Below are 117,960 nucleotides of genomic sequence, written 5' to 3' on the forward strand. Positions count from 1 at the left end.
TCAGTTTTGTGTAAGCGTGACACATTTTCTTGCCTTTCTGTGTCCTGCTCAGGCACTGTGTCTTCTGCTTTGTCAGACTGATACACTGTGATCAAACATTATTCATTTCACTCTGATTCTGAAAAGAGTCTTTCACCTCTGACTCTCACCGGCTCCCCCGCGGTCCTCTGAGCCCTGGTGCCTGAGTCTGGGGGCTCTGATGGGAGAAGCAGGGAGGGACCGGGGTCAGTGATGCATCTCCAGGTTCCAGCTGAGGTCTGAGACAGGGTTGCTGGCCCTGCCGCTGTTTTGCTCTCTGGCTTCAGGGACGTGGTCCACACCTCCCTGCCCTTGGAGGCAGGGACCAAGATGCCATAGAACACCAGGGTCCCAGGACTATTTCTCGGGGAGGACCCAGCCCCTGCCTGCTGGGCCCATATCTCCCTTACTGGCTCAAGTTTAGAGCTTTCGTGCAGAACACAGGGAGGGTCAATGGGGTGAGAGGTGAGGGAACCGCTGGCTTTCATCTCCTCTTTCATTTTTAAGAGACATGAGTGAAATATGGAACTTCGTTCATAAATCAGTGCTACCTCTGTGGGGCCTCAGCCACTTGGGTCTCCTGGTTGGAGGACTCAAGCAAACGTGTGTGCTCAGTCATGTCTGACTCTTTGTGACCCCATGGACTGCAGCCCGCCAGGCTCCTCTGTCTACGAAATTCTCCAGGCAGGAATACTGGAGTGGGTTGCCGTTTCCTCCTTCAGGGGATCTTCCTGACCCAGGGATTGAACCCAAGTCTCTTGCATCTCCTGCATTAGCAGCTGGATTCTTTACCACTGTGCCACCTGGGAAGCCCCACTCAAACAAATACATGTACATGAATATTCACAACAGCATTTTCACAGTAGCCAGAAAGTGGAAACAAACCAAATACCCATTGATGGGTGAAAGGTAAACAAAATGTGGTCCATCATACGAGGAAATATTACTCAGCCATAAAAATGAATGAAGCCTGATACACAATACAGTGTGGATGAACCTCAAATTCATCACCCAGAGTGAAAGAAGCCAGATATAGAAGGTCACATAGTGCATAATTCCATTTATATGAAATGTCCAGAAGAAGCAAATTCATTAAGACAGGAAGCAGCCTAGTGGCTCCAGGGGCTGAGGGAGGGGTTACAAGAAGGGACTGCTCATGAGAACAGGGTTCCCTTTTGGGGTGATGAAAACGATCTACAATTAGATACTGCTGGTGGTTGCACAATTTTGTAAATGCACAAAGTGCCCCTGAATTGTTTGTTCACTTTAAGATGGTTTGTTTCATGTCATGTGAATTTCAGCTTACTTACAAAAAAGAAAAAAAAAAGATATTTTAGCTGTGTGGCAGTGTCCTGGGGCTGGTTTCTGGGGGGGGGGGGGGGTTTGCATAAAATTTCAAATGCTGAAGCCTTGTGCTATGATCTGATTTTCTTGGCTGAGGATGGATGTGCCCCTGCCCATTAGGCAGTCAGAAGGAGGAAGACCTACTTCTACAGCTGGGGTGAGGTGGTCCCACCCCACTGTAATGAAATGCCTGCTTGCTTTAGCTCTGCCTGCCTGCTGGAACTTGTGCTACACACGCGCCACCCCCTCAGCTCCCAGTCCCCTCACAGAATCCTCCTAAGGGCCATTGTGAGCCCATTTCCCAGATGATGAATTGAGGCTCAGATTCCCTTGGTCATCCAGACAGATGGCACGCAGCCGAGCCCCGGGTGCATCAGGTCCGGCTGGCTCCGGCGCCATGTGCTTGGTATACCCCCAAGCCCTTGTTTTCAGACCTAGGATCCCTCCCTCCCGCAAGGGCGGTGTGGCAAGGGCTTTGGTGCGGCCACACGCCTCCACACACACCCACTCACGTGGCTGGGCTCCTGCTGCCCTGGGTCTTCTGGGAAGCCGTGCCAGGTGCAACCTGTTTCCCTTGGAAGGGAGCCGAGCCAGAAGTGGGATGGGAAATGCTCTCAGCGTCTGACTGCAGGCGGGGTGGGCAATGGGCTCTGCGGGAACTGCTGGGGGAGCAGCGGGGAACATTCTGAGCTTCACGGGGAGGGGGGCCAGGGCAATCCCTGCTGGGTGATTGCTAGGCATATCGCTCCTGCTCTCAACCTCAGTTTTCTGCCGTGAAATGGGCTTTATGAGAGCTACTGCCTCTTGGAGCAAATCTGAGGGATTACTGTTGTTGTTTAGTCACTAGGTCATGTCCGACTCTTTGCAACCCCATGGACTGTAGCCCGCCAGGCTCCTCTGTCCATAGCATTTCCCAGGCAAGAATTTTGGATCCCCTTTTCCAGGGGATCTTCCTGATCCTGAGATCAAACATCTCCTGCATTGGCAGGTGGATTCTTTACCACTGAGCCACCTGGGAAGCCCAGTGTGAGGGATGGATGAGAGAACTAGGGCTTCAGGCAAGGGGGAGCCCTGCTTGGCAGGTGCAAGTTGGGACAGGAAGGACTGTTTGGATCCTAGATGGGATAAGCAAGAAACACTCTGGGCTTCAGATGGTAAAGAATCTGCCTGAGATGCAGGAGACCTGGGTTCAATCCCTGGGTTGGGAAGATCCCCTGGAGAAGGGCATGGCAACCCACTCCAGTATTCTTGCCTGGAGAATCCCATGGACAGAGGAGCCTGGTGGGCTACAGCCCATGGGGTCGCGAATAGCCGCACACCACTGAGCAATTAACACTTTCCCTGGTGGTCTAGTGGTTAGAACTGCACTTCCACTGCAGGGGCCAGGCGTTCGATCTTTGGTCAGAGGAAGTTCTGCATGCCTCACGGTGCAGCCAAAAAGAAAAAAAAAAAGCAAACAGTATGTTTTGGCAGTTCCTCAAAAAATTGAAAATAGAGTTGCAACAGATGAATTGATAAACCCAATGTGGCATATATGTTTGATGAACTATTATTCAGCCTTTAAAAGGAAGGAAATCCTGACACCTGCTGCAGGTGGAGAGAACTGAGAGGATGTCACACTGAGTGGAAGAAGCTGGTCGTGAAAGGACAGATACTGTGTGATCTCACTTCTGTGGGAGCCCGAAGGTAGTCACGTTCGTAAAGACAGGAAGTAGAATGGGAGTTGCCAGGGAAGGAGGGAAATGAGGGGGGTTAGCATTTAATGGGGACAGAGTTTCAGTTTTGCAAGATTAAAAATTCTGGAGATGGACAGTGGTGATGGTTGCACAACAGTGTGAATGTACTTAATGTCATGACCTGTGCTCTTTAAAATGGCTAAGACGGTAGGACGGCCCTGAGGGTCCAGTGACTGTGCTCCCCATGCAGAGGCCCGGGCTTGCGCCCTGGTCAGGGAACTTGATCTCACGTGCCGCAACTAAGAGTTCCCATGCTCCTAAACCAAACGATTCTGCATGCCACAATGAAGATGCCACATGCTGCAACTAAAAGCTGGCAAGCCGAACAAATAAATAAGTGCGTGTGTGCATGCGTGTGTATGCGTGTGTGTGCGTGCGCGCGCGCTAGTAGCTCAGTCGTGTCCGACTCTCTGTAGCCTCACAGAATGTCACTCCTCTGTCCATGGAATTTTCTAGGCAAGAATACTAGAGTGGGTTGCCATGCCCTCCTTCAGGGGAATCTTCCCAACCCAGGAATCGAAACCTCATCTCTTGCATCTCCTGCATTGGCAGGCGGATTCTTTACCACTAGTACCACCTGGGAAATTTTTACAAATTGGCTAAGCTGGTAAATTTTATGTGTCTTATCACGATTTTAAGAAAGAAGAAAAGAGCCCAATGATCCCTCCTGTTGGAGCTGCTCTGGGCTCAGACTGCACTAGAGGAAGTTACCAGGTTTGTCTCTCTGATTAGAAGACCACCAAACCAGCTGCCTGCCAAGCTCCAGCTCATCCTACAAAACCCAGCCTGAACGCCCCCTCCTCCAGGCAGCCCTCTCGGATCCCCCAAGTAGATCCTGCTTTGCCACTGGCCCCCCAGCCCTCCCCTCTTCTGGCTCATCCCTGACCTCTCTGAGATGGGGTGTCTGTCTGGCTCAGTCAAGGGATGAGGTTGAACTGATGAGAAGCCGGGGAGTGGGGATCCTGCTTTGGGGATAGGAGAGTACAGGGCAATGGCACGGGAGAGAGGCTTGGGAACCAAGACCATTTGTTCAGTAGGCATTGACCGCCCCTCCCACACCTGCCAGGTGCCCTGGGGAGCTCCCGCTGTGGGGGACACAGCAGGACACAGAGCGTGTGGTCAGGACTGGGCTGGGGCTGAGCGGCAGGGAGGGACCTTTGGCTCTGGCTCAGTGATGCCAGCACATGGCCTGGCCCTGCCAGGGGGAGCTGGAGGCCCTGGCCGGGAGAGAGAGAGGCAGAAAGGACTGTCCCTTCAAGGCTGGGCTGGAGAGGGTGAATGCGTGTCTGTGTCCTGTAGGTGTGAGCTGTGTGTGTGTATCCTTCTGTGCATCTGTGTTGTAGGCGTATCTCTCCATGTCTGTCATGTGTATATCTGGGTGTGTATGCATGTGTGTGTGATGCACCCATGTGTGTGTGTGTGGGTGTGTGCACATGCACACGTGCGTATGTGGCAATTTTGAGGAACTGAATCCCCCGCTCAGATGCGTTTGCTGCCCAGAGACTGTGGGAAGTCTCTTCACGCCGTCATCACCCCCACACCCTCCCCATCCCACAGTCCCGTGTCCCCAAGCCTTCTTGGCTCTTGGGCCACACTCCAAATCCGACCTCTTCTCTCCATCACCCAGCACCTCTGGCCTCCCCACCTCCCTCCTGCCTGGCTTCACCCCTCTCCCATCAGCCACCAGGGGAAGCTGTGAAAACCTCAACCTCTCTGGGGCTCCCCATCCCCTTCCCCTGGGGCTCCTGCCACGCTCAGCCTCAGCCTCTACCCTGAGTTCCCCGGGATGTCTCCCCAGCCCGTGCCAGGCTGAGGCGTCCCTGCCCTCACATGACCCCCCACATGCTGTGAGCATGGAGATAACTGTTGTCCCCGCCCCTTACCTTATGCTCTCCAGAGTAGAGGTTTTTTGGTCTGGTACCGATGCCTCTCTGCATTGAGAACGATATCTGGTACACAGCAGGTGCTCAATAAATACCCAAATGAATGAATGAATGAATGAGTGTGGGAGGAGGGCCTGGAGAGGTCAGAGGAACCAGATCCAGCAGGTACTCACCTAAGGGCCTAGGCAAGTGACCGATGCTGAGAAGCTATCTGAACACCTAAGGGGGGCCACGCGTGGTCTTAGAAGCATCGTTTTGGTGTGGGCTGGGCAAGAGGCAAGTGCCAGTATGGAGGGTTGTGTCAGGAGCTGGGCTTGTCCGGTGGAGATGGTGGAGATGCAGGGGCTTGGGCTAGGTGGGGATGGGAGGCAGGGGAGAAGCGGGAGAGATGAGATTCGGGAGGGGAAAAAGGGCAGGACAGTCAGTGATACACGCTCCTTGAGTTCCCGTTTCTGCCTTGAGTTGGCTGGGCAATCGCTCACTCAGGCTGAGGAGGCAAAGTAGAATATTGAGTCCTTCTGGGGATCCCTTGACTCTGTGGCCATTTCTTGTGAGGAGGGAGGACCTGGAGACTTTGTTTCCAGATCAAGCTGAGATAGAGGATCCCCAGAGGGAATGGAGAAGAAACAGTGGTAGACAAAACACAGGAGATGGTGACCTGGAAGCCAGAGGCCCCCCACCTTCAAACAGGTGGGTGTGGTCTGCACTCCTGTACTTCCCAACGGGGATCTTGGCATAGAATCCAATGGGCAGGGACTTCCCTGGTGGTCCAGTGGCTAAGACTCTGAGCTCCCAATGCAGGGAGCCTGGGTTTGATCCCTGGTCAGGGAACTTGATCCCACATGCTACTACTAAAGATCATGCATGCCACAGTGAAGATCAAAGATCCCATGTGTCTCAACTAAGACCCGGCACAGCCAAAAAGTAAATATATTAAAAAAAAAAGAAAGAAAGAAAGAAAGAAAATCTGGTGGGCACAGAGTCCCAATGCAGTGGAGTTGGAACATGCAGGAACCACAGCCCCACCTGCAGGCATGAAGTGGAAAAGACTGGCCCCTAAGTGCTGCTGAAGGCGTGGAGCAGCTGGAACGCTCTCTCACTGCTGGGGAGGTAAAAGGGTCCAGCCACCATGCAAGACGGTTTGGCAGTGTCCACGGAGCATAGGTCTCCCCCTCCTCTATAACCGAGACTTCACACCCTTCGGTATTTACCCGCAAGAGATGAAAACACGCAGCAGCCACGAGACCTGGGCACACGTGCTTGGAGCAGCCCTGAACACAAGCCAGACGCCCAGTGACAGGACTGAGCCCACAAACTGCCGAGTCGCTACACCCCACAGTTGTGCGGTGGGACAGCATACAGCAAAGCAAAAGGATCGGGGGGTGTGGGTGAGTCTTGAAGTTATGATGATGAGCAAAAGTGGACAGATCTCAAACAGGACACATGGTGTGAGTCTGTGTATCTGAAGTTCAAGAATAGGCAAAATGAACCAATGGTGTTGGCCAACAGGATAGTTCCTTCTGGGAGTTAGCATGAGAGATACGGCCCAGGGGATGGAGGGGTGCTATGTGTCGATTTGAACATCCACAGAGTTAAAAATGCATCAGGCTACGCACCTCAGATCTGAGTATTTGGCACAAATTTCTGTGTATCTCTCAATCCAAAGGTAAATATATACAGTCACTAAAAACTCAGATGGTAAAGAATCTGCCTGCAATGCAGGAGACCTGGTTCCGATCCCTGGGTCAGGGAGATCCCCTGGAGGAGGAAACGGCAACGCACTCCAGTATTCTTGCCTGGAGAATTTCATGGACACGGGAGCCTGGCAGGCTATAGTCCATGGGGTCGCAAAGAGTCAGACATGACTAAGCACAAACAAGCAAAAACAATTTGGTCAGCACCTGAAATACATGAGATTTGCTGGGGTAGGGAGGCTGGGCAGTGATTACTGAAAAGAACTTGCTGGAAATTTCCAAGCATGGTATTCCCAGTTTGGCCAAGAGCCATGACCTTTTAGTCTTATAAAAAAAACCCCAGTTAAATGCCTCAAAAAAACATGGAATTACCTTATGATCCAGAAGTTCCAGTCCTAGGTACATAACCAAAAGAACTGAAGGCAAGGATGCAAATAGATATTTGTACACCCATGTTATTAAGAGCACAATTCCCCTTAGCCAAAAGGTGGAAACAACTCAAGTATCCGTCGACAGATGAGTGGATGAACATTAGGTAAGTCCACCCAATGGAATATTATTCTGCCTTAGAAAGGAAAGCAGTGACACATCCTACAGTGTGGATATATCTTGAAAACATCATGCCGAGTAAAAGCAGCCAGACAAAAAAGACCACATAGTGTGTGATTCCATTTACATGAAATGAAGAGAACAGGCAAAACTACAGAGATGGGAGGCAGATGGGTGGTTGCCAGGGACTGGGGGAGGAGGATGGGGAGTGACTGCTCATGGGGACAGACTTCCACTTGAGGTGGTGAAAGTTCTGGAATTCGATAGAGGTTGTGGTTGCACAAAGTTGCTTGTCTCTCATTCTTTCTTTCTTCTAGGTCCTTGTTAGCTGTGTTAGTGTCCTTCCTTATCACTTATAATATTCTTTATTTTAAGGTCTATTTTGTCTGATACGAGAATTGCTATCCAGGCTCTTTTGAGTTCCATTTGCAAGGAATATCTTTTTCCATCCTCTCAATTTCAGTCTGTATGGATCTCTAGGCCTGAAGCGGGTCTCTTGTAGACAACATATATATGGGTCTTGTTTTTGTATCCAGCCAGCCAGTCTGTGTCTTTTGGTTTACGTGTTTAACCCATTTACATTTATTTATTTATTTTTTATAGTTATATATTTTTATTGAGATAATGAACATAACATACAATTCACCTATTTAAAGTATCTAATTCAGTAGTTTTCAGTGCAAAGAGTTGCATAACCATTTTTGCAATTTTAGAACACTTTTGTCTGCAATTTTAGAACATTTTTGTCTTAATCCATTTACATTTAAAGTAATTATTGATATATGTGTTCCTATTGGCATTTTCTTAATTGTTTTGGGTTTATTTCTGTAGGTCTTTTCCTTCTCTTATGTTTTCTGCTTACAGGAGTCCCTTTAGCATTTGTTGTAAAGCTGGCTTGGTGGTGCTGAATTCTCTTAACTTTTGCTTGTCTGTAAAGCTTTTGATTTCTCCATCAATTCTGAATGAAATCCTTGCCAGGTAGAGTAATCTTGGTTGTAGATTTTTCCCTTTCAGTACTCTGAATATATCCTGCCAGTCCCTTCTGGCCTGTAGAGATTCTGCTGAAAGATCAGCTGTTAGTCATACAGGGTTTCCCTTTTCTGTTGCTTGTTTCTGCACAGTATTGTGGATGCACTAGATGCCCTGGGATTGCCCACTTCAAAAGGGTTATGTGAATGGTGAGATTATGTGAATTTCACCTCAGCTGAAAAAACAGCACCGCCTGCCAATGCCGGAGACTCAGGTTCAGTCCCTGGGTCGGGAAGGTCCCCTGCAGGAGGAAACAGCAACCCACTCCAGTGTGCTTGCTTGGAAAACGCCATGGACAGAGGAGCCTGGTGGGCTACAGTCCACGGGGTCGCAAAGAGTCAGACGTGACTGAGCACACAGCACACACACAACAACACAGTGAATTGGTAACACCGAGGTCTTACACCTTCTAAAAGGATCCTGGCCCCTTGGAAAGGGCAACGAGTCATTCCTACTTGGTGGACAACAACCTAGAACTGATTTCTTCTAACAGAATGGCATGCAGAAGTTCCCTGTGGTCATGGACACAGGCCCAGACAGGGTCGGGAGTCTGCTTGAGGCCACACAGCAAGGCTTGGCTTTGGACCGGGGCTCCGGGTGAGCTTGAATGAGGCACAGACCCAGCTCCCCACCTGTTGAGTGGCTGGAAGGAAGTGGGTGAGGGGTACCCTGCCTGCTCTCCCCCAGGAGCCCCCCACACCCCCAGGAGGCAGCACTGGGTATAGAGCACATGTGCAGTCCTGGTGCCTTGGGGACTGCTCTAGCCTGTCTTTGGGCCTCAGTTTCCCCATGCAGGGCTGCGAGGTTCAGGCAGGTACGGGGCCACCTTCATGAGCTAAGTTCCCCTGAGTTTGGGAGAGTCGGCCTGAGCCCTTGGTGGCCCTGACTTGATCCTTCCAGCCAGGACAGGCTGCTCAGTGGGTATCACAGGCCCTGCCTGAGATCAGAGTCCCCATGCCTCTGCCCACCCTCCATCCATCCAGGGCTGAGAGGGCACAACCAGGCCATCTGGGAGCAGTCAGCACCCGAGACCTTTCCAGGACGTACCCAAGCCTCAGTTTCTACGTCTGTCCTGCTCAGGCGGAATGAGAATGCCTCACACAGGATACAGGTGCTTGGGGGCAGCTCTGTGCTCAGAGGCGGCCTGATCCTTCCCATCCCCAGGTCTGTCCCGCCCACCTTTCTCTGGGGCCTTGGACCTGCCCTATTCGAAGGTATCCAAGCATTTACTTATGACCTGTGGGTGCCTCCTGGTGGTCATGGCTGGCAGAGTCTTGTGAGAGTGTCCACAGGCTTGAAGCTCAGCTCAGCACTGCCCGGGACCCTGGGGACACAGCAAGGATAAACCAGACAGGGGATCCTTCCCTTCAGGGGGCTTCTAGGCAGATCAGGGACACAGGAAATGTGGAACGAAGAACTACTGTTTGTAGGAACAAGCTGGCGTGGCTGGGGGAAGTTGAGATTTGAGTTAAGCTGTGTCAGGAAAGAGGCGGCCAAAAGATGGGTACACAAGACAAGGCGGGGGGGAACAGCGGGTGCACGGGTTCCAAGGCGGAAACAAACCTGGGGCAGAAATGTGGGGATGGAAAAAACAGGGGAGCAGGGGAAATCTAGAGGGAATGGGGGAGGAGAGGGACGGTCTTACTCTGAGGGCACTGGGGAGCCATGGCAGGATTTTGAGCAAGGGTGGGACATGATCCCAATTACAGTCTTTATTCAGAGTGATCTTAGGGGACTTCCCTGGTGGTGCAGTGGGAAGAATCCGGCTGCCAGTGCAGAGGATGTGGGTCCAATCCCTGGTCTGGGAAGACTCCACATGCCGAGGAGGAAGGTAGCCCCTGTGCCAGAACTACCGAGCCTGCTCTCTGCCTTTCTCGGAACTAGAGAAAACCTGTGAGCGGCAACGGAGACCCAGCACACCAAAAATAAATCTTTTTTTTTTTTAAAGAGTGAGCCTAGGCTTGTCACAAAAACACTGGTGATAGTTTAACATGTGTGCACCACTGACCGGAAGAAATAAAACTTGACAATTGCAATCAAGGTTCATGGTCCCCAGCTCAGCCCTGGACGCTCCTGTCACTACCCCAGAAGGTGATATTGTCTAGAATTTGGAGTTAGTCTTTCTCTTGTGTGTGTGTGTGTGTATTAGTCTCTCAGTCATGTCCGACTCTTTGTGACCCCATGGACTGTAGTCTGCCAGGCTCCTCTGTCCATGGGATTTCCCAGGCAAGAAGACTGGAGTAGGTTGCCATTACCATTCCATTCCCTTCTCCAGGGGCTCTTCCTGACCCAGGGATCCAACCCGGGTCTCCCGAATTGCAGGCAGATTCTTTACCATCTGAGCCACCAAGGAAGCCCGTCTTTCCCTTATATGATTTTGCATTTTAGTATACACTATGTGGCCCTAAGGGCTTCCCAGGTGGTACTAGTGCTAAAGAATCTGCCTACCAATGCAGGAGACGTGGGCTCGTTCCTTGTGTTGGGAGGATCCCCTGGAAGAGGAAATGGCAACCCACTCCAGTATTCTGGCCTGAAGAATCCCATGGACAGAAGAGCCTGGCGGGCTACAGTCCACGGGGACGCAGAGAGTCGAACGTGACAGCATCTGAATCAGTGAACGACGTGGCTATAAACGTTGTAGTGCTGTTTTATGTGATTTTAAACTTTGTATGAATGGGGGGGGGACACATCCTCCTGCGGTTTGCTCATTTCATCAACAATGTTGATGGATTTCTAGTTGTATGTTTCACTGGTTTCTAGGCTTTGAGAGACTGAGGTACAGCAGGTATACACCAAGGGTTAAAGCACATGCTTCAGTGCATGTGAGCTGCGTGCCCATAAGCAGCACCCAGGTGACTGCAGAAATCTATCTCCCATCATGCCAGAAGGTTCCATCTGGTCAGCAGCCTCCTGGCCCCAGCAGCTGCTGTTTCCGAGCGTGGGGTGATTCTGCGATGTTACGGGCGAGCTCCTGTGGCTTTGTCATTGCTGTAACTCTTCCATTGTGTGGCTCATCCACTCCTCGTGTTTCCAGTCTGAAGCTCTCGTGTGTCAGGCTGCTGTGAACTTTGGAGCCCCTGTCTTTTCATGATAGTGTGCTCAGTTGTCTGGGATGAATGCCCAGGGGTGAAATGGCAGAATCGCAGCCTGGGCAAACAGTCCACTGTGGTAAGACTACTGGGCGGAGCTGAGACACGTGTTAGCATTCCCAGCCCTGGGTCGGGAGTGAGCAGAATATTCACGTGGATGAATTGACAACAGTTCTGCCATCATCCCACCAGTTCCCATTTGGTTGTTTTCCATTGTTAGCTCTTACAGGGCCGTGGTGAGTGTTCTTGGACAGTTTGTGCTTGTGTGAGGGGCATGGGGGGGCTGCGATGGAGTTTGGGCCTGGGCCAGGGGAAAACAATGGCATCCTTACTTTAAGTTAATTAAAATTAATGAAAATTCAGGCTTCCCAGATAGCTCAGTGGTAAAGAATCAGCCTGCCAAGCAGGAGATGCAGGTTATATCCCTGGGTCAGGACAATACCCTGGAGGAGGAAATGGCAACCTGCTCCAGTATTCTTGCCTGAAAAATCCCATGGACAGAGGAGCTTCTAGGACTATAGCACATGTGATCGTAAAGAGTCAGACACCACTGCACTCAGCGACTGAGCATGCAGTTAAAATTCAGCATTTCTGAGCAAGGGCTATGAAATCTCAAGGGGCTTGTGGGACTATTGATTCCTGGCCCTTCTTCCCTGCTCTGAGCTCCTGCCAGAGAAGGCCATTAACGCACATTTACTTCTGTGCTTCTTGAAGCACAGAACCTCCAAGGACTTCCAAGACGAGCACTTTCTGATGTGCGTATTTAGATGCTTAGTCGTGTCTGACTCTTTGTGACCCCATGGACTGCAGCTCACCAGGCTCCTCTGTTCTTGGGGATTCCCCAGGCAAGAATACTGGAATGGGTTGCCATGCCCTCCTCCAGGGGAGCTGCCTGACCCAGGGATTGCACTCACATCTCTTATGTCGCCTGAGGTGGCACGTTGATTCTTTACCACTAGCGCCACCTGGGAAGCACTTTCTGATGCTTGATGGTAAGTAGCTTCTGTCTATTCCTACACCTGTTCCTGTTAGAAATGTCTGCTATATCTAAGCATTCCTTTCCCAAATTTACTGATGTGGTTCAGTTTGGTGGTGGGATGAGTTACGTGGCTCAATTAGACTCTGTGGAAAGATATTTTCCTAAGAGTAAACCCTGCTTAGTCATGTTGTAATATTGATCGCCGCTCAATTCTGATTGCTAATATTCTGTTTGGAAGCTCTAAACTAAGGCTCATCTACAGTTGCCATTTTTTTTCTATCTTTAACTTGTTTTGAGTATTCAAGTGCTGGCTCCTTCAAAGAATGACTGGGGAACTTTCCACCATTTTGATTGCCTGGAATTAGAGTCATCTGATTTTAATATGGACCTTTGTTGACAAAGTAATGTCTCTGCTTTTTAATACACTGTCTAGGTTGGTCATAACTTTCCTTCCAAGGAGTAAGCTCTTTTAATTTCATGGCTGCAATCACCATCGGCAGTGATTTTGGAGCACAAGAAAATTAAGTCAGCCACTGTTTCCCCATCTATTTGCCATGAAGTGATGGGCCCGGATGCCATCAACAAAGGTCTGTCTAGTCAAGGCTATGGTTTTTCCAGTAGTCATGTATGGATGTGAGAGTTGGACTATAAAGAAAGCTGAGTGCTGAAGAATTGATGCTTTTGAACTGTGGTGTTGGAGAAGACTCTTGAGAGTCCCTTGGACTGCAAGGAGATCCAACCAGTCCATCCTAAAGATCAGTCCTGGGTGTTCAATGGAAGGACTGATGTTGAAGGTGAAACTCCAATATTTTGTTCACCTGATGCGAAGAGCTGACTCATTTGAAAAGACCCTGATGTTGGGAATGATTGAAGGCAGGAGGAGAAGGGGACGACAGAGGATGAGATGGTTGGATGGCATCACCGACTCAATGGACATGAGTTTGGGTAAACTCTGGGAGTTGGTGATGGACAGGGAGGCCTGGTGTGCTGCGGTTCATGGGGTCGCAAAGAGTCGGACACGACTGAATGACTGAACTGAATTGATTTTAATACATTAAATTGGGGGGATTGTAATATTATACTTGTAATGTTCCTTTAAAAAATGTACAATTTAACAGAATTATGAGGCAGCCATCTGCGTCACTACCACCCACTTGAGAAATAGAATATGGTGTTGTATGAAAGGAGAGATGGTTAGCACTCCCTTTAACAAGGATGGAAGAGGCCCGTGGGCCTGACAACATCCATACCGTTAAGGTACTGCCTCCTACTTCATGGCATCCAACCACTGTTTTTATTGGACCTAATTAAACTTACGAGTTTTTGCACAGCAAAGGAAACCATAAACAAGATGAAAAGACAACCACCAGAATGGGAGAAAATAATTGCAAATGAAGCAACTGACAAAGGATTAATCTCCCAAACATATAAGCAGCTCATGCAGCTCAATATCAGAAGAATAAACAACCCAATCAAAAAAGTGGGTTAGAAGATCTAAACAGATTTTTCTCCAAAGAAGACATACAGATGGCTAATAAACACATGAAAAAACGCTCAGCACCACTTATTATAAGAAAAATGCAAATTAAAACTATAATAAGGTGTCACCTCACACCAGTCAGAATAGCCATCATCAAGAAATCTATAAACAATAAATGCTGGAGAGGATGTGGAGAAAAGGGAAACCTCTTGCACTGTTGGTGGGAATGCAAACTGATACGGCCACTATGGAGAACAGTATGGAAATTTCTTTAAAAACTAAAAATAAAACGACCATATGATCCAACAATCCCACTACTAAGGAAACTCCAAGAAGACCATCATTGAAAAACACGCATGTACCCCAGTGTTCATTGCAGTACTATTTACTGCAGCCAGTACAGGAAGCAATCTAGCTGTCTGTCTACAGATGAATGGATAAAGAAGTTGTGGTGCATATACACAATGGAATATTACTCAGCCATAAAAAGGAATGAATTTTAGTTAGTTTGAGTGAGGTGGATGAACCCAGAGCCTGTTATTAAAGTGAAGTCAGAAAGAGAAAAAACAAATATTGTATATTAATGTACATGTATGGAATCTAGAAAAAAATGGTACTGATGAACCTATTTGCAGGGCAGGAACAGAGACTCAGATATAGAGAAGAGATTATGGACACAGTGGGGGCAGGAGAGGGTGGGACAAATTGAGAGAGTAGCATTGAAATATATATATTACCATATGTAAAATGGATAGCTAATGGAAAGTTGTTGTATAACACATCAACCCAATGCTCTGTAACGACCTGGAGGTGTGGAAGGTGGGCGGGAGGTCCAAGAGGGATGGGACATATGTATACCTATGGCTGATTCATGTTGATGGAAGGCAGAAACCAACACAATGTTGTAAAGCAATTATCCTCCAATTAAAAGAAAAAGAAATAGAATACAACCAGCATCCCCACCCACATCCTCTGGTCCTTCTCCTCTCCTCCCCACTCCCCCAGGAGCTGTGCTCTGACTTATCTTCATCTCACTCTTTAGAGGTTTTCTCTTACCCTAGAAGCATCCCTGAAGAATGCTGTTTAGGTTAAGCTTGTTTTTAAACTTCATCCCAAAGGAATCACACTACGTTATTTTGTGTCTGAATCACTGCTCACTGAGTAGGTCTTGGTGCCCGGCTAAGAAAGCCATCCCATCTTACTAAGATCCCTCTTCTTGGCCCTCTGATCTTCCATGTACATTTAATTGGTTAATTTTGGATGCACTGGGCTTTCCCCAGTTGCCGAGAATGGGGGCTCCGCGCTAGCTGCAGCAAGCGGGAGCGACTTCTCTTGCTGTGGAGCACGGGCTCTAGAGTGTGTGGGCTTCAGCACTTGTGGCGCATGGGCTTAGTTGGTTCAAGGCACGTGGAATCTTCCTGGACCAGGGATTGAACCCACGTCCCCTGCACTGGCAGGCGGATACTGAACCACTGGACCACTGGAGAAGTCCTTCTATGTCCATTTCCGGATTCGTTTGTCAAGTCTCACAGAAACCTGATGGAGATTTTATTGGGAAATGCATTTACTCTGTAATTGAATTTGAGGAGTGTTAGTTTCTCATTGCTGCGGTAACAAATCACCAGGTTAAAACAACACAGATGGATGAACGTAACAGTTCTGGAGGTCAGAAGTCTAAAATGGGCCTCACCAGGCTAACAAGCGAGGTTATCAGCAGGAAAGTATCCTTTCTGGGGTCTCTACAGGAGAATATATCTCCTCGGTGTTTCCAGCTTCTAGAGGCTGCCTGTGTCCTGGCCCATGACCCCTTCCTCCATCTTCAAAGCCCAGCAGCACTAGGCAGAGTCCCTCACACACGGCCACCTTCCGGTTCCTCCTCTTCTGCCACTTTCCTCCACATTTAAGAACTACTGTAATTCTGCTGGGCTCACCTAGGTTATTCAGGGCAATCTCCCTACTGAGCTCAGCTGATCAGCAATCAATCCCATTGGCAAACTTAACTCCCCTCTGCCATATAACGTAACATATTCATAGATCTGATGGATTAGAATGTGGGCATCTTGAGTCGGGGCAGGGGGTAGCACTCTTCTGCCTTCCACAAGAAGTGTTGCTGTTTAGTCAGTAAGTTGAGTTCGACCCTTTGAGAACCCATGAGTGCTGGTGTCTTGGATATTGTGACTCTATACTCAGGGTATATCTAACCGTGTGTGTGTGTCACTCAGTCGTGTCAGACTCTGGGTGACCCCATGGACTGCGGCACACCAGGCTCCTCTGTCCATGGGATTCTCCTTGCAAGAATATTGGAGTGGGCTGCCATACCCTCCTCCAGGCCAGGACTCCTGAGCCTTCCTGGCTGAGAGTTCAGTCTCTCAGTCGTGTCTGACCCTTTATGACCTCATGGACTGTAGCCCACCAGGCTTCTCTGTCCCTGACATTTCCTAGGCAAGAATACTGGAGTGGGTTGCCATTTCCTTCTCCAGGGGATCTTTCCAACCCAGGGATCGAACATGTGTCTCCTGTGTCTCTGGGTGGGTTCTTTACCACTGAACCACCAGGGAAGCCCTGTACTTTGCTTAAGGGTTGTTTATTCATTTAAGTCATGACTGAATGTTTAATTTTATCAAATACTTTATACATTGCCAGTGGACTGATATTCCAGTATGAAGCCAACTTTGCCTTCCCAGGATTTAACCTGAATTTAGTCACAACGGAATGTCCTTTCTATACATGACACCACCTGCCCTGAACCCCTGGAGTTTTATTTAGGATTTCTACATCTATGGTCACATCTAATCTCACTGAGAGAGATTATAATTTTCTTGTCTCATATTGCTTCAGGGACATGCTAGTCTCATAAAACGAGTGTTTCATATTTATTTATTCTTTGGGAGAGTTTGTGAAATTCTTTTTTTTTTTTTTCCTTGAATGCTTGGTAGAACTTTCCCAATAAAGTCATTTGGATTTGGAGTTCTGACTAGCTTAATTTCTTAGTAGTTATAGGACTATTTAGATTTTAACTTCTTTTTGAGTTTATATTTTTCCCCTCCAGGAATTTATTCAAGGTACCTAAAATTTTCAAGTTTGCTTGCACAAAGTTGTTCATAATCTCTCTTTATTCAGTGCTCTTCTTGCCCATATAGTTTAATTCAGGAGGATCAGAAAAACATACCTCTCCCCAGTGTGGATGAAGTCCGAGCCGGGCACACAACTTGGTGGCCAGAAAGTGGACTCAGTGTCTTTGTGAAGTGGCAGGCACATGCCCTGTGCTCATCTTTTTAATACTTTTAAGCTGTAATAATGTTTCTCCCCCATTTCCAATAACAGCCTTAGTGCCTTTATCTTGTTCAAAATTTCCAGAAGATCTTCAATTTTAAATAGCCGACATGTTTTATTGATTCTCTTTATTGAAAGCTTTATATTTCCCTCATATCTGTTCTTTGTTATTTCCTTTCTATGCTCGTAGGTTTATTTTTTCTAACTTTTTGAGATGGATGCTAAGCTCATTCTTTTCATTCTTTTATATTTTATATACAGTGGGCTTTCCAGGCGGCTCAGTGGTAAAGAATCTGCCACCCAATGCAGGAGACGTGGGTTTAATCCCTGGGTCAGGAAGATCCCTGGAGAAGGAAGAGGCAACCCACTCCAGTATTCCTGCCTGGGAAGTCCCATGGACAGAGGAGCCTGGCAGGTTACAGCCCATGAGGCTGCAAAAGTCTTCCTATTTTATACATAATGTCGTAGTATATGGGAATCCCAGGTGGCAGAAGTAGTGAAGAACCTGCCTGCCAGTGCAGGAGACATAAGAGACGCCGTTCCATCCCTGGGTTGGGAAGATCCCCTGGAGGAAGGCATAGCAACCCACTCTAGTATTCTTGCCTGGAGAATCCCATGCACAGGGGAGCCTGGCGGGCTACAGTCCATAGGGTCACAAAGAGTTGGACATAACTGAGGTGATTTAGCATGCAGCATGTATTATATATTACATATATGCAACATACATAAGCATATATTGTAATATCTAGTATTTATAAACCTAAGGCCTCACAAATTTTCTTCAAAGTGCTAGTTGAGCTGCATTACACAAGTTTTGAAATGCAGTATTTTCATTACTTTTCAGTTAAAAATCTGTAATTTTCCTAGAATTCCTTCCTTCATCAATGGATTATTAAAACTTGTTCCCAAAGAATAGAGATTTTTCTTGTTTTTAAAATTGATTCCTAACTAAGCAGCATTTGGCCAAGGGACTATTTCCTTCAGTCTTGCTTTATAACACAGTGTGTGCTTCAAAGGAAAATGTATTCTGTAGTTGCTGAATACAGTGTTCCACAAATACAGGTCCATTATGTAAAATTCATTGTACCGTTCAAATATTCTCTTTACTTCTTTGGGTTTACTTGTTCTATCAATTGCTGAGAGGAATTTAAACTGCTCATTCTTACTGTGGACTTAACTATCCTTGTAGTTGTGTCAATTTTTGCTTTATGTATTTTGAGACCATGTTATTAGGGTCACACAAATTAAAATTTTATCTTCCTAATGAAGTAAATCTTTTATTATTTTTATTATGATGTCCCTCTCTATCTCCAGCTAAGATTTTGCCTTAAAGCATATATTGTCTAATATTAACTTAACCATTCCAGCTTTCTCTTGGTATTTCTATGGTTGTTTTCCCCATCCTATTATTTTTAAATTGTCTGCATCTTAATAGTTTTGATGCATCTCTTATAAATAACAGAGTTGGAATTTTAAGAAATCCAGCGTGACAAACTGACCTTTAGCTGGAATATTTAGCCCATCTACATTTAATGTCAGAACTGATATGACACTTAAATCTAGGTTTAAATCTACTGTATTGTTTTGTTTGCTGTTTCTACCCCTTATGTTCCTTTTTACCTTCTCTGGCCATCTTTTAGGTTGTTTTGTGTGTGTGTGGCTTTAAAAAAATCATTGCTTTCCCTTGGAACATTTGGAAATTGCAATTGTTTTATTATTTTAGTGATTCCCTTAGAAAACATAATGTGCTGCGCTTAGTCTCTCAGTCGATGTCCGACTGTGCGACCCCGTGGACTGTGGCCTGCCAGGCTCCTCTGTCCATGGGATTCGCCAGGCAAGAACACTGGAGTGGGTAGCCATGCCCTTCTCCAGGGGATCGTCCCACCCCAGGGATTGAACCCAGGTCCCCCACATTGCAGGTGGATTCTTTACCAATTGAGCCACCAGGGAAGCCCTTAGAACAATAATGCATGCTTATAAAAATGCAGATTTCATCAGTGTTTTTACTGGCCTCCCTCACAATCATGCACTTGGAAAACTTTAACTCCATTTACTACCTCAGGACGTGTTTTTTTTCTTGTGTATATTTTAATTCTATCATTTTTCTTAACTTAAGGAAACATTGTTTTACGCAACCTAGGTTTACGTTTTCACATGTATTGACTTTATTCCTTGCTCCTTCTTGCATCTTGACCTTCCATTACTTTCCTCTTGGCTGAAGTAATAGAACTTAATATTTTCTTTAGTGTGAGTCGGCTGCTGGCAAACTAACGGTTTTGTCTGAAAAAGTTTTTATTTCAACCTCAGTCTTGAATGTTTTTGTTGAGTGGGCAGTTTTCTTTCAGCATGCTGAAAATGTCGCTTTGCTTTCATCTGGCTTCCTTTGTTGCTGATGTTAAGTAAGCTGTTTACCGCACTGTCACACTTTTGAACTTAGTATTTCCCCCCTCTGGCTGCTTTAAAGGTTTTAGTTTTTTCTGTAAACATTTTACTGAAATGTTATATACAGAAGAGTGAGTAATCATAAGTGGTTGATGCATTTTCAAAAGTAAGACCACTTTTGTAACCTGCATCCAGATTTAAAAAATTCCCGAATATTTTCTAATTTCCATTACATTTTCTTCTTTGACATATGGTAATTCAGAAGTGTTCTTTAAAAACTAATTATATTTGGAAATTAAAAAAAAAACTAATTTGTTGTTAATTCTAACTCAATTCTCTTGAGAATTTCTTAGAGAATGTAGACTCTAATACTAAGAATTCTTACAAATTTGTGAAAACTTTTTCAGGGTCTATCACTTTTTTTTTTTGCCTGAGGTCTGTTTGGTCTGATATTAATATAACTATGTGAGATTTATCTTGGTATGTTAGCATCTTTTTACTTTTAACTGTGCTGTTTTAGGTAGTGTATTTCATAAATGGGCTTCCCAGAAGGCGCTAGTGATAAAGAACCCGCCTGCCAAAGCAGGAGACATAAGACACATGGGTTTGATCCCTGGGTCAGGAAGCTCCCCTGGAGGAGAAAATGACAACTGACTCCAGTATTCTTGCCTGGAGAATCCCATGCACAGAGGAGCCCAGCGGGCTACAGTTCATGGGGTCACAGAATCAGACATGACTGAAGTGACTCAGCCCATATTTCATAAACAGGGCATATAGCTGGATTTGGAATTTTAGTTCAGTCTCTGTAACAGTATCTTAAACTAGCAGGTTTGCATCATTTACATTTATGTGTAGGATTCCTAATGTTTGGATTTATTTTTACAACCTTATTTTGCAGTTTCTATGGCACAAAATAAAAAGTTGTAGTGCAGTTTTTTCTTTTTGGCCACGCTGCGTGGCATGTGGGATCTTAGTTCCCTGACCAGGGATCAAACCTGTGCCCCCTGCATTCCTGCACTGGAAGTGTGGACCACTGGACCACCAGGGAAATCTCATGTGGTGCAGTTCTAAGTGCTCTTTATCATTAAAAGAGTCTTAGGACATGTGCATTTATTCTGATTTTCCTATGCTTCTCTCTCCTGTTGGTTTGTTAAAATTTTCTTTAAATCCTTTCCAAACCGCTGGTTTTTTTAGACTTTAGTCCATCTTCCTCCCAAACAGTATAAAGACCTTGGGAGCCACTGATGTCAACTACCTAAGCTGTGCAGAATGTTAGCTGTACCTTAGGTTACTACTCAGACATTACTTCAATATTATGACTGCTTTATATACAGTCAATGAGAGTTTAGATATTCCCAATGGCTTCCAAGTTTTTCAGCATTCCTCGTCTCTTTCCTTCCTCGTGCATTCAATCTTTCTAAAAATAATTTTACATGCTCTTGGCTGTGCTGGGTCTTCGCTGCTGTGAGAGGGCTGTTCTCTGCTGAGAGAGTGGAGGCTACTCTTCGTTGCAGTAAGCAGGCTTCTCATTGCGGTGGCTTTTCTCGTTGCGAAGTATGGGATCTACAGCACAGTGGCTTCAGTAGTTGCGGTCCTGGAGCGCCAGAGCACAGGCTCAACAGCTGCGGTGCGTGGGCTTAGCTGATCCGCAGCACGTGGGATCTTCCCGGATCAGAGATTGAACCTGCGTTTCCTGCAATGGCAAGTGGATTCTTTACTACTGAGCCACCAGGGAAGCCTCTGAATCTCCCTGAAGTACACACGCTGCTTCATTGAGGGTCTGTAACTGCTGAACGTTTCAACTTGTTCTCTTGCAGCTTAGCCGGGCACAGAATTGGTCATCAAGATTGGTCATCTTCTCTGAGCAATCTGAGCATTGTTGCCATCACGAAGCCAGCTCTCAGCCTGTTTTCTTCTTTTTGTGTGTGTGTTCTGTGTTTTTAATCTTCTTCGCATTGCTTTTATACTCTTCACTGAGTGTCTGATGTTCTGTGTTTTGACTGTGATGTGTTTTACTTACAGACTTAGGTTTATTGATCCTGATTTGGGCTCACTGGTTTCCTGAATCTGAGAATTTAAAGATTTTCATTAGTCTGGGGAAATTCTGGCCACTGTCTCTTTGTACGCTGTGGTTCCCCAGGGTCTTCTGGAGGGGGTCACTAGGGCTTGCTGCAGATGCGCGCATGGCAGTGAGGGGTGGGGTATCAGGGGTGCCTATAAGGGCTTTAGCCTGAGCCCTGGGCCAGGGCAGCGTCCTTTCCTCCATGTGGTGGACAACCAAGACTCCACTCGGGCTGACGCCCACTAGACGTCCAAGGGGGAGCTGGGAGATATGGGAGAGGGAAAGGAAAACACGGCCCTTGGAGGCAGGAGGGGGCAGGCGTGTGACTGCAGTGGGAAGACAAGCTGTCTTCTGCCCACGCCCCTGCTGAGACCCCCCTCTACGGACCAGGCAGCGGCCCTCAGACTCCAGTGCACGTATGACTCACATGCAGAGCCTGTCAGCTGGTCTCCTGGGTCCATCTCCAGACACTGCCTCGGCAGATAAAGGAGGGCGCCTGTGAACCTGCATGTGCTGTGGGATGTTGATGCTGCTGGTAGCAGGACCACAGTCTTGAGGAAGACCAGTGGGCTGGGGAGGGGAGCAGGCTGCTGGTGATCTGAGGGGTGAGGGTTGTAATGGTCACCTCAGATGAGAGGGCAACGCTGTGCCCGTGTGCCCTCCCCTCTGCAGCCCCTCTGGGAGGCCCCTGGGCAATGGCTCTGCTTGCTCACTGCCTGGTCCCGTCTTCCCCAGGGGACGTGGGGGCCTCAGAAACTGGTGCCACACCCAGGTTGCTGTGAGCCCGCCCCTCTCCCGGGCACCCAGGAGTCAGCACAGCGCTGCACCAGAAGGAAGGCGTGTTGAACCGATGGCGTTTAATGTACTCATGACACAAACACGGACAGGGCGGGGGGGCGGTGTCCAAGCACACATGGGGATGGCCTGTGGCCCCACCCTCTGAGGCTGGGGGCCCGCACCGGAGCCCGCTTCCCCTGGTGGGACAAACACTGCTGTGGCTGAGGGACAGCGTCACGCGGCACGGGCTGGCCCTGAGAAGGCGTCCCTATTCAAAGCTCCAGACCAGGAGCCTCTAGGCGGAGGGCCAGGCGCTGGGAAGGTGGCCCGGCGACAGCCTCACAGGGGAGAAGGGCGAGGACGGGGAAGCCTGTCCTCGCTAAGTGCTGCCTGAGAGCTTCAGGCCAGGGGAGGAAGGTGCAGACGGTGAGGGCCACGTAACCAGCGACAGGCCGAGACAAAACCTAGGAATGCTCGATAAACCCACAACGTGCAACAGAATGGCGACACAACGGCGGCCCCCCAGCCTGGCTGAAGAGCGGCCTGGGCAGCGCTTCCCAGTCTTGTGTGGCTGGGAGCTGGACAGCACAGAAGGCTGTATTTGACCTCTGGAGGGAACGATGTCTTTCCTGCCCCCCAGACTGACTCAGGGGCTGAGAGACAAGACCTCTTCAAGACGAGCCTCTTCTGGGAAAAGGGGACCCGGGAGGTGAGTGGAGATGGCAGAGCAGGTGAGCCTGGAGAAGGGGGGCCCCTGGGTGGGGCCTGGAGGGGCGCCGGGGTCCAGGGGGGCCCCTCCCCCCGGCAGGCTGGGCAGGCGCTTCCACCAGGGGCCCCGTGCTGGGAGCGTGGGCCACCGCGGCCCCTCACTGCGTCCGGAGCTGGTAATCTAGAAAGAGGGAGGGGGCGTCCATTGTCTGCTCTGACCCTGGAGGAGGGGCCACCCCCACCTGCCCTGACCCTGGGGCTGCTCCCCACGCCCACCAGGGACCTTTTCAGCACCCCCACCTGCCCCACGGGCAGGTCCCACGTACCTCCGTTCTGAGTGATATAACGGACCCACGGTAAGGCCTGGTAGCCACTCTTCTCGATGATCTTCAGGTAACGCACCTGGGGCACAGCATCAGGGCCCTAAGCATGCACATACCACCCCTGCTCCTGGCTGCCCACCCAGTCATTCCTCCCGGGGCTGGGCCGTGACCAAGAGGGCCAGGGAGAGGGTAAAGCACCCTAGCCTGTATCACACTCAGGCCAAGGGACAGTGGAGATGCTTCTAGAAGGTATGGCAAAGAGCCAGATGTGTACTCGCAGGCATGACCCTCTAGCAGATTCCTAGAGAAGGGGCCAATCCCAGGGTTTTTCGCCCCATACAGGTCTTCTGTGGAGGTGCCCAGGAAAATGGGCCCCATGGTGGCAAGTGTGTGAACATTAGTTTTGGGGGCTGAATGCATCTCTGAGCTTGAAGCACAGGTCAGGTCTGAGTAGAACACTGCGGGCCTCTTCCCATCAGGGCCAGGCTGCCCATGGAGATGGGCAGGGCTGGGAAGCAGCTCAGAGCACCAGGACAAGTCAGCTAGTACCCTTTGCTAACTGGCTCACTGGTGTCTGTCACCTTCAACCCTCTGAGCCTGGACTGATGCCTGGTCCCTGAGAGGCCCCACAGGGCCTGTCCATGTCTGCTCCGGGGCTCCGGCAGCCCTGGTCGCACATACCTGGATGCCAGAGGTAGTGAAGTAGGGGATCTCGAACTTGACACTGATCGGGGGCTTGCCCTCCTTGTCTTCTGCCTCCACGCTGGGCAGGCCAAAGTGGGCCCGCATCAGGTACTCCTTGCCGCCCTGGGGGAGCAGACCACAGAGGAGATGGTCAGGCGGAGGCCCTGGCAGGTTCATCTAACAGCTGCCCCTAGAGAATTTCAGGCTGCAGGCCTGGCCAACGAGTCCCTTCCTTCATGGTCTGTGGTCACTCAGTGCCTCGGCTCCTGCAACACACTCATACTTATCCTCCAGGCCTCCTGGGCTGCCCACACCAGCCCCGCTGGGGAAAATTAATCCTCTAATCCTGAGGATGAAGAGAAGCTTCTACAAGTTCCCAGGCACAGAAGCCTAGTTGCTTCAGGGAAAATAAGAACACTAGGCCTTGGGGAGGAAGAAGAGAGAGGAAGAGTGAGCGCTGACAGGGGTGACAGGGCTGCCTCGGACTGATGAGCTGGCCCTAGGTCTTGCCCTGGAAGGGAGAGGCTCTGGTCCTGGAAGCTGAACAATGACTGCAGAGATGTGACTTGTGGTGGCAGAAGGAATGGTTTCCCTCCTGGTGCAGTGGTAAAGATCCATCTGCCAATGCAGGAGGTGCTGGTTCGATCCCTAAGTCAGGAAGATCCCCTGGAGAAGGAAGTGGCAACCCACTCCAGCATGGCTGCCTGGGAAATCTCACGGACAGGGGAACCCGGAGGGCTACAGTCCATCGGCTGCAAGGAATCGGACTCGACTGAGAGACTGAACTCTCAGCCGTGAGGGATCAGGAGTCCTGGCCTGGTGAGTAACAGAACTGCAGGGGGCAGTAGGAAATGCAGCTCTCATCACAGCAGGACACGGAGGGTTTTGATCCTCAGGCCTTTGGCAACAGGAGTCACTGCTGACCAGGGCTGCCTCTGCATGGCCTCGGCAGAGCAGCGCAGAGCTCCGCCTCCCCAGTGCTGCGCTCGCCCTCCCCTTCCCGGGGTGCAGTGAGTGGTCAGGATCCGCTCATCAGTGCAGGCGTGTGGACTCTGCCTGACTTGCTGCTGTGTGCTCAGTGGAGATTCTGGGACAACAAGGGGAGAATAATGCAGTCTCAGCAACAGACAAAGCAGGGCTTCCCTGGTGGCTCAGTGGTAAAGAGTCTGCTTGCCAATGCAGCAGACACAGAATCGATCCCTGATCTGGGAAGATCCCGTAGGCTGTGGAGCAACTAAGCCCATGCTGCACAACCATGGAACCCATGCTCTGCAGCCTAGGAATCGCGACTGCTGAGCCCACACAGCCTAGAGCCTGTGCTCCACAACAAGAGAAGCCACCGCAACGAGCAGCCCGTGCGCCACAGCTGGGGAGGGGCCCCCACTCCTGCTTACAAAACCAGAGAGAAGTCCATGCAGCGAAGACCCAGCACAGCCAAAAACAAATAAAATTACATAAAGCAACAGACAAAGCAGGCAGCAAAGGAATAAAACCAGCTCCATCAGTCTGCATGAAACAATAACCAGGCCAAAAACCTAAGCTTCATAAAATCCAAATGGAAAATGAAAGCAAAAGAATATGTAGAGAGGTAGGCCCTCCCCAGTAGGTGGCAGAAGTCTGCAAGGCTACCTTGTGTCGATCATGTCCATGTAAATGGGTTTAATTTCCTCTATTAATGAGGCTTAGAGACTGACTCACAGACCAAAACCCAACTCTACACTGTGAAAGCAGAGTCAGAAAGACTAAGCCAGTAGAAAGAATGGGTGAAGGCACGCCGGCCACCACCAGACAAAGCAGAGCAGGGCTGGGCCTCCCTGCGGTCCAGTGGTGAGGAACCTGCTGGCCAACTCAGGGGACACAGATTTGATCCGTGTCGGGGAAGGTCTCACGTGCTGCAAGGCAGCTGAGCCCAAGCGCCACAACTACTGAGCCCACATTCTACAGCCTGCAAGCTGCATTAAACTACTGAAGCCTGCGCGCCCCACAGCCTGTACTCTGCAACAAGAGAGAAGCCCCTGCAGTGAGAAGCCTGCGCACGGCAACTAGAGGGTAGCCCTGGCCCACCATAATTAGAGAAAGCACATGCATAGCAATGAAGACCCAGTGCAACCAAACAAATTTTTTTAAAAGATTAAAACAAAAAAAAGCAGAGCAGGACTGCTGCTACTGGGGAGAACTAAGGGCAGAGAATCCCAGGTGCAGAGGGCAACAGTTCACAGCCGGAAAGGCTGCTGTCCCACAAATCCACAGGGAAGATACAACAGTTGTGAGTATCTACGCACCAAGTAACAGGGCAGACCTTCTGTTAAGCAGATGCTGCAAGAGAGCAGACAGGAGCCAGAGGAACCAGAGGAAGGCAGAGCTGACCCAGCCCCCCGTGTGGCTGATGCCGTCACAGCACAGCAGCCCTCATGTGCTGCATCAGGTTCTCTACCCCAGGTACAGAGGCCTTATCTTCTCAAGTACATACGGGATATTCACAAACTCTGACCTTACCTCAACACACAACGAATACTTCAATAAATCTTATAAGCAGAATAGCATGAATAACCTCTGACCTCAATGCACCAAACTCAAAGTCAAGGTGAAATGGAAGAGAAAAGGACCTTTGACCAGAAAAACAGAAAACAAAACGAAAAAATACTCATTTGATTACAGAATTTCTAGATAACAGTATCAAATATTACATGCCTGTTCTATGGGTTATACAGCTAAGGCAGGGTTCAGAAGAATATCTGTGGCTTAAATATTTATATCAATACAAATTTTGAAAGAAAATAATAAAATTTAAAAAACTGGAAAATCAGGTCAAAGGATGAACAAATTAAAATTAAAGACTTGTAAAACTGAAAAATATGGCAAATAAAATAAAAAGTGAGTCTGGAAAAAAATCGACAAACCACTAGGTAACCTTATCAAGGAAAAGAAGTAACAAAAATGCAAAATAAGATATAACAAGGGAGAAGTTACTGTCATAAGAGAAGGGGAGAAAGAGACCCCTTTCTACAACTCTGTGTAGGCAAATTTGAAATCCTGGTTAGGATGGATAATTTTGTAGGAAAATACAAATTTACCCAAACTGACTCCAATAGAAATAGAAGCTCAAAATGGCCTAATTTCCACAGATGAGTTAGAAAAAGTAACAGAGATACAGATGGTCACACACAGCCAACCAAATTTTATCAATCCTCTCAAGGCCAGATGATCTCAAGGCTACTTTAAAGCTGTTCTGCACCATGGAAGAGGAAGACCAAAAAAATTATGAAACAGGTACAATATTGATACCTGAGATAGAGGTACCAAAAAAAAAAGTCAATCTCAGTCATGAATCTCAATGTAAAAATACTACATACAATGTTAACCAACAGAATTAATGGCACATCAAAGAGAAGACACATCATGATCAACTGGAGTTTGTCAGAATGCAAGGATGGTTCAAGATCCATCCTGAGTTAATATCTGAACTGACAGACACTGAAGAGGCATTTGTCTAAATTTGTTGCCCTTTTGTGCTAAAAACACAGCAAAGTAGAACTGGAATGAATTTAAGCCCAAAGCAGCAAGACACTGAAAAGGGAAACCCTAGCAGTTCCAGTTGGAGGCAAAGCCAGGAGGCTGCTCTCCACCACCACGTACAGGCATGGAGACAGCAACGGAAGCAGGGAGATGCCCGGAGCCGTAAGGCGCCCAAGAATAGGAGAGGAAAAGGGGTAACTGCAACTGCCTGCAAACATATGAAAGAGTATCTGAAAACCCATGAGAATCGAAAGAAAACTACCACAATCAAAAGAGATTTCAAAGCAAAAATACTCCAGAGCCAAGACTGAAAGACAAACACCAAACTAAAGAAAACCACTTGCAACTGCTATCAAAGGAAAAGTACTAACCTTGTCCATGTACAAACAGCTTTTGGAAACCAACAAGAAAGTGACCAAACTTGACAGAAAAGTGAGCAAAAGGACAGCTACTACAGTTTCCAGAGCAAGAAACACAAACAGCCCCCTGAGACAAAAAGAAAAGGCACCGCATCTTTTTATCATGAGGAATGTGCAGCCCGTGCAGCCTCCTTCCTGCCTTCCAGTCCCCGGGCACTCTGCCCACAAACCCAGACTCAAGTGCTCGAAATCCTGCACACCAGCCAGGTGGCCACGCCAGCTGTGGGTCGGGCAGCAGGCGCTGTGTTCCTGGAGCTGGTGCTGCTCTGGCCCAGGGCAGTCAGTCTGCTCCCCTGGAGGCAAGCTGAGGTCCAAACAGGAGCAGCAGGGAGAGCTGGAGGGCCAGCGGGAGGGAGGGGCGGGCGGCGCTAACCTGACTTTGAAGACAGGCGGGTGCACACACACACGAGGAAGGTGGAGCACCCCCACCCCACCCCGCCCCTGTTCTCCACCCACCCCCCCTGCTGAGCCTCCCGGAAGCCCCAGGCGGGGACCCCGGCCCTGGGCTCGAGGGGCCTACAGTGGTCAGGTCACCACACTGCGCGGGACCCAGCGAGCAGGCGGGTGTGGATGGGGATCTGGGGGCGCCTGGCCAAGAAGGTGCTCACCGGGAAGGACTTGATGGACCACACGATCTCACTGTTCTCGGGCACCCACTTGACGCTCCCCACTGTCGTCTTGAACTTGGGTGAGTCAGCATCATTGGGGACAGGGATGTGGATTTCCACGTTGTTGGCTGTTGATCGCCGCTTGAACTGGCTCTTGGCCTGGAGATGAGTGGGGCCAAGGGTGCAGAGGGTGAAGGTAAGACAGCCCAGCTCCCACCCAGCCTGCTCCCACAAGGGCCACAAACCCCTTAGCCTGGCCTGTGGGATTCTCCACCCTCTCCTGCCCTCTGAGATTTCCTTTAAGCTCAACTCTGGAAGGTCATCTCTGTGCCACTGTCTCCTCAGCCTTTGGGGCTTCCCATCCTCTGCGGTCCCGGCCTCCGGGGACAATGTCTGCGTCAGCAGGACTGGCCTGGGGCGGATGAGGTCACTGGGTGGCAGAAGCGTGCCACCTGGACACTTGGTCACAGCCCGCTTCCGCGGCGGGAAGCAGTGTGTCCTGTGTCCCAGATCCACTCTCGACGCACTCACAGGGAGACAACACAGATGACAGCCACAGGTTCAGCCCCGGGGCAGGGGTCACAAGAGCCCCAGCGTGCCCCCAGTCCTGGGTAAAGATCGGTGTCAGAGGCCCAGGACAGGCCGGAGAGTGCGGAAGGCCCGTACCAGGCGGGGCTGCCCATGTCCCCCTCTCGTATGCCCTGCACCCCCGGCGGACGCTGCGTGCAGGACGCACACGCACCTTGATCATGTACTCGATGCGGCTGTGGGAATGCTTTTCAATCACGGACTCGATCCAGATCAAGGGCTTGACCTGTAGGGGAAAGGGAAGACAGCGCGCTCGCCTAGTCATTTTACAAAGCTCCTTTCACAGAGGGGAAACGGAGCAAGTGACCACTGGGCCTGGTGTGAGCCCAATGCCTGGCACCAGGGGCTCTTGGGAGAATCCCAGCCGGTGCCAGGATGGGTCAGAACAAAGACAGAATGCAGAAAGCATCCCAGAGGACACTCTGGGGATGCTGCCTGGGAAAAGGGGCAGTGGTGCCAAAGGGCCTGCCCCCTTCAGAGTTTGGAGCCTCGTGTTGACAAGCAGGCCCCTTGGAGCCTGGGCTGCCCCTGGGGCCCAGGCGCTGGCGACTGTGCACTCACGTGGGTGTTGAGGCGGTAGGACATGAGCTCGAACTCGCCGTCGGGTGGGATGAAGGAGATAGTGCGGTCATTCTCAAAGCGTGACAGCCGCACGCACTGGTGGAACTTCACGTCCTCCAGCTCCACGGACTTGCTTTTGCCACCTGCAGGGAGCGGGAGTGTGAGGGCGTGACAGACAGACCCTAGGTCCCCGGGCCACTCGCTCAGTGATGGCCCCCGCAGTCTGGGGCCCAGCTCTGCAGAGCAGCGCAGCTTCCAAATCTGCGAGAGCGTCTTGGGCCCTGAATCCCCCCCTCCTCACCCCAGGAAGCCCCATCACACCCCGACGCTGGGCTGAGGGCAGCGCTGGTGGGCCTGCTCGCTCTAAGCCCCAGCCTGGGGTGCTGCCTGGGACGTGTGTGCTGAATAACCAACAGACCCCACTGGGGGTGCTCGGGGATGACTCGGGGTCCCCTGAGGGCCCCAGGCCTGTCATCCCTGGGATCCTATCTCAGTTTCCCAGCCCAGAGAGGCTGAGGGTTGGGCCCAGTCCTGGGAGGGGAGCTGCTCTGCCGGGCAGACGTCTGAGAGGCCCTCAGAGCGCTACTGCTGATGTAACCATGACAACCTTCCTGTGGGTGGGAGGGGAGGCTGGAGGTCCAGCTTGTGAACACCAGAGCCGCAGCAGCCCTGGGCTTCTGAGGCCGCCCTACCACAAAGTGTCACATCCAGGACAGGCAGGGAGAGCTCGAGCCGCTGTGTGTGGTTTCTGCACAGCCCAGACCCAACGTCAGAGGTGAAGACAGAAACTGGGCCCAGGGGGAGACGAGGCCTGCAGTCCCTGCAGGAGGGCGGAGCTGAAGACCTACTGTGTGACCATCTGGGTGCTCATCTGTACCTCTGGACTGAGAGGTGACTGGACTTGAGGATTTTTCACTCTCCCGTGTCCTCCAGGCCCAGGCATTAGCTGATTAGTTTTCACCGTTGCAAACAACACGACAATGTTCCTAAGCCTATATGCTTAAGCTGAACTTGTTCACCACTCAGGCGGACGCTCCCGGGCCTGGGTTGGGTACTCACGGCCCGTGTTGTCGAAGAGGACCTTGTCGTTGAGGCCCAGGCGCAGCTCGGGCATGCCGGACAGGAAAACGCGCATCTTGATGGAGCCTACGATCTCACTGCGCAGGACGTTCCCGTTGGCGCTGACCTGCGGGGTGGGGGCGCCAGGGGTGAGGGGAGGCCCCGCGCCAGCGGCCACTGTCCCCCCCACGCTGTGTGACCCTCCCGGCCTCTTCCACTCGCAAAGCCCTTCTCTCTGCCCCCTGAGCTGAGGAGGCAGTGTCAGGGCAGACCCGGAAGGCAGACACGCGTGGGCCCCGCCCTCTAGGTCTCAGGCCACCCCAGGCTCCTCCCTCTTGGATGGGCCCAGCTGATGCTGTGCCTGCAATCCTTTTGAGGGCTCTTTCACGCACTGACCCCTCTGAGGTGCCCCTAGGATGGCCAGGGCAGACCTGGTGGCTGGCCTGGGCAGGGATGCTATCAGTGTCTGCTCATCTACTGGGCTCTGTGAGGTTTTCTCGGAGCAGGGCGGACTCATTTTCCAGAAATCTATTTCTTCACGTGGGGCCAGGTGAGGCTACTTCATGCTCTAGGTGAGCCTAGGGCTTGTTGAAGATGGAGCTGCCTGGGTCCTGCTCCCAGGGCTGCTCTGAGGTCTGATGCAAAGTAACAATTACACTTAAGCAAATACAATCCCATCTCTAACACTGCCTGGGCAGTTCCTCCTTGACCGGGCGGGGCTGTGACTCCTGTGCAGACTGGAAAGCATCTGAGAGTGAAACTGAAAATCACAGCACATAGAGAACAGACTTGTGGACACAGTCGGGGAGAGAAAGTGTGGGATGAATGGAGACAGTATACAGAAGGGAAACATATACACTGCCACATGTAAAACAGACAGCCAGTGGGAACTTGCTGTGTGATGCAGGGAGCACAAACCAGGGCTCTGTGACGACCTAGAGGGGTGGGACGGGGTGGGAGGTAGGAGGGAGGTCCAAGAGGGAGCGGACATAGGGATACCTGTGGCTGATCCATAGGTATGCATATGTATGGCAGAAACCATCACAATACTGTAAATCAATTATCCTTCAATTAAAAACACACACATTTTTATAAATAAATAAAAATCACAGCAGGATGATGGTTAACCCGGGGGCTGTCCTGAGGAGCCGAGCTGCTGCAGCACGTCTCCATGGCCCCATTTCAGAGTCGAGGACACTGAGGCACGGAGCAGCCGGCAGCAGTTCCGGAGCTGCAGCCCGGCCCGCCACCCCCACAGCGCCATTCTGTGAGGATGCCACATCCACACCAGCAAGCAAAATAAACTCACAGACTCAGGGCTATACGGGCCACTCCCTGCAGGCCCTAACTTCCTGATTTCTGCTGAGAAGTAGGGAAATCTGTCCAGTCTTTAACTCAAATATCTGGAAGTGCCGTGGGCAGGCATGGAAGACCTTCACCTCTGAGGGAAGTGGAGAACTGAGGCACCGAGTGAATGACGACTCAAAAAGGCACAGAGCAGCACGGAAGGCCCTGCCACCTCCTGTCACTCACTACACTCTGACCTCACTGTCCTTGCCTCAGCAGGCAGGGCGTGGCCTGACCCCCATCTGCCTCCATCCACCTCCATCCACACTCTGGTGAGGGGTCGGGTCGGGCTGCTCACTGCGGGGTCCAGCCTGAGGACAGTGCCTGGGGCAGCGTGCACTCATGAGTCCGTGCAGACACGGCCCCGGGCCCTGAGCTCTGGGTACCTGGCACGCCCACCGCCTCACTCTGCGGGTTCTCAGTGCTCTGCCCGACTGCCCTTAGTTCTCCTTCTCTGGGGGGCTATCCCCGCTGGGGGAGGGGGGGGCTGCACAGCCCTTTAGAGCTGAACGATGGCAAAGGAGGCTTGGGAAGTGGAGACAAAAGCCACGCAGCCTTTAAGGCCAATGCTGGCCGTGATAGGCACTGTCCCAGGGCAGGCATGGAGGAGATGAGTCTCTCAGCAAAACAGCTGCTAATTGTACCTGTAGAACCAGATTTTCAGAATCCGGAGGCCAGTGTTGATTTTGGAGGCCGCCAGTTCTGCAGTCAGACTCAGGAAGGTATGCTCCAACATGCCTGGGATGTCCACACCTGCCTTGCGCTGCCCCTTGTGTGAGAGGACAGGGGTGCCTGGACAGTGCCGTGTGCGGACACAGGGGCTGGGGCAGCCCTGAACTCCTAGTGCTCCACTGGGCAGGTGCTTATAAGCTACTCCCTGGGATTTGCTTCTCCACCTCAGGACACCCGAGAACACATTCCGGGCTCAGATCCAGATGAAGGTCCTCAGGTAGGAGGGGAGCGCAGAGAGCCACAGTCGCCTCACAGCTTAGAAAATAAGATGGCAGATACATTTACATTCAGTCCACTGGAAGAGTTTTTTGGAAAGTGCTCTCACTCAGGAACTCCATGCCTAGGCACTCAGCCCTCCAGAGATCCTGCCTAGGTAAGGGAGATGCCCAAACACACATGAGGATGAGCAATCATGCTCATTTCTGCACTGGCTGGAACAGCCAAAAATGGGCAAACCTAAGCAGCCCATGTGATGGGCAGCCCAGTCTGCCCTGGTTTGCCCAAGTACTGGGAGTGAGGTCTTCTGTGTGGAGACAGGCAGGCTACAGGTGAGATGGAACTGGCTCGCATCACCCGTTCTCTGCCACCAACCACAGCTATAAAATCTGGGCAGGGGGTTTCCCTGATGGCTCAGTGGTAAAGAATCTACCTGCCAATGCAGGAGACGCAGGTTTGACCCTTGATCTAGAAGGTCCCACATCATCCCTTAGTTGTGGAGCAGCTAAGCCCATACGCCACAACTGCTGAGCCAGTGCTCTAGAGCTTGGGAACTGCGACTACTGAAGCCCACGCACCCTAGAGCCAGCCTGCGCCCCATGACAAGAGGAGCCGCTGCAGCGAGACGCCTGTGTGCTGCAACCAGAGAAAAGCCCAAGCACTAACAAAGACACAGCACATTAATTAATTAAAATTAAAGATCAACAGCAACAAAAATCCTGGGCAGAATATACGGGCAACTATTGGGAGACCAAAAAGGTGGATCCAGAAGAGCTGGCTGAATGAGCAGCATCTCCCACCTGCCGTGATGTGAGTGCGCAGCAGAAACCTGGCAGTGGAAGTGAGCGGTGGGGCGTAGCCAGAGCTTGCAGAAGGCTCTAGTTCTGACTCCAGGGCCAGAAGGGGAACTCCTGCCGCTCAGAGGGAGTATGGAAATCCCCCGTTTCTCTCCCTCTTCAGGTTTTTCATGGCTGTCTGGGGCCCAGGCAGCTGAGCTGTTTTTCCAGGGGTGGGCGGTGGCAAACCTAGGGTTCCAGCCCAAGTGCAGACCAGCACAAGAGTGGGGCTCTAGAGCCCCAAGTTTTTGGCCACAGAACCAAAAAAGGAAGCCCTAGGCAGCCAGAGAGCACAGGTATACAGCAGACAGTGAAAGGCTCGGGAAAGCAACCTCAGGAAGTTGTTTATGTCTCCAGACCTCTCTAGAATCAGGTGTGCACAGACAAGATCCTACGGCCAAAGGCCTTGAGAACCAAACTGTTCCCAGTCTCGGACGGACTGCTGGGCACTGCATATTTGGAACAGATGCAAATAGCAAAGGGCACAAAGGCTTTGAAAACTGAACTGATACTCATGGCTCATAGACTGGGGGTTGAAACTTGTGGCCTGAACCTAATCAGGTCAATTGTCAGCTAAAACAAACAAACAAAAAAAATCAACATTTTCTATATAATTTAAATAAGACCTAGAATCCTACCCCAAGATATAACCTAAAATTACTTAGCATACAAAGAACCTTGAAAATTTCAGCTCACATGTCACCAATACTGACATGGATGTTGGGATTCCATGAAGACTTTAAACTGCTATGGGAAAAATCGCAAATACTCTTACAATAATGTCAAACTAGAAAGTCTCAGGAAAGAAATAAGATTATAAGGAGAAGGATCAAATGGAAATCTTAGATCTGAAAAGTACAGTAACAAACTAAAAACTCACTGGATGGGCTCAAGAGCAGAACGGAGATAACACAGTAGGAAAAGGGTCAGTGAACTTGAAAGCTGATCGACAGAAATTATCCCATTTAAACAATAGAAAGAAAGATGAAGCAGGATGACCAGAGGCTCAGAGGCCCTGGGGACAATCATAAAAGGTCTAACATTTATGTTACTGGGTCCAGAAGGAAACGAGAGTGAAACAGTAAAAACATATTTGAAGAAATGATGAATAAAAACATCCCAAGTGTGGTGAAACGTAAGTCTATAGATCCAAGGAGCTGAACAAAACCCAAAGAGTAGGAACTCAAAAATATCCATACCTAGACACACCATAAACTATCTGCTGAAAACTATGAAGAAATGATGAATGAAAACATCCCAAGTTTGGTGAAATATGTAAGTCTGCAGATCCAAGAAGCTGAACAAAACCCAAACAGCAGGAACTCAAAAATATCCATACCGAGACACATCATAATCTATCTGCTGAAAGCTAAAGACAAAGAAAAAATCTGAAAAGCGGCCAGAGAAAAACTACATATTATTATTACCTACAGGGGAATACTGATGTGAGTGACTGCGGATTTTCATCAGAAATCATGGAGCCCAGAAGGAAGTGGTACAACATTTTTAAGGTACTAAAGGAGAACTGTCAACCTAGAATTTGATATCCAGTGACAGTATCCTTCTGGAAAGAAGGTGAAATAGACATTCTCAGATGAAGGAAAACCAAGGGAATTTGTAGCCTGTTGCCCTGTTCTGAAATAACTGCAAAAAGAAGCATTTTAGACAGAAGTAAAACTGTACCAGAAGGAAACCTAGAAAATTGGAAGTGAGGGAAGAGCAACACAAACAGTAAATACCTGGGAAAATATGGTAGAGAGTCTTCTTTTCCTCCTCAGTTCTTTAAAGTGTGCTTGGTAATTGAAAGCAAAAATGTTTAACACTGACTAATATGGTTTTCAGTATAGAGAGATAATTATATAGGACAACAATGGGGTAGTAAAGTTTCTAAATTTCAAATGAAGTTGTAAAATATTAAGTCTAAGTAAATGATAAGAAAGTATGTATTTTATAGCAACCACTAAAAAAAAACTATACAAAGAAAAAATGATAAGAGTGAAGAAACAAAACAGAACACGACAAGTATTCAAGTTTAATTGGTATTTACAGAATACTCTATCCAAAAAGGGCAGAAAGTACATTTTTTTCAAATGTACATGGACATTCACCAAGGCAGATCATATTCTGGATCATTAATCTTAACAAACTTTAAAGAACTGACAGTAATATAAACTATATTCTCAGACAATAACAGAATTAAAAGTCAATGACAAGATAACAGAAAAATCTGTAAACATTTAGAAATTAAACAACACACTTTCGTTAAATAATCCATGGGTCAACGGAAGGCTCAAGGAAAATGTGAAAATATTTTCAACAAAAATGAAAACCCAACGTTATCAGTGTAGAATACAGCTAAAGCAGTGCTTAGAGAGAAATTTATAGCATTAAATGTCTGTATTAGAAAGAAGAAAGGCTTCAAATTAGTATCTTCAGTTACCACTTTAAAAACTAGCAAAAGAAGAGCAAAGTGAGCCAAAATCACAAGGAAGACAAAGCAGAAATCAGTGTAATTGAAAACAGAAAAACAATAGAGGAAATCAATGAGATCAAAGCCGATTCTTTGTGTAGATCAATGAAACAGATAAACCACTCATAAGACTGACAGAAAAAAAAGACAACATAAATTACCAGTATCAGAGATGAAAGAGCGGGTATCAGTACAGACCTTGCACATGTTAAAAAGCTAATAAGGGAATACTATAAACAACACTATGCATATAAACTCAGTGACTTAGATGAAATAGGCCAATTTCTTAAAAACTGCAAACTACCAAAACTCACTCAAGATGAAATAGAAAACCTAATGAATCCTATAGTTGTTATATAATTGAAATCTGTAGTGAAAAATATTCTGAAAAAGAAATCTCCAGACTCAGATAGTTTTACAGGTGAATTCTACCAAATAAAATTAAAAATAAGCAATTTGTGATAGCTTCCAAAAAATGAAATACTTAGGTATAAATCTAACATGAAAATTTGTACATGGTAAAAACTATAAAATGTTGATGAAAGAAATAAAATATTAGCTAAATATATATAGAGAGACATATATTTCTCATGGATTGTGAGACTTAATATACTAAAGATATCAAATCTCTCCAAATTGATTTAACAGAGTTATTTAACTCATTACCAACCAAAATCCCAAGACAAGCGGATTCTAAGTCTATAAAAGGAACTAAAGAACTAAACAATTTTGAAAAAGAAGACTGTTAGGAAGATCACATTATCTGGTTTTCAAACTTACTGTAAAGGTACAGTTATCAAGACTGTGTGGTACTGGTGAAGAAACAGATATACAGATCAATGGAAAAGAACAGAAACTACAAATAGACCTGCACAATATAGCAAACTGATTTTTTACAGAAATGCAAAAGCAATTCAATGGAGAAAGGATAATCTTTTTAAAAAAATGATGTTAGAACAAGGAAAAAAATTGTTCAATGTGCAAAAAATGGACATAAGCCTCATACCTTACAAAAAATTTAATTAAAAATTGATCATAGATCTAAATATAAAACTATAATCTTTTAGAAGAAAATTTAGGAGAAAAATCTATGTGACCTTGGGTTTGGCAATGAGTTCTCAGACATGGCACCAAAAGCATAATCAGTTAAAAATTTTGATATTTGAGTTTTTTTCCCAAATATTTTTTTTCTATGGACCATTTTAAAATCCTTTATTGAATTTGTTATAATACTGTTTCTACTTTGTTTTGGTTTTTTGGTTGAAAAGTATGTGAGATCTTAGATCCCCAACTTGGGATCAAATCTGTACCCCCTTCATTGGAAGGTGAAGTGTAAACCAACTGGACTGCCAGGGAAGTCCCTAAATACTTGATATGTAGACTTTCTCAAAAACTTCTGCTCTGTGAAAGACAATGCCACAGAATGAAAAGTGACAGACTAGGAGAAAATATTTGCAAATCACACATCACACTGGATAAAGACAAAAGACTTTATCCAATACAAATAATTTTCAAAACTCAACAATCAGAAGACAAACTCAACTTAAAAATGATCAGAGACATGAAAAGACACTCCTCCAAAGATATATGGATGACAAAGAGGCATACAGAAAGATGCTCAACATCATTAGCCATTAGGGAAATGTACATTAAAGCCTAGGAGGATGACAAAAATAAAAACGTTGATCAAGGATGTGGAGCAACTGGAACTCTCATCCACTGCTGGTGAAAATGCACAAATGTTACTGGAAAACAGTTTGACAGTTTCTTAGAAAGTCAAACATACACTTACCATATGACCCAGCAATCCCACTCCTGGGTATTTGCCCTAGAGAGATGGAAACTTCTGTCCACACATAAATCTATACATAAAATGCTCATAGCAACTCTTTTCACAATTGCCAAACACTGGAAACCACCCAGATGTCCTTTGATGGGTGAATGGATAAATCAACTGTGATTCAGAATATAAAATAAATGAACCTAAGAAGACATAAACTTTTGATAAACAGAGCAACTTGGATGAATCTCAAAGCCATACATTGAAAGAAGTCAGATTCAAACACACACTGTATGATTCCACTCATAAAACAATCTCAAAAAGACAAAACTACTGTGATGGAGACCACAGTAGCAGTTGCCAGGGGTTGGGAACAGGCGGGAGGGTGTGACTACTGAGAGGCAGCATAAGTGAGGATTTTGAGGTGATGGAGCTATTCTGCTTCCTGTGATCACTCCTATGATCACGAGTACACAAATCTGTACATGTGCTAATTCACAGAAAATATGGTCAATTACCAAATAACAATAACTTAATAAATAAAACTAAAGAAATAAACATGCACAAAACAATAAAAACCAAAACCCAAGCAACTCCAAAAGCCAGCTGTAGGAGAACTACAGCTTACGCCGTCAGTTTTACACAGAACAACGTCTGTCTGTGAACCTACAGCGTGAGGGGCCAAAAGATGACGATGAATCCTTCTGTGATGTGGCCTTTCTGATTATGGAGCTCTGTGCTTGCTTGCTTGCTTTCTAATTAGTGTTTTACTTTTGCCTGGAGGCATGCAGGATCCTAGTTCCCCAGCCAAGGTGGAACCCAGGCCCCCTGAAGTGGCAGCACAGGGTCAGTGGCTGGCCCACCAGGAAGTCCTAGAGCCCTTGGCTTTCTAACCCTATACATATATATATATATATATATATATATATATATATTAATGATATGCATGCATTTGTTCTAAATAAGAACAAAAACTAATGAAGGTAAAACAGGCTCGTGTTGCAATGAGTAGCCCAAACATAATCCCACTGATCTGCTATCAACAGAAACTGTTTCTCAGGGCCTTGCTAATTTTAAAAGTCAAGTTGCTTTTACTTCCAATCACAAAGACGACAACATTTTTTAAAAAAGAAAAGGAAGCCTACCAAGAGATTGACAGACTCGATGACATCCAAGAACACCTCATTCTTCCGGTACTTGATGCCCTCGGAGCGCCAGGACACTGCGTTGGTGACAGTGGCTGGGGGCCGCGGGGCCCCCGTTTCCAGCTTGTGGCCTTCCTGAGTGATGTACCTGTGGGGTACAGGTACAGGCTCAGAGTTAGGTGGCTCAGGCACTGACATTTTTGAAAACAGCCCCTCCCTGTAGCAGGTGCCAGGAGAGGCAGGCTCTGGTTTCACCTGGGGCCATTTAACACAACAACATCATCGTTTCCAAAACTCCAACAAACTTTCAGTTACAATGAGTAGAGTGTTCTCAGTCTCAGGGCAGCAAGACAGCGTTGGTGAGTAAAACAAGCAGTGGGCATGAAATGCTTCCCTGCTGGGCATGCAGACGAGACCAACCTCCCTGGGAGAGGAAACTGGTGACCCCGATTCCACTTGCTGTTATGTCAGGAAGTCATGTGCCACCTGACCCCATGGACTGCAGCCCACCAGGCTCCTCTGTCCATTCCCATGCAAGAACACTGAAGTGGGTTGCCATTGCCCTCCTCCAAAGGATCTTCCCAACCCAGGGATCAAACCCTCGTCTCCTGCATTGGCAGGTGGATTCTTTACCACTGAGACACCTGGGAAGCCCATTTGCTTCCACTTGGGGAACAACAGATGTGGGGTGTGCTGAAGTTACACGGCTTCTCTGAGTGTCCCTCTGCTCCCCTGTAAAATGGGAAGACAGCACCTCTGACTAACTGAAATGGAAAAATGTGTTCACAAGAGGCCTGCTTCCTAAGAAGTGCTTAATCAATGGTAATCATTATTTGGTGCACAGGATTCCAAAGGAGGGAGATTTTTCATCACAGTCTCATTTATGACAGTAAAAACAAAGGCAGTAGGATTTCCCTGGTGGTCTAGTGGTTGAGAATCTGCCTTCCAACGTAGGGGACGCAGGTTCGATCCCTGGTCAGGGAACTGAGATTCCACAAGTCACGGGGCAACTAAGCCCATGTGTTTACTAGAGAGCCCTCGGGCCACAAACTACAGAGCCCACTCGCTCTGGAGCCCATGTGCCACAACTACAATGAAGCCTGCAGGCTGCAAGGAAGACCTCGCATGTCCTAACTGAAACCCAAAGCAGTCAAAACTAAACAAACATGTATAAAAAAAAAACAAAAAACAGAGCAGTGGCAGGTGACTCCCTAAAAACAAGGCATTGAGCGCACGTCTGTGGATGGAAATGAAGACCTAGCAACAGGAAAAGTGCTCATGCCACGCAGTGATGCTGAGTGGAAAAGGACCCATAGCTGCCCCAGGAACTTAGAAAACTTCTGGTGGGCTGGAGATAGGCAGGGGACCAGCAACGTGAGTACACATTTGCCTTCTGCACCTCCAAACCTGCCCATGACGTCAACACAGGGACGGTGCCCTGGCCTGACCCCCACTCACCCCTGTCCCCGGGCCCCATCCCACCCACTCACTCCTGTAGGATCTTGCTGTCTGTGGTCTGGGGGTAGCCGAAGTCCATGAGCTCGTCCAGCAGCTCGTAGATGATGACGAAGTTGTCTCGAATGCTCTCCTCCTCCAGCTCCTTGAAGTATTCTGAAAATACCTGCAGTGTTGCCATGGGAGGCAGATCGGTGAGAGGAGTGACGAGGAGGGGATGAACACAAGTTAATCTGCACTTCGTGCCCCGAGGCCCCTGCCCACAGCCCTTCTGTCCACCGGTGTGTTTGCCCGGTTCCCAGGAGTGCTCGGATGAGGGCCTGGGCTCAGGGGACGCGGGCAGGAGGACAGCAGCGGCTGCCTGGGACGCGGGAGCCACACTGGGGTGTGCAGGGGTCCTCTGAGACCTGCTCAGAAGCATGAGCTCCCGCCCCTGCAGGCCCGCGCTCCTCTCCCTGACAGACACATCCAGGCCTGGGGCCCCTTCCCAGCTTCTCTTTCGCCCTGGCCCTTTGCCTCTGAGTCAGGAGTGATTCAGATGAGGGACAAGGGCCCCTGCGGACAGGACAAGCAGCTCTTTAGCCTCTCATGACCTCCCTGAACCCCGGTCTGTACAGTTGTGCCTGCAGATAAGCCTGCCCCATTTCAACAGAAAATGCAGAGATGAAAGCCGGGGCACCAGGGGAGCCAAGGGGAAGAGGAACTCAACAAAAGGCTTTTCAGGAGCACAAACACGGAAGCAGGAAGGCAATGCCAGTCACTGCAGGGAGGAGAACCTTCCTCCTTCCTGCTTCCCCATCTCTACACCCCAGGACTGCAACTGCTGGGCTGCTCCTCGGAAATCACAAACAGCGCCGATTGGCCCGCGACAGCCTGGGGATGCCGGCGACCCCTCAGCTGCACTTGGGGCCTCTCCTGCCCCATGTTCTCACCACCCTGCCGCCCTGTGTAGTGGAGGTGACTGCTGAGTGAGCTGCACACGGCACCATCTGGAGTATGAAAGCTTTCCTGGGCACACCCCAAGCCTCCTGGGTTAGACTGTCCACTCTCTTCAATCCCATGAAGCCCCTACTTCACCAGGCCCCTCCCTCCACCTCCTCCCTGGCCTCCCTGCTGCCTTTAGGTTCTTTTCCCACTCAGCTGCAGAGGATCTTAAACCAGGTCTTGCCAGTCTCCTGCTTAAAGCCTTCCACCTTCTCTCATCAGACTTACAATGAAATCTAAACGCCTCACTAGGCCCTGTGCCGCAGCCCCCACTCTGAGGTCCAGCCCAGCCACCCTGCTGACAGCACCACACTCTGTCCCGGGAATGCCGGGCACCACAGGCACTTCTGCCCCAGGGCCTTTGCACATGCCGCTGTCTCCCCGTCTCGTGGCAGCTGGGCCTGGCATGTGTCACCCCTCTCTAAGGTGGGGCCTCAGGCACTGTGCCTTTACAGCCCCCCCCCCCCGCCAGGAGATTCTGAGCAGAACGTGGCTCCACCCTCCTCCTGGTTAACCCACCTGCCTAATCCCTGACTCAGCGGGTCACTCTCCAGCCTTCTACAGCCAGCTGGGGGCACACCTATCCCTCTTGGAAGCAGGGCACACCCCTAGCCTGAGCCTCTCCTCCCATTCCTTCCCCTCTCCTCACCAGGCAGAGGGGCAGATAAAGCCGTGGCATCCCCCTCGGGTCTTCTTCCTGGGGTTCCAGCTCCACTAGGGACGCTGCGGCCCTTGGGTGGCCCAGATGGGGAGGCATACTGCAGAGCCGGTGAGGAGACCCTCTGTGGCCCCGGGGGCCCGACTCACCTGCACCACCTTATAGAGGAAGGAGAACACCAGTGACACGCATGCGTTCTTCTTGGAGGTGGCGACCACTGCACGGCGGCCAGTTAAGGAGCGTTCAGAGGGGGGTGCCGCCTCCTGGACCCCAGTGCCCTGCATGCTTTGGAGCTGTCCCAGTCACCGACTCGGCCCTCAGGGTTCCCGAGCTCCTGGTCTGAGCCGGGCCTGGGCACCGTGGTCACAGACAGGGGCAGTCCCGGCTCCCAGGGAGCGCTCAGTTGACAGACGGGCAGCAGGGGCACAGGAAACCCACCCCAGCTGCCGGGTAAGGGGCGCTGCCCGGGGAGGTGACGCCTGAGCGGAGGGCTGAAGCCCGAGGTGTGGTAGCGGGCACTTCAGTAAGGTGAGCAGCCCTGGGAGAGCAGTGCGCCTCATCCTGGAGCGGAAACCAGAAGCACCATCTGCCCTTCTCCAAAGCCCATCACCTACAGGACCTTCCTGACGCTCAGGGCCAATTCTGGCTTGAGCCTGTCTTTGAGTCTTTCCCCCTGAAGCAAACCTTTTGAATGAAGCCTCCTTTTTCTTACCCATGGGCTTCCAGATGGCTCAGTGGTAAAGAACCTGCTTGCCAAGAGGAGTTGTGGGTTCGATCCCTGGGTCAGGAAGATGCTTGGAGTAGGAAATGGCAATCCACTCCAGTATTCTTGCCTGGGAAATCCCATGGACAGAGGAGCCTGGCTGGCAACAGTCCATGGGGTCACAAAGAACCAGACATGGCTTAGCAACTGAACAACAATAACCACATAATAGGGGCTTGGGAGTGGATTCACTGAGGTGATGTGTGTAAACTGGCACACACTCCGGACACGGGGACGTGTCCCCAGCTCCTGGGGTCAGTGTGTACTGGGAACTTCCTGTTCCTCTTTCCCTAAGGGATTGATCACCTGGGGAGAATAGTTCCTCTGCACTGCACCCTGGCCACTCCAGTGCCAAGCTGTGGGCTCCAGGAAGGAGAAAGGGGCCATCTCCACCCCACTTCCAGCCTCATCCCGGCCCAGCACAGGGCCCCAGGAAATGGACGCGGGGCCAATTGGGGAGTGCTGGCTTCCCTAGTCCAAGCAACATAGGTCCCAGTGCTTTCTAAGGAGGGGCAACGGGCACCTCCAACCCTTTGGCTGGGCTTGGAAACTGCCACCTGACAATGGAACTGGGCTGGAGGTGAGCAGATGTCCACTTGGCAGGACGCACAGAGCACTGGCGTCCGGGGGACGAGCCCTCGTCTCCTCGCCGGCTGCCTACGCATGAAACACCAGGGCCCCACCGGGAACTGGTCTGACGGCTCCTGCTGAGCCGGCACCGCTACTCCCCCACCCCCCAAAGCGGGGCAACCATGCCCAGACCCAGGGCAGCTTCTCAGACAATCTCTTCCTGGCTCACAGGCTGCCTGCCGCACTCTGCAGAGAGCCAGGCCTCAGGGCCGTGGATAAGCGTCCCGGGCCAACACCTTCCACCCTGCAACGTGCACATACCTCACGAGGGATGGCCCTGCTCTAATGTAGCTTCTGACCTGGCAAGGCTGTATGGACCCAGGATTCTGCATTCCCAGAAAGCTCCCAGCATCCCAGGGGTGCTCTGGCCCGTGGACCACACCTTCACTAGCAAGGTCCCGTGTGTCTCCATGAACGTGGAAAAGGGGACAGAGCCCATGTTGGCTGGGCGCAATGCACATGCACAGCTCAGCTGAACCCAACAGTGCTGCGAGGAGAGGATCACTGCTCTCACTGGACCAGGGGGGTGAGGAGCTGCCTCCAGTCACATGGCGACCGGAGCACGGGCTGTGGGCTGCAAAGCCAGGCTCTTCCCGCAGTAGTGTAGATGCCAGAACGCACCTAGAGGGGTTGACCAAAGCCACGGGATGGCTGGTCAGACCTCCTGGATGGGAACTGGCTGAGCCAGGCCTCCCCATGGGCCTGAGCGCAGAGGGCTCTGAGATGTGGGCAGAATGGGGAGGATTCCCTCCCCTTCTCTGTATCCCACCCCCCCCTCACAGCCCAGGCTTCTGTCCCCCGCACCCCACCTGCCTGCCAACCCCCACCACCTGTGGCAGACATCTGGCCTTCCTGCAGGTCTCCTCTGGGATGTTCCCTCCCCAAGGAACCTGTCCTGGCTCCTTGGACCTCTGTGACACTGGTCATCCTTAGGCAGCAGGGGGTCCAGAAGACAGGGCTGTGCCTGGTGGCCCCCCACTGGCCTGAGCCACCCAGCCCTGGGGACAGCAGCTCTCAGTTGCACGTTTATGTGTGTGTGTACTCACGCACACACAAGCCCACACAGGAGCCATCTCCCCCACCCCCCGACAAAGGGATACGATACAGGTTGTTGTGCTTGATCCACATGAAGCGTACTCCCCCGTGGGCCAGGATGGGTGACAGCATGCCCTCCTCCTCCTTCTCCATCAGGATGGGCATGAAGTGCTCCACCTCTGACATGTCCACATCGCCACGGTAGTTCCGGCAGATGAGCACCTACGGGAGGTGGGAGAGAGGGAAGGCGCTTTCACCTTGAGTTCCACCCGCCTCCTGCCCTCCAGGGAACCCCAATCATGCCTGTCCATCAAAGGGCCATTCGATCTCCATGCCCCAGGGAATTCCTCAAGGAAAGCACTTCCCCATGTGAACATCTTCTGGGGCCAGTGAGAGTCTTCATAGAGGGGCTGTGGGGCAAGAGTCCAGGACTGAATCACGTGGGCGACGCCAGGGTAAGCAACGTCCTGCAGGCTCTCAGTGCAGACCCTCTCCACGCCTTTCGGTGTTCATGCACCCTGCTCTTCTGTCTCTGCCAGGAGAGGACACTGCTAGTGTGCACACCTACCAGATCCCGCCTGTGGCCTGAAAAGAAACCCATCTCCTTATCTCTTTCTCATGGGTCCAGATGTGCAGCACTGCTGATGGGAATGTTAAATGGGACAACCACTTTGGTAAAGTTTGACAGGTTCTCAGAAAGCTAAAATCAGCTTATAGCCTAGCCATTCCTCTCTTAGGTATTTACCCAAGAGAAAGGAAACCAGACATCCACCTGAAGACACATGTGTGGATGCTCACAGCACATTATTTTAAGTAGACTCAGGTTGGCAAGAATGCCAATATCCTCCAACAGGTGAGTGGAGACAAAAATTGTGTCCATCCACACTACAGAAAACTGCTCAGCTATGAAAAGGAATGACTACTGACACTGGTGACAGCAGGAGGGAATTTCAGGATCACTGAGCCAAGGGGAAGAAACCAGACAATGGAGACCATAACTGTGATTCCACTTAAACACACCCTGGGAAACGGTAACAGAAAATACATTAGTGGCTGCCTGGGGACAGGCTGGACATGTATGGGTGTGGGGAACCTTTAGGAAGTAACAGAGCGTGTGCCTATGGTTTTCTGAGTGTATACAATGACTGAATTCATCAAACAATATGCTTTATGTAAGCACAGTCTGTTACACGTAACTCACTGAAGGAAAGGAAAGGAGGTGTGAAGCTACGCCATGGTGAGCACGGCTCTATTTGGAGACGCTGCCCAGAGCAGCTGCTGCTCCCACGTGTCGCTGAGCACAGCCAGCTGCAGGACGCAGTAATGCGCAAATACGACACCACTGCGCCGACCAGCCTGAGGACTGCCTGCCTCAGGACCTTCGTTGTCGTATGCTTGCTAAGTCCTGTCCGACTCTTTTGTGACCCTCACGGACTGTAGTCTGCCAGGTTCCTCTGTCCATGGGAAAATATTGGAGTGGGTTGCCATTTCCTTCCCAGAGTCTTAGCTTCATAAAATACATCGTCTTACTGCTGCAAGCCAGAGAGAGAGTGGTCAAGTGAGTGACCGAGAAAGAACCTTCCTATCCTAGTCTCTCCTTTGTGGCCTATGGGCAAGGGACCCTGTGCACTCACTGCTGTTCAGAAGGCCCCTTAGAGACCCAGCACCCAGTGGGTGAGCTTGTGGGTACCCGGCCCAGGGACTACGACGTACCCTCTCGTATATTCTTTGCTAGGAGTATATGCTGCCTCATAGAAATCCCCTCTACTATGAAGCAGGACTGATATTTTTAAAGCGATGAACAGTGATGTGCAGAGAGGTGGCACCACCTGCCTGAGGTCACACAGTGAACAAAGGTGAGCCCGAGTTCTAATCCCACTTCTCACTCCCTGCAGGGCCACTTCCACTCGATAAACATTGCTCCCCTGGGCTTTCCAAGCCCACCTTCTACTCCAGGTTATCCAACTTTGGGGGATGCAACTGGCATGGAGCCCCTGCGGCCCCAGTATATTCTGAGAAAACAGCAGGGAGCAACATAGTTTGCTCACGTTCATCACACGGGCTGCAGAGGCCGACGTGCTCATGCCCTCTGCCACCCACTACGCTGGGCCTGGGGCACCAGGGTGACCAGGACAAACGGGTCCCTGCACCGAGCTATTTGCTTCAAGGGAGGTGAGACTCTGCAAGGGTGTGACCTTCAAACTGAGGCCTCAGACCACAGGGGGACAGAGGCAGAGGGACCAGGGGAACTAGAGCCATGGGATGGGAGGTACCCATGGTGGGTACCTAGGAGCACCGCTTAAGGAGAGTGAGGGCGGCCTCGGATCCTGGCCCATAGCAGCTGCTCAGTAAACATCTCTGCAGTGAGTGTGGCGGTGAGGCAAACAAGGGCAGGATAATGCCCAGGCCTCTAAACGGGCAGTGTGGTTGGCGGTGTCACTCCCTGAGATGGAGGGAGGGGGGTAGTAGCAGCAGGGCTGGGGGGTAGTGCGGAGCTCATCTGGGGAAATGCCGACTTTGTGATGGCTGTGAGACTTCCAGGGTGTCCTGAAGGCCCGCAGATCTCCAGATGAGTGCTCCGGACTTTGATTCAAATTCAGAGGTCATTGGCACAGTGACAGAAATCAAAGCATGCCCCTTGGGACTTCCCTGGCAGTCCAATGGTTAAGACACTGTGCTTCCACTGCAGGGGACACAGGTTCAATCCCTGCTCGTGAAACTAAGATCCTGCAGGTGGTGAGGCATGGCCAAAAAATAGGAATGAATGAATGAATGAGTCAAAGCCTATCCCAAGTAGAGCAACAGTATGTGAGGCATGCCAGGCCCAAGCAGGAGGAGCCAACATCCGAGGGGAGGGCAGGAGAGAAGCGGGAGCAGTGAGAGAAACAGGGGAAACAGAGGCACAGCAACCTAGAGGCCAATGGAAGCCTGCTGAGGAGGAGCACAGTAGTGGCGTTAGAAGCTGCAGAGAAGAAAGGTAAGGGCAAACTGTCCTGGAGGGCTCTCCACCAGCTGAATGTGGCCGCACTGGATTTCTTGGAGATCAGAGGTGCTGGTTGGCAGGTAGACGTGTGGTTGTGAATTTCCTTGATGTGCCATTACCTTCCTTTTTTATTGAATGCAGTTTCTGCAGAAGGCAGACTTTCAAAACATGAGGTCCATGGGGAGTGGAATAATAAACGTGGGATGGTCAGGGAGGATGGGAGGCAAACCCACCCACGCAGCCTCTTCTGAAAGACACATATAATCAGGCTTCTCCCAGGCTACAGTCTCCTCATGGCAGCTGTTCCTTCTTGGGATCGAGGTGGTCTCCTCTTGCCCTCCCACCTGAACGCCCTTCACCCACGGCCCTCTGGGTCCCTCCTCCGGCTCCAGCATCACCCACGGCCACCCAGCCTCAGCGGCTGCCCCTCACCCTGTGGCCTCTTGTGACACCTCCTCGTTGACCTGACTGCCGCCTGGTCACCTGCCCAGCACTGGCATCTCTCTCCTCCAGGAAGCCTTTTGTAACCACTTCTCCTGCCAACCCACACTGAGGTTGGGCAACTGCATCACCTGAGGGCCTTGACCTTGCTATGGTGGCTAACTGATCATCGGGATCCATGCATCTGCTTGGATCTGTCAGCTTCCACGTGCCTCCGCTACAAGACCTCAAGGGCACTGTGGACCATGGGTGGTGCTGCGCTTGTCTCATGTGCTCAGCGAGTTCACACGCTTGCCCGAGGTCACGCAACTGAGCAGCAGGGGCAGGTTTTGAGCTCAGCCTCTGAGCTCATGCCGCATGCTAGGTGCTCATGAAATGTTTGTCGGAGAAATGAGTGATCTGAGGAGGCAGCCTGCGGGACCTCTGGTGACACGGTGGCCAGGGAGGAATCAAGAACACATGCTACATGGGGGGTTGGAGGTGGGTGGGAAGTTCAAGAGGGAACATGTGTATACCAACAGCTGATTCATAGTGATACATGCAGAAACCAACACAACACTGTAAAGCAATTATCCTCCAATTAAAAATGAATAAATACAAAATAAGAAAAAAAAAACATGCTACAAAAACTCAGGGAATACTGCACCCTCCCACCCCTGGGGTGTCCTGCGTCTTTCCTTGCCTCCAAGGACTCAACCTTCTCAACCTCCCGTCCTCAGAAGGGAGCCCAGCACAGGGCCTCACTAGTTGTTGACTTTGGGTGGCATCCAAGGAAGGCAACCCACTTAAGGGAGGTTTGGGAAAGTACTGGGGGTGGGGAGTGAGGCAGCAAGGGGCAGGCATTTCAACCCTTCACTCCTTACTGCTTCTGGGAGCACTCCTGCCCACTCCACCTAGGACTGGCACCCATGTTTCCCTCACTCACTGCTGTGGGGCTGGTTAAATGTTGTCGGTCCCGTCCTATTATATGAAGCCCTGGTGGCTCAGTGGTGAAGAATCTGCCTGTTCAGGCCTGCCAATGCAGAAGACATGGGTTCAATCCCTGCATTGGGAAGACCCCCTGGAGGAGGGCAAGGAAACCCACTCTAGTATTCTTCCCTGGAGAATCCCATGGACAGAGGAGCCTAGTGGGCTACAGTCCATGGGGTCACAGAAAGAGTTGGACACGACTTATCGACTAAATGACAACAAACTGTCCTATTCTTATTACTCCTCAATGCAAGAGACCAGATACTCACTTGTCCTCTAGCCAGGACAGACTTGGGGTAAGGCAGCAGGCCACTTCTGAAAGACTCTGAGCTCCCTCATATAAAAAGCTTTCCTAGAAATCCCCTGGGGAAAGGCCCCCTGGGAATGGGTCCTAGGGTTCTATTGCTCCTTCCTATTCCAGCCAGCGTGTCACTCCCCTTGGGCAGTGCTTCCTTATCCCCAGCGGAGGCTGACTCTGTTAGATCCTCACTGCTCCACCACTGCAATTTACATTTGTTTGTGCTTTTTGAGATCAGTGTCCCTCCCACTCACCAGATCGTGGGCTCCAGAAGGACCAGGTTCAGGAACTGACTCTGGTTTCTCTCACCAAAGGCAGTCTGAAGCTTAGCACCCTGCTTGGCATTTAGTAAGTGCGCCTCAAATATCAGCTAAATGAACAAACGACTCTGGGTTCAGCTCCTAGACCTGCCACTCTTCTGTGACCGATGTGACTATGGGCGCTTTGTATCACCTCTCTGTGCCTCAGTCTCTCCCTCTGCGAAAATAGCACTCCCGCCAACCACCTCACCTAGCCCTGGTAACTCAAGTGTCACATTAAGAAATTGCTTCAAGGGACTAAAACACAAAAATCGCTGGATAAACAGAACGGGCCGAGCTCCCAGAGCGCGGTACTGGCCCAAAGGTACACTGTCCCCGACACGCTTCACCACCTCTGGTCAAGGGTCGCGCAGCCCCTTGGCGCCAGGATTGGCTTCTCAGCCAGCTGCGGCCCGCGCTCTCCACCGCCTCGGTTGCCCCGGGCCTCACAGAGGCCTAAAACCCCCAACTCACAGGGGTGGGGATGAGGGTCGTGCAGTCGGTTATCCGGCAACTGCGGCAGCCCACCGCGTTACCTAGCAGCAAGGCAGGGCTCGCGGACCTAAGACCCCTTCCTGGATACCCAGCAAAAGGGTGGAGTCCTCAGGTGAGGCCAGACGGCTTCCGTGCCTAAGACCAAGGTGGCTCCCATTGGACGGTTACCTAGCAACAAGGTGGGTCCCCACGGGGCGAGGCCCCCGCCGGTTGCCTGGCAACGCGGAGGGTTGGGAGCCCTTGGTACCTTGCCCTTCAGGTCCAGCACGTAGACGGCACTGGCGGACATGGCGGCTGCGGAAAGCCTCGGCAGTGGCCGAGGGCGGCGGCGACAGCGGGGACTGCCAGGCGGTGAGCCGGGCCGGGCGCACCCCGCGACAGCTCGTCTCCACTTCCGGTCGGGGGAGCCGCGCGCGGACCGTTATGTCCGGCCGAGGCGAAGCGGTCAAGAATGCGCCGGCGCAGGGTGCACTGTGCACAGGCGCAGTTTGTCTGATGTGCCCTATTTCCCGCTCCTCCCTCAAGCATCCCGGAAGTAAGTCTAGAGGGGCGGGGCGGGGGGAGGCCTGGAGGCGGCGGGCGGGGCCCTCTGAAGCAGGGCATTGTATGGTGCCCGGCTGGGCGAAGCCATAGCAGCTGGAAATTCCCACTCTGCGGGCCAAGTTAGATGAGAGATCCTGGTGGTGGAACCCACCTAGAGCCATACGGAACTCACAGTCTGGTGGGGAAGTCTAGGAAACAAATATACAGTCACCAATTGTGACACCCTTTATCAGTTATTCGCTCAGTCGTGTCTGACTCTCTGCGACCCCATGGACTGCAGCAATGCCAGGCTTCCTTGTCCATCACCAACTCCCGGAGCCTGCTCAAATTCAGGTCCATTGAGTTGGTGATGCCATCCAACCATCTCATCCTTTGTTGTCCCCTTCTCCTCCTGCCCTCAATCTGTCCCAGCATCAGGGTCTTTCCCAATGAGTCAGTTCTTCACATCAGGTGGCCCAAGTATTGGACCTTCAGTTTCAGCATAAGTCCTTCCAATGAATATTCAGGACTGATTTCCTTTAGGATGGACGGATGGATCTCCTTGCAGGTCAAGGGACTCTCAAGAGTCTTCTCGAACACCACAGTTCAAAAGCATCAGTTCTTCGGTGCTCAGCCTTCTTTATGGTCCACCTCTCACATCCATACATGACTACTGGAAAAACCAAAGCTTTGACTATTCGGACCTTTGTTGGCAAAGGAATGTCTCTGCTTTTTAAAATGCTGTGTAGGTTTATAGGGAGCAGTAAGATGGCTGGATGGTATCACCAACTCAATGGACGTGAATTTGAGCAGACAATGAAGGACGAGGAAGCCTGGTTTGCTGCAGTTCATGGGGTTGCAAAGAGTTGGATATAACTTAGCAACTGAACAACGGCAACAAAGCAGGTGGTTACTTGGAAAGAGGTCAGACAAACTCTCTTAATGGCCCTAAGTTGAGTCTTATAACAGTGCCTGTCACCTGTCAGTGTTAACACTTGTCAATGAACAAGTGTGCCAGTTTACTGCCTGAAATGATCTCTTGAACACCACACCCCACCGAACCTAGGCAAAAAAAACGTGATTACTATAGTTGGCGGTTAGTGTGGGTAATGCAGATTGTGATTCCTGATTAATCTAATTCAATTATATCTCTTTTGCTTTATGAACACTGGAAAATCCCTGCATTTCATCCCAATGAACCATCACAGTACCCTGGGCCCAGTCCAGCCAGCAGTGTCAGAACCATTTACCCAGGCTGCCTGCCTCTCATTTATCTTTTTATCTTCCCTATTACCTCCATTTTGGGTTTTGAAAGAGAGTTTTTGCAACTCTGTGATTATAACTATACTTGGGGTAGAGATGTAATTATAAGAAAACACAGAGAAGAAAAGTAGAATTGATGCTGAGCAGAGCCCTGTGGGACTCCAGGGCATGGAGGTCCTTTTGTCCCCCATTCCTTGTAGGCAGAGCTCTTGGCCTCCCTGACCTTCTCTCAGTTCCAAAGGGCAGAAGAGTTGCTAATCAAAGAAGCAGCAACAAAACCACCTGAGACAGAGACTCAACAAGATTAGAAGATGAACCACCTAGGACCCTGCAGAAGCAAAAATACAAGACTGTTACCGCCTTGATCCTTATCACATATGCAGCCTGACTATATAACCTTTCCCTGCTCACTGGGGGCTGGTGGCGGTGGGGTGGGACATAGTTCTTGAGATGCTAGCATACTGTGTTCCCCCTTTGCCTGGCAAAGTAATAAAGCCACTCTTTCTTTCTCCTCCATAACTGTCTCAGTATTTCTGTTTGGCACTGGTATGCAAACAGCCAAGATTTTGCAGACAAATCTTTAAAGATTATCAAGTGAATCCTGGGCTGGAAGAATTCTTGCACAATGCAGACAAGAGAGCATTTTTGACACCAACTATCTTAAGAAATCATATTTTACCTGGCCTCATTCTTGCCTAATTTATTGCAGTGTTTTAGAAAAACATGTCTCTTTTCTAATTACAAATATCTCACTGAAAAAAAACTGAGGAAATGACAAAAACATAAGGCAAAAAGAAAAACCACCCAGGAGAGGTAACAACTCCCATTATGGAGCATTTCCTTTTCAGGCTTGCTCTGGGCTGACAAAGATCCATACAGTCAAAGCTATGGCTTTTCCAGTAGTCATATATGGCTGTGAGAGTTGGACCATAAAGAAGGCTGAGTGCCGAAGAATTGAAGCTTTCGAACTGCGGTGCTGGAAGACTCTTGAAAGTCCCTTGGACAGTAAGGAGATCAAAGCAGTCAATCCTAAAGGAAATCAACCCTGAATTTTCATCAGGACTGATGCTGAAGCTCTGATACTTTGACCACCTGATGTGAAGACCCAATTCACTGGAAGAGACCCTGATGTTGGGAAAGGTTGAAGGCAGGAGGAGACAGGGGAGGCAGATGAGATGGTTGGATGGCATTATCGACTCCTTGGATAGGAGTTTGAGCAAACTCCAGGAAATAGTGAAGGATAGGGAAGTCTGGTGTCCTGCAGTCCATGGGGTTGTAAAGAGTCAGACAGGACTGGCGACTGAACAGTGGCAACTGGGCATTTTAGATGTTTAATACAGTGTCAGCAGGGCTAGGAGGACAAAATCTTTTGAGGAAACAGCCTTCTGGTGCCAAAAGTACTGTCACAGCATGTGTGCTGGGCTGAGTTGCTCAGTGTGCCTGACTCTGCAATCTCATGGACTGTAGCCCCCAGGACCCTCTGTTCCTGGGATTCTCCAGGCAAGAATACTGGATTGGGTTGCCATGCCCTTCCCCATATCTTCCCAACTGAGGGACTGAACCCAGATCTCCAAAATTGCAGGTGTTTACAGTCTGAGCCACCAGTGAAGCCCCCAACACTACACATAAATTACTTGTAACCTACTTTTCTCCATATGTGGAGGAATTTGAATCACACCTGAATTTTATCCTTGGCAGTGAATGTATAGGACCATAGTTGCTTAGTTGTGTCTGACTCTTTGCGACCGCATGGACTGTAGCCTGCCAGGCTCCTCTGGCCATGGAATTTTCGAGGCAAGAATACTGGAGTTGGTTGCTATTACCTTCTCCAGGGGATCTTCCTGACTCAGGGATTGAACCTGGGTCTCCTGCACTGTGGGCAGATTCTTTACTGTTTGAGCCCCAGGGAAGCCGCAGTCAATGAACTGTGTGAACTCTGTGACATCTCAAAAAAAGACCATGCTGATTGTGCTAGACTGGAATCTCTCAAACTTTGCTGCACACTGGGGTCACTTGGGGAGCTTGAAAAACCTCAATGATGGAAGCCCACCCACAAAGCACCGGAGTGTTTTTTGATTCTGGCTGCCCTGGGTCTTTCTTGCAGGGTTTAGGCTCTTTGTTGGGTGTGTACACTTCTCTAGTTGTGGCGCTTGGGCTTAGCTGCCCCAAAGCATGTGGGATCTTAGTTCCCCAACCAGGGATGGAACCCACGTCTCCTGCGCCTGAGGGCAGATTCTTAACCACTGAACCACCAGGGAAGTCCCAGCATCAGTGGTTCTTAATGCTCCCCAGGGGAGCCTACCATAGATTTTGAGCCACTGTAGTAGACTGTGGGGCCTCAATAAACCACATCTCCTGGTTGTCCATGCTCTGTGTAGTTCCCTCCCAGAGAAGGTCTCGCAGTAACTTGTGTTGGCCCCACGGAATAGGTTACGAGAAGAGATTCTGGAAGACCTCTGGCACCATGCAAGTCACTGTAACCTAGATGAAGTAAACTACACCGCATGAAGCAGAACCTCCCAGCTGAGCTTGGTCAACCCACAGAATCATGAGAGAGAAATCCCGTTGTTTTCAGTCTCTCTGTTTTGGAGTGGTCTGATGGGCAGGGAGAATTGGAATAGCTGTCTTCCCCACTGTCAGTGCATGCTTTTCACAGCACCACCACATCATGCTTGAAGACCCCAACTGCTGACCCATGGGTGGTAAAAGCCTGAAAGCGCCTTCCAGTCAATGGGGGAATCTGCCCCAAAGAGCCACTGCTAATGAGACAGTACGTCACCTCCCTTAGGTGGGTTGCAAAGCATAGGTGAAAACATGTGTCATCTAATTTTTCCAAATTGAAGGGGGGATAGTGGTTTTGCAGTATGTACATTCTTTGTGAGTGATAATACAAGAGGCAACATTTCTAGTGATACTCAGACAGCCTATAATTAAGCTACTCAGACTTATATTTAATAACTTTTTTGTTTTATTCTGCATTCCACATGTGGCAGTCAATACTTGATTTTTCTTCCCTTTCTTATTCCTTCAGCATCTCTGTCAGCACACTCTCTCCCAATAGCAAATTCAATTTGATCCCCATGTGGTGGGCACACAGAGGCCCTCGAAGATCCTGACTCTGCAGCATGGGGACCCGAGTCCTTCCTTTCAGCTGTGTGCACGTCTGTCTGTGCTGGGGCTCTGCCTTGGTGAATGCCAAATGTGTAAAGTACCAACTCTGAATAAATACGGGGGGCTGCTTGGAGCCCACAGTTGAGGGTAAAATGGCAGGCTGTGTCTGGCTGGGTTCCCTTACAAAGAAAGTTGTGTTGACTGGCAATGTCTGCCACGGTGACACCCACTAGACCCATGTCTGGAATGGGGATGCTGGGAGAAGAGGCTACACGCCAGCCACAGGATCAGAAAGGGACAAGGTGTGTGTCCCATCGGTGCCTTAGGTGGTGGTTCTGCTTCCCAGGCTGTCTGGCCTCACTGGCCGGGAGGAAGCAGTCTGAAGGCTACGGAGCTCCAAGTGGCTTCTCCAGGCCCCAGGAGAGAACAAGCTCCAAGCCAGAAGGAACTTAGAAGGGCAGGCCATGCAGGGCCCTACAGGGATGTGCACACTCAGGGCTGTGACGACATCAGCTCTTTGTTCTCTGGAGTCAGTTTTATCCACGCAAAGCCAGCTGGCTGGCTGTCAAAGAGTCAGAGGCAATTTGGGGTTAAGAACACTTTTCCATGGCACTTACCCAGAAATAACCTTCATCTCTGGATAAACCTTCCAAACTAAAGAGGTCTCTCTTCTATGCACTACTGAGAAATCAAAACTGAGGAAAAGGACAGTCTTACTTTAATCAAGTTCCAGAATGAGGACACACAGCTTTGAAAAGCACTGTCTCAGCGGAAGAGGCAAGGATGTGTGCACAACAATGTTTCTAGAAAATACCAAGGCCCCAAACATAACCGCGACGTTGCCTTCTGCTCCTCCTTGATGCCACCCGGTATCTGGGGTGGGCCTGCTACTTGGTCCAGCTGACTTTGGGAATGTCATAGTGCTCTGTGAGCGTGTCCAGGTGTCTGTTGAAGTCCTGGGAAAGCCGAGGGGAAATACCATGTCAGCAGTGCCCAGTCCCCTTTCTCCACGTTCTGTCTCTCTGCAGTGAACCCCCACCCCCGCTCAAATCCACCCTGCCAGGCCTTCTGGATGCCCTGCCCTTAAATGACCCTGGGGAGGCTGGGTAAATCTGCCAGCACTCCAGTGGCTCCTCTGCCAGGCTCCAGCCTCTCGGCCCAGCCTGGCCCCTATGTGGCCCAGTCTCCCCCAGCAGCACGTGACTCACCTCTACTCTCTGCTTGTGGGTTTTGGATGCTTTCTTCAGGATCCTTTCCATTTGCTGAAGAGAGAAGAGAAGTGGAGGTGAGTCACACGCCTGGTGCAGGCCAGGCCAGCACCGGGTGGAAGACAGGAGCCCGGTCCAGCCTGGCTCTGACACTCAGCATGACTGGAGGTCTCAGGATGTACACCCCACCCCTCCCTCGACTCTACTCAGGAGGGTCCAACAGGGATGCCTGGCCATCACATGCCCCACTAAGAACTCGCATCCGCTGCCCTTTGGTCTGAGTGGCGGGAGACATACTAGCACTGACTTAAGGAGACCCTGCTGGGAGCTGTATATGCGCTTCCTGTGTCCTTGGGCAATTGACTGCTTTCCCAGTTTGCAGAAAAAGGAAAGTCTCAGAAGGAGTCTGAGGAAGGATGATAAATGAGGAAGGTAATGTATGTGTGCTCAGTCACGTCCAACTCTTTGCGACCCCATGGACTATAGCCCACCAGGCTCCTCTGTCCATGGGATTTTTCCAGGCAAGAATACTGGAGTGGGTTGCCATTTCCTCATCCAGGGGATCTTCCCAACCTAGGGACTGAACCCGTGTCTCCTGTATCTTCTGTACTGGAGGTGGATTCTTTAGCACTGAGCATCCTGAGTGATGGTACACAGTGTCAAGAGGGCTACAAGATCCAGATCACCTTGACAAGTGTAATTCTGGAACACCCATCCTGTACCACCATGACCTACCCCATTCCTTGTGCTTAACACCAGTGGTAGCTGGTATGAGTTAAAAGCATGGGATGCAGGGTCAGACAGGCCTGGGGCCACATCCGGCTCTCTCACTTACTAGCTGGGTGACTGCGGCCAACTCACTGTGGTGCTCCCCCACCTCCCCTGCAAATGAACCCAGCTGCCTGGTACTGGTGTCCTGGTGCAGTCCCCTACCATGCTGACTCTGGGCTGGTCCCGTGACACAGTTTACTTAACAGAATTCAGTGCCAGTGCTGAAGCCATAAGAAGACTTAGCAGCTTTTGCTTTGTGTTCTTAGAAGCTAGTCATCATGCGGGACGTCTGATGACCTTGCTGTAAAGAAAGGACCTGGAGAATGAGATGACATGTGGGGAGGCATGTCCTGGAAGGAGCACTGAGGTACCAGACATGCCACGGTGAAGCATGTTCCAGCCTGGCTGGGGCTCCAGCTCCAGCTGCCATCTGACTATACCAGGTTCCCAGGGAGGCCAGCAGAAGAACCACCCCACTAAACCCAGTCAACCCAGGGAAGCTTGAGATAGACTGTAGACTGCCACCTGGCTGTCTCCTTTGCTGCCTCCTCATCCCCCTCTACATCCAGTTGGCTCCCACCTAGCTGACACTCCCACTCTCTCTCAAGTATCTGCTTTGTCCATCCCTGCCTCTTCCTGCTGTGAGCCTACGTGGGGTCCGTGTCTCCTCACAAGAGGCCATGCTGACTCGACCAGCTGTCACCAATGCCAGGCACTTGGCGGGGCTCTGCCCTCCCTCCTCCCACTCCATGCACCAAATTCACAGGCTATCACGGGTGCTGTCACATACCCTGCTTCATAGACAAGAAAAAGCCAGGACCAGAGTGAAGAGTGGGTGATGGAGCTGGAGATGCCAAGCCTTGACCCTTCCCACCAGGCTGGAGCCTTCGTTCTAGGAGCTGTCCAGCCTATAACTCCCACTGTGCTCAATCCAACACTCTTCCACGAGGGAATCTGCATTTCCCAACTGTCCTTGCTTTGCCTGCACCAGCTCCCCCACACCCCTCTCCTCCACCAAACAAAACCCTCAGGAGTACTTCATTTCCAACAAGAAAAATTTCACCTTGATCTTCCACCCTCCAGCTGGAGGACTGTTTCTCCATTCCCTTTGACAGCAAATCTCCGGAGAGTTGTTTCAAATCCTTGTCTCCACCTCTGCCTTTCCCCACCCCCATTTGGATCCACTCAAATCAGTCTTCCTTTCCTCCCATCACAAATGCCAACTAATGGCTCAGAGTGCAGCTGATCACTTCTAATTAAAAAAAAATTTTTTTAAGGAATTCAGGGTAAATCAGATTTATTTATGGCTGTGTGAGGGTGGGCTCTTAATGGTGGTGTATGGTCTTTCTCTCTAGTTGTGGCACTTGGGTGTAGATACCACATCCTGTGGGATCTGAGTTTCGTGGATCCTTAACCACTGGACCACCAGGGAAGTCCCGCTTCTTCCTCTTGGAACACTTTCTCCACTCAGCTCCTAAGGAGATGCTCTCTCCTGGTATCCTTCCGTCCTGTGCTCCTTTGCAATTTCCTCTCTCCCACCTTCTGATCATCAGAGGTCTGATCCTAGACCTCTTCTGTCATTATGCCTCCTCGAAGGATCTCATGCAGTCCCAGAACAACTACCCAGAACTTTCCTCCAAACTACAGATTCGGGTATCAAAGAATGTCCATGAGAATTCTCTACTTGAACTTTTAACGGGCACTCAAATTTAACTTCTAAAACCAAGATCTTTTCTTTTTTCGACTGCACTGGGTCTTTGTTGCGGCATTCGGGGTCTTCACTGCCATGCACGTTGCCTTGCTGCACACAGGCTTAGCTGCTCCAAGATATGTGGATCTTAGTTCCCTGACCATGGATGAAACCCACGTCCCTTGCACTGGAAGGCAGATTCATAACCGCTGGAGAGTGTGTGTGTGTGTGTGTGTGTGTGTGTGTGTGTGTGTGCAGGCGCACACTTGGTTGCTTAGTTGCCCCATGGACTGTAGCCCAACAGGCCCCTCTGCCCATGGAATGTTCCAGGCAAGAATACTGGAGTGGGGCAATAAGAGAAGCCACTTTAATAAGAAGCCCTCACAATACCAGGAAGAGTAGCCACTGCTGGTCACAACTAGACAAAAGGCCCTCACAGCAATGAAGACCCATTACAGTCAAAAATAAGAAAATTATATATATATAAAGAGTACTGAAGTGGGGTGCCACTTCCTACTCCAGGGGATCTTCCTGACCCAGGGACTGGGTCTATGTCTCCTGTATTGGTACCACGCCTCTTGCAATAGCAAGTGAATTCTTTACCACTAGTGCCACCTGGAAAGCCCAACAAGTCCCTAAAACTAAGATCCTGCTCCCCCACTTTATAGAAACCTGCTTTACTTACAGTCCTTCCAATTTCAGTAAACCAGCACCTCCATTCACCCAGCTTCTCCCACCAAAAATCTTGATCACCCTCGATTCCTCTTTCCCAACCTACAACCCACCCAACAGCTTATCTGGCTGTTCTTCCTTCAAAACCTATCCCAAACCTGATACCTTCCATTACTTCCATTATGACTGCCCTACTCTGAGGGGCCATTATTGGTCACTTTGACAGTTGTATGAGCCTCTCTCTCCCATCCCATCCCAACTCCAGCAGTAAAATCCCAGCCCTGCCTCTGACTAGAACGTTAAGGAAGCGGCTTAAGTGCATTCACTTGTTAAATCCTCATCACAAACCTATATGTTTGAGGTTGGGACTTGAGTCCACCATAGAGATGAAGAAATTAAGGTGTGGGAGGTGACCCAGCTCGCCCAGAGTTACATCATCAAGAGCAGCAGAGACAGAATGGGACGCAATCTTATCAAAGCCAGTGAGTTCTCCCTCTCTCTTTTCTCTCCTATGACTCAATTAGGCCTGGAAGTAATGAGTTAACTTTTCCTGATATTACTGGGCCAAATCACCAAGACCAGGGTTAGGCCTGGGCACTAATGACATTTTGGGCCAGATCAATCTTTGGGGGGTGTACACTGTCTCAAGCACTAGCAGCACCCTTCCCCACACCCCAACTCACCCAAGTTGTAAAAAATAAAATAAAAAGTCTCTAAACACTGCTGAAAGTCTTCTTGGGGGGGAGGTGGGGGAGAAAACAGCATCCCGGTGGTTCAGGACCTAGACTGATTACTCCCTCCCCCAAGCATAATGGGCAGAACTTACCTATTGCACGCTGACCTATCCTTCTGTCACCCGAATTTGTTAAATATTTAATATTACGAGAAATCATTCATCAGATCTTGAAAATACAACATATTTGAAGCTGCCAAAGTTGTCATGGAAACACTATGTGGTGACTTATAGCAGCGAGTATGCTCATTTAACGTCAACTGAGCACTGACTTTATGCCAGACGAACTGCCATTTATCTACGTTACCTCATGCAAAGTTTCCATCCCTCTTAGGAGACAGCATTATCCTGACCCTTATATTTGTGGAAACTGAGGCACCAAGAGGTGAGTCACTGACCCAGTGTCAAGGGGCAAGTGAGCGACAGCGTTGGAATGCAAACCTGGGTCTCTGTCTCTCCCCTTTGTGGTCCACTCTGGACTCTTCCTCTCTTACTCAAGCACTGTCTTCTCCCCGGAATTAAGGTCCTCTCTGACCGCTCTCCCTCCCCCGTGCGTCCCAGGTCTTGCCTCTGAATCCATCCAGGGAGACGCCGATCCGCGATGCGGGGCATCCCTAGGCTTCCCACCCGCCTTACCCGCTTCTCCTGCATCTTCTCGAATGCCGCTTGGGCCGGTGTCCGCTTGTCCAGTCCGCGCCGCTTCTCCTCCTCGTTCTTTTTGCTAGTTCCCATCGCTTCCAGGAGTTTCGCCTTGTCTTTGTCTTTCTTTTTCTTCTTCCTAGAAGATGAGACGGGTACGAAGGGTGGATAACGGCGCGTCAGAGGGCAACGCCCGGAGGTCTCAGGGAGAGGCTTAAAGAAGAGAATACAGGGTCTCCTGGGATCTCAGGACTTACCGCTTAGTCACTCCGAGCTCTGCGACGCCTTTCAGCTTCAGGGGCCCCCTTTGGACCTGCTCGTAGGCCTCCATGGCCTCCTGGAAAGTTCGGGGCGTAAAACGCCACACTTCCTGTTTGCTAGCCCCGCCCCCATTCCCGCCTCCCTTCGTTTTTATTGGTCATGTAGGCGGTGCGCATGCGGTCTTGGAACCTTGACTCAAGCCACACTTCCGGGTTCCGGGCCGCTGGCCGGGGGAGTCAAGCTCGACGCGGTCTCTGTGTCCTGTCTCCTGCCAGTATTGCCGACTTTGGCTCCCGCCCGCGATTTCCCCCGCCTTGGTCGCCTGGACCTGGGAAGCCGATTGAACACAGCCCGTATTTCCCAAAACCCAGCGTTTTCTTGGGGCTTCCCGGGTGGCTCAGAGTGTGAAGAATCCGCCTGCAATGCGAGAGATCTGGGTTCCATCCCTGGCTTGGGAAGATCCCGTGGAGGAGGGCATGGCAACCCACTCCAGTATTCTTGCCTGAAGAATCCCGATGGATAGAGGTGCCTGGTGGGCCACAGTCCTTGGGGTCGCAAAGAGTCGGACGTGACTGAGCGACTAAGCACAGCACTGCAACGTTTTCTTGAGTGGTTTGCGCGTATTTGGATGTTGTGTTCTCTGTCACTGCCATATATGAGCGTTCAATGGATAAACTAATTTTGTAACCGTATAAATAAAAGTTAGTTTTTCAGGTAAATGAGGATAGTATGTAAAATACTTTTGTGGTATTTAAAATACTTTTTAAAATCGATTTAATTAGGGTCCAATTTATAGACAGTAAAATGCACCCATTTAAATTGTACCCTTTCACGAGTATTGTCACTTTTGTGTTGTTTTGTTGTTCAGTCACTAGGTCGTGTCTGACTCTGCCACCTCATGGACTGTAGCACACCAGGCTTCTCTGTCTGCCACTATCTCCCTGAGCTTGCCCAAACTCATATCCATGGAGCCTATGATACCATCCAACTATCTCATCCTCTGTCGTCCCCTTCTCCTGCTTTCAATCTTTCCCTGCATCAGAGTCTTTTACAATGAGTCAGTTCTTTGCATGGAGAAGGCAACGGCAACCCACTCCAGTACTCTTGCTGGGAAATTCCATGGACGGAGGAGCCTGGTAGGCTACAGTCCATGGGGTCGCAAAGAGTCAGATGCGACTGAGCGACTTCACTTTCACTTTTCACTTTCATGTACTAGAGAAGGAAATGGCAACCCACCCCAGTATTCTTGCTTGGAGAATCCCAGGGATGGGAGCTTGGTGGGCTGCCATCTATGGGGTCGCACAGAGTCGGACACGACTGACGTGATGCAGCAGCAGTTCTTCGCATCAGGTGGCCAGAGTATTGGCGTTTCAGCTTCAGCATCATGCCTTCCAATGAATACTGAGTTGATTTCCTTAAGGATTGACTGGTTTGATCTTGCTGTGCAAGGGACTCTCAAGATTTTTCTCCAGCACCACAATTCGAAAGCATCAGTTCTTTGGCACAACTCATTAGCATTAAATACGTTCAAGTGTTGTGCATCTGTTTATTTTTTTATCAGATTATAAAAGATACACAAACATTAATTGTGGAATATGTAATTTAAAAAAATACAGAAAAACCCACAGTAGAAATCACACCCATCTAGGGGAAAAAAAAAAATCTGTTGCTGTGTTAATTTCTTTATTTCAATCTCTTATCTCTAATTTAAAAAAGTAAAAATGGGATCTTACTCCATGCTTGCTTTCTCTTTGACTCTCTTCTCTATCAGAATACCATGACTGCTTTTATGGATTTTTTCTCTTTTTTGTTTTCATGTATGAGTTAAAATTTTTTATTGTTGAATTTTTAATACTGAGGAAAACAGGGAAGAAACCTAAAATCTCCCATAATTTTTTGCTAACATTAAAAATAAATATATGTATATATATATATATATATACACACACACACACACACACACATGTGTGCATGCTCCATGTAAGAAAACCATGCAGTACAGAAAAGGTTAAAGAAAGAAAAAGGAAAACAAGAGTAGAAAAAACAAACAAAGGAGAAGAAACTTCCCATCTCCTTCCAAACCGATTAACACGTTCACTTTGATTCTTTGCAGCACAGAAATGTGTGTTGGTTGTTGTATAGTCACTAAGTCATGGCCGATTCTTTTCGACCCCATGAACTGTAGTCCGCCAGGCTCCTCTATCCATGGGATTTCCGAGGCAAGAATACTGGAGTGGGTTGCCATTTCCTTCCCTCCGGGAACTTCCGGACCCAGAGATGGGACCCACATCTCACACATTGTGGGTGGGTACTTAACTGCTGAGCCACCTGGGAAACCTAGAAGTGTGTATATGCCTCTCTCTCTATATATGTATATGTATATCTGTGTGATGTTCTTTTATTTCTGTCTCTGATTTTTCATTTATCAAGTGTATCGAAACTCTTCACAAGAAAGCAGGTACACCTCTACTCCACCTTTCTCAAAGCTGGATGTCTGGTGGCCGAGTGACGCCCTCCCCGTTGACCATCTACGTGCCCTTAAATTTTACCTGATTTTGCAAGTGGCCTGAATCTGTAGCAGTGGAATTGCTGAGTTCAAGAGTATCTGTATTTATGCATTTAAATTTGTACTTCTGTTGCCCAAACCGTGCCAGGGACTTTTTTGGGAGGGGATTAGCAGTGTGGAGAGGGAGAAAAAGTGAAAAGAAATAAGAACCAAGCTCCCATGAATCTAGAGGGGGCCGGACAAAAGAGGGCAAGATGCCAGCCTTTTCCCGTTCTACCTGCAGGGGGCAGCAAACGACTGCCCAATTCTCCAGCCATAGGCTCAACCTTTGGCTAGCTGGAATTGATGAGATCGCCAAGGAAGGAACAGCTTTCCCATGCCAGTGGATGGGGGCAACCAGGTAGCACCAACTTCTCAGGGAGGGACAGGACAGACTCAGGTGGGAAGATCTGTCCTCCCCTAGGCAACCCAGCAGCTTAGGAGCTCCCTTTTTGTCACTTCCAAGGCTGTGTCCTGGAGCAAGTGGCCTGACTTCTCTGAACTTCTCTTCCCTCTTTTATAAAATGAGAATGATGATTACAACAACAACAGGTAGTACTTATATGAACTCATATGGGTAACTTCATTTATTCTCACAGTCACCCTTTTATGTAAATAATCCTCAGTTCAATTCAGTCGCTAAGTTGTGTCCAACTCTCTGCAACCCCATGGACTGCAGTGTGCCAGGCTACCCTGTCCATCACCAACTCCGGGAGCTTGCTCAAACTCATGTCCATTGAGCCGGTGATGCCATCCAACCATCTCATCTCATCCTCTGTTGTCCCCTTCTCCTCCTGCCTTCAATCTTTCCCAGCATCAGGGTCTATTCCAATGAGTTAGTTCTTCACATCAGGTGGCCAAAGTATTGGAGTGTCAGCTTCAGCATCAGTCCTTCCAATGAATATTCAGGACTGATTTCCTTTAGGATGGACTGGTTTGATCATCCTAATTATATATTAATAAAACCCTAACCTTAACCCTAATTTTAATTAACATCCTAATTTTATATTAATAGGTAGAGAAACTGAGGCACAAACGTAATCCAATGCATACTGAGTGTTCGACCCTTGTCACCCACTGTGAGGCTATCCTCTCAAATAAGAGGATTACTTTTATAAATCTTTTTATAAAGATTATGCATTATTTTATAAATCTTAGGAAAGTGTTTCTCAACCTTTACTCCCCATTATTACCTCCTAAAGAGACCATTTTAATTTAAAGAGAAAGTTAAATACTGATGAATTAAGATTTTGTCAGGGAGGTTTAAGATTTGGAGGGCCACTTTGTGGCCTATTGAAATATTGTTTTCTTGTCCCCCACTCCCCCAAACCGATTTTCATCTTCTTGAGGGTAGTATAAACGTCACTGATAATTTGTGTTCTAAGGGGGTAAACGTGGCAAATAAACTGAGACAATGCTTTTGATCACTTAAAATTTTTATTTCATTTCTTTTAGTTTATATTTTATTTGGCTTTGTCTGGTCTCAGTTGTGTGGGATTTTTTGTTGTGGTGCATGGACTCTTCAGCTGTGGCAGGCTGGCTCAGTAGTTGCAGCTCATAGGTTCCAGGGCGTGTGTGTTTCAGCAGTTGTACTGCATGGGCCTGGTTGCTCTGAGGCCTGTGGGATTGTAGTTCTCCCACCAGGGATCAAACCCGAGTCCTCTGCATTGCAAGGTAGATTCTTAATGACTAGAGCACCACCCCTTAATTTATATCCTCTTAAAGAGTCTCAAGATTTTCATCATATAATGCTGCTTTGTCTACAAAGAAATACAATGAAGCAGTTAAGGCTTCCTCAGCGTCTTCATCCTCAGAGCATATTCTTCAAAATCACTTTCCAACTTTTCCAGGTTGTCAATGTCTTTGCTTTATCACATGACACCTCCGTCTGTGCTATCAAGGGCTCTTGTGAGGGGCATTTCTTTAAGACAATCTGCATTGTTTTCAAAGAACAGGTTTTGGAGAGGGGGGAAGAAACATACGGTATGGTGGGAAAACATGGGGAATAGTGCCTTCCGAGCAAGACAGAGTTGTCGGTAATGTGGCACAGCCCTCAAGTAATCCCTGGTGGGACTTCCCTGGTGGTCCAGTGGTTAAGACGTCACCTCCCACTGCCAGGGATGCGGTTTCAATCCCTGATCGGAGAGCTAAGATCCCACGTGCCTCATGGCCAAACTACCAAAACACAACACAGAAATAATACTGTAACAAATTCAGTGAAGATTTGAAAAAAAAAAAATGGCCCACGTTAAAAAAAAAAAAAGTAATCCCTGGTATGACATGGTAATGAAATTGAGCAGGATCCCATAGGGCCTTGCCTGAGACAGACCCCCTTGTCTTCTGCCTTTTGTTTTTAGAAAAGTTTTAGTGTCCTAGGCCTTTCCCAAGTTCTGAAGAGTGAACTTAATCAGAGAAGTGAGAAAATGTAGAAAGAAAGGAAAACAGTCAAGTAAACAAAAAGTAATAGTTTAGTCATTGACACAGTGAAAGACCTTTCAGTTCAGTTCAGTTCAGTCCCTCAGTCGTGTCCGACTCTTTGCGACCCCATGAATCGCAGCACGCCAGGGCTCCCTGTCCACCACTAACTCATGGAGTTTACTCAAACTCATGTCCATCGAGTCGGTGATGCCATCCAGCCATCTCATCCTCTGTCGTCCCCTTCTCCTCCTGCCCCCGATCCCTCCCAGAATCAGGGTCTTTTCCAATGAGTCCACTCTTCGCATGAGGTGGTCAAAGGACTGGAGTTTCAGCTTCAGCATCAGCCCTTCCAATGAACACCCAGGACTGATCTCCTTTAGGATGGACTGGTTGGATCTCCTTGCAGTCCAAGGGACTCTCAAGAGTCTTCTCCAACCTTTAGTTCCTCCTCAAAAACTATAGATGATATTCCGAGCCCTAATTGAGCTGTTTTGGTTTCCCTAATAGCTCAGATGGTAAAGAATCTGACTGCAATGCGGGAGACCTTGGTTTGATCCCTGGGTTGGGAAGATTCCCTGGAGGAGGGTATGGCAACTCACCCCAGTATTCTTGCCTGGAGAATCCCCATGGACAGAGGAGCCTGGTGGGCTAGAGTCCATGGGACCGCAAAGAGTCGGACACAATGGAGCGACTCAGCACAGCCTACATAGCAGATACTGAAAGTCCCAGCAGGTGGAAGAAGTTAATTGTAAGCTGCCCACAAGCAGGTAACCCCAGACTGGTTGGAATCAGAAGGTTGACAATTGAGATTCCCCCAAATATCCACCTTGATACCTCACCACCAGCCAATGAAAAGGACATAAAAGAGCGGATCATTCACCCCGTGACTCGCTCTTTCACCTTGCTTTTAAAAACCCTTTCCTGAAAAAATAAAAAATAAAATAAAAACCCTTTCCTGAGAAGCATTATTTTTCAGGTCTTTTGAACATGAGCTGCCCATTCTTCTTGTTTGGTCCTGCATTGGGCACCTTGCCATAAACGCTGAAATTTCCTTCCGCACAATCTGGTGTCATTAGATTGGCTTTACTGCATGCAGGGGGGCAGACCCAATTTTGGTTCAGTTCTAATGAGCTGGGTACATCACCTCTGAGGTATTTCCCCCACCAACCCATAAATTCAGTCCAATCATAAGAAAGCATCAGACAAATCAAAATGAGGGCCATTCTACAAAGGCTCTGACTAGTACTCCTCAAGGCTGTTTTTGTTTTTGTTGTTGTTCAGGTGCTAAGTCGTGTCTGACTCTTTGCAACCCCATGGACGGCAGCAGGTCAGGCTCCTCTGTCCTTCACTGTCTCCCGGACTTTGCTCAGATTCACGTCCATTGACTTGGTGATGCCATCCAGCCACCTCATCTTCTGCTGCCCCCTTCTTGTTTTGTCTTCAGTCTTTCCCAGCATCAGGGTTTTTTTTCCAATGAGTTGGCTCATCACATCAGGTGGCCAAAGCACTGGAGTTTCAGCTTCAGCATGAGTCCTTTCAATGAATATTCAGTGTTAATTTCCTTTAGGATTGACTAGTTTGATCCAGACTATCAAAGTAATGAAAAAAACCCACCAAACTTCACCAAAACCCAAAACCACAGACTGATGATCAGGGGCCTAAGGAGACTTGGTGATTAAACACAATGTGGAATCCTGCAACAGAACAAAGAAAGTGACTGCTGCGTGCACTAGTGTTCACAGCAGTATTATTCACAATAGCCAAAAGGTGAATGAAAGAACCCAAAGTCTCCATCGGCGGATGAATAGATGAACAAAACATGGTAGATCCAGACCATGGAATATTATTCAGCCTTAAAAAGGAAGGGGATTCTGACACATTGTATAACAAGGGTTCAATCCTTGGTGCGGGAGAATCCCACATGCCGTGGGGCAGCTAAGCCCATGTGCCACAACTGCTAAGCCTGCGCTCTGGAGTCTGAGAGCAGCAACAGGAGAAGCCACCTCAGTGAGAAGCCTGCACGCTGCAGCTAAAGAGTAGCCCCCACTTGCCACAACTACAGAAAACCTGCACATAGCAACAAGGACCCAGCACAGGCAAAAATAAAATAAAATTTTAAACAGGAGCCCTGTGCCATTAACAGTCATTCCACATTCCCCCTCCCTCAGCCTCTGCCAACCATGAATTTGTTTTCTGTCTCTGTGGATTTGCCTGTTCTGGACATTTCAAATAAATGGGATCATACAACATGTGGCCTTTTCTATCTGGCTTCTTTAACTCAGCATAATGTTTCTGAGGTTCATCCATGATGTAGCAGAAATCAATGAATCATTCCCTATTATGACTGGATAATATTCCATTGTATGGATAGACCACAGTTTCTTTATCCATTCACTGATTGATGGCCATTTGTGTTGTTTCTACTTTCTGTCCATTTTGAATAATGCTGCTGTGAGCATTCACATACAAGTTTTTATGTGGATGTAGATTTTCAATTCTCTTCACCTAGGAGTAAAAATTGCTGGGTCATATGGTAACTCTAAGTTTAACTTTTTAAAGACCTGCCAGATTGTTTCCCAAAGTGGCTGCATAATTTTGCATTTTCATCAGCAGTGTGAGGGCTTCCCCAGTGGGTCAATGATAGAGAATCCACCTGCAATGCAGGAGACACAGAAGATGTGGGTTCTGTCCCTGGGTTAGGAAGATTCCCTGGAGGAGGGCATGGCAACCCACTCCAATATTCTTGCTTGGAGAATCCCATGGACAGAAGAGCCTGGTGGGCTATAGTTCGTAGGGTCACAAAGAGTTGGATACAAATGAGTGACTGAGCATGCATGCATGAGCATGCATCAGCAGTGTGAGCTGGTTCCAGTATACCTACATCCTGGTTAACCCTGGTTATTGTGTGCCTTTTTTTAAATTATAGCCATCCTAGTGAGTGTAGTTTTGATTTGCATTTAATTTATCTAATGACTAGTGATGTGGAGCATGTTTTCATGTGCTTATCAGCCATTTGTGTATCTTCTTTGGAAAAACATCTATTCAAATCCTTTGACCATTTTGTTTTGCTTTAATAGACATTTTTAGAGCAGTTTTAAGTTCACAGCAAAACTGAGAGGAGGGTACAGAGACTTCCCTTATATCTCCTGTCCTACTAATGCACCATCTCCCCAGTTACCAACACCCCCCACCAGAGTGGTGCATTTGTTATAATTAATGAATCTACATTGACCCATAATCAGTCCGAGTCCATAGTTTTAAACTAGAATTCACTCTTGGTGTTGTACATTCTGTGGGTTTGGACAAATGTAAAATGATGCAAGTGTAATGATGCATACTCATCATTACAGTATCATACAGAGTAGTTTCACTGCCCTAAAAATCCTCTGTGTTTCGCCTATTCATCCCTCCCTCCCCTTAACCTTCACCCATTTTTCACTTGGGTTATTTGCCTTTTTATTGTGATGGTGGTGATGGTGTAGTCCCGAAGTAGTGTCCAACTCTTGCAACCCCAGGAACTATAGTCTGCCAGGCTCCTCTGTCATGAGATTTCCCAGGCAAGAATACTGGAGTGGGTTTCCATTTCCTTCTCTCTCTCTCTCTCTCTTTTTTTTTTTTTTTGTAGACTTGTAACAGTTCTTTATGTAGCTTAGAGACCAGTCCCTTGCCAGTTATGTGATTTGCAAATGTTGTCTCTGTTTTTTGGGCACGTGCAGGTTATCGTGTACACATAGGTTTTCATGTCCTCTGGGCAAATGCCCAGGAGTGGGATTGCTAAGTCATGTGTAAGTGTCTGTTTAACTTTGTAAAAAACCTGCCAACTCGTTTTCGAGAGTGGCTGTACCATTTTGCATCACCATGAGCAATGTATAAGTGTTCCAATTGCTCTATATCCTTGTCAATACTTGGTATTGTCATTGTTTTTTTCCAAAAAAATCATCCTCAAGAGTTCTTTAAAGCTTGATCATAGTCATATTTTATAAGATGGCTCCACATATTTGGAAGCTGAGGCAGGGGCCAGAGAAGCCTGGTGGAGGAACTGTGATGGTTCATGCCATGGAGAGCAGGGATGAGGGAAGGGGAAGACTCAAGGGTGGTTCAGGGGGCCTGGGGTGTGGGGCTGGAAGTGGATAGGCAGGAGAGGAAAGTGGAAGGAAGCTAGACTCAGAGTGAGAAGGGCAGGGAGTACCAGGCGGGGAATGTCCGACTCCCAAACTTTCTGCCCAAGAGGATTCTGGGTCTTGATAACATTGGGAGCTGCTACATTGTACTGTAAGTTCTCTCATGTGAACCTTCAAGTTGCAAACTCAGAGATGTGAACGCGCATCTGGCTCCAGCAAGGAATCAGGATCCGTGCCGTCAGTGTCAGACGGGAGTGAAATCGCAGCTTGCCCTCCATCTCCCATTGCTAATGGTCCTTCAGCTTCACCACATCTCACCTCCTCTCCCTCCTCCAGTCGGTCACTCCTCTTGACTGTTGATTTGATGCCAGCCTCTGTATGCCGGTTGTTGTACTGTACTACTGTACTTTTCAAGGTACTGTACTGTAGGATTTTAAGTGTTTTATTTTGTGTGCTTGCTTTTTAGGTACTATTTGTGTGACAAATATTATTACTGTATAAACAGTACAAAAAGCCAACTGTGTTGGTTGAGTACTTAGACTAACTTTGTTGGACTTAACAAATTGGACTTAAGAACCTGCTCTTGGAATGAAATTCATTCAATATGTAGGGGAAATTACTGAATTTACCCCTTGAGGATATATGGTGCACATCAACATATTAAAGGGTCTGACAAGTCCTGCAATATAGAACTATGGTGTTAATTTAACCCAAACTTAGACATTAGATTGCTTTTCTCAAGCCATAACATCATTCTCATCATCATCTCCAACGCACAACTCATCTAGCTTGTTCACTATCATGTGTCTAGAATTGGCTTATATCCAATGGTCAAAAAATTTTTTTTTGGTTGGGGAACTTGAGTGAATGATCTCATTAGATCTTCAGAACAAATCTATGTTGTTATTGTTGTTGTTGTTTTGTTACTAAGTCGTGTCCGACTCTTTGAGACCCCATGGATCGTAGCCCACCAGACTCCTCTGTCCATGGGATTTCCCAGACAAGAATACTGGATTGGGTTGCCATTTCCTTCTCCAGGGGAACTTCCCGACCCAGGGATTGAAACCAAGTCTCCCGCTTTGGCAGGTAGATTCTTTACTACTCTATGAAGTAGGTACTAATGTAATTTCCATCTTACAAACAAGCCTCAGAGAGGCCAGGTGACTTGCCTAAGGCCACACAGTTAGTGGGTAAAGAGATGAAATTTGACCTGAAGTGTGCTGGCATCCTCTCCACCACCCTGCCCATCTCTCAAAGATGCCCCACACCCCCAGTCTCACTGGTGATGGCAAGTGTGGTCTCCCCACTGAGGGCTGCCCTGTGACCTCCCCGAGCCCTTCTCCTTGCCCTGATGTCTGTGGACATACACTCAGGCCGTTGCCCAGAGAGCTTGGCTGTAACTTGAGTCTCACCCAGCCTGGGGGTGATGAGGAGGGTGGGCAGGTGACAGCCAGGGCAGGGAGATTTGCCCAGACGCTGGTGAGCAGCAGCCTGGCAACCAGTGTGGCCCCAAGTAGATTGGGGGGCTTTGGGAGCCTGTTCCGGAGTCCAGGCAGAGGTCTCCACTATGGGTAACAAGCAAGCAGTCTTCACTCATGAGCAGCTGGAAGCTTATCAGGTAGGGGTGATGGACCAAGCCATCGGTGGGCTTGGCAGCCTTGTTGTTTTCTTGGCTGAAGAAATGGAGACAGAATCTCTTCATACTGTGGGGAGGGGGCGCAGTCAGCAAGTGGTCCTGGGGTGCCTCTGTGTGTGGATTCAGGCAGCAATGGGTAGTGTGAGAGGAAGGAGGCACCCCCCGCATCAGGCAGGGTCTGGTTTAAGCCAATATCTCTCTCCACAGGACTGCACCTTCTTCACGAGAAAGGAAATCATGAGGTCAGTCTGAGGAGGAAGGGAAGAAGAGCTGGGTACTTTCTATATGCTTTGCAATTTGACTGCACTCAATGCTTAACGGGGGAATTGCGTGCTCAGGTGGTGGATGGACGCAGAGATGGGAAGGTTGTTGAGAAGTCCCATCTGGTCTTATTGTCACACCTCTAGGCTGAGAGCTTTGGCTTTCTCCCAGAGGTGGCAGGAAGCCATAGAGAGTGTGTGAGCAGGGGTGATGCGGATCAGCATGTTAAAAACTCCCCCCTGAGGCCCAGTGAGAACAGGCTGTGATGCCAGGGGCAGAGTCTAGAGCCAGCTCTGGGCGGTGGGGTTGGCATCAAGGTTAGAGGGTGGAGAGGTGGTCCCAGGCTGCTGCAGGTTCCTGGTGTGAGTGAGATGGGCATGGAGGGGTATCCTACAGCATCACTTAGCCCATGGAGCCATTATCCAGAGGCCAGACCCATGGACTTTGACCTGTGAAACCCAAGCTGGCTGGAGTTTGACTGCAGAGTGATCAGGGCCAAGGTCCCAATTGTGTGGGTGCAGGACATCCATTATTGATGGGCATAACTTCCACCAGTAAGCCCCATTGTCTGGGCGAGGACAGTTCACAGGGTCACCCTGACCATCATAATTGGATTACTGATGGGGAAACTGAGGCTCACACAGGGGAGGCTGACCTCAGACCCCTGGGTAGATGGGTAGAGCCCCAAAGAGTTTGAAGCTAACATTTTGTGTGTCTCAAGCTTCTTGCTTCTCACACAGACCTACTGAGCAGAAAGGGGGAAAAGGGGAAGAGGGACTTACTCAAGGCCATACAGAAACCCAAACCCAGGCTATTCTCTGAAGGCACCCAGCAGTGAAGTTCCCGATACCCCCTCTTCCAATTCCTAGCCATCATATGACCCAGAGGCTTCTATCCCCTTCTGAGACGTCCCTAACAACTTCAGGATCTCTGGCTCATCAAGGATGATCTGTACAAGGTGACTGCTCAGCATGTTCCAGGGACGGTATGGTATCACCAGGCAAGGGCATTGCAGTAGACACCTGACACCACCATCTAGGCAGTATTTTGGTATTTTTGCAAAATGCGTTTCATTTACCCTTTTGAAAAACCTGAATATTAGACTTTGTCTCTGGCCCCTTGAGGGAACTGCAACCCCCATTATGGAGGGAGAGAAGAAAAGTGTGAGGATGAGGGTTTTAGAGCAGGGTCTTGCCGACAGTGTGATGACGTCCAGCAAATCATAGATTCGCTCAGAGTCTCTGAACGCTCAGTGTGAGATGACCTTGCCTTAAGCACGCTCTTTTTTGTCAAGCCCATCTGCTGGTGAGCTCTTATTTGTGCTTCAAAGCCCAGCACCTAGCGTCCATGCCCCCTCCTCCAGGAAGTCCTTTCTTCTCCTTGGCTTACTTTCCCCACTCTAGTTTCCCCTAGCTTTGGGGTCTTCTCTTTTTTTACATTTTAAAAACAATGAATTAGTTCATTTTCTGGCTGCTCTGGGTCTTGGTTGCTGTGGGGGTTTCTCCAGTTCTGGTGAGCAGGGGCTACTATCTAGCTGTGATATGTGGGCTTCTCATTGCAGTGGCTCCTCTTGGGAGCGTAGCCTTCAGTGGTTGTGGTGTTTGAGCTCAGTAGTTGCCTCATGGCGTGTGGGATCTTCCCAGACCAGGGACCGAACCTGTGTCCCCTGCACTGGCAGGTGGCTTCGTAATCACTGGACCTCCAGGGAAGTCCCTGGGGTCCTGTCTTTACCTTGGCCTTGTCCCTTGGGAGACAAAGGTGTCTGTATCTGCCTCTGTGTGTGAGGGCTGGGCCCAGGGTTGATGGCTCTTGGAGGCTCGGCATCCTTCCGTGGAGAGTGAGCATCTGTGGGAGTGAGCGAGCAGAGAGAAGCCCACCCTCCCTCACCCCCCAGACCTTCTCATTGTTTCCTTCCCCACACCAGGCTCTTCTATCGCTACCAGGACCTGGCCCCTCAGCTTGTCCCTCTCGACTATACCAGCTGCCCTGATGTGAAGGTGCCCTATGAGCTCATTGGCAGCATGCCTGAGCTGAAGGTATGCCCGGGGCCCTGGGGCAGGCATGGGAAAAAATAGAAGGGGTGTCCCTTGCTGTATTCCTATGAGGTGACTATTGCAATTATTTTGATTTTACAGGTGAAGAAACTGAATTTCAGAGAGGTTGAGATACTTGTTTATGGTCACACAGCTAGGACATGAGAGAGACACAATTCAAACTCTGGGCTGTGGGAAAGATGAGATGAGATAATGCAGATAAAGGGCTTAGCACAGGGCCTGTGACTCAGGAACATTGTGCTGAGTACGTGCTAAGTCTCTTCAGTCATGTCCAACTCTTTGCAACCCTATGGACTGTAAGCCCTCCAGGCTTCTCTGTACATGGGGATTTTCCAGGCAGGAATACTAGAAGTGGGTTGCTGTGTCCTCCTCCAGGGGATCTTCCCACCCCAGGGATCGAACCTGTGTCTCTTATGTCTCCAGCATTGGCAGGCAAGTTCTTTGCCACTAGTGCCACCTGGGAAGTCCACTCAGGAACATTAGTTCTTCTTTTTCATAGTAGAAGCCATTAAAGGCAGGTTCTTCTCAGCAGGATGTTTGACACTAGTTTGTAACTCTGGAGGGGACTTGTGGGATAAGTGACAGAGAATAGAGGTCATTTTATCACAAGGACAGAAACCTCATTCAAGAGGGACAGAAAGCGTCATACTTCAGAATCTCCCTCCATAATTCAGCTTCTCCGAGGAAGAGGCTTCAGCCTGTTCTCTTGAGGTAGTGAAGGGAAACACCAGCTGCCCCAGATTTCCTCCCATCAGCTCTGCAACAAGCAGAAATGAGGTTCCTCCACCCCAACTGTTCAGAAACTCTCCCAAGGCAGTTTCTGATTGGCCATCTGGAGTCACATGATCATCCATTGCCAGGTGAATGGAGGTCCCTGATTGGCCTCACTGAAGTCATGTGACTGCCTCTGAAGCCAGAATGGGGGTTAACTGGCACCCAGGCCATAGGGGAGGAGACTGCAGTTGCCTGGAATCTTCTCCAGGGATCATAGGAGGAAGGGAGTCTTGGTGAAGGGTACTCAGAGGATCCCAGGAAGGTGGGGGCTGACAGTGAAATGACACGGAGCCCCAGAGAACCGGGTAAGGGATGGATTTCCTGTCTCTAGGACAACCCCTTCCGTCAGAGGATCGCCCAGGTCTTCTCCGAGGATGGGGATGGCCACATGACCTTGGACAACTTCCTGGACATGTTTTCTGTGATGAGTGAAATGGCTCCCCGTGACCTCAAAGCCTACTACGCTTTTAAAATTTATGGTGTGTGCACAGACCCCAGGGTGGGGAAGTGGGAACAAACCCAGGTCTCGGGTCAGGGACTGCACGGCCATCACATGTGTCTCACCAAGGGCTCTGAGGCCCTGCCTGGCCCTGTCCTTCACCCCACCTCGGTACCTCCCCCTCCACCCTATCCCTTTGCTAATTCCATCCAGCTACACTGGCCTGGCTGTTTCCCCAACAGGTCAAACCCTTTCTGCCTCTGGGCCTTTGCCTCTGCTGTGCCTTTTGTCTAGAATACCTTTCCCCTAGTTCCTCCTTACCTTGATATCTTGGTCTAAAGTAGTCCCTGCCTCCTAGTCACTCTCCATGCCACATTCTATTTCTCGCCTAGCATGGAGCCAGTGCTGCTTAACTTCTTGTTCATTCATCTCTTCATTTCTTATTGATTTTCTCTCTGAAGAGACCCCAGGACAGTGACAGTGTTTGGTTTGCCATTTGTTTCTGTGACTGGCACGTAGTAGGTATTCAGTGAATACTTATTGAATGAATGAATGAAAACTTATCACAGTGCCTGGCACAAAGTAGGCACTTATATAAATACTTATTGAAAGAGGGAATGAATGAAAAACAATTATCACTCGCCTGACACATAGTAGTGTTAGTCTCTCAGTTGTGTCCAACTCTTTGCAACCCCATGGACTGCAGCTTGCCAGACTCCTCTGTCCATGGGATGCTCCATGCAAGAATACTGGAGTGGGAAGCCATTCTTTCCAGGAGATCTTCCCCATCCAGGGATCGAACCTGAGTCTCCTGCATTGCAGGCAGATTCTTTACCATCTAGGCCCCCAGAGATTGACACATAGTAAGTGCTCAGTAAATACTTGAGTGAATGAATGACCTCCCAGCGGTTACCTACCCAATTCCAAAGCAAGATCTGGCTATTAGCCCAGGGTCTTGGGTTCCCTCCCATGCCTCAGTTTCTTCCTCTGTCACATGGGGACAAGATGTGTTCACTGCTGGCCCAGCCTGCCTGGTCCCTGTTGTCCCGTCACCCCCATGACCCCACCTGTCCTGCTGTGCAGACTTTAACAATGATGACTACATCTGTGCGTGGGACCTGGAGCAGACGGTGACTAAGTTGACTCGGGGGGAGCTGAGCGCTGAGGAGGTGAGCCTGATATGTGAGAAGGTGCTGGATGAAGCCGATGGGGACCACGATGGGCGACTGTCCCTGGAAGACTTCCAGAACATGATCCTTCGGGCACCAGACTTCCTCAGGTGATATTCCTCGCCACCTTGCACAACCCATTCCCATGTACGAGAGGCGTGCTCACGGATTAGATTCACAGACTCTGTGAAATTTCCTCCATTTTTTCATTTGTGACCTTGGGGAACTTTCCCGACCTCCCTGGCCTCAGTCTGTGTCTTTTGAATGGGGCTAACTAGAGACCCTGGGGACACCTCTTGTGGGTGGACACAGCTCTTTGGGTGAGTAGAATATGGTTGGGACTTCAACCCTCACTTGCCTGAACATTTTGCAGTGAACAGACTGAACAGCTGTACTTGGCAACCATAGGGAGAATCAGCGCTCTAGGGAGGATTTTTGTTCAGTCGCTCAATCGTGTCTGACTCTTTTACAACCATGGACTGTAGCCTGCCAGTCCAAAGGATTTTCCTGGCAAGAATGCTGGAATGGGTTGCCATTCCCTTCTCCAGGGGATCCAGCATAGGTTAAATGAGTTAATACAGGGGGTGGGTGGCCCACCATCTTTTTTTTTTTTTTACCATCTGTTTTTATATCTCCCATGAGCTTGGAATGGTTTTTACATTTTTAAATGGTTGGGGGAAAAATAATCATACTCCACAACACATGAAAGTGATATAAAACTCAGATTTCCATGTCCATTGCTGGTTTTATTGGGATACAGCCATGCCTATTTGTGTTCAGTGTCCACAGCTTCTTTTGAGCTTTAAGGCGACATTGAGTCATTGTGCAAAGTTGTAAATATCAATCATTTGGCCCTTGGCAGAAGAAAGTTAACTGACCTTGAGCTAGTACATGGAAAGAATTTAGAGCAGTTCTTTGCACACAGTAGGTGCTCAATAACTGTGCACTATTGTTAGTGTTGTGGCTTTCATGCCCAGAGGACCTCCTTCCTCTACCCCGGATAAGCAAGGCTGGTCTCCTGACCACTGAGACGCGAAAAATGACACCATGAAGAGTCCCTTGGCACTAACTGAGTACCTAATGTGCGTACTGCTCTGTATATTTGCCTCTTTTTAGCCCTCATTACTGTCTGAGCCACCAAGCTTCCCTAGTGCCTTAGACGTTAAAGAATCAGCCTGCAATGCAGGAGACCTGGGTTTGATCCTTGGGTGGGGAAGATGCCCTGGAGAAAGATTCTTGCCTGGAGAATCCCATGGCCAGGGGAGCCTGGGCAGCTACAACCCATGGGGTCGCAAAGAGTCGGACATGACTGAGTGACAGTTTCCATTCTTTCAGCCCTCCTTACAGTTCAGTTAAGGAGGGATAGCTGTTACCCCAATTTTGTTGTTCAGTCTCTCAGTTGTGTCTGACTCTCTGCGACCCCATGGACTGCAGCACACCAGGCTTCCCTGTAATTCACCATCTCCTGGAGCTTGCCCAAACTCGTATTCATCGAGACCGTGATGCCATCCAACCATCTCATCCTCTGTTGTCCCCTTCTCCTCCTGCCTTCAGTCTTTCCCAGCATCAGGGTCTTTGTCAATGAATCAGCTCTTCGCATCAGGTGGCCAAAGTACTGGTGCTTCAGCTTCAGCATCAGTCCTTCCAATGAATATTCAGGACTGATCTCTTTTAGGATGGACTCCTTTGATCTCCATGGTATCCAAGGGATTCTTCAAGAGTCTTCTCCAACACCACAGTTCAAAAGCATCAATTCTTCAGGGCTCAGCCTTCTTTATGGTCCAGCTGTCCCATCCTAGACTACTAGAAAAACCACAGCTTTGACTATACGGACCTTTGTCAGCAAAGTAATGTCTCTGCTTTTTAATATGCTATCTAGGTTGAAAAGGATATCTTTTTTTTGGTGTTAGTTCTAGAAGATCTTGCATGTCTTCATAGAAATGTTCAACTTTAGCTTCTTCAGCATTAGTGGTTGGGGCATAGGCTTGGATTACTGTGCTATTGAATGGTTTGCCTTGGAAACAAACAGATCATTCTGTCATTTTTGAGACTGCACCCAAGTACTACATTCTGGACTCTTTTGTTGACCATGAGGACTACTTCATTTTTTTCTAAGGGATTACTGACCACAGTGATAGATATAATGGTCATCTGAATTAAATTCTCCCATTCCCGTCCATTTTAGTTCACTGATTTCTAAAATGTCAGTGTTCACTCTTGCCATCTCCTGTTTGACCACTTCCAATTTATTTTGATTAATGGCCTTCCCTGGTGTCTCAGAGATGGTAGGGAATCCACCTGCAATGCGGGAGACCTGGGTTTGATCCCTGAGTTGGGAAGATCTCCTGGAGGAGGGATGACAACCCACTCCAGTATTGCCTGGAGAATCCCCATGGACAGAGAAGCCTGGTGGGCTACAGTCCACATGGTCACAAAGAATCGGCCACGACTGAGCGACTAAGCACAGCACAGCCCACATGGATCTAACATTCCCTGTTCCTTTCCGATATTGTTCGTTACAGCATCGGACTTTGCGTTCACCTCCAGACTGGGCATTGTTGCCGCTTTGGCTCAGCTTCTTCATTCCTTCTGAAGCTATTTCTCCACTCTTCTCCAGAAGCATAACGGGCACCTACCAACCTGGGGAGTTCATCTTTCAGTGTCATATCTTTTTGCCTTTTCATACTGTTCGTGGGGTTCTCAAGGCAAGAATGCTGAAGTGGTTTGCCATTCCCTTGTTCAATGCACCACATTTTGTCAGAACTCTCCACCATGACCCATCTATCTTGGGTGGCCCTACACGGCATGGCTCGTAATTTCACTGAGTTGGACAAGGCTGTGATCCATGTGATCAGTTTGGTTAGTTTTCTGTAATTGTGGTTTTCATTCTGACTGCCCTCTGATGGATGAGGATGAGGTTTGTGTAAACTTCCTGGTGGGAGGGACTGGCTGTGGGGAAAACTAGGTCTTGCTCTGGTGGGCGGGGCCACACTCAGTTCAGTTCAGTCGCTCAGTCGTGTCTGCCTCTTTGTGACCCCATGAATCCCAGCGTGTCAGGCCTCTCTGTCCATCACAAACTCCCGGAGTTTACTCAAACTCATGCCCATCGAGTCGGTGATGCCATCCAGCCGTCTCATCCTCTGTTGTCCCCTTCTCCTCCTGCCCCCAATCCCTCCCAGCATCAGGGTCTTTTCCAATGAGTCAGTTCTTCACATCATGTGGCCAAAGTATTGGAGTTTCAGCTTCAGCATCAGTCCTTCCAATGAACACCCAGAACCTATCTCCTTCAGGATGGACTGGTTGGATCTCTTTGCAGTCCAAGGGACTCTCAAGAGTCTTCTCCAACACCACAGTTCAAAAGCATCAATTCTTCAGTGCTCAGCTTTCTTTACAGTCCAACTCTCACATCCATACATGACCACTGGAAAAACCATAGCTTTGACTAGACGGACCTTTGTTGGCAAAGTAATGTCTCTGCTTTTTAATATGCTATCTAGGTTGGTCATAACTTTCCTTCCAAGGAGTAAGCGTCTTTTAATTTCATGGCTGCAATCACCATCTGCAGTGATTTTGGAGCCCAAAAAAATAAAGTCTGACACTGTTTCCACTGTCTCCCCATCTATTTCCCATGAGGTAATGGGGCCAGATGCCATGATCTTAGTTTTCTGAATGTTAAGCTGTAGGCCAGCTTTTTCACTCTCCTCTTTCAGTTTCATCAAGAGGCTTTTTAGTTCCTCTTCATTTTCTGCTATAAGGGTGGTGTCATCTGCATATCTGAGGTTATTGATATTTCTCTCAGCAATCTTGATTCCAGCTTGTGCTTCCTCCAGCCCAGCATTTCTCATGATGTACTCTGCATATAAATTAAATAAGCAGGGTGACAATATACAGCCTTGACGTACTCCTTTTCCTGTTTGGAACCAGTCTGTTGTTCATGTCCAGTTCTAACTGTTGCTTCCTGACCTGCATACAGGTTTCTCAAGAGGCAGGTCAGGTGGTCTGGTATTCCCATCTCTTTCAGAATTTTTCACAGTTTATTGTGATCCACACAGTCGAAGGCTTTGGCATAGTGAATAAAGCAGAAATAGATTTTTTCTGGAACTCTCTAGCTTTTTCTGTGGTCCAGCGGATATTGGCAATTTGATCTCTGGTTCCTCTGCCTTTTCTAAAACCAGCTTGAACATCTGGAAGTTCTCGGTTCATGTATTGCTGAAGTCTGGCTTGGAGAATTTTGAGCATTACTTTACTAGCATGTGAGATAGGGCCACATTCAGTAAGTCTTTAATCCAATTTTCTGCTGATGGGTGGGGCTGTGTTCCCTCCCTGTAGTTTGGCCTGAGGTCAAACTATGGTAGGGGCAATGACTGCTGCATCACCTGGTAGGTGAGAAGTCCTTTTGGAGGAGGTTGCCATTATCCTCATTTTACAGGGAAGTAAACTGAGGCCCAGAGTCTGGGGCAGAGACAGGATGTAATCTCTGATTCAAAAGGATGTGCTCTCAACCCCTGTAGGGGCCAGGAAGACCATGGCCTAGGGTTTATTGAAGGGGTCCATCTCCCCCCACCCACCCTCTTTGGCTTCTTGCCTGCCTTGGGGACTCCTGGTGGGAGTGTTGGGGAAGAGGATGAAGGGAGGCTGCTCTCTGCCTCCTGACAGACTGACAGACTGACAGTCTGACAGACTCCTTTCCTCTTTGCACCCAGCACCTTCCACATCCGCATCTGAGGGTACCACGGAGGAGGAGCCGGGCCAGAGGACATCGGGACGAACCTATCATCCTGCTGTGAAGTCTGGTTTCCCTGGGATCTGGGAATAAACACACATCACTGAGTCACAGCTGCCTGGAAAATGTGTTTCCCCCATAAACCTGGTAGATCAGAGGGAGACAGCCTGGGATCGCACCTCTGTCCTCACTGTGTGATTCTGGTGTGGCTGCACCCTCTGTGGGCCACGACTTTCCCATTTGTACAAGTAAAGGCTGACTCTGGACATCTCTCCACTGTGAGGGCTGGAGTGACTTGCCCAGTGGGCAGAGGAGATGAGGCCCCTGCTGTCCCACCCCAGGGCATCCCCAGGGGTGAAACATGACTACTCAAGTCCCCCTTTCCCCACTCAATCCCTTAATTTCTCAAGGAGACTAAAGCTTCATCTCCTCATTGATTCATCAGAACTGCCAGAGGAGGCCTCTGGGCAGGAATGTCACTCACTGAGGCTGGCACAGTGCTTTATAGTCATGAAGCACCTGCCATTCTGCCACTGTGTTGACCCCCTGTGACATCCCAGCAGGGCTGGCAGAGAAGCACTCCCACTTCATTCAGAGACAGTGGAGTGACTTGCCCAGGGCCACACCTGAAGTCATTTGCAGGGGCAGACTTGAGCCCAGGCCCACCTCACTGCAGATCCCAAACCTCACATCTTGCAGATTTGGGAAGCCACACACTATTCCATTTGGGCTCTCCTGGTAGCTCAGCTGGTATAAAGAATCCGCCTGCAATGCAGGAGACCCTGGTTTGATTCCTGAGTTGGGAAGATTCCCTGGAGAAGGGATAGGCTACCCACTGCAGTATTCTTGGGCTTCCCTGGGGGCTCAGACAATAAAGAATTTGCCTGCCATGTGGGAGGCTTAGGTTCAATCCCTGGGGTGGGATGATCCCCTGGGGGAGGGCATAGCAACCCACTAGCATTCTCACCTGGAGAATCCCCATGGACAGAGGAGACTGGTGGGCTACAGTCCATGGGGTCACAAAGAGTTGGACACGACTGAGCGACTAAGCACAGCACAGCACTCTACTCCACCTAGAGTCATCCTGGGGGCCCATTCCATGGCCCTGATCCATCCAAGGAGTAATCATTCTTGTGACTGAAACCAGACTCCAGGGACCTTCCCAGACACCTCCAGAGTGCATCATTTCCAGGGTGCCCCCTCCCACCATAATCCCCATTTATTAAGCACCAACTTAAAGCCCTAGGTTTTATTCACATTCTGCTGGTTCATCCCGAGAAAGGGGACTGCTCTTCTTATTTTCTGGATGAGGAAACAGGCCCAGAGAGCAACTCACCAAAGGTCACACAGCCCCACAACCCAAGATTTCCTCCTGAGCCCACTCTCAACCACAGCCCTGGGCTGCCTCTCCCTTCTTAAAGCAAAGGGCCTCCTATGCTTCTCCTATAGCCGCCACTGATGTCAGGAATGCTACTGTGCTGAGCTTTCCTTGAGTCTCATCTCCTCCAAAAACCCAGGGGGAAGGCATGAACAGCTGTGCCCAGGTGCAGGGGATGCGGAGAAAGAGTTCAAACTGCCCCGGCTTCAAGTCCTGGTGCTGACACCCCAGCCATGTGTGTGACTTTGGCCATACCTCTTCTCCTCTCTGAACCTGTCTCTTCTTTATTTTCTAAATTTAATTTAATTTTTTTTTTGGTTGCACCTCGAGGCTTGTGGAATCTTAATTCCCTGACCAGGGATCAAACCTGGGCCCTTGGCAGTGAGAGAGCAGAACCCTAACCACAGAACTGCCAGGGAATTCCCCTGCCTCTTCTTTAAAATATGCAGAATGAGCCTACCTGGTGGACCTACACAGAAGGTGAAAAAAACGTGAAAGTGTTAGTCCCTTTCAGGCTCTTCTGTCCATGGGATTCTCCAGGCAAGAATACTGGAGTGGGCTGCCATTCCCTTCTCCAAGGGATCTTCCTGATCCAGAGAATGAACCTAGGTCTCCTGCATTGCAGGAAGATTCTTTACCATTTGAGACACCAGTAAAGTCCCTGGGTCTGCTGAGAGGCATCAAAGAAATAATGAATGTGGAGGGTCTAGTGTGAGGCCTGGCACACAGTAGGTGTCCTAACCCCATTGCTATAACTGATTGTTATTATTACTATTATCTTTTGGCCCTGCCACATGGCAGGTTGGATCTTAGTGCCCCAACCAGAGATTGAACTTGTGTCCCCTGCAGTGGAAGTATGGAGTCTTAACCACTGGACCACCAGGGAAACCCTTATTATTATTATTAAAATGACCAGGTTACCCCACTGGCAATCATAGGACCAGACCCAAGCAATGTTTTAATTACATCTCTCAGGTCCCTGAGGGATAGTGGGTTGTGGCAGAAAGCAAGATGCCTAGGCATGAACAGCCCCCAGCAGTGAGGGTCCCAGAGCCAGGGTGAAACTAGCAGTACCCAGGGGCGAAGGGTGGCGGGGGGCGGTACTCCTCGGGGAGAGAGTCCTGTGGCTCTCTCAAGTCCACTGGGTCTGGCTTGGACGCCTGTAAGGACAGGACCCTTACTACTGTCTGGTGCCAGTCCCTGACCTTCGAGGTTGCCTCGCTCCAGCTGACGGACCTTGAGGTTTTCCTGGAGGGGCCCTGTCTGTCTCTGGGAGCTCCAGGCTGTTGGGGGCTCGCGGGGGACGTGGCCACAAAGCGGTCCTTGCCGACGTGATTTTCCCAGGCTGTGTCACCTGTCCCGGTTTCCGAGCCGTTGGTCACTGACGATGAGCTCAAAGCCACCAGGTGGGATTTCAGCTGCTGCTGGACCTTCTTGCCTGTCTTGGGGAGCATCTTGAGGTTCCTCCAGAGTTTCTGATGAGCCTCCCGAAGAGGACCCTCCATGGATGCACCTGCCAGCCTTGCTGACAGCTTCCTTTCCTTTGACTGATGGAGCAGGCCTGGCTTTGCAGAGGCCTGAAACGGAGAACAGGTGAGACCTGGGGCCACCCCACCCACCAGAGCGCTGAATCTCCCCCAGAAATGGGGACCCAGGTCCCACCCAGACACCCTGGGATGGAGAAAGATCCCAAGAGAACCTCCCAAACCTGATCCCATGCCCCATCCTCCCTGTCTCAGTAAAGGGCTTCACTATCTCCCCCAGCGTGCAGCAGACTTTTTCCATAATGGTTCAGAGAGCCAGTGTGTTCAGCTTTGCAAGTCCAATAGTCTGTGCCTCATTACTCAGCTCTGCTGTTGTTGTGTAAGCAGCCAGAGATTATGGTCAGTGAGCTAGCCTGTCCGTGTTCCCATAATACTTCACGGACACAGAAATGTGGGTTTCACCTGATTTTCACAGGTCATGAAATACTATTTGTCTTTTGATTTCTTTCAAATATTCAAAAACACAAGGGCTGTGCTTAGCTCATGGGCCACGCAGAAGGAGGAGAAGGAAATGACTACCCACTCCAGTGTTCTTGCCTGGAGAATCCCATGGACTGAGGAACCTGGAGGGCTATAGTCCATAAGGTCACAAAGAGTCAGACATGACTGAAGTGACTGAGCATGCACGCAGGCATGGGGATTCAAACCATGACAATTACCTTCTTCCCCACTTACCCTCCGCCTCCAAGTCATTGGCAAGCTCCACCCTCAGACACAACTTAGGGACTTGAACAACAACAGGATCTAATCTTCATTCTAGAGACTCTCCTCTGGCAGCTGTGGGTCACCTCTGCCCCTGCATCCTGCCACCCCACCTCCCACTTTCCAGATTGGAGATGCCACCTTTCTGTCACATACCTCCTTGAGCGGGGCCATGGGATAAGAGGAGGGAATTTGATGTTCGTTGAAGCCAAGGGCAGAGCTGGTGGCTTCTTCAGCCAATGCGTTGGAGTAAAGGAAGAGATCTTCATAATCCACATTTTCTGGATCCTTCTGCAGGGCAGAGGGGACCTACAGCTCAGTCCCAAGGAAGGGGACAGGGATGGGGCTGGGGTCCTGTCCCACCCACAAAACTTCCCACAGCAACTACTGAGGGCTAGGCTCTGCCCTCTGGGCCTTATAAGGCCTATGCCAAACTCACAGCCAGTTTCTGAGGGCCTAGGCCACACTTATCAATCCTTATAAGGAATTATGTCCCTCCCACAGCAGTTTCTGAGGGCCTAGGCCACGCCCATCAGTCCTTATAAGGAGACACACCGCCTCCCACAATGACTTCTGGGGGCCTAGGCCACACCCATCAATCCTTATAAGGAGATATGTCCCTCCCACAGCAGCTTCTCAGGGCTAGGCCCCACCCACTGAGGCTTATAAGGAAATATGCTATTCTGCTAGGTCAGCCAAGGTTATACCTGGTACATGAATCCCTGTAAAAAAAAAAACCAGCCTGGGGACCCAGGGAACAAGGACCAGGAGTGGCGGGGCCCCAGGGGAACGGGGACTGCAAGAATGATGGGATCTCCAGAGGCAGAGGGGGCATGCAGGACCAAAAGGGTTTGGAGGGCTTGGCCCTTGGGCGTCCCAATCCTCACCTGTGGGCAGGATTGCATCAGCAAGTCCCCATGTGGCCGCAGTGGCTGCTGCTGATAGAAGGTGACCAAAGCATCTAGAGAATCATGGGCCCTCTCTTCCCCAGGGATCATGAAGCTCCCATCATCCAACAGTTTCACCATGAAGTGGTGGCAGCAGTTCTGAGCTCTGTGGAGACACAGTTGGGGCTAGGCTATCCCATTCTCCATCATATGGTTCCCAACCCAACCCCTCCTCCCCACTCCACCCCCAGCTCTTGAGCTGGCAGCATCATGACTACAGCCTGCTGCCTAGATTCCCTTGTAAGCTCCTCCACTCATTAGCCACGTGACACCTGGCAGGTGACTGTACTGTGCCTCAGTTTCCCCCTTTATAACAGGAGGCTACTCAGGCCTTCTTGTGAAGATGGAAAAATCCACTGCAGGTAAAAGCTTAGCTCCATGCCTGGCAAGGGTAATTGATCAACAGAAATGACAATGAAAATTGGTACAGGTACTCAATAAATGTTTCATTATTAATGAATGAATGCATTTATTGATTGGCCACTGTGTGCTTACTGGGCTTCCCAGGTGGTGCTAGTGGTAAATAACCCGCCTGCCAATGCAGGAGACATAAGAGATGTGGGTTCAATCCCTGGGTCAGGAAGATCTCCTAGAGGAGGGCATGGAAACCCGCTCCAGTTTTCTTGTCTGATAAATTCCATGGACAGAGGAGCCTGCCAGGCTACGGTCCATAGGGTTGCAAAGAGTAGGACACAATTAAAGTGACTTGGCATGAATGCAAGCATGTGCTTGTTATGTCTCGTTTAGTCCTCACATCAAGACTCTGAATTAACTTTAGCATTTTTATGTTAGAGGTGAGGACTTTGAAGGAGGCACAGAAAGTGTGAGTGACTTGTCCAAGATCATACAACATGTTAAGTGGCAGCCTTGGGCTGCCTAAGTAACTGAAGGCGTAAGCTTTTCCCTCTGTGGTTAACTCTGTAATAGGACCATTTAAAAAATTCCTTTGGAAAAAAAAAATTCCTTTGGCCTGGAATCCTTTCGAAAAGTAGTTTGTGCTACTAACTCCTCTAACTGAGATGCTGGATCAGGCATTGAAAACTTAGGGAGCTGAGCTGCCCTGGTTTTCTGTAACATGACCCCAAGGAAGTCGAGGAGTTGCCATTTATTTATATATTTTTAAGTTACCTTATTTAATTATTTTGTTTTTGGCTGTGCTGGGTCTTCTATACTGTGCAGGCACTTATCTAGTTTCGGAGAGCGGGGGCTACTCTCTACTTTTGGTTCCCGCGCTTCTCATTGCAGTGGCTTCTTTCATTGCACAGCACGGGCTCTAGAGCTTGGGCTTCAGTAGTTATGGTGCTCAGGAGTTGAGGCTCCTGGGCTCTAGAGCATAGCTGTGGGGCATGGGCTTAGCTGCTCCATGGCATGTGGGATCTTCCCGGACCAGGGATTGAACCTGTGTCTCTTGCATCTCTTGCATTGGCAGGCGGGTTCTTTACCACTGAGCCACCAGGGAAGTCCAGGTAGTTGTCATTTAAATGGTTGGGGAGAGGGAGTCAGAGGAAAGGCAATAGCTACTCTCGGGTCTCACGCAATCCCTGTTATCACTGTCTCTGTTACCATCAAGCCCAAGTCTGCTGGTTACAGCCATACCTGCAGCCACCCACTCTTCAGTTAGATTCTACCAGACCCTCACAATGGTTGCTCCCTGAGAAGCTGTGGTATGAAGCACCCATGCCCCTCCAAGTAGGCCCCAGAGTCCCCCTGCCCCTGCCCCTAACCCAGGCCTTACTTGTAAGACAGTGTGTAGCCCACGTGACTGTGACTGACCCTGATGAGGAAGGATCCCAGGGGCTGTGACTCCAGCAAGTTCTCAGCATCCCTGGAGGGCAAATACAGGAAAAAGATGGATAAACATACTGGCCAGACATCTGGTACACTAGTCATCCAGTAGTGGCACCCCCTGAGCCACAGTGATCTGTGCTTTTTCTTTCCTTTTTTTAAAAATTTTATTTATTTATTTTAACTGGAGGGTAATTGTGGTGGTTTAGTTGCTCAGTTGGGTCTGACTCTTTGTGACCCCATGGACTGTAGCCCACCAGACTTGTCTGTCCATTGGATTCTCTGTCCACTGGGGTATAATTGCTTCATAATATCGTGATGTTTTTGCCATACATCAACATGAATTGGCCATAGAGATACATGTGTCCCCATCCTGAATGCTGCTCCTACCTCCCTCCCCACCCCATCCCTCTAGGTTGTCACAGAGCACCGGCTTTGGCTATCCTGCTTCATGCATCAAACTTGCAGTGGTCATCTATTTTACATATGGCTTTCCATTTTCTAAGTGAACAAACAGCTAAAATCACTTCTTTTCTTGGTTGTTTCAGACCTTGGGATATTCAGAGACAAGGATGTTCTCCCAGAGGTGCTAGGAAGTTTCTGATGACCTTGACCATCTCTCACAGCCCAGGCTTGCCTTCCCAACAACTGGAAGGCAAATCGAAGACAGCTTCGGGTAGATCAAGGTGTCACAGGTAATAAAGCAGGAGCTATTCTCAAATGTTTTGGATTAAAATTTTTTTTTAATATTTTTGTTTATTTATTTGGCTGTGTTGGTTTCAGTTGCAGCACATGGGATCTTCCATCTTTATTGTGACCTGTGAACCCTTTAGTTGAGGCTTGTGGAATCTAGTTCCCTGACCAGAGATTGAACCTGGGCCTCCTGCATTGGGAGCACAGAGTCTTAGCTGTGGGACCACCAGGGAAGTCCCCAGATGCATTTGATTTTAAATCCAGCTTTGTTTTTCATTAGCTGTGTGACCCCTGGGGAGGGTCAGTTCCTTTCTGACCTTCAGCTTCCTTAAGGGGAAAGTAAACCCTAACTCCCAGGGCCCGTGGGAAGACAGATGAGAAACACATGGTGTGAGTATGGGACCTGCCAGCTGGTAGGAACACACAAGATGCTCACTATTATTATTACTATTATCCTGGGTTCACACCTAGTGAGAGGTAGCCTTCTAGGAGACAAAAGGGGGATTTTGGACCTGAGCTATCTAATACAGTGGAGAAGGAAATGGAAACCCACTCTAGTATTCTTGCCTGGAGAATTCCACAGACAGAGGAGCCTGGTGGGCTACAGTCCATGGGGTCACAAAGCAACTAACATCTACTACAGAGGCCACTGGCCACGTGTGGCCGCTGAGCACTTGAAATATGGCTGGTAGGAATTGAGATATACTAAAAGCATATAATATGTGCCAGATTTTAAGGACTTTGGGCTAATTACATGTTGAATATACTGGTTTAAATAAAAAAATATGATTAAAGTTACTTCCACCTCTTTCTTTTCACCTCTTTTAATAAAGCTACTAAAATGACATAACATTACAGCGTATGGCTTACATTATACTTCTGCTGTGTACTCCAGAACTTAGAAACCATGCCTAATTCCTCCTTTCTGTGACTTTCATAAGGTTTCCTCAACTTCCTGCATTTAGAATGCGGCAATAAATGTTCTTTTTGCTGTTTGTTTAGAGCTAGTCCCTGGGGGTGACTAGGTGGATTTGTTTGTGTCCTAGGAGCTCAGTCGAATGTAGAAAGTGCATTCTGGCTAAACCCTGATGGACCGAGAGCAGCTGTTTGGGGGGCACCGTGTTAAGAAAGATTCTGAAGCTGCATTTCACCTTCACTGACTCAGTGAGGTTGCGTCCCCGCCTGAGCGAGGTGAGGGGAAGGGGCCTGTCAGTTCCTGGCGGGACTGCTCTGGCGGCCACGTATATAGAGAGAGCTGAGGCCCAGTGAGTTGCCCAATGTTGCATAGTGAGTCCATGGAGGAGGCAGAATTTAACCCTCTTAACTCACTTAGTGCAGCTGAGCCCAGGATCTTAAAGTAAAAACCTGCCTAGGGTGGGGGTAGGCCAGGAAAGAGGGTGAAGGGCAGGGTGGAAGGTGTGGCCGTGTCCTTACTCTCTCGAGATGGCACCATGGAACCATTCAGGGACCCCTTCATGGGTCAGCTGGTCCACCTGCGTCTGCACGAACCAGTCCAGTCGTGGAGGCAGTGGTGGGGGCAGCCTTCTGGCCTCAGTCATGGCTTCCAGGGGTGAGGGGGGACCTGGCGATGGGAAGGAGGAAAGAGAGTCAAGTGTGGTCCATTCATGAGGTTCACGGTGCCTCCTCCTTTGAGAAGTCCTCCAGGTTGGACAGAGCAACAGGATTGAAATCAACTTGTGTTTCTTGAGCACCTACTATGTGTTGGCACTTAAAGCACATTCATTCACTGACTCACCCCCCAAAAACCTCCTCCCAAGGGTTTTTCCTTTTCCTTTTGTTCTTATTACGTGTACCATCACTACAAGGATTAGCAAGCCCCTTTTATCCATATATGTATTTAAGTGTAGGGCTTCCCTGGTGGCTCAGTTGGTAAAGAGTCCACCTGCAGTGCAGGAGACCCGGGTTCAATCCCTGGATAGGGAAGATCGCCTGGAGAAGGAAATGGCAACCCACTCCAGTATTCTTGCCTGGAAAAATCCCATGGACAGAGGAGCCTGGTGGGCTACAGTCCATGGGGTTGCAAAGACTTGGACACGACTGAGCGACTAAACAACCACCATTTAAGTTTAAGAACTGAGTTTGTGTCGCTCAGTCGTGTCTGACTCTTTGTGACTCCATGGACAGCAGCTCCTCTGTCTATGGAATTGAATGGAATTGGATGGAATTCAGCAATTGGATGGAATTCAGTATTCCAGGCAAGAATACTGCAGCAAGTAGCCCATCCATCCTCCAGGGGATCTTCCTGACCCAGGGATCAAAGCCAGGTCTCCTGCATTGCAGGCATATTCTTTACCATCCAAGCCACCAGACGAGTCTGAATTTATGTAGAGGTTAAATTAAGTAACTATCACTTTCCCAGGAGGGATGTGGAGATGGCAAAATCAAAAATGAATGAATGAAATTGCAGGTGCACAGTGGGTGTCATAAAATGTTGCCATAGTTTCATTAAACACTACAGAGATGTGGCCCCAAACAGCTGCTTCTGCCACTATTGTCACCAAGGGTGGTGGCTAGAGATGGCACATCTATCACTTGACAAGTGCATGATTAATTCACACACTTTCTCAACAGTTTTACGCTCAGGTACCAATGGACTTCATGAGCCAGTGACCCAGAGCTGGAAAACAGAGAAAGAAAACAGCAGTAATTTGCAAAATGGTATTAAGTCAGTGAAAAACCAGCCAAAGGATTGTCCACACGTGACCCTTTACTCTTACCCTTAATTCTGTGCCCATGCTGGAGCTCAACCCTCCCCCCTCACCCCTCCCCACTGGTCTGAATTTTCAATCTCAGAAGGTCTTTGTTACCAAGCTGTTTCTACAAGGAGGGTGTGTTTATCAACCCAGTCAATATTGACTTTCTCTTGCCAGAAAACATGCCAAGCACACCCTCTGGGGAAGAACCCAAAGAAACTCTGCAGTGAGTGAAATTAAAGAAATCTATTAAGAAATGTTTAATAAGGCAGGGTGATAAACCAACTGAGCCCAATCAGAGTCAGACAACCTGGGTTCAGCCCGCAGCTCTCCTACTTGGCTGCTGGGTGATCCTGAGCATGCCACTTAACCCCTCTGTGCCTGAATTGCCATCTGCCATTTGGGGCTGATGATGGTAATTGCCTGAGAAGGTACAGTTAGCACAGAGGTCAGCACTATATGCATATAATGAATATTCATGAACCCAGTAGTGACCTAGAATGAGGAAATATTTACAGGCATGTTCTTTTTGCTACCTGGGAGAACTCTTGCTTATCCTTCAAGACCCAGCAAGAATACCCCTCCTCCAGTCAGCTTTCTTGCCTCTTCTCCAGGACAAAGCCCTGGCATCCATCTGTCTTCCATCTTTCCCACCATTCCTGCCTCTGGCTTAGCCTTGCCTCATGGAACATGTGTCTGGTTCTGTCTATCCCATATTAGGGGCTCTTGGGGATCGGGTCCGGAGCTAAGTTCTTTTGGATTTTTCTGGGTCCCCAGCATCACCTGGCACTGATGGAGTGGCACAGGGGAGGGTGCAGGGTGATGAATGAAGTCATACTAAGTTTGAAGCTCCTGACCACCGCCTTGGAGCCTCCCCCACCTTCTCATCGCCTACATCCTTGCTCTGCTCCACACTGACCAAGCTCCCTCTCTCCTCTCCATGTCTCTGCCCCGGCTGTGCTCTTGTCAGGGATGCTCTTTTCCAAATTCCAGCTCTATTTTCCAATAGTCACCTACCAGTGCCCCCGGAAGGTTCTTCCTGCTTCTCTGGACCCCGCCAGCCCTGGCTCTCCTCCTGGTCCAGCCTGGTTCCCATGTGCTATCTTCTTAAGGGTGCAGATGAGGCTGAGGCTCTTGGGGCCCCAGTCTCACTCAGCATGGGGTGGGCACAGAAATAGGCATGTACCTGGGAGACCCCTGCAGGGTCCGAGGCCCTCACTCTGGCTGTGCCTCGGCAACTACAGGAGCCTTGAGTTTCGCTTTAGGGTCTGCACGTCAGCAGGGCGGGGCACTCTGCCCCAAGTGGTTCCTGTTTCCTTAAGTAGGTGAGCCCTGGGCGGGGACTAGGACACCAACTGGCCCCCACCCCCACCCTCAGCCCCAGTCTGCTTTTTATGTATTGTTTTGGCTCGGTTTTCTTTGCTGCATGTGGGTTTTCTCTAATTGTGATGAGCTGGGGCTGCTGTTCATTTCGGCTTCTCTTGTTGCAGAGCATGGGCTCCAGGGTGCGCCGGCTTCCATAGCTCAGTGGTTGTAGCTCTCAGGCCTGGCGGGTTCTCAGCATGTGGGATCTTCCCAGACCAGGGATCGAACCCGGGTCCCCTGCACTGGCAGGCAGATTCCTAGCCACTGTGCCACCAGGGAAGCCCAGACCTCGACAGGTCTATACTGTACACCTACTGTGTGCTGAGCTCCGAAGAAGTGATGCTTTTGAACTGTGGTGTTGGAGAAGACTCTTGATAGTCCCTTGGACTGCAAGGAGATCCAACCAGTCCATCCTAAAGGAGATCGGTCCTGGGTGTTCATTGGAAGGACTGATGCTGAAGCTGAAACTCCAATACTTTGGCCACCTCATGCGAAGAGTTGACTCATTGGAAAAGACCCTGATGCTGGGAGGGATTGGGGGCAGGAGGAGAAGGGGACGACAGAGGATGAGATGGCTGGATGGCATCACCGACTTGATGGGCGTGAGTTTGAGTAAACTCCGGGAGTTGGTGATGGACAGGGAGGCCTGGCGTGCAGCGATTCATGGGGTCGCAAAGAGTCGGACAGGACTGAGCGACTGAACTGAACTGTGTGCTAGATCCTCAGGGGACACAGGGGTGACCCCAAGACAGGCATAGGCCCTGCCCTCCCAGCATTGATAACCTGGCAAGCAACGAAGAGGGGTGAGAAATGATTCATGTCATCATTTTTAAATGGACAGCCTATTAGGAAGCGGGAACTGGTGTTGCAAGAACCTCCAGAGGAGGCCCAACTGATCTGCGGGAGGGGCAGGTTGGAGTCAACTTGACTGGGGGGTTGTGTGGGAAGAATGCTCTGGGCCCGGGCAGGGATGAGAACAGCACAAGCAAAGGGCCTGAGGTAGCAGGACTGAGCCTGAACAGGCAAAGGCCTCACTGTGTAAGCAGGGCTACGTTACAATTTCCTCTGTAAGCAAACAAACAAACAAAGCACCCACTTAACATTCTACTTTATGACTGCATTGACACCAAGACCAATGCAGCCCAGGCCGGATTCATTTTATATATTCATTATTATTGTACCCATTTTTTCCTTCTGATTAAAAAAAAACTAAGACATTTTGAGGGGCATCCTACATACACTGTGGGGGTAGGGACCCGGCCTAACGGATCAGCTAGCCCCACATGTGTGCTGGCTACCTCACCCCCCCGGCAAAACCACTTCCTCCGGGCTTCTCAGACAGAAAAGGCCCAGATCCCTGCGGCTGAGCTGGGGCCTCTCTGCGGACCTATCGCCCTGGTACAGCTGGTTGAGGCAGCTGCCTCCCCCCGACCCCGCTCCCCAATTGAAGGCTCACGTTGGATTGACCCAGCCCCCAGCTGGCCCCTCGCACCAGGGGTTGGACGGGGGTTGGGGGTGCTGGTCCTGGAGTCAATCATGCTCAAACAAGAGACGCATGGAGCTGGGTTTCTCACTCGCTCACTCACGGTGTGGCTTTGCGCGAGTCACTCAGACACCCCCCCACCCCGCCCCAGTTCCTTCGTCTGTGAAGTGGGCAGCCCTCCTGAGCCACGTGATGATTAAGGGGAGACAACCCTGCAGCAAGCAGCACGACGTTCAATTAAGAGGAACACGGGGACTCTTCACTGCGATTTAAGCGGATGCCTTTGCTCCTGGCTGAGGGAGAGGCAAGCTTGGCCTCCAGACCTCAGAAGCTGGGCTGCCTTGGGCAACTCACTTCACCTCTCTGATCCTCTATGCCTTTCCCGGCCCGATGGATGGGCTCCCAGCCTTGAAGAGAGGAGCAATGCTGCTGTGGAGGGGATCAGAATCGACCAACAGACCTTTATCACAGAAAGTCTGACCATCGGGGACCTCATTTACATGGAGCTCAGTCTCTAGAAACATGAGGTTTTTCAGTCATCTCCAGGCCACCTCCCTGAGGCCCCACCACAAAGGGCCCCGTCCTGATGACTCTGACTGCGTGGGGGACCTGTTTCACAGACCAAGTCCTCCCCTGAGGCTGTCACAACAGAATCACCCCCACCGCTTGGTGACCAGTCTTTGAACCTGTGAATAGACACATGGCCCTCAGAGGAACATTCCAGAAGGGGACCAGCAGGGAGACAGTAGGGCTGGGGGGCTCCAAGACTCCTGTCCACCCCCTTACGTCAGCCCCTTAATCTAGGATCTGGGATCCTCGCTGGAGGCCTCAGCTGGTGTGACATTCAGTGGATCCCGTGTGGGGTGGCTCTCGAGTCGTAGTGGCCGCAAGCGAGTCTCAGCCCTGGGACACATTGGGCTGCGGTTGTCAGGGCTGGGGAAGCCCTGTCAACTCTGAGCTTCCTGTGCCTTCATGGTCCTTACGTTCGTGCCCCAATGCCTCCATTCTATCAATTCATTCATCTGTTCATTCCACAGACACTGGTGAGCCCCACCTGTGGGCACCACGCTAGATGCTGGTGAAGAAGACAAAAGAGATTCTGTTCTTGCCCTGCTGGGGCTCATTATGGTCCGTGAGGGGACTGATGCCACACAAGTCCACATGCAGGAGAGGCTGGCAGAGGAGAAGCCAGCAGGGGAAGTGTGCTGGGAGAGGAACAAACTTGGCAGGCTTGCAAAGCAGACAGGCAAAGTATCCAAAAGGTGGAGACAACACAAACATCCATCAACGGGTGAACGTAGAAAAGATGTGATCCATTCATACAGTGGAATATTACCCAGCTGTAAAAAGACATGAAGTGCATGACTGAGCCCCAAAACTTTATGCTGAGTGAAAGAAGCCAGATGCATGTCACACAGTGTACAATTCTATTTATATGAAATGTTCAGGACAGGCAAATCCACAGAGACAGAAAGCAGATTAGTGGTTGCTGGGGGCTGAGGAATGGGGAGTGACTGCTAATGGGTAGTAAGTGATAAAAATCTCTAAAACTGACTGCAGTGATGGTTGCACAACACTGTGACTACTCAAAACTACTGAACTGCACACTGTGGTGGGTGAATGGTATGCGTATGAATTACATCTCTCTATAGCTGCTACTGGGAAAGACACTGATGCTGGGAAAGATTGAAGGCAGAAGGGAACAAAAGATGAGATGGTTGGATGGCATCACCAACTCAATGGACACGAGTTTGAGCAAACTTCGGGAGATGGGGAAGGACAGGGAAGCCTGGCATGCTGCAGTCCATGGGGTTGCAGAGTCGGACACAACTGAGTGACTGAACAAAAGCTGTCATCAAAAGAGCCAAGATATCATGTGGCTCAGTATGGGGGAGATGGAGCTGGGAAGCTGATTCTCCACGTGCCACCTCATCAAGATCTTTAGAAACAAGGAAAAGTAATGACTCCGAGAGAGAGGCTGACACAAGGTGGGATGAGGGGCTTAAGGACCCTACGTGACCTGGCTGGGAGTGACCGGTGGGAACCTGGGGCATTATGGAGCAAATACCTTACAGCACAAAGCTGTTAACTTGGATGACTTGTTCCCTGTGCGAAACAAGAGGTGGGTTTTTCTCCTGGGAGATGAGTAACAATGCTAATGGTAATAAATCAGATGACAACAGGCCTCAGCAGCTGGCCGGGGATGTGCCCTCTCATGGACTTTTCAGAGCCATCCTGCAAGGTGGAGACCATGATACTGTCCATCTTACAGACGAGGGAACTGAGGCTCAGCCCCTGGCTGAGTGGTGGGTCTGCAGCAGGATCTCCCGATAGGTGAGGAAGGGGGCTCGCAGTGGAGTGCTCAACTTGGCAAAACATGTCAGCAGGGACCAAGAGAAGCCTGGCAGGGTGAATGTGGACAGAGTGGGTTCAGTCGAGGGCACGAGGCTGACAGGGAGCGTTCTGTTTTCCTCTGCTCTATGTGTATGTGTTTGGGGGGTTGGAAAGCTTATTTTCCCAAGTCAGTCTTCATGTAATTGTATCACCTCCTCAGAGCTTGGGGCTACCTTCTCCTCCAGCCTGGGTTAACCTGCTGCCTCCACTTTGATCCCATCCAGACCTGAGGCCCCTGCTGACCTGGGCTGTGTTTTAAATAGCAGGCATCCTGTGAACACAACGTGTGGCCACATCCGTGTACCTACACGGAAAATGCGGACATAAAGATCCGTTAGCTTTGAAATGAGCTTTAATTGGTTTGGTTTCTGTAAGTGCATTTATCGACGTAAACAGAGCTGGTTAAAGAGATTTCCAGGGGACAGCAGACTATTGCTGGTATGTTGGTTTTAATTCAAAAAAGAAAGAGAAAGGCTCCCTGGTGACACCCCTCTGACCTGGCGACCTGGTGTCGACTGCCGTCGCTCCGGGAACTTAAGAGCTGTTGGAACAGCACTGGGCAACGACGGCAGCTGAAAACCCGCCCAGACTGCTCTTCAGCCCGGCCCCGCGGGCCACCCTGTGCTCTCGGCGGGGAAGGGTATGCGTGTTATAGATCACCTGGGTCTGCCACTGTAAATCAAAGACGGAATCACCTCCTGACACTACGGATCTGGAAAAATAAAAATCTCTAGAAAGAACGTCCAATTCGGAGACGACGGGAGAAGGAAGAGGAGTGGGCGCCCCGACGGGCAGGCCGAGTGGAGACGGTTTGAGTGGGGGCCCCCGAGGCACGCATGGGGAGCCCTCGGAGCTCAGGTGGGGACTGCTGGAGAGACCTGCCGGCCGAGCCCGAGGCCCCGCCGGACCAGGGGACCAAACCTGGCTGTAAACAGGAAAGGCCACGCCATGCTTCTTTCCTCAGGACTTCCTTAATTTGTGCTTCCCTTTGGTTTGACAGTTAAAATGAGACGGGATGGTGGGGACGGGTGGGGGTGGGGATAATGGCTTCTGTCACTCGTCCAGAAACCGAGAGGAGAGGTGACAGTGGGCATCGGACGTGCGGGGCAGGTGCCTCCCAGCCTGACGTGGGTCAGCGTGCTCGAGCGCTCCGGGAGTGATCGCCGGCCTCAGCGGGGGCCTTGCGCCTGCTGCAAGGGGACGTGGATGGTGGACGGGCTTCCCAGCGGGGCTCTGGCTGTCGAGGCCCAGAGGTGGTGGGCTGCTGCCGACGGCCACGCCGCGACTCCATCTCTCTAGTTACACGCTGTGTGGACCCGTTCAGCGGACGTCGCAGGAAAGACAGCAGGTTCTTTTCACTCATTCCATCTCCAGAGTTGAAAAAGATCAGTTGCTAAAATAAACGATTTCTCGATTGTGTTCTGGTGGCCGTGGGCCCAGTGGCCGCGGCCGCGGCGGGGGGTGCTGGAGGGGGGAGGGCCCCGGCTGAGTGAGGGGCTCACTCAGGACAGGCACAGTCAGCTGGGCCGAGCGAGGCTCAGAGTAAGGCGACACTCCTCACAGAAGGACACATCGGAAGAAGCTGCTCCTCTTCTGCTGGTCCGGGGTGATTTTGACTCCTTGGTTGCTCCCCTGGGGGCTGTTGCCTTCCTGAAATCACAAGGGGTTTTCTGGGGTTACAGCCAAGCAACATGAGCTCTAGGCCCCTCAATCAACCAGCCACTGTATCCATCTGTCACGTTCCAGCCAACTGTCCACCCGTCTCCTTCCTTCCTTCCATCCAACCATCCATCCATCCCTTCCATCCAACCACCCGCTCACTCCCATCCACCGTCCACATACCCCCTTCCTTCTTTCCATCCATCTCCTTCCAACCAACCATCCCAACCTTCCCCTTTGATCATCCATCAATCCTTCCAGCTGACCCCTCCAACTCATCTTTCAAACACCCATAGATCTGCTTTTCATCTACTACCCATCCATCACTCCTTCTAACCATGTATTCCTTTAATCACTCATTCTTCTACCCATCCACACCTTTCCAACATCTTTCCAACCACTGATTCACCCATCTCATACTCTTCTCCCCCATTTCCTTCTTTCCAGTCACCCATCCTTCCCTCCTTTCTGTCTGTCTATGCATCTGTGCCAAGCACCTATCAGTGAGGCAGCTGAGGGGCAGCAAAAGGCTCTGCCTCTTGGGATGTGAAGGTGCTGGGTTCCGGGTCCCGTTGCCACTCACACCCACCTGCCTCCCTGTCCCCGTGCCAAGGCTCCGGCTCCCACCTCTCCCCACGGTTTGCCCTCCGCCCTGCTGCAGGCTAGGCATGCCCTCAACTCAAGCCCTTCTGAAAACCCATCAGGGCTGCTGCCCAGCATCTGAAGCCTCTGATCTGGCCCCTGCCAGCCCTGACATCTGAAATCCTATTTTTCCCCCACATGTTTGGAAGGGTGCAGGCACTGTTTCTTTGACTAATTTCTTCTCATCTTTCAGTTCTTAGGTAAAATCTGAATTTATTCAACAGTAACTGTTGAATGTTACAATACTGCCCAACTTATACAATGTCCCATGTGAATTACATTAAAAAAAAAATAAAAAGACCGACAGGAAAGGATCCGGGACTGCCACTCTGAACATAAACAAACGTAGTAAGAACTGGACAGAATTTAATTGTTGGTGATTTGCAACTTAGTTAAAAAAAAAAAAAGAAATTACATAGATTATCGCTGAGCATCAGCATCTCATAATCTATGCCTTGGAAGGAGGCAACCAATAGGCCTGTATGAAAAGCACAGGCAGGGACGTTCCTGGTGGGCCAGCAGTTAAGAATCCATTGTCCAAGGCAGGGAATGTGGGTTCGATCCCTGGTAAGGGAACTTAAGATCCCACATGCCATGGGGCCACTAAGCCTGTGTGCTGCAACTACTGAGCTTGTGTATTCAGAGCTCATGCTTTTTAAGAGGAGTCTACGTGCTGAAACTAGAGAAAACCTGCATGCCACAGCAAAGATCCAATGCAGCCGAAATAAAACGTAATAATCATACAGTAAAATAAAAAATAAAGGCATAAAGTGTTGTCATGATGCCCGGTGTAACTCCCACTGGGTCCAAGTGAGTCAGAACGGTGGTTAAGAATCAAACTTTTACAGTTATATTGAAGAGAAAAGAATTCTAAGAAAATTACAACTGTAAGAAAATTTTTCTAAAAGTACATCGGCTTACATAGACTGTTTCCTGTTTTGGCTAAAGAGCTACTACTCAGTCGATCATGCGCTCTGCAATTCAATTCACGGCATCTTAGAATTATGAAAATGACACTCATTTTGAATCAGATGTGAACTACTTGCATGGTGTTTTGTGTTGGGCATGCAGTCCTGTATGACCAGACGTAGAACGGGTCACAGAGTGCTTCAAGCTCTTGTGTCAGACAACAGGAAGCATCACTTGGCAGGAACAGAATGGTTCCTAGAACAGAGGCCCTGGAGCAAGGCTCACGACAGCATTTCGGTGCTGAACATGCCCCCAGAATAGTTGAGCGTTTGGCCTCCACCAAGAAAGCACTAGTGATGCTGAATGCCTGGGACTACGAAACTGCTTCTGTGGTAAACCCACAAGCTGGAAATGAATGAAAGGGTGTGAGGGAGGGATTCAGGCAGGACCTCTTAGAGGCCTCAGAGCCCTGGGAAGCACTGAAGGCCGGCACAACCTGCAGACTGAGAAGGAAGGAAAAAGGCTGTCAACCTGCCAGACTCTTCAGGATGGAAAACCAGCAGCTGTCAAGACGCAAGCCTTGCCTGGGGGCCTTGCGACTCGGTAGACTCTGGTTCTCAGCCTGCCTGGCGGGTTTTTCTGCAGGAGGCCCTCCATCTTCCTGCGGGCTTGGCTCCTGAGAGGGAAGGAAAGGGCCGTGTGTCCCCAGCCAGCTGGTGGGCTTAGTGAGCAGTGCCTGCTACTGAGTAGCTCTGGGCCAGTGGAAAGATGAAGCTCATGACGGACTTCTCTCATGGCACAGTGACATGAATCCGTCTGCCAATGCAGGGGACATGGCTTCGATCTCCCATTTGGGAAGATCCCACATGCTGTGGAGCAACTAAGCCTGTGTACTACAACTACCGAGTCCACTCACTGCAACTACTGAAGCCCTCGAGCCTCGAGCCTGTGAGCCACAGCGAGAGAAACCACCGACTGTAATGAGAAGCCAGAGCACCATAATTTAGAGCAGCCCCTGACTCTGCAACAAAGACCCAGTGCAGCCACATAAATAATAAAATAAATGAATTAAAAACAACAGAAACAACAACATCATTCTTTAAAAAAAAAAAGATGAAGCTGATGAGCAAGCTCAGGGTGGATGCCCACACGCCACCTGCTAACTCGGCCTCCTTTCCTAGCGATGCCCTCCTAGGTGCAGCCCTCAGAAGCAGGGCCCTGCCCAGGGGTGGATCACACCACTGGGGGCGATGCCGGCCAGTTTCAACAGGGACCCCCACTCACCAATTTTTTATCCATTTTTGCTTTGATGTCTCTGGCGAGAGTGTAAAATGCCTGTGGAATAAGTACATGGTTAGCACCCTGGGAGTGGGAGGTAGATGGGGGCTGGCTGGTTCCTGGCCCCTGCCATGCAATGGGTGTGGCTCAACAGCGAGGCAGGGTGGTAACAGTGTTAGGACAGAGACCCAGGCATGGGGCTCACCTGCCCATCCCCATCTATCTCCTGTCACTGCAGGGATACCCCCGCTCACCCAGACCACCACTTCTCCTGAGCCAGTGATCCAAGGAGGTGGGATCACCCTTGATTGGTCAGAGGGGAAACTGAGGCTTGGAGGAGGCCCAGTGGCTTGTCCCAAGGCAGCCAGGGGCTCACTGACTCCTCGCACTCTCAGTCCTCGATCCCTGTGCTGCCTGCTCTGCCCTGCTACTAACAGTCAGGGGCAGGGCAGAAAGACAAGTGGCTCCTTGGCCAAATAAGCTTCATTTTGGGTCGCTGCCCCGAAAGGCCTGGGAGGTAGGGTCAAAGGTTTACCTCCCAGGACGGGTGAAGGCTTGAGCTGACCTGACCCCAGGCTGCTGCTCGTGCCAGTCTCCTGACCGTGTATTTCCTCCCCCCCTCATCTGGGCAGCACTCCCAAACCCCACTCTGGCACCAACCCTGCCCCGAGCCTAATACAGGGATGAATCAGCCTTCGCATGTGCTGTCGAGGGCTGCTGGTCTGGGGAGAGGCAGAGTGTCACTGAAAACTCGTTGATGTGGTCAAGTTCTGCTGTGGAGGGGGTGTCGGGGTGCCGGGGATGCCCAAAGTGGTAGGCCTAAGGGCCTGGGGGATGGCACAGGCCTCCTGGGGGAGGGGCCGCATGGACTTGTCCCTGACGGGGAAGGGAAGGGGGACGGGACCATGGTAAAGGCTTGGAGGAGGGCACGGCACAGGGGGCCAGGCTCAGAGAGAGGTGGGCGAGGCCCGAGCCACAGGCGACACACACTGGCTGGGGCCAGCTAGGGACGGCTTTCTGTGCCTCTTGTAGGTGGCTGAGGTTGGGAGTGGCGCGGAAGGTCCATTCTGGAAAGACTTCAGAAGTGGCGGAATGGAGCAGAAGGCAGGGGAGCTACAGGGCTGGTGGAGCGGAGAGGAAGGCCTGCCTGGGCCAAGTCTCGGCAGGGCCCCCTGCTCTGGACAGGCGGGCGCTGTGAATGAAAGCGCGAACCTGGAGGTGAGCCTCGGTGCCAGCCGGGAGGACTCTGCGTCTCGGTCCCCCCACCTACAAAACCGCGCCTGCTCCCCAGCGCGGCCCGAGAGCCAGTGAGATCGTGTCCTAGGTACCCAGCGGGGACTGGCCCCTGCTGGTGTCAGAACACGGGGGTGATCCCCCCAAACTGCCTGGGCCTTGCAAGGGGCCTGGCACGTGATGCTGCTCAAGGAGAACCTCTCGGTCATCAGTCTAGAGGTCGCGGGAGCCTGTGGCCAGTCCCTGAGACACAGCCTCCTTGGAGGGTGCGATCTGACCCTCGGCCCAAAGGGGCTGGTGCCGCCAGCCTAGGACTCACGTTCTCCACGTTGATGTTGGCCTTTGCACTTGTCTCCATGAACTTGATTCCATAGTCCAGGGCCAGCTGGGAGGGAGACACACATGTGAACATCAGCTGCTGGGTGCCCTGACCCCCACACAGCACCCTAAGTGGTTAACAGTGAGGGGGTGCTGAGACAGAGTGGGGCCTACGCCCTCCAGCCCCCAGCAGAGAGTAGGTGGTGGACGTCCCTGGCAGGAGGGTCGAGGGGGCCTGGCTCAAACCACGGCTCTGTTCTCTGCCCCTCTGGCCTCACGGGGACCCATGCGATGCTGTGTGGGAGCAGCAGAGCACAGCAGGAAGCCCCCGCTGCTTTCAGTCTTTAGCCTGAAGCCTGGCCGGGCACGTGCACCCCACCTTCCCTTCCCAAGGCACGGGCTCAGACAGCCAACTCAACTGTGTGCCTTAGCTGAGCCTAGCATCCCGGGAGGGCGGGTCGTCTTTGTTCATAAAGATGGTGAGGGATTCCCCCCTTCTTTTTTTTTTATTTATTTTTATTTTTTGGGATTCCCCCCTTCTAAAGCCTGTCCCCCAACCCCCTCGGGGGGCCCATCTGGGGCAGAGCAGGGCTGGCCTCTGTGCAGGGAACTCTAGACCCTGAGGTCCCTCTGCTCCACGGTACCTGGCAATGCCAAGCTGGTCACCACACCCACCTTTTCTCCCCGTTCCTTGGAAACTTGTCTCTTGTCATTCACGTCGCACTTGTTCCCAAGTATCATCTTTTCGACGTCTGCAGAGGCGTGCTGGGGAGGAGGGGCAGGTGGGGGAGGGGAGAGGTGAGGTCGGACTGGACTGTGGACCCACTGCCAACCTGTGCCCCAAGATCAGAGCGGTGTGATCAGGACGGCTAGACACACCCTGAACACAGGGCAAGCTGAAGCTCAGAGAGGCCGAGAGGCCTGTCCCGTGTCTCAGAGCCAGGGCTGAGCGCAGGGTTCTGCCTGCCACCCCGACCAAGTGCGTGCTTTCTGGCAGCCAAGGACGCTTTCTCTACAGGCTCTATCAACCAGGCTACCACGCTTGTCCTTGGACTGCTGGCGGTGTCTGGCCTATGGGAGGCAAGCGGGGTGGGGGTCCTGACCCCTGCTCGCCTCCCTCTTCCCTGGCTCCCCCGCCAGAGGCGTCCGCCGCCGTCCGAGCACTGTCTGCTGGCTCCAGCTCCCCTGCTTCAGGCTCCAGATACAAGCTGTGCCCTGGGTGGTCCTCACCCTTGGCAGTCACCAGCCAGGTGCTCCGCCTTAAGGGCGTTTCCTTAACTCTGCCCTCATGCCTGAAAGGGATTCCCTGGTAGCTCAGCTGGTAAAGACTCGGCCTGCAACGCAGGAGACCCTGGTTCGATCCCTGGGTCGGGAAGATCCGCTGGAGGGGGGATGGGCTACCCACTCCCGTGTTCCTGGGCTTCCCTGCTGGCTCAGACCGTAAAGAATCCGCCTGCAAAGTGGGAGACCTGGGTTCAATTCCTGGGTGGGGAAGATCCGCTGGAGAAGGGAATGGCTACTCACTCCAGAATTCTGGCCTGGAGAATTCCATGGACAGAAGAGCCTAGCAGGATAGAGTTCATGGGGTCGCCAAGAGTCAGACGTGACTGAGTGACTTTCACTCTCACTTCATGCCCGAAAATGGTTCCTTCCTCCATCTCTCCCCTACACCCCACAGTGGGCCTCACTTCCTGAAGGACTCGGCCATGAGAGGCCCTTAGAGGGCAAACCAGTGTGCAAACTATTACAGGAGGATTTCAAAAGGTCCCTAAAGCATAGGAAATAGAGAGCTACCCAGACCCACGATCAAGCCTATCTAGTTTCTCAAGGAGGGAAAAAGAGTGGGCTGACTTCACAGTCACTCACTTTCAACCAGAGACATCAGAAAAACAGGAGGGTCTGAATCTCAGCTCTGCCACCCATTGACAGTGTAGTTTTTCACCACTCTGATCCTGGGTCTCCATTTTGGTGTTATAAATGAAGTGATAATGTTTCTTATCTTTAAAAGGTGGGTCAAAGGTGACTGAAGAAAACAGAACCTTTCTGTTCTCAAAAATATAATTCTTTTTCAAAAAGTGTGTGTGCTTTTTCATTCGTGCACAAAACAGATTTAACATTATTACTTTAAATAACTAAGTAAATAATTTAAAAAAAGAAAAAGAAAAGGTTCTTCTTGCTGTAGCTTAGATCTGGCCTCAGAAAAATGCTCGCCGCTGCTCCCAAACGTCCTACCAACTGGAAGGATTTCTTGCCCACTGGCCGGAACAGAGAGCTTCCAGAGACTGGTGTGAGGCCCCCTCCTGCCAGCAAATGTGGGGTCCTCAGCCCAGAGCAGCTGTCCACAGATGCCGACTGTGCTGTGACATTCAGCCCTAGCTTCACAGGTGCATGAAGTTCTCAAATCGGAAGCCTCACCCGGTGAGTCATCAAAAGCCACAAGTTTGTCATCGGGGGAGGCTTTGGGGGTGAGGGCAAGCTCTTTGGAGAGCAGGAAGATGACCACACTGGTTTTGGGACCGGTGGAGCGGGAAGGGGGGCCTGGGGGTTCTCTTCCCTCGGGGTTCAAGGTCTCCTCCCACGGGCTGCTGTGGGGCCAGCACTGCTGGCCTGAGCACGGGTCCCTCCTCCCAGCTCACAGCTGGCTCAGTGGCAGCTCAAAGTCCGGCCTGACACGCCCTGACCACACCCTCCAAGTACAAAGGTCATGCCACTTCGAGACTCTTCCTTCTCTAGAAAGCACTGAGTGCTCGCAGACACTGGGTTTGACCTTCCTTGATCTCGAGGTCGCCCAAACCAGACAACCTGGCTGGGGGAACAGGCTCTCGGGGCTGCTCCGTGACGAAGCCACGCTTGGGTGGATTCCAGGGTCGGTCGACTGTGTGGATTCCCGTCCCTCTGTTTCTAGCGAGTTACCTCCAGGTGCCTCTGTGCTCAGGGATCTTATGGGTAAACCAGGGCGCTCCGAGATGCGGATGCATGGGAGGGGGTCCCAGAGACTTACCTCTTCAATGTTCCGAATCCAGTTCCGGATGTTATCAAAGGACTTCTCGTTGGTGATGTCGTAGACCAGCATGATGCCCTGAGCAGGGGGAGACAGACACACAGGCTCTGGACAAGCTGCGAGTCCTCTCGGGGGGAGGCCCCAGCAAGGCGGGCAGCAGGGACCCTGACAGGACACCCTCCTGGACCCTTCCTTCTGCTGGGCTCCAGCACCAGCCTCTCCCTGGTGGCCCAGGCTCCAGTCCTGTTCCTTTGCAACCGATGTGACCCTTCCTCCAGAAGTCCAGACACCACTACCCTCAAGCTTACAGAGGAGCCCTGCGGGCAGGAAAAACACAAGCCCGCATGCCTTGGCAGCCATCGAGGGCCCAGTGGCTGACCTCCCAACCTCGCCTCCTGCAGCCCCTGCTCTACAGACTGTGTTCCGAGGTCCTGATGCCCACCGTGCTCCCCCTCTTGCCACCCTTGGCGATGCTCAGTCTCTTCCACACCCACTCACCCTGCACCCTGCCGAGTCTCCTCCTAGACTCAGCCAGGGCAGCCGCCTCTGGTCATCCCAGCATCACCCCTCATCTGGTGCCTGCCATGAGCTGGGCGCTGTAACAGGGCCTCCCTGAGCCACACAGGCTTGGGTCGGGTGGCCCCAGTGTCCTCACTGTGAGAATGGGGACCCTGGGGCTGCAAGTGGGGGCGGGGGGGGCTAGGTCCCTCTCTCCAGACACACGAGAAAGTAAAGGACACAACTGGGGTCTAGGCCTAGGGGGACAAACCCTGATGCCCACGTGCCTTCCAGCAACCCCACCATTATTGGGCTGGCTTCAAGCCCTGGGGCAGGCAACGCTGAGGCCTCTGTGGTTCTGTAACCAACGTGTGAACAACTGGGAGACAGTCCATGGGTTCTGAAACAGGTGCAAAGGGAACCCGTCTCAGCTTGAGCCTACAACCCGCCACTGCCAAGAAGGACAAATACCCCACTTGATAAAAGAGGAAACTGAAGTGCAGAGAGACGTGACCTTTATGATGCCAACCCAGCTCTGACAGAGCTGATGACAGGAACCTCCCTGGACCCTCCACAGGATCAAGCAGTGGTCAGGGCCACCCTGCAACAGGCCCCCTGCTGCCCTGGACATCCCCGCAGGGCACGTGGTGAGCCAGCCTGCAACAGGATCTCCAGCCCCTGTGCGGCTCGGCCCCCGGGTTCCGAGGCACACGGCCCCTGCTGTCCTGCCCAGGCCCGGCTCACTCCATTCCTTCATCTTACATGCTTCCCTGGGGGGGTCAGTGGTAAAGAATCTACCTGCGACGCCACGCAGGGGACCTGTGTTTGATCGCTGGGCCGGGAAGATCCCCTGGAGAAGGCAATGGAAACCCACTCCAGTATTTCTGCCTGGAGAATCCCATGGACAGAGGAGCCTGGTGGGCTACAGCCCACGGGGTTGCAAAGAGTCACACACGACTTAGTAACTAAACAACCACCACCACCTGCTCCAGGGGCCTAAAGCCTCCGTTCACAAGCGCTGGTGCTGGCTAAGACGCCTCTAAGGCCGCCTGAATTTGCAGAGTAAGAACACAGGCCATGTGTGCTGGGCAGATAACCACAGGGCGAGGCTGTGACAAAACCACAGAGAGGGCAGGCAAGATGCTGCTATTCCCAATCCCCACTGGGACTCTGAGGCTACATAAAGTGGCCTTATAGCCCACCACAGCCATGACTCCTCAAAAATGCCATCTGGGAACCCTCATCCAGGGGTCTCTTGCGGAGACTAAATGGAGATTTTGGACAGGAAGACTTGGAGGAGCCTTTAGTGGCTGTGATGTGTGCCATGCTCCAGCCAAGCTGAGCCTGAGAAGACTCTGGCGGGTGGACACTCTGAATCGAGCATCAGTGGGGCCTCTACCCACGGGGCTAGAGACGCCACAGGCCTGGGAGGCCTTTCTGCTCCTTTATTCAGGGACTGGCCCCTCTGATGGCCTAGGATTCCGCTGCCACCACTGCTGGGTTGGCGCCATGGATGCAAGATTCCAAGGTCCCAGATTTTTACCTGTGGCGGCTTGAAGGGGGGACAATGAATACAACTCCATCAGGAGGCGCAGGAGTCCCTGGAAAACATCTGTTGTTGCTCAGTCACGTCCGACTCTCTGCAACCCCATGGACTGTAACCTGCCAGGCTCCTCTGTCCATGGGATTTCCCAGGCAAGAAGACCTGCTTACATTCCCACAGAAGGTAAAAGTCTTCTGTGTAAGAAGTGGGTTGCCATTTCCTTCTCCAGGGGATATTCCCGACCCAGGGCTCGAACCTCTGTCTCCTACATTGGCAGGCGGATTCTTTATTGCTAAGTCATCAGGGAAACCCAAAACACAGGATCACTCTGTTTCAGGTCCTCCCTGAAGCGCCCCTCAAGGCTCCAAGTGAGCATCTCTCTGGCCTGTTTGGGCACAGCTCCTCAGATCTGTCTGCAAGCTCACAACCAGACATCAGATGTCCGATGCTCCCCAAACTTTGGTCCAGTGCCACAAGGACAAAGAAAAGGTGATGATGGGGTGCAGTGGTGGCACTGTTCCCTGCCCTATCCTTTATGGTCCCCACTGGCGGTACAAGGCTCTGGGGCCCCTGAAGTGCGGCAGGTGGGACTGAGGGCCTGGGTTGCAAACTTTTAACAGATTTAGATTCAAATGGCCACACACAGCTGACCGCTTCCATATGAGTTAGCGTAGGTCTGGGAGGACACGGTCATCTTGGGGCTGGACAGGGTCTCACAGATGGCTCAGTCCTGCCTCGTCAGGAGCTCGCTGAGGACGCGAGGGCTGGGAAGAGCCAGTCACTCACTACAGGCCCATTTATCTTCTGTGTGAATTTAAGCAGGGCCTGAAATGGTGCCGAGCCTCAGGCTCCTCATCTGTAAAATGGGGACGATCACGGCACCTACACTCAGGGGTTTATGGTCAAGACCTAGGCCCCCTGCCAGCTGCGAAGAGCTTGGTGAAAGGGGCGAGTGGCTGGTGGGTGGGGGTATTATTTTAGCCCAGAGAGGGACAGGGTCTGCCTGAGGCCACACAGCAAAAGCTCCCCCGGGACCCAAGTGCCCCAAGACCTCTGCTGTACCAGAACACAGCAAGGTGAGGGGAAAATTAGTAAATTAATTTTAATGAGGAGCACTAAGGTTGCAGCCCACATGATTGAGTTTCTATTATGTTCAGGTGCTGTGTGGGATGCTCTAAATACTTAATGCTTCTATTCATTGCTGCCGTCCACCGGCATTTCCCAAGCTCCTCACACACTCAGTTTGGTCCCAGGCATCGGGCATGTGCCGGGGACCCAGAGGCAGCCCAGCCCTCCTGGAGCTTACGGCCTCGTGGAGGAAACAGGTCTAAGCAGCTGACTGATGGGGTGTACCGTGGAAAGGATGGGGCAAAGCTGGAGCTGGAAATGGGGAGCTGGCCATCTACGGCCAGCGGGGACACAGAAACTGCCTGGGACATTCCTGTTCTCTGCCTGGGACAACTGCCTGGTATATTCCTGTTCTCAGCACCACTTTCTAAGCAAGGAGAACGCGCTCAGAGAGCGACCCCGGTGGCAGAGTAGGTCTTAGGGAGCTTCCTCTCACCCCCCGCAGCCCCTGGGCACCCCGCTTTGTATACACTCCTCACAGGCACAGGGCCTGCGTGGGGATCGTGAGGATAGGACCCTGGCCCAGGCCAGGTTGCCCTCTGTATCTGATTTGGGCCTGGCCTGGAGAAGGTGCTTGGCTGAAAATATTTGACGGATGAAGAGTGAGTCCCCCAAATCGCTTCATCCCGCCTCAGGCCCAGGAAGCAGATATAACAGACAACAACCCAGAGCTAGTCAGCTCCTGGAAGATCTTCAAGTGTTTGGTAGCAAATTCCACAGAGACTGACGTGGGCCACGTGAGTGCTCCTCAGCGTTGGGGCATGCCAGCTCCAATCTACCTGACTTCACCTGGAAGAACCGGCTTCCTGAGTCTTCCTTCATTCCTGGGGAATTAGGTTTCCTTAAACCCTGTATTGTCTCTGGAGCTGGAAGGGGATGCATGGACAAGGGGGAGGAGGTGGGGCACAGGGCCTTCTCCTAAAACTAACCTGGGACCAAGGACCCCCGAGGAGCCAGACCATGGGCTCCTCAGAAACTCCCTGGTTTCAGTATCTAAGGACAAGATGTTCATTTGACTTGAAAGAAAAAAACCCCAAAACCCCACGCAAACCAATACATACCATTGCACCCCTGTAGTAGGCCGTTGTGATCGTCCGAAACCGTTCCTGACCAGCTGTGTCCCTAACGAGGAGAAGGAGAAGACGGGATGTTAGTGGTGATGCAGAACAAGAACAATCATCACAGTGTAACGAGGGGCGTTTACCCAGGACGGACAACCAGCTTTCTCACGGGTCATCATCTTCTGATTCATTACCCTGCTGCGGGGCACCGCCCCCCATTATTATAAAGAAAGAAACCAGGGCCAGGGCAGCTGTCTGATGTCTCCTGGCTGGGGATATGGCAGAACGACTCCTCTTCTATACCCTGTCTTCCTGGGGATTTCCCCCACCACCATCCCAGTTTCTGGGTCACAGAAGAGCCAAGGTTGGATGGTATTATTTGTGCGAATCTGGGGCCAGGTGCGTGGAGGGGGCTGGTTAGGTGGCAGGGGAACACAGCCCTTGTTGGTGGGCTGAGTTAGGGGAGCCCTGAGAAGCTTAGGAAGTAGCTCCATGCTCACCATTTTGGTGGAGACCCCGGGGGAAAGGCCTTTCTTGTGGGTACGGTGGCGACACCTGGGTCAGATACGCCCCTGCCCAGCCCAGCTCCTGGCACAGAGGGTATTCAGTATTCTGTCTGAAGGTGACGACTAGCTGGTGGCAGAGACAGGGCAAGACCACAGCTTTTGTCTCTGGGCCCAGGGCTCCTCCTGTGACCTTGCACCACCCTCTGCTCAGGGCTCAGCATGTCTGGACCAGATAGACACACCTGATTTGGGGCCATGTTGACTTTTGGCCACCAATAGCAGGTGACGTTAGCAGTTATGATCAGTTATTTTACAACTGTTCTAGAAGAGTTTTAAGAGAGTCATTAACCCCAATGTGATTGCTAAGAGCAGAAGCAGGAGGAGGGGAGGAAAAGAAAGCAAAACTCTTGCTTGCTGGTGCAGTGTCCCTTTGAACTTGGGCACTGAGGCTGCCAGGGAGCCAATGTGTTGTAAAATACAGGAACTTGAACGGCCTGTAACTTACGAGGCGGCCAGAGACTGGCTGCCTCCTGAGCTCAGGAGGATAAGTTAGGCCACACCCAGATTTCCATTCTGAGGTCGGGCTCAGAGGTGGAGACCCCTGAAGTTGAGGGGACCCACCAGGCAGGTGGGGCAGCGCTCAGCATCTGAGACTTGAGCTGGGGAGACAGCTGCAGGGAGGGGGCTCCCCAGCGCATCTCATGGCCCCCATCCCACACACAAGCACGTGCCTGGACTGGAAGGACTGAGTTACCCTCCCAGATGGGACCTCTCTGCGTGGTTCAGGGTTTGTGTTTCCCCTGCGAGTGACGGGGCTGCAGGGTGAGGCCCTCCTACATCTGACCACCTGAGCCTAGCCTTCCTAGGGCGGTGGCCTACAGACCACAATGCGTGATGGGGACTCACAAATTCTGATTTTATGGAGCACAGGAAGTCAGTCCCAGGTGAGCTGAACAGAAACAGATCTCACTGTTGGGCCTGGTCTCAGCTCATTTTTGGTTTTGGGGTTTCAGGTCTGCGTGTTAGGAAGTGAGGCTTGGGTGTCTCCAGGACAGAAAAGAGGAAGTGATGTCAGGCCTCCTTCATCAAGCTGACGGGCTCATGGAGAGGCCGGGCAGGCATATCCTGCTATTCTGGTGGCTTTCACTGCTGCCACGAGGGCTCTCTGTGAGCTCAAGGGGAGCAGGCTGCTCTGAGGCGCAGTGTGCACCGATATGTGAACTGGCACTGGTGGCCATGTCCTCAGAGGGGGCGCCCCATCAGCCAGCAGAGCACCGTTCCTGGGGCTTCTGTCGGCTCCTCCTTTCTTTTTCTGGCCATATAGCTAGGGATATGGGGCTTCCCTGGTGGCTCAGATGGTAAAGAATCTGCCTGCAATGCAGGCGACCTGGGCTCAATCCTGGGTCGGGAAGATCCCCTGGAGAAGGGAATGGCAACCCACTCCAGTATTCTTGCCTGGAGAATTCCATGGACAGAGAAGCCTCATGGGCTGTAGTCCATGGGGTCGCAAAGAGTCAGCATGACTGAGCGACTAACACTCACGTTTCTGGGTATGTGGGATCTTATTCCCCTGACCAGGGGTCGAACCCATGCCCCCTGCAGTGGAAGTGCAGAGCCTTAACCACTGGACCACCAGGGAAGTCCCTTCACCTGGGGCTTCTGAAGAATGCCCAAAGTGTTTGTGCTAGGCACAAAGAGATGAGAGCCATGGTCGGGGGTGGGGGGGCATCAGGAGCTTCTAGCTCAAAGCACTTGTTGGCGGAGGGGTTGATGAAGGCCACAATGCTTACCATATCTGTAGCTTAATTCTCTTGCCATCGAGCTCTATGGTCCTAATTTTAAAGTCAATTCCTGAAAGAAAAGGAAAAAAAGGCACATCACTGTCAGCGTCTTTCCCAAGCTGCATCTACAGCAGGGGCTGCCAACCTGTGCAGTAACATCTGCCACAGTCTCGGGGGCACCTGCCAGCGCTGGGCATGCAGGATCTCTAAACCCCTCAAGCCAATCTAGAGATACCCGGTGAACTTCCTCCTCTCACAGGAGGGGAGGCTGAGGCTCAGAGGACAGAATGGAGCTGCACAGAAGGAAGCTGGCGAGGCGCAGGGCTGGCGGACAATCCCAGCCAGCTCAAGTGCCAAAGCGTTGCTCTCCTCCCTTCCCTGGTTGGCGGCCTCATGGAGTGGGTGCCAGAGCCCCCCACTTCCTGCCACCCGTATCTGGCCCTCCAAGCACAGCGGCACCAGGCCGAGATGTACCCGATGCAGACGGGCTGCTAGCACTCACGTGTGCAGGTCCTTCTCTGTGAGTGGTCCCCACCCTGTCTGCCTATCAGCCTGGCAAACGCTGCTGAAAGGTCCCCTCCCAAGAAGCCTTCCTGACCCTGCCCTCCTTCTCTCCCACCCTCTGGCCCTAGGCCCCTTTCCCCAGCACCAGAGTGACCTCTCAGCCTTCCTAACTGCCCTCCAGGCTCTCCCACCACTGTCCCCTCAATGCCCTCCCTGGCTTCCAAAACACACACTCAACCACGTCACTGAGCTAACCTCGGCTCCAAACCTTCCAGTGTGTTCACCAACACATGAGTGGATAAACAAAACGCAGTTCGTCCCTACAGTGGACTATTACTCAGCCCTAAAACGGAACGGAGCACTGACACGCCGCTACACGGGTGAACTCTGGAAATATGACGCTGAGGGAGAAGCCAGACATGAAAAGTCACACAATATACAATCCTGGTCACAGGAAACATCCAGAAATGGCAAATCCAGAGCGACAGAAAGGAGATTATTGGTTGCCCAGGGGTGTGGGGGAATAAGATTGACCTGGGGGTGTGGGGGTGTCTCTGTCATAATGAAAATGTTCTCAAATTGACTGTGATGATGGCTGTACAATTCTGTAAATGGGTCTGAAGCCACCGACTTATACACTTTAAATGGGTGAGTTGAATTATATGTCAATAAAACTTTTTTTTTTTTTTGGTCACGCCATATGACATGCAGGATCTCAGTTTCCCGACCAGGGACTGAAATGAGCCACAGCAGTGAAAGCCTGGGATCCTAACCACCAGGCCACCAGGGAACTCCCCACAACAAGACTGTTTAAAAATTTCTCCCAACACCTTTCAGTGGCTTCCCACTGACTCCTCGGCCCCAGAATAAAGTGAAAACAGTTGCCAAGGGCTCTAACCCGGTCCCCTCAGCTCCCATGGTTCTCAGCTTCCTCTGGTCACACTGCCAAAGCATGTTTCAGCCTCAAGGCTTTTAGGGTTGCTCTTTCCCCTCCTGGAATGTTCTTTCATTCCATGGCCACCTGGCTCCCTTCTCCCTTCACTCAGGTCTCTGCTCCAGTCACCTCCTCAGGGAGCCTTCCTAACCATCCTCTCTCCTCCAGCCTGCTTCATCTTCTTCACTTATTATCCCTGACATTGTTTATTCACTCCATGAAGCTAGGAGCAAAACGTGATGATCTGAATGGCCTGCATGGAGGGGTGACAGCTAAGTCCAGTCCTTGCCCCTAGGAGTTTGTTCTAAATCTCTACCTGTGGGGATTTCCCTGGTGTCCCGTGGCTGAGACTCTACACTCCCAATGCAAGGGACCCAGGTTCGATCCCTGGTCAGGGAACTAGGTCCCACATACTGCAACTAAGAGTTCATGCCTCAATTAAGCACTGGTGCACCCAAATCAATCAATCAATATATACATAATTTTTTAACCTCCACCTGTGAAACTCTGAGACTGAGGCCTGGCTTGACTCCTTAGAACCTAGGGTTCATGTGTGTGCGCTCAGTTGTTCACTCGGGTCGGACTCTTTGACCCCACGGACTGCAGACCGCTAAAATACCTGTTAGGGATTCTCCAGGCAAGAATACAGGAGTGGGCTACTATTTCCTTCTCCAGGGGATCTTCCTGACCCAGGGACTGAACCTGGGTTTCTTGCGTCTCCTGCATTGGCAGGTACATTCTTTAACCACTGAGCCACCTGGGAAGCCTAGAACCCCACTGGGGATGCTAATTCCATCCTTGCCTGCCTCAGGAGCTGTCCTGTGGATGAGAGGGAATGTAAGCCTGCACCTGAGCACTGCCCTTTAGAACGTAAGCTCCAAGAGGGCAGGTGTTCTTTTAGTTATGATTGCATCTCCAGTGACAAGTGCAGCAGGGTTGAGTATGTATTTGCTAGAAGCTGATCACCCAGTCCTGCACACAAACTTTGACTGCAGGCCTAGTTAACAGTTCTGCTTCCTCCTGATCCATTCAAGTCACCCCTCGCTCCTACACTGAGCCAGATTTCCGGTGTGCAGCAGGCACTGGGGAAAAGATGGCTGCGTGAAAAAAAAAGAATGAAGAGCAAGGGATCTACGTGGTGCTGCGTGGTTTAGCAAGCACTTTCACATACGTCATCCACCTCCCTGAAGGAATGAATGAATGGGGCCCTAAGGAGAAGTCAGGGGTTGAGCCAGTCTGGGGAGAGCCAATTCCAGGAGCCATGGGGCCAAGTTCGCACCACAAATGATTGATGGAGTTTATCAGAGCAGGCTTTGGCAAAACGTAACCTGTGCAGAAAATGAACAGCCATTTAATCCCCAATCTATAAAGAAAATACAGAGGTACACTCAGTGCCAATCGCCTCTATGCATTAGGCTGTATTTCAGGACTAAGCCACATGCACGTGGCTTCTTAAAGCATTCTTAAAGTCTTCCTAAAACATCCCCTGCTCCTGTTACACATGCGTGTATGTGTGTGTTAACTGCTCAGTAGTGTCCAATTCTTTGCGACCCTATGGACTGCAGCCTTCCAGGCTCCTGTGTTCACGGGATTCTCCAGGCAATAATAATGGAGTGGGCTGCCATTACCTTCTCCAGAGGATCTTCCCCATCCAGGGATTGAACCCAGGTCTCCTGCATTGAAGGCAGATTCTTTACTTTCTGAGCCACCAAGAAAGCCCACATACATGGGAATGTATGAAATCAAGAAGCACTGTCCAATCGACAGAACTCCAAGTGCCACTCTGTTCTATCTGCCTCTTGGGTTTTACTAACACACCAAGTTTAATTAGGAAGTGTAAACTTTACAAGGCCTAAGAGTTATGAGGCCATAACTTCAAGGTCATGGGGAATTAAATTTTCCTAGAAAACAGAGGCCAGCAGGAAGGCTACACATGTAATGAGGATCCCAGGGTGGGGGGGGCAGGATCCTGGGTTTAATTGTCACGTCACCGCCTTAGATGACCTTGCCCAAGTTACATCCTCACCTGTAAGTGGAGGCTGGCCTCCTCAGAGACTAGACTGGGTTTTCCCGTCAAGAATTAAGAACCAAACAAAAAACTCAACCCCCAAATTCTCACTAGGAAGGTTCTGACTCTGGGAAACCGAGGTCTGGACTGAGAGCGAGCCACAGTCTACCAGGAGTGAAGATCACTTCCTGATTGGTGGGGATGCAAAGGGAAAACCCCAAAGTTTGACCTTGGTGTTAGGGAGGGGGGAGGAACCAGAAGGATCTGTGTCCGGGGAAGGATGCTGTCATGATAGGAGACATTGTGCTTCCTCTAGATGGCCACTGACAGCGGTGAAAGCCCCCTATTCACTGTACAGTTCTGATCCTCCACCATCCAGGCACTGGCAAAAACAGAGAACACCACTCCTAAACTGAATAAACAAGGCTCGGAGATGAAGTGCTTGTTCAAGGGCAAACAGCACCTGGACATCAGAATAATGACTGCCAGTCCAATTCTCTTCCCATTTGGCAGCTAAGTGTCTTGCAAAGTGCAGCTCTGGAAGAAGGCAAAGATGGAATCGGCAGCTCACTATGTGGATTAGGGAGATAAGGCACACACGGGTAAAGCAAAGTCCATTTCCTACATTTTTTCCCCCCAACTCCTGGGCTTAGTGATCTTTCTCCCAGTTCCCCATGCCACAGCAAGGCTGCATAGTTTGCAGGCCATCGGCTTGATGGATGTTACTTTCAGGTCAAACCCTTTCATGTGGACAATGGTCATTTTTGAGGGCTAGGGAGAAGTCAGCTCCACTTTCATGGATGTCAGAACTGAGAAGCAACAAGCCAAGTCTGTTCTACCACAATGTGGGTTGGCCCTGCAGGCAAGGGCTGTTCTGCAAAGTGACAACCAGTGTCCTGGGCTGAGCGATAGGGAAGTCAGGGCTGTCAGTGGCAGCGGCTGATTTTGGCTTCTCACTGAAGCTTTTATCTGGCATCCGCCTCCAGATGACAAGTCCCAGATCAGACAGCTATCAATCGTCATTTCTGTCACCCTCAAGTGGGATGGAAGGCTGAGCACGGGCAGGGAAAGTCTCTGGACTCCCTCTCACCATTCCTTCTAGAAGAAATTCATCCACGGGGGAAACAGGTCAGGGAGAGGGGTGCAACTCCCAAGTATTCCAGAGGAAAGAAGAGGAGATGTCTGGGTTGGAGTCCTGGCTTTGAGATGGATCAGCTGTGCTTGTCCTGGGGGTGAGCGCTCATATCTCTCTGGGATGGTTGAGCCTTGAGTTCTGGGTTCAGACATAAAGTGAAAGTGAAGCTGCTCAGTCCTGTCCGACTCTTTGCGACCCCATGGACTGTAGCCTACCACGCTCCTCTGTCCATGGGATTTTCATACATATCTGGGAACAAATACTATCCTTGCCACCTGTAGACGGTGTGACCATAGGCAAGTCTAGTGTCCTCGTGAGCCTCAAGTTCCTCATCTGTGAAACGAACTAGTAACAGCACCTAATACAGAGCATTGGGAAGTGTGATAATGCACCATAAAGCGCCTAGCACACAGTAAATGCGTAATAAGATCAGATGTCACTTGTCGTTGTCCTTTCCCCATAGACAAATTCTCCATGCCTGTTTCCAATTAGTAAGACGAGGAGACCAAAAACTGCTTCAAGGGCTGCTGTGAAGACAGAACAAGATGACGGGGGCCAAGACCTCAACCAGGACATATATTCCCTGAGCAGGCTGAGGGTTGGGGCCTCAGTCTTCCCATCTGCAAAATGGGCACCTGGTCCCCACTCCCTCCCATGGCCGGGGAACCCCCAAACGACGATGCAGGCGACTGCTCTTTTCCCCTCTACCTCCCTTAGATCCTCTGAGGTCCCTGGTCCATCCCGCCCGGCCGCTCCCTCAACCCCAGCTCCTCAGGGGCGCGCCCGGTCCGGGCCTCTCGAGCCCCCGGCCGCTCCCCAGCCCCGCTACCTATGGTGGAGATGAAAGTGGAGTTGAAGGCGTCCTCGGAGAAGCGGAACAGGACACAGGTCTTCCCCACCCCCGAGTCCCCGATCAGCAGCAGCTTGAACAGGTAATCGTAGGTCTTCGCCATATTACACTCTCTCCCCGACGGGAAGTGCTGCTAGCGCCTCGCCACTGGCCGCTAGCCCCGTCCATCAGCGCCGATCCCGCCCCCGATTGGCTCCTGGCCCGACGCGCGTCACTGCGGCCGATGCCAGCCCCCCGCACCCCGCCCGCCTCGGGAAGACGTGGGGAAGGGGAGAACTGGGCGCAGAGCCGGAAGCGACCCAAACGCGTCGCTCATTGGCCGGCGCTCAGGACAAGGCGAGTTGCGATTGGCCAGCGGTGAGAAGTCAAGAGGCTTCAAATAGGGACAGGGAGAAGGCGTGGCATCCCCTGTCCCCGCCTTCTTCCCTCGACTCTGGGGCGGCCCCGCCCCTCGAAGGGATGGGGATAAGCCGGGAGCTTGGTAAACGGCTCCGCGCGCCCTCAAACCAGGGGCTGGTCTGGAGCTTGTGCGCACGCGCGCCGGGAAGACCGTTGGCGCCAGCAGAGGGCGCACGCGCGTGGGGTCTCTGGCTCCCGCGCTCCAAGACCCGCGCAGCCTCAGTTGGCGCCCGGACAAGTGCTGGGAGGCGGCGTGGATGT

At 50.5% G+C, this 117,960-nt stretch overlaps 5 protein-coding genes, 1 long non-coding RNA gene and 1 other non-coding gene across 11 annotated transcripts; 3 read left to right on the forward strand and 4 right to left on the reverse strand.

Moving 5' to 3' along the window:
- The first annotated feature begins 13,492 nt into the window (after positions 1 to 13,492).
- LOC139034568 (U6atac minor spliceosomal RNA) lies at positions 13,493 to 13,618 on the forward strand. Its single transcript, XR_011487104.1, has one exon. It is a non-coding gene; the product is annotated as a U6atac minor spliceosomal RNA (small nuclear RNA).
- An 8,737-nt stretch (positions 13,619 to 22,355) lies between these two features.
- On the reverse strand, positions 22,356 to 50,627 carry AP1M1 (adaptor related protein complex 1 subunit mu 1). 4 transcript variants are annotated; one of them, XM_070462427.1, is made up of 14 exons: positions 50,545 to 50,627; positions 44,878 to 45,034; positions 42,534 to 42,601; positions 40,778 to 40,908; positions 39,288 to 39,435; positions 38,155 to 38,190; positions 30,762 to 30,888; positions 29,703 to 29,845; positions 29,296 to 29,367; positions 28,554 to 28,712; positions 24,008 to 24,133; positions 23,330 to 23,405; positions 23,142 to 23,184; positions 22,356 to 23,045 (listed from the first exon to the last, which is right to left on the reverse strand). In XM_070462427.1, the coding sequence occupies exons 1-13, from the start codon at positions 50,584 to 50,586 to the stop codon at positions 23,162 to 23,164; spliced, it is 1,308 nt and encodes a 435-aa protein (XP_070318528.1). In that variant the 5' UTR covers positions 50,587 to 50,627; the 3' UTR covers positions 22,356 to 23,045; positions 23,142 to 23,161. The 4 variants fall into 4 exon arrangements, with proteins under 4 accessions (XP_070318528.1, XP_070318521.1, XP_070318540.1 ...); XM_070462420.1 differs by having other exon boundaries at positions 22,356 to 23,184; XM_070462439.1 differs by lacking the exon at positions 50,545 to 50,627 and adding an exon at positions 50,277 to 50,374 and having other exon boundaries at positions 22,356 to 23,184.
- A 115-nt stretch (positions 50,628 to 50,742) lies between these two features.
- LOC110147249 (uncharacterized) lies at positions 50,743 to 52,601 on the forward strand. Its single transcript, XR_011485980.1, has 2 exons — positions 50,743 to 50,832; positions 52,283 to 52,601. It is a non-coding gene; the product is annotated as an uncharacterized lncRNA (long non-coding RNA).
- Positions 52,602 to 55,889: 3,288 nt separating this feature from the next.
- Positions 55,890 to 61,316, reverse strand: FAM32A (family with sequence similarity 32 member A). The gene is made up of 4 exons (XM_070462454.1): positions 61,164 to 61,316; positions 60,904 to 61,045; positions 56,402 to 56,455; positions 55,890 to 56,149 (listed from the first exon to the last, which is right to left on the reverse strand). Exons 1-4 carry the CDS (start codon positions 61,235 to 61,237, stop codon positions 56,081 to 56,083), a joined length of 339 nt encoding a protein of 112 aa, XP_070318555.1. The 5' UTR covers positions 61,238 to 61,316; the 3' UTR covers positions 55,890 to 56,080.
- A 10,502-nt stretch (positions 61,317 to 71,818) lies between these two features.
- Positions 71,819 to 81,420, forward strand: CIB3 (calcium and integrin binding family member 3). The gene is made up of 6 exons (XM_070462488.1): positions 71,819 to 71,869; positions 72,095 to 72,129; positions 74,073 to 74,184; positions 75,308 to 75,455; positions 76,499 to 76,694; positions 81,288 to 81,420. Exons 1-6 carry the CDS (start codon positions 71,819 to 71,821, stop codon positions 81,307 to 81,309), a joined length of 564 nt encoding a protein of 187 aa, XP_070318589.1. The 3' UTR covers positions 81,310 to 81,420.
- Positions 81,421 to 83,611: 2,191 nt separating this feature from the next.
- On the reverse strand, positions 83,612 to 92,361 carry HSH2D (hematopoietic SH2 domain containing). Of its 2 annotated transcripts, XM_020906368.2 has the most exons (6): positions 92,088 to 92,361; positions 89,791 to 89,938; positions 87,614 to 87,703; positions 85,819 to 85,984; positions 85,088 to 85,222; positions 83,612 to 84,262 (listed from the first exon to the last, which is right to left on the reverse strand). In XM_020906368.2, the coding sequence occupies exons 1-6, from the start codon at positions 92,164 to 92,166 to the stop codon at positions 83,750 to 83,752; spliced, it is 1,131 nt and encodes a 376-aa protein (XP_020762027.2). In that variant the 5' UTR covers positions 92,167 to 92,361; the 3' UTR covers positions 83,612 to 83,749. The 2 variants fall into 2 exon arrangements, with proteins under 2 accessions (XP_020762027.2, XP_070318574.1); XM_070462473.1 differs by lacking the exon at positions 92,088 to 92,361 and having other exon boundaries at positions 87,652 to 87,703; positions 89,791 to 89,924.
- Positions 92,362 to 96,646: 4,285 nt separating this feature from the next.
- On the reverse strand, positions 96,647 to 117,440 carry RAB8A (RAB8A, member RAS oncogene family). Its single transcript, XM_020906379.2, has 8 exons — positions 117,280 to 117,440; positions 111,879 to 111,939; positions 109,583 to 109,643; positions 105,353 to 105,430; positions 103,027 to 103,116; positions 102,353 to 102,418; positions 100,807 to 100,857; positions 96,647 to 97,962 (listed from the first exon to the last, which is right to left on the reverse strand). The coding sequence occupies exons 1-8, from the start codon at positions 117,401 to 117,403 to the stop codon at positions 97,870 to 97,872; spliced, it is 624 nt and encodes a 207-aa protein (XP_020762038.1). The 5' UTR covers positions 117,404 to 117,440; the 3' UTR covers positions 96,647 to 97,869.
- Positions 117,441 to 117,960: the final 520 nt, after the last annotated feature.

Source organism: Odocoileus virginianus, chromosome 3 (genome assembly GCF_023699985.2).
Source record: "Odocoileus virginianus isolate 20LAN1187 ecotype Illinois chromosome 3, Ovbor_1.2, whole genome shotgun sequence".
NCBI classification, from domain to species: Eukaryota; Metazoa; Chordata; class Mammalia; order Artiodactyla; family Cervidae; genus Odocoileus; species Odocoileus virginianus.

Coding starts and splice junctions, on each gene's coding strand:
- FAM32A (XM_070462454.1), bottom strand. CDS start 61,237: ATGGAGGCCTACGAGCAGGTCCAAAGGGGGCCCCTGAAGCTGAAAGGC. Junction 56,456..60,903: donor AGAAGATGCAGGAGAAGCGG/GTAAGGCGGGTG, acceptor TTCTCTCTTCAG/CAAATGGAAAGGATCCTGAA. Junction 56,150..56,401: donor CCCACAAGCAGAGAGTAGAG/GTGAGTCACGTG, acceptor CGGCTTTCCCAG/GACTTCAACAGACACCTGGA.
- CIB3 (XM_070462488.1), top strand. CDS start 71,819: ATGGGTAACAAGCAAGCAGTCTTCACTCATGAGCAGCTGGAAGCTTAT. Junction 71,870..72,094: donor AGCAGCTGGAAGCTTATCAG/GTAGGGGTGATG, acceptor CTCTCTCCACAG/GACTGCACCTTCTTCACGAG. Junction 75,456..76,498: donor CTACGCTTTTAAAATTTATG/GTGTGTGCACAG, acceptor CCTGCTGTGCAG/ACTTTAACAATGATGACTAC.
- AP1M1 (XM_070462427.1), bottom strand. CDS start 50,586: ATGTCCGCCAGTGCCGTCTACGTGCTGGACCTGAAGGGCAAG. Junction 29,846..30,761: donor CCTCTTCGACAACACGGGCC/GTGAGTACCCAA, acceptor CGCTCCCTGCAG/GTGGCAAAAGCAAGTCCGTG. Junction 23,406..24,007: donor TCACTACCTCTGGCATCCAG/GTATGTGCGACC, acceptor GCTGTGCCCCAG/GTGCGTTACCTGAAGATCAT.
- HSH2D (XM_020906368.2), bottom strand. CDS start 92,166: ATGGGAACCAGGCTGGACCAGGAGGAGAGCCAGGGCTGGCGGGGTCCA. Junction 87,704..89,790: donor CATGGTGCCATCTCGAGAGA/GTAAGGACACGG, acceptor TTTGCCCTCCAG/GGATGCTGAGAACTTGCTGG. Junction 85,223..85,818: donor TGATGCAATCCTGCCCACAG/GTGAGGATTGGG, acceptor TCTGCCCTGCAG/AAGGATCCAGAAAATGTGGA.
- RAB8A (XM_020906379.2), bottom strand. CDS start 117,403: ATGGCGAAGACCTACGATTACCTGTTCAAGCTGCTGCTGATCGGGGAC. Junction 111,940..117,279: donor CACTTTCATCTCCACCATAG/GTAGCGGGGCTG, acceptor CTTTTCTTTCAG/GAATTGACTTTAAAATTAGG. Junction 105,431..109,582: donor CCTACTACAGGGGTGCAATG/GTATGTATTGGT, acceptor CCCCCTGCTCAG/GGCATCATGCTGGTCTACGA.